Below are 104,166 nucleotides of genomic sequence, written 5' to 3'. Positions count from 1 at the left end.
GGCGTCAACCTAGGCAATATCCTTCATCATAAATTAGTTCAATCGAAAATACCTCCTTGTTTCAAAGACCAGTCTGTACCAATAATTTCTTATACCTATACCAAACCTATTGCAACTAAAATTTTCAATTACAAACGCGTTTTGCAGGATCTCGATATTGACGACTTCAAGTCTAAACCTCCTGATTGCACTTGTGCTAGTTCCCAATTCACATATAATCCTGCTGGCCACGTTATTACCGGTGACCTTAACATTGTTAATAACACTTCTCTACGAAACGTGTTATCGAAAGGTCCGAAATATCGTGAGCCTAAATCCAATTGGAAACACAACTTTAAAATTTTGATGGATTCAGTCGAGGATTATGCCAGGCAATGGGCTAAGCGCGAGAAGGAAGACGTAGACACTCTATTCGAATGGATTAAGGCAGTGAGGTCGTTAATACAAATCAGAATTAAGAAACTGAATGGGTCCATCAATGCCCATGCTACGTCAATCTTCAAAGATCCAAATGTTGCTAAACACCTATCTGACCTCCATGATGAATATGTTGTTGTCCCCGCAGACAAAGCCCCAAATAACATCGTTTTTATCTGTAAAAGTCATTACATTAATTGCTTGATAAACGAATTAGGTATAGACAATTCACTTGGAAACCCAACATATACCCTCACGACACTTACCAAAGAGGAAATCTTGGATAATCATAGGTCTGTTCTTTGTTCCTTTGGTATTTCAACCAAAGATAAGGAACTGGATCTTCCATCACTGTATTGGATACCTAAACTACATAAGTGTCCTTACAAACAACGGTATATTGCTGGGTCTTCCAAGTGCTCCACGAAACCCCTTTCTAAATTATTAACATCCATTTTATCAGCAATCAAAGACGGGCTTCAAAGTTAATGTGAAACTGCCTATTCTAGAGGTGGCGTGAATCAGATGTGGATACTTAAAAATTCCAAAGATCTTTTAGAGTACATACAGTCTAACTCTCTTTCATCTTGTAACAGTATTAAAACATTTGACTTTTCTACTCTTTACACAAGTATTCCACATTCCAAACTAAAAGACAAATTAAAAGAGTTGGTATTACTTTGCTTCATAAAAAAGAATGGCCAACGTAGATACAAGTATCTTGTCTTAGGGAGGGATAAATCATACTTTGTAAAGAACCATTCTGATTCAAACAAAAAATTCTCTGAAACCGATATTATCAAGATGCTTGATTTCTTGATTGACAACATATTTGTTACGTTCGGAGGACGTGTTTTTCAACAGACTGTCAGCATCCCAATGGGAACAAACTGTGCCCCTCTATTTGCTGACTTGTTTCTTTATTATTATGAGGCTGACTTCATGCAGGAACTTCTTAGGAAGAAAGATAAGAAGTTAGCAATATCCTTTAACTCTACTTTCCGCTATATAGATGACGTTCTTTCACTAAACAATTAAAAATTTGGTGACTATGTGGATCGCATCTATCCCATCGAATTGGAGATAAAGGATACTACAGATACAGTTAAGTCGGCTTCATATCTTGACTTACATCTAGAAATTGACAATGAGGGTCGGTTGAAGACAAAACTTTACGACAAAAGAGATGATTTCAGCTTTCCAATTGTGAACTTTCCATTTCTAAGTAGCAACATTCCAGCAGCACCTGCATACAGGGTATATATCTCCCAATTGATACGATATTCCCGTGCTTGCATTTCCTATCATGATTTTCTTGATAGAGGGTTACTGCTCACAAGGAAGCTATTAAACCAAGAGTTCCAAATGGTGAAGTTGAAATCATCCCTTCGTAAATTTTACGGACGCCATCACGAGTTGGTTGACCGTATGGAATAACCGTTTCACAAACGATATCGGATATGTTCCTTACGTCGTAACTACAATCCCCTTCCCTTTCATGAATTTGACCTACCGAATTAGACTATTTACCGGATTTGTAATCACATAAGCAACACGACGGGTGCCGCATGTGGAGCAGGATCTGCTTACCCTTCCGGAGCACCTGAGATCACCCCTAGTTTTTGGTTGGGTTCGTGTTGTTTATTCTTTAGTTTTCTATGTTGTGTCATGTGTTCTATTGTTTTTCTGTTTGTCTTTTTCATTTTTAGCCATGGCGTTGTCAGTTTGTTTTAGATTTACGAGTTTGACTGTCCCTTTGGTGTCTTTTGTCCCTCTTTTATAACATTACTTAAGGTTCGACAGGAACTGACTGTTGTTTGTTTGTTAGGTTTTATTTACATATATTTGTTAATAGTGATTAGGATTATAAAACAATCGTTACTGCTATACCCGAGTTTTGACATTTTTACTCGTGTCTAGGTTTTTTTAACACATTGTTGTCAATATAATGGAATTTTATGCAACTGCGAGGTTACGACAGCTATAAAGATAGGCAGCATTTTTCTTACTAAGAACTGGTTTGGGTGTAGTTGTACCCTAAGACCATTTTAGACAGTTCTAACCCTTAAATAAAATTGAGAATGGAAACAAGGAATGTTGTTAATCAAGTTATAATAGTTATCAAAAGTACCAGGATTATAATTTTATACGCCAGACGCGCGTTTTGTCTACATAAGACTCATTAGTGACGCTCAGATCAAAAAAGTTAAGAAAAGCCAAATAAATACCAAGTTGAAGAGCATTGGAATAACAGTGGAATAGTTAAATTTTTGACAGTTTTCAGACAAATGTTTTCTACAATTCTAATAGTCGTAGTTAAAACTCAAGTTTATTGAAAAGTTAAAAGAAAACTAATGATATTTAAAATTAAAATCATTAAAATCATTCGGTTAGACACAATTGAAGGTATCAGCCTTTTAATTATTCATTTGATAATAAAGTATGGATGAAAATAAATAATTTAAAAGTTATTGGTACTACTTTTTTATGTAATTAGTTAAATGAATACGAATCTCAAAGTAATTTTTGGCGTTACGTGAAAGGTTAATTGCAATTCTGGTATCTGTGATTGGGTTTATGTACACTTATTCTTTAAAAAAAAAATGATTTCCTATTTCTTTTACTTAAACAAAAACAATTTTGGCACGTGTCAGAGAATTCATCAATAATGTTTTTTATCAATTCATAAGATTTGTTATTAGGTTGTTGTCATTAATGAGCAATTACCAGCGTGTTTTCTAGCTATTGGGATCATCTATGTTTTTATTTGTACTTATTGATTTTTTTTTATTTTCAAAATTTTGAGTCGAACCCCACTGGATGTACATTTATTGTAGAAATGAGCACCTTTTACGGTAAGGTTGGTAATTTTAGTGTTTTTCAACGATTACGGATGAACACTCATCCATGTTGGTTTTTTTTGTTCTGTATTTTTGTTACATAGTGTTGTCATTATAACGATAAAATTGCCAGATACACGGGGGGCTTGGTTGGCTCTTAATCCGAGACAAACCCACTATTTATGTTGGTAACATGTTCTTTACCTAGTGAGGAATATAATGCAGTTGTTATCAAATAGTCCGTTTTTATGTATGTTGGTTGTTTTGGTTACAGTTTTTTGTTTCTGTTGATCCTTTGTTTCCCTCTTATAGTTTTCCCTCGGTTTTAGTTTGTAACCTGGATTTTTCTTCTCCTAATCGATGAATTTTTTAAACTTTTAAACAGTTGTAAACTATTGTTGCTTTCATGTATATATAACTTAAAGCTATACAAAAGTCAACATACAAAAGCTCAACTAATAATCAGATTTGAATAAAAATAACTTAATTTATAAAATATAGTTCTATATATAAATCCGGGACAATTAATTGAATTTCGTCCGATCCATTACCTCTTTGTCATGATTTGTTAAAAAAAATTAGTAAGAGAAAATCGGATTACTATTTCACTTGTCATCTAAAATAGAAAAATGCAGAAAATAAGAACCATTAATTTTGCATGATGTATTGAAATATACAATTACAATAATTGGGCATAAACTAAAATAACAGCGTACCTGTACAAGAAAATATTTCCAATGTCAACCTTGAAATTATTTAAATTTAAGGCAGTATCTACCACATGCAAAGCTCTCATTCCTTGCCGGGCTTTAATTATTTATTTTTTTTTCCTTTTTGGTTAAATAGTTCTTCATCCTTTTAATTTTTCCAACGATTCAAGCGTCACTGAAGAGACATTGATTGTCGAAATACGAATCTGGCGCAGACAAACAAAATTGGTACCGTTTATGTAATTGAAACGTAATTAGCCAAAGAACGTTAACAACTTGACTGAGAATGTACACAGTTTAGTATTTATATAAATATTCATCGAGGAAGATCTTGAACCAAGAGTTCCACATAGTTAAGTAGAAGTCAGTCCTTCTAAATATTACAGACACCATCATGAGCTAGTTAACCGTTCTGTTTCAGTTTCACAGATGACAACTGATATATTCCAATTATCGTAGCCACATTTGTGTCACTAAAGTGACAATTTACTGATGTGTATATATTAATAAGCGGCTTGTCATTAGAAATAATTTGATAATATCATTCAAAATGCTTTCATCCTAAATTAATTCTATTTTTTATTCATAACATTGAGATAGTTTTGATTATGTTTTAAGTTTTAAATTTTATTGTTCTTTGTTCATTAGTTATAATACGTATTTTTTCCCACAATCTCTACAAGTTTAACCAGGATTTACTATAGTAAGTTTAAGTTGTGTAAAAACAAAATCCAACATTATCCCATTTTTTACGCAATAACTAATCCCAGGAGCCCCAATATGATTTTTTTCTGTTTTTACCAATAGAATTAAAATAGTTTAGAAAAGCCTAAATAACCCCTAATTTGGTATGAAACTAACATAGCAAATCACATATACTTAGTCTTAAAAATAAGTAGATTGGTCGATTTGAACCAATTTATATGAGGTATGGTAGTTAATACGCTTTCATATATATCAAATAATAAAGTAAAGAAAAACAATGATTAAATAACAACTTAGATCTGCATTTATTGTCAAAATAGTCAACCATGTACATAAGTAAAATGTATCAATTATAACTATATATATTTTCCTTCCATTTATAAATATTTCATGGCTATAGATATATAGGGATGACAATTTAAACTGTCATCCTACTACATTTTCTAACTATATGTTCAGGAATGTTTCAGCTGTAAAGTATAATAATATATTTCTTAAAGTTGGTTTATAACGGCCATGTCATCTTCTTATTACAAGTCGTACTGAAGAGCTTTTTTTAACGCTTATAATCTTATAGACTGATGGTATCTTAAGTTTCAAATCAATTCATTAATGAATAGAATATTTCAAATCAGATATTTCTTTTGAATATACATATAGCAAGTCAGTTATATGGCAGTTGTTGAATTTGTTCGTTGGTAAATAAGTCCAACTTTCGTTTTATGGTAAAAAACAATTTAATTTTTTATTAACTTCCCTTTTTGATTTTCTACAAATTTTGAGATGTTTTTTTGTAATGATTTTTTTCATTTGTTTTAACTTTCCTGAAAAATTGTTCGTCTTAATAAAAATTAAAATTTGAACTCATGTTTTGTTCTTATTAAGCACAGTACTTCATTTGTCATATGCTCGGCATAATTAATGAACATCTAAGCGTAGTTATTGGCATTTTAGAAGTAACCAAAAGTAGTGTTTAATATTCAACATGCCACAACTAGGATTGCTGCTCTATGTAATTGACGACATAATGTTTTTGAAATGTACATGAACATGAATAGGTCAAACAGTCATACATGAACACTTTGTTTTACAATATTAATATGTCTACATTGAAAGCAACGTCTGTTACTCTAAAAGCAATTCAAATATATTCCTTTTTTATAATCAAACAAAAAATATAAATTTCTAGATATCATTATCTAGTTTTTACAGAATGAACATTAACATTATAAAATTTAACATTAGATAAAGAATGTAACATTTAATAAAGTATTTTTTCACCCATAATCAATTATAACAACAACCATTTTTTATTTGTTAAACTTAGTTATCCTGTTGGGTCGTATCTCTGCTACATAAACCTGGTGACCATCAGGAGATACGGCTACGTCGTGAGGTTCGTCAAAATTCTACAAATGAAATAACAGATATATAGTATACGAGTTTGTAGCCGTGCACACCTTTATTGGTGATCCAATGGATGTATATGTGTTAAGAGTAGTCACTTGTTTAGACGTAAATTATTTTTGTGACTATATCTTACAATCCTTTAAGATAAATAAGCTCATCATAGATACCAGGACTAAATTTAGTATATTTAGCTAACCTGCAACCATTTCCATCTTCATGTCAGATATATTGTGTACTGTGTTACAACTCTAGAGAAAGGTAACACAACGTTACTGAAAGCTGATGTTATGATTTCACATACATTTTACATAGATATTAGAAGGGCTAAAGATACCAAAGAAACAGTCAAACTAAAATATCAAAAAAAAACTGACAACGCTATGGCCAAAAATGAAAAAGACGAATAGACAAATAATAGTTCACAAGAAACAACATAGAAAACTATAGACTGAGCAACACGAACCCCACCAAAACGTGGGGCTGCTATCAGGTGCCCCGGAAAGGTAAGCAGATCCTGCTCCACATGTGGATAAGATAAACAAGGTCATAAAAAATCGAATAACATAGTTTTTGTATGCAGTTAAACCTGTAGCACATTTTATATAATTTCATTCCAAAGCAAATAGGCAACGTATGCATTTCTAGAGCTTTTTAATCCTGCAAATTTTCGTTCAATAATGATCAACAAAACATTATCAGCTGTGACATCAACATTCTATTTTTCTATGCCTATCCTTTAATATGTCTGATCAATGTCCTTAAAAACACTTACCATGTTCCTTGGTGCTCATGTATCACTGGTATCTGATTAATGTATCTATGAACTTACCATGTTTCTTGGTGTCCATGTATCACGGATGTTGCCATCTAAACCTACAGTGAAACCTTCTACCTTATTTGAACCAGTTGGACCGTTAACAACATACAACATTTTGTCTACAAATACATGATGAGAACATCATTATCATATGCCAACTTAACATGCAATTTACAGTGGCGGATCCAAAATGCAACATGAAATATCAGTAGAAAAAAAGAATCTGAAGATCTGAATGTAAATGAAAACTGATTTAGAATATAGACATTATTGCTGGTCTAAATTCACTGCATGTGTACAAGTTTTGTTATAATCTACTATGAATAAGACATGTCATATGTTTTGGTTTTGTTTTCTTCTGATTTTGTTTTTATTTATCAACCTTAATTCTAGATAGTGCATATTTTTCGTTTGTACTCATCTTGCCTTTATTACAATTTAGTATGGTAAGTTTATTCGTCCATTTATTAATGTTTATTTTCAATGTCAGAATTGTATACGAAGAAGTTCGGTCCTCAACTAAAACGATCAGCCATCGCGAAAGTCGATGCATTGTCCAATGCCAAAAGATGTAACCTTCAAATAAAGTGTGTTATCATTTGTGAAGGTTTGTACTTTAAATTTTCCTGCGATATTTTGAAAAGTCGTATTTTTCAAAATCAAAAATTCGAAAAACTTCCGACACACTTACACATTTTTGTATCCTAAGTTTTTGTCACACACATTGTAATTGTTTGTATGAAAATAAAGATTGTCATTATTATTAAGATAAACATGAACCCGCTTATCATAAACTCGTCATAGGTAACAGGATTGAACAGTTCTGCAAAAATTAGTGGCATTGATAAATAATAGGTAATGTTATTGTTGTTAAACATCAACTTTCTAGAGACATCCCCCAATACCTTTCTTCTAATGTAAGTTTAAGTGTAGACAAAATTAATGATAGAATTATTATAATAATTCTCGGTGTTGCATCATTGAAACTAGTAACAAAAAGTGGTAATAATTAAGCTAACAAAGTACAAAATAAAGGCAACACTAGTACACCGCTCTTAAAAATTCATAAATCGATAGAGAAAAAAACAAATCCGGGTTACAAACTAAAACTGAAGGAAAGGTATCAAATATAAGAGAACAACGACACAATAGAAACACAACACCGAAACGTAACAATCACAGAAACGAACTATAATGTAACAATGGCCATTTTCCTGACTTGGTACAGGGCATTTTATGAAAAAATGGTGGGTTGAACCTGGTTTTGTGGCATGCCAAACCTCCCACTTAAATGGTAGTGTTAATTATAACATTAAAATGACAATATTACACGACAGGGTTGCAATAAATAGACAGATAAATGGGAGAAAATATAGGACAGAGAAACAAACGAATAAAAGCCATCCAAAGGTAACACAAAAATTTGCTCAGATGTAAAAAGTTTAAAAGCCATAACAACTACCAAGTTGAAGATCGCCGAGGACAAAAGTTCCAAACAGTTGTGAGACCAGGGTTATCCGCCTGGGACAAACACACAAGTTATTCAAAGATTGTTACTATAGTTCGATGTGTTATCACGTTCTGACATGGTGTTCATTATCTCTCTGTAATTTTTATGGATTATCCTGCACGATTGGTGTGCGTTGTGGGGGTAGTCTTATGGTGATTATTAAATTAGAATATACCTGTAGGGTCGTATGAAATCGCAAAAACTTTGCCAAATCTAGAGTTGGAAATACTCTTTACAAATCTACCCGTATCATTTGGATCAGTGATTCCTGCTGTGAAAAGCTGAATTCTGAAAAGGACAATTTTCATGAATCAATTAATTATATTGAACCATTAAATTGCGCAAATCCAGATTAAATGAACGTTTATTCAGGAAATAATTTTTTTAAATATAATTTAAATTCGAGATCACAATTCTACGATTGATATAGGCAAAAGTGAAACAAGATATGATAAATCGGTTATCGACTATTACGTGCATTATTTCATAGATTTATATAGTTGAAGCTTTTGATAAATAGCCAGCATAGTTTGATTTATCCCTAAATGCAGTTGAGGCACAGGTTTGAGTATGATGTTATCACTTGTGTATTGCTAAAATAGAAAAATTACCTTATTTTTATTATTTAAATCAAACATTATGTATTACCTTCCATGTTCCCTATCTGCAACAGCTACTAAATTCGATTCTTCGATCAGTGTGATACTGTGAGGGATAAACAATTCATCATCAGCTGAAAACTCTACAGGATCTAGTAAAAAAGAAATCATCCATATCTGTTAACAATTCTATATATATTAAGTCGGTAGAATTTGCAGGAAAGATGGGCAAAGTATGTGTTCAGCCACTGAAAAATAGGAACGTTGTAAATAGGATACGAATTACATCTGTCAATACAAATAAAGGCAACAGTAGTATACCGCTGATCAAAATTCATAAATCGATTGAGAAAAACAAATCCGGATTACAAATTAAAACTGGAGGAAAGACATCAAATATAAGCGGAGAATAACACAACAGAAACACTAAAATGCAATACACACAAAAACAAAGTATCATATAATAATGGCCACTTTCCTGACTTGGTACAGGACATTTTAAGAAAAATGGTTGGTTGACCCTTGTGTTATGGCTAGCCACACCTCCCGCTTTTATGGCAATGTTGAATAAAACATTAAAGTGACAACATTACATGACATGACAGAACTACAGTACAAATAAATGGAAGAACATAATAGCAGAGAAAAACACAAGTAAACAATAAAATAGAACATTATGACAAGCTGATAGTTATTACAGATATCAGGCGTATAATTTAATACGCCAGTCGCGTGTTTTATCTACATAAGACGCATCAGTGACGCTCATGTCAAAACAGCAAAGCCAAATTAAGATGAAAGCATTCATGACCAAAAATTCAAAAACGTAGTTCCAAATACGGCTTAGGTTATCTGACTGGGATAAGATATTCCTTACCAATTAGAATAATTCTTACTTTAGCAAACACCGAAGTGGTTACTAACTACAGAATAAAAAAGAATACATGGAACAACTTAAATCAGCACATAAAAACAGAACAGCCGAACAACATATGTGTTAGCCGAATATATCGACGCAAAAGGTGACGTCACATCTAAATTTCTAAACTTTTTTCCAAAAATTAGGATAGAGTCCTTACGTATCCCCAAAAATGTTGTTGCAGAAGTGTTTTGAAATATAGAAAGTGCAACATCTTCCTACACAACACCAAGAAATTCGTGTCCAAATTCAGACCAAAAATCACTTTTCATTTATACACTCGCTTATTCAAACGGAACCCCTCTCTTAAAAATGGTTTTAAATTAATTGGCCAATTGTATATACCCGGGTAGTAACAAGTCAATGTGATGCATCGAGTGTCGAAAAATGAAAAATGAAAATTGAATGATAATTTTACGATTTTGAGTGGTGTAACAGCACAGTGGTGTAACTAGACACTTGGTGTAACAGCACAACATAGGAACAAATTGTAGACAACCAAGGTTTTTTTAACTTGCTACTTCTATGCTGAGCAAACGATGTTGAAAAAGGAAAGACTGGTCGACACGTATAGCGGTAAAAAAATGTGTTTGTTTCATTTTTGTCATTGTCGTTGTATGAATGTTGTTACAGAACTATTTGTGGTTCGTACGTTTGGCTGTGTAGGATGTATAAATTCACAACCACGTCTTGTAATAGTGCGTGTTAGTAACTTGCTTTTTCAAAAGATACCTGGAATAACAAAAAGTAACCGGACACCACAGTTTCGTTAGACTAAGACAAAAGAAGTATACTAGTATATAAAAAAAAACTCGTATGTATTTTACTTACTGTTTGTTGGTTTTCCCCATGTTTTAATTAGCATACCATCTTTAGTAAACTTCATTATTCTTCCGTTACAGTATCTACAATAAAAACAACATTCCACAGACGATATTTATTAAAAATGTGTAAGGGTTCCGCGGAACCCAGTGTCTCGCCTATTTTTGCTGTAAATCGCAGGCTCAACAACAATGAGGAAAAAAATCAATAAAAATATTCCTCTTGTTACTATTTTATGATTGTAAGAAAATCTAAGTCCATTTAAAAGTCAATTACAGAAAAAACGGGGAAAATGGGATTATTTTTACAAAATTTACTTCTGGATACTATCTTATGATCATAAACAAGCTTCTGTCAAAGTTTGGTAGAAATCCAGTATAGTTTAAGAAAGTTATTAAAATTTCAAAAACTTTAACCACAGAGTGAATATTTGTTGACGCCGCCGACGACACAGACGCCGACGGAATGTAGGATCACTTAGTCTCGCTTTTTCGATTAAAGTCGAAGGCTCGACAAAAATGGAAAGATTTAGTGTATATGCTACTTTTCAAAAAATCCAGATGGTGATGGAATATTTGGAATGCTGTTAATAAGTAATTAGACGAAATGCAAGTAATGTCATATTAATTGTACATAAAAATGAACAAAATAACCAACTTTTACGAAGAGTGTTCTGTATATAAGGTTTAAGGTTGCAATACTCATTAAAAGCGAAGTGCTGGAGGCGGATGATATAAACTAGATAACAGGTTATATTTAGAGTCTCATTTGAATTTTAAAACATTTTTTTTTCAACTGATCAACGTGTTACAAGTGTAATTAAACATTAATACATTGTACTTGTATCTGTAAGTCTAGCCAGTTCTACTGCACCTGTGATTCGTCCAATTCATCTTAATACCTATTTGATGTTATTTCTTTTATCTCGTTAATAGCAGGTGAAAAACTTAAAAGTACACTGTGCTTGTGAAAAAAAGGAATCTACTTTGGTTTTAAACATACTCATATTATATAGAATGACTGGTGTAGAATGTATTCCCCCAATGGTAATTTGACAATATCGGTGTCCATCTTTTTATCTCAAAATGAAAGAAATATGTGAATTATACAAAGGAAGCAGACAGTTCATGACAAAATTGTGTTTAGGTGATTGTGATATGTTTGTACATCTTACTTTACTGAAAATTCTTGCTGCTTACAATTATCTCTATCTATAATGAACTTGTCCGTGTAGTTCCAGTGAAAAATGTTACTAAATATTTTATGAAAATTGTTAAAAATTGATTATAAAGGACAATAACTTCTTAGGGGGTCAATTGAACATTTTGATCATTTTGACTTATTTTTTAGTCTTAAATTGCTGTACATTATTGCTGTTTACAGTTTATTATCTCTATCTATAATAATATTCAAGATAATAACCCAAAACAGCAAAATTTCCTTAAAATTACCAATTTAGGGGCAGCACTCTAACAACGAGTTGTCCCATTCATCTTAAAATTTCAGGGCAGATAGATCTTGACCAGATAAACAATTTTACCCCTTGTCAGATTTGCTCTAATTGCTTTGGTTTTTGAGTTATAAGTCAAAAACGGCATTTTACCCCTATGTTCTATTTTTAGCCGTAGCGGCCATCTTGGTTGGTTTGCCCGGTCACAAAACACAATTTTTTAACTAGATAGCCTAATAATTCTGGCTATGTTTGGTAAAATTTGGCCCAGTAGTTTCAGAGGAGAAGATTTTTGTAAAAGTTAACTAAGAATTACGAAAATTGGATAAAAATTGACTATATAGGGCAATAACTCCTAAAGGGGTCAACTGACCATTTTGCTCTTGTTGACTTATTTGTAAATCTTACTTTGCTGAACGTTTTTGCTGTTTACAGTTTATCTCTATCCATAATAATATTCAAGATAATATCCAAAAACAGCAAAATTTCCTTAAAATTACCAATTTAGGAGCAGCAACCCAACAACGGGTTGTTCCATTCATCTTACAATTTCTGGGCAGATAGATCTTGACCAGATAAACAATTTTACCCCTTGTCAGATTTGCTCTAAATGCTTTGGTTTTTGAGTAATAACCAAAAACTGCATTTAACCTCCATGTTCTATTTTTAGCCGTGGCGGCCATCCTGGTTGGTTGGCCGGGTAAAAAAACACAAATTTTAAACTAGATACATCAATGATGATTGTGGCCAAGTTTGGATTAATTTGGACCGGTAGTTTCAGAGAAGAAGATTTTTGTAAAAGATCATGGAGATTTACGAAAAATGGTTAAAAATTTATTATAAAGGGCAATAACTCCTAAAGGGGTCAACTGACCATTTTGGTCATGTTGACTTATTTGTAAATCTTACATTGCTGAACATTATTGCCGTTTACAGTTTATCTCCATCTATAATAATATTCAAGATAATTACCAAAAACAGTAAAATTTCCTTAAAATTACCAATTTAGGGGCAGCAACCCAACAATGGGTTGTCTGATTTATCTGAAAATTTCAGGGCAGATAGATCTTGGCCTGATAAACAATATTACCCCATCAGATTTGCTCTAAATGCTTTGGTTTTTGAGTTATAAGCCAAAAACTGCATTTTACCCCTATGTTCTATTTTAGCCATGGCGGCCATCTTGGTTGGATGGCCGGGTAAAAAAACACAAATTTTAAACTAGGTACATCAATGATGAGTGTGGCCAAGTTTGGTTAAATTTGGCCTAGTAGTTTCAGAGAAGAAGATTTTTGTAAAAGTTAACGACGGACGACGGACGCCGGACGCCTTCGGGCCCGGTGAGCTAAAAATGTAGTTTCTGTGCTGGATGTACATATCAAAGGGTTTTATGTTCATGTGGACCTTATGGCTAAAATGGCGGTGATAACACCTTAAAATATACTCTGAGTATAGACAAACCTGTGCATCTGAATTTTTTTTAAGGCGAACCTTTCCCTAGATGTATAAAATTCAAATGCATTTTAGGTTTCAAAAAATTAAAAACTTCGTTGAAATTTGCAGTGCTCTTTTTCTTAGTCATAGTACTTCGGTAGATGATGAAATATTATTACATAAGCTTAAGTTTCATTTGATATGGTTCACTCAGTGAAACAGTTAAAATCAACTAGTGTTGCCCCGTGCGTTTCTACCACCAAACATGCATTACCCGTCGTCTGATTCCAAATTCACACCAAGTAATTATTTTCAAAAACCAAGAACATGACAAAAACGGTAGTAATGTCAGATTACATGAAATTATCCAATCAAGGTTAACATCAAAGAATTCTAAATTATTACTTACCCATCAGATACAAAGAAATGTCCATTCGACGCAACAGCGACATCCGTTGGTTTGCAGAAATGTTCATTATCACTTCCGGGTTTCATGGCTTCACCAAGAACAAGCCCAGCATCTGTTGGGTCCGCTGGTATTTTTATTACCTTTTAAAAGGATAATGGTATTAATAGTGTTTGTTATAAATTAAAGTCGGATTAAGATAAAAAGAAACATTTTTTATTAACAGACAAACTTTAAACTTAAAACAATGGTGAAATTTTCAAAATGTTTCGGCCTTTGATTGTGAGCAGTTTGAGTAAATTGTGAAATCGAGTGAAATAAATATAATACAGATGCACTTCTTTGTATTAACCTCCATCAGAAATCATCACAGTCAAAAATAAAAAACACGAACTAAGAGCAATATCTATAATTCATTGGATTTTTGCCATATTGGTGTTTATTTTCCAGTGTCAACTTATTGTTCAGTGGCAGACATTACATGCATATTTAGGACAACAAAACATTGATGGGAATCATAAATATAGCTTGCATGAAATCTAAACCGGAATATGTATGATTGAATCGCGACAACATGTCTGCGCCAGATGCTAGCATCTTGTTAGTATTGATTATTATATAGCGCAGACATTCTGGACCTATACAAACACACAAACATGGGTCTCAATGAATTAAAAAAACAGTTTATTAAATTGGTGCATAGACAGCGCTAAAATGATGTGACCATTCTTAACCGTGGCGCAGACATCTTTAATCCAACTAAACCTGCGTAGTCCTTTGATATATAATTGTTTATATAATAACGTGTAGTATATATTGTGACTTAGAAGGCACTCCTATCACATCTTCTTATTTATATGTATACATCTGTTGTCTTTTCTTCAATTCTTATATGAAAACAGATAGAAATGTCATTTTCAGAGAATTCAGATTGGACCAGGCGGGTATCCAACAGCCTGAAGGGGAGTAGAACCCACGAGTAGGTCATAGCGGGGATACACAAAATAGATATTAATCTCCTTGTAAATTACCTACCTGGTGTAAACCAACATCAGTTACCCAGAGATTTCCTTTTTTGTCGACAGTCAATCCATGGGGCATGAAAAACCTAAAAATCAATAAAACAGAAATTACTATGTTAACTTATTTCTATGAATAAGATAATTGTTCGTTCTATTTTAACTTTGTAATCTATATGGTTTGAATGAAAGTATTACAGGAAAATTTAACAAAGAACACATTGGTTTTACAAATACATAATTGGACACGAGATCTGTGTCAGGGAAATCCGCTTCTAGTAAGATACTTTAAATTGACACATTTTACAGCCCATTAAAACAAACAGATGCAGGTCACATAGACAATTTATCTATTTTGATCTCAACCATACAAATACATGTTTTGGTCTGTCAAGTTTAGAATTACAAGTATTTTTTTATTCTATGCTTTAGCTTCCTTATTTCCTTTAAATAAAATAAGGCCAGAGTTACATATTAACTTTTGTTTACAATATGCTTGCTAGTTAGTATGAATGGAATGTTACACCCCAAAATAGTCTCCCGTTCATACTGATATGGGCAAACTTAATGAGGGGGAATTTTTCATACTGATATGGACAAACTAAATGAGGGGAAATGTTCATACTGATATGGACAAACTAAATGAGGGGGAATGTTCATACTGATATGGACAAACTAAATGAGGGGGAAATGTCAAATAAACAGTAATACAACTTTATGAAAAAAAGGGTCCAGAAACTGGTTTGTTAATGCATCGGAGATAACTAATCAATAACTTGATCCTGGCCTTGCGGTCATAAAACTTTTGAGCACAATTTTTGTACTCAGACTCAAGAATCAACCAATCAAAATAATGGATTTTGTGTTTCGAGCATGATTTTTGTGCTCTGAGCACTGATCAATGTTTAATGACTTCAACCCCAGAGTTCAACATCGTAGCGGCTATGTAGCTGCTATCAATATATATGTAACAACTAGTCTATAGCTACACGTTCAATAGTCAAAATCTATGTAGCACTCCGTAGCCGCTACGATATTGAACTCAACCCTGGTATAATGAATATAGCTGAAATCTGGGATTTGCACATGCATTTGTTTATAAATATTTGGCTAAATAAACTATGATATTTGTAAGTTGAATTTTTTTTTTCTAATGGGGGGTAAAGAAATGTTAGTATATATATTCTTTAAAATTTTACTTTATTACAGATAGATGTGTAATTGTTTTATCCTTATGCTTTATATATGCACCACATGTTTAATTTGTTAATAGTATAGTACATCTGCTCGTCTAATGCAAATTTTATGTAACATATTATCAATTAATCTTACAAATTACGAATATGTATTTTAATTAACTCAAACTACACTGTACAGTTTGTTTATGTTAGTGGTTTGTATGCATAATGACTCCGATTGCAAATTTGAAAAAAGGTGGCAGAACAAATAAGCTACTGTTTGCAGTAAGATTGATAAAAAAAAAAGAAAAAAAAATGGGGAGGTAAGTATCACAATCGCCTGTGCTGAAATTAAAGCGTATCCTAACGCTATGAGATTGTAGTGCTTCTGGAGTAAGGCTTACATAACTTTATTGATCGTGCGGTAAAATTTTCTTTAATACATCTCCCTAGGGCGACTTGTGGTGATGTTTGAATTCGTTCACGACATTGTTTGGACTATAAGTGGCGAATATTAAATGATTATAATTAAGTGTCGTATAAATCAATGTCAAATTATTTCCAACTGTAATTGTTAACTATACTCTTTTACAGCTGGGCCATTGTCATTCTCAAATCATATGTTAAGTGCTATTTCTTTTTTAATTATACTGGTATAAAAACAAAATGAAGAAAATGCCATGATTAAGGACGGTTTATTAAAAAGAGTAAAATGTTGGAGAAACGTGAACACACCAGATGGACGACTTTAGTACCATTGATTCACAAGATTAGAATCGTCAGTGCAATATTTCAACCGTGCGTTTTGTCATCAATAACCTTAGTTATTCTAGTATTTAAGTTAAATAAAATGTATTAGCACCTATTATCTCCAAGACGTTGTATAACTGTTCCATTCTTGTTCAGTCGGAGGATAGTAGCATTCCTGATAGGTCCTTTATTCTGTTCAACCTGAGAAAGTTCGTTGTTGAAGTCAAAAGATCTAAAACAGCAAAGAAAAAAGAACAATATTAATCGCATATTGCAAGGCAAACATTTGACCAAAATCAATAATTTAACCCTCTTTTTCAAGTTTTAAGCAAAATATGATACCCTTTATCCCAATCGATTCAACTTGTAATGTAATACCTTTCTTGGATTTCCTGTTTATTTATTCTCGGCCCGAATATGCATGATCTATTTGCAACTGGATGTTAGGAAAACAACAAGTGGGGAAGCCACGGGGGAAGCAATCATTTGTATGTAAAATATGCAAAGGAAACAGAAACATAAATGGCCAACTTATTGTTTTATTCCTGGCTTAGTTTGCTTTTCTTTGTTAAACTTTAAACACGAAAATAGTACTACAAATGCATGTGTTTAAAATATCGTCAGATGGTGAAAAATAATACGTAACACTGGATTACCTTGCTCCCCATGCACGATCACCTCTGTGAAATACCAGAACGTCGCCATTGTTGTCAACGGCAACACCAGCGACCTGACCTAGCTTAAGGTTATTTTGAGGCCAATTTTCCTGTTGCTGGACAGGAGAGTTTTGTTGTCTGATTGACTTGGACGGAATGTCACTGTCTAACAGGAATGCATATTCAGGATTATTCTAAAGAAAATAAACGTAAGAGGCGTAAAACATTTTGAGAAAGTATCTTTAATTGATATTTTAATACATAATATTGTCAATCTGTGCTTAATAAACATAATGTGAACATAACAGTTGTTACAAAAGGTAATATGTGTTAAATTGCCGTCTTCAGCTCTTTGTATTTAACTTATTTGTTTAATTTAACATTATTTTGTTAATCAAATTTTACTTTTGTAGAGTGGATTTGGTATAATTGGCCATAAAAAAAAAGCTTTTAAAATAATATCTTCTCCAATACAAATGAAACATCTGTCAAATACATTACTTAAAATAAAACTAGCATGTAATTGTGGAATAATTTAGCAACATATTATCCATTACTAAAATTGCTGATAAAAATGTAGCATCTATTACATATAACACAACGAAAATAGATTAAACCGGATGTCCATAACTAGGACTGGACTTCTAATCGTACATTTGTTTTATCCTAAAGCTCGAACGTACGTTGGTCATTTTTAAATGAATATTTAGTGATATGAAAAAAAGATACTGTATCATAATAGATTGTTTTATAGATCACTGTGTCAAATTACAAACAGAGGTCAGACAACTATATATCAAAATAACAACCAGATGTTTAATTACCTGTATTCTGTCCAGTAAAGCAGGTAAAAATTCATCAATCATTACTCGTTCATCCTCAGTTCTTGGTCGTCCATAAACTGTGGAAGCGATTCCAAGAATAACACATAAGGAAAAATAGATTGCGGCCATTTTAGATTGGAATCAATTGTTTAAACGACCACAAATAGAAGTAATTCCGAAACAAGAGATTTCTCGTTAATTCTTATCACATATTGTCGCTATATACACCTGTAAAATGGTGTATACTGTCGTGTAAATATATTTGTAATGTTGTGACTTCTTACAATCGATAATGTCAAGTTTGTATGACGTCTATGAAATAATTAATGTTGCCAGAGATACAGGAACTGAGGAATTGATTTTTGTGTGGGTGCTGAAGACTAATCAATATGGTTGGAATAACATTAGAATGATCAGTATTTCCGCATATATTTCCATCTATTGAACGTTCCGTGACTGATTGTTGTCCTACAATTATTTCAGTTTTTAAATTTTTCCTTTTTTAAATTGTTATTTGGATGGAGAGTTGTCTCATTGACACTTACACAGCATCTTCCTATATCTATTTTATACAGTAGATTACAATATATATACCTGGATTAATTGGTGTATGATAAAGCAATTAGTGCGTATTACTTACGCTGGATATTTCACCATTTTTCAAGTTTTGATAATTTCCTTTAAATCATATAATTATATTTATCAAAGTTGTACATATAACGATGCTAGTTTGTTATGTTTGGTAAGGCAAACGTGTTTACGCTATTTATAGAAAGGTCTGTTTGATTTGATATATAAAGTATACGGGTAGAATAATTTCATGCAAAGGTGGTTTGATAGAGTCATTCGAGTCATTGCAGTCAAGTGCTATTGATGCCTTTTTCCAAATAAATAATTATAAAAATTATTTTTTTACAGGTTGTTCAAAATGAGCCGCAAATATTGATGTGGCAGTGCTAGTTAGAGACAGACAATTATCATTGATATAAAATGAATTACATGTATTGAACTTTGCAAGTGGCTACTCCCATGTGAGAGTTTTGTATTATATTGATAAATGTTTTATGTTCGTTTGAGGTTACGAATTAGAACATTATACTCAATCTGTTCGGGTTTGGATAATCATAGTTTTAAAAAAGATTATATTTTACAAAAACGTCAAAATGTTAGATATGTGAATCTTTTTAAACAAAAATATTATATTTTCATACATTATTAGCGATTCGTTTGAAATCCTTCCCCCTATTTTATGTTGTTTATGTCGATTTGTCATTTAGAGAACTCGTTACCAGGGTTGAGTTCAATATCGTAGCGGCTACGGTTATAGCGGCTACGTAGCCGTAGCCGCTACTATCAATATATATGTAGCAGCTAGTTTATAGCTACACGTTCAATAGTCAAAATTTACGTAGCACTACGTAGCTGCAACGATATTGAACGCAGCACTGCATTATTGATTTTAAGAGAGATAACTCTTGATTTCTGGAACTCATTGTGACTCACCATTTCTTAATCATAATAACGTGTCTTTTTCCATCAGTAACGACAACTCCAAAGACACTCATCATTACCCACTAGTTACAGCAATTCTTTTGCCACTGGCCCACTACCCATATATTGCTATTCGGGTGTTGGTTTTTTTCACAAGCTATTTCGTTGTTGCGTTTGTTTCCAATGTTTATTGGTGTTGCCGATATATTGATAGAAATGAAAATAAACAAAAAAGAGTTGTGCATGTTTTCTTGCTTTTAAACCTAGTAGCGCCGTTGAAAGTTATGTTTATATGTTATGTAATCTAAAATTTTATATAAAGCCCAAACGTATAGGTTTTGTTCTCATCCAAATCGTTGTTGAATAAAACCTACATGTCGTAAACGCAAACCGCTATGAGGAGCTTGTATTGAGCTATTACGTACACAATAATTTAACCATAACCGTTCGCTCGCGACATGTCCGCAGGATACCAGTCTATAAAAGTTAAGTACCTGTTAACTGGCACCATGTGTATTGATATCGTGGAAATTTCGATTCAAAGATAAAAAAAAAAATTGTATATGCGTGAAATATTTGCAACTGGACATTAAGCAATCAACAAAATTCAAAATATATAGTTCCAGATAATTGTTATACTACTTCTTAATCACAGGTTCTTTTTTTTTGCGATTCATGGCAAGATCTTCTATCCCTATATATTGCGAGTATGTATGTGTAGAAGATCGCGCACTGGATAGAAAACAAGTGGCAGTGTTTCGAATTAGTCGATCCAGGTTCAGAATTAAAAAAAAATGTAGGGTTACCTCCCGTTGTCTACACTTTGTAAATTTGTTGTTTTATTCTGAGTCCTTATTTGAACATAGGCTTTGATGAGATTAATTCCGACATAAATATAAAAATAAGGCGATGCAGTATAATTGACAATATGACAACTATATCGATTTCACGTTCGATATAATATGTATACTTTTGTCAGGTTAACGCCCAACCGTATGTCTTAATGGTAAATTAAGATTTCAATCAACAATCGGCCAGCATTTCAATCCTGGTAATATGGTAAAACTGGATTATTGCAATTGGTCACTAGTATTAGTCTTGTTTAATGTTATGTTTTGTTTTATCAATTTTCTTCGTTTTTTTTGTTTTTTTTTTTTGTTTTTTTTTTTTTTTGGGGGGGGGGGGTTCTAAAGAGCCGTGATCATCATCTAAATATTTAAATAGTTGGGACATCGTCGTGTTTCCTTGTGTTCTAGTGGTATTTGACATTTTATCAAAATATGCATTTTATGCTGAACCATATACACGATTAAGGAAATGTTGCCGTCATAGGATAATAAATATATTGTTGGATAAGCTATGAGAGTCAAAAATTGATACATTTATATTTACGCATTTTCTTTATTTTATCGGTATAACACGATTATCGATATTATGTTTTATGAATGAATTGTACTATGGTGTTTATTTCATGTAATCAGTCATTTCATTTAATAAACAAAATTTGATAACTTTTTTTTACTTATGCATTTACTCGGTGCTGACCAATTTGATCATTGTTATCGGACATTTATTAATAGAAGTAATTTGTCACATTATATAATCTATTGAAGGCTCCTTAAAGACAATTCAAAAAAACAACCAACACCCATTTATACAACGTCACACTCAAACTAAATTTTAAAAAAGTGCGAAAAAAATAAATCTGACGTTACTTTGTGGTACTGCAAAGCTCTCCACGCCTTTCTGGAAGGGTTAAACGTGCATATACCATGAAATGAGACTACTTTGTTGTGGCTAAATGACAAAGCGATGTGCAACTACTCAATCAACTAACTTAGGTGTTTTCTGTAGGAAGAAAACAATAATCAGCTTCTTTGTTTGTTGACTGCAATAAAACAAATTGTACAACCCCATATGTCAATCAAATCATTAAAGTAAAGCATCTATTTAATTTCCTTAAAAGAAATATGCAAAATCGGATACACATCATATTACCTGAGGGGAATATAATACACTGCTTGACATGTATATGTCATTTTAATTGTCATGGCCAGTAATACTGACAGTTCCTCTGTGTTTAACTTGTGAGACGGATGGTTCGGGATTTTATGGGAACGTATAGCCCTGAATATTATCCGTATTAAAACAATATTTATTAAAAAAAATTGTGATTGTATCCTTCATTGGATTATTTCGAAATTCGCAGAGGAACTATTTTCGGAATGAATTGTAAGTGTTTATTTAATGTCTTGTATTTCTCAACTTTCGTTCTACTTTCTGCTTCACGATATGGAATTGAATACAGCAGTGAGCCAAGCGCTTGTGTGACATGTTTGAACAATAAGACGTGCCTTGCGCCTGACTGTTTTTGTTGTAGAGATGAATTAAGACTGCCAATTTCTAAAAGAGATATACCTCAAATAGTTTTCTTTACATTTGATGATGCTTTGACTGACTCGGCTACAAAATTTTATCATCGACTATTCAATGAATCCAGAAAAAATCCGAATGGATGTCCGATATCCATGACATTGTTTGTTTCTCATCACGATACCAAATATAATAATGTAAACCATTTGTATAGAAAAGGAATGGAAATAGCTGCTCATAGTGTATCTCATGCTCATATGAGTAATGAAAATTTTATGAGGGAAGCTAAAAACCAAAAACGAAATTTAGCAACACTTGGTGGAGTGCCCGAGAACGAAATTGTTGGCTGGAGAAGTCCATTCTTGGAACCAGTCGGTGATATGCAACCACACGCTCTTAAGACCCTTGGATATACTTACGATGCGACATTGACTTATAGCAAACGTTCGCTCAAAGATAAAGCGCCAACTCCCTTTACCTTAGACTTTGGTTGGCCATATGACTGTAAGGTCAAACCTTGTCCAAAACGGCGCCATTTTGGATTCTGGGAAGTACCAGTTGTTTCTTTGTTGGATTATTTACACAAATATGATTGTGTTTATGTTGATGGATGTAACAACCCGCCACCAGACGAATCGTCTGCCTATCAGTTTTTAATGGATAACTTTAATAGCTATCATTCAAAGAATCGTGTGCCTTTTGGAATTAACATGCATCCGTCTTGGTTTTATATTCCTGCAAGATTAAACGCAATGGACCGTTTTATTCAGACATTGTCAAAAATGGATGACGTTTTCATTGTATCAGTGAAAAAGATGATTGATTGGCTTAAAAATCCTATTGGATTATCTCAGATCAATACCTTTCAACCATGGCAATGTCAAAACAATAACATGGCTCACAATTCACATCAGTCACGCAACAATCAAAAACCAAAACCCGCATGGAACAGACAATCAGACCCAGTCACACGCAGGAGAAACTACATTAGAGCGCGACTCGAAAAAATACAAGCAATGCGAAAACAATCTCAAAAACAGCATTCGGACGATTTAACGAGACTTCATCATTCCAATGAAGCAAGAAAGAAATGGTGGAGTCATGATTCTGCCAGATACGAAGCAAGTCATATTCCAGCCAGACACGAAGCAAGTCATGTTCCAGCCAGACACGAAGAAACTCATGTTCCAAAGCCAACAAAACCAGCCGCTATTGCACCCTGGGTACACAGAAGACATGACAGACCCGTAAAACAAAATGCAAGAAGACCTATGATTATAAAAACAAGTCCTACTGCTCAAGTTGTTGCCGAAGTACCTTTTTGGAAAAGGAAGCACAAAACAAACGTCTCACCTATAAAACAGAATGAAGAAGTTGCATGGTGGGAAAAAGCTATACCGAGAACAAGAAGTTCAAAAGTAGAGATCGCCAAAAAGAAAGAGTTAATGAAAACAGAAGAAACAGAAAATCATGCAAAACACAGTATGTCTTCTGATTATCCTGTAAGTTTTATCAGTTCTAAGGATGGTCGACAGAAATCACAAGAATCGTTAAGTGAGAACAAAATACCTCGTACCGTGGAAATAATATCAGCTAGCTTTCCGTCTCCCCCAAAAGTAGACTTTAAGAAACAGCTGAAAGAACAGGAATTGAAACAACAACAAATTATTGAAAAACAAAAAGAAATGCAGAAACGTCAACTAAAACTTCAAATAGAACAATTAAAAAACAACAACGAAAAAGTGTTCAAAAAGCAAAAAGCAGAAGAGGATAAAAGAATGAGGAATATTGAACAAAAACATAGTTTAGTATTAAACAAACAACAACCCTTTAATATGGGTGAAGTAATAGACACAAAATTCAAAAATCCAGCTTCAAAAGTTATAATTACAACAGTGTCAGAAGCTTTTGACAAAATAACGAGCACGAAGTCTCCCAGTGAGGATAAGTTTTCATTAATTGCAGACAAAAACGACAAGTTGGATCCATGGACAAGATTTGTTCAGTTTATTATAAGGAATAAACCATGAGGATACTATAGTATGCTCTAACATGTTGTGTTAACAAGGTATTGGTATTCAATATATGGGTCTTGGATAATGATGATTTATTGTTCTCAATTATCAAAAATGAATTCAACATTAACTTCAGGAGAAGTCGCCTGAGTTATTTAATCATTGTCCTTTTCATAACATTTAAAATATGAACGAGAAAAAAAGGGGTATATGTCGATCTGAAAACAATATCAACAGCAAAACGATATCCAAAAATTAAATAGGGTTCACCGTATGTATTGTCGTAATGACTATGCTCTTGAGAATGGAAATGGGGAATGTGTCAAAGAGACTCGTACAGTATCTTATGATACTGTTAGCTCTAAATGGTCATTGGAATTACATGTACTGTACTTGTATTCAAGTATTTCTTGCGTTTGAAGAATCAGATTCAAGTTATTTGATAAAAGCTTAACACGAAATTGGACTCTTCACCACAGGTTCTTCTAATTTCATCATCTAAGAAGTAATTATTTTTTTATTGGGAAGCACCTTTTTTTTGCAATTATTTTTCTATCATAACTGTGTAAGCAAATAAGCAAAATTATTGTCAGATCTCGCATATGAACTCATGGTCGGTCAACTTGTGTGATATTCTACAAAGAAGATGTTTCACTGTGCAAAAATAAATTGGAACAAAATAGGAAAACTTAAAACTAAATTGTATGACGTGTTTTATAGGACGATGTAAAAATCGAAAAAAACCTGTTTTAATTAGTTGAAGACAACACACACGTATATTGTTCAATCTGACAGTGTGGGTTGATAAAACTATTGAAATATGCACTATTTAATTAGACAATGAACTTTTAATTGTTTTTGTTATAGCGGTAAAGAATCCGGCAATGGGTGAATTGTGGACTGGCATAAACCGCAAATTTTACATTTCATGTTTCTTAATGACAGGACACTGCGCAGTCAATCTTCTGTAAATTTGCATATCTATTACCAGCTTTCGATTAATCATCTTATATTATGCACTTTACAATAAATTACTAGCTAACGTAGATAGGAGCATATCATTTATTTCCCCTACTACCTACGAAAACAATTCCACAATATGCAAATTTTCTAAAAATGATAAAGTTTCTCGTCATTTCATGGATAAATTTAGCTAACACTACATATCAAACCAAATTTTTTCTAGTCGTCTTTTTGGCGAAGAATCAAGCTTTTTTTCCAATTTGGACTAGTCTGAAACAAGTAGAAAATATACTTGCATTTACGTACTCAACAACCCTATTTTAAGGCCCAAAAATGTGTACTACAAAGTTTTTATAATCTCTTAGACTATTGGATAATACAAAGAATACAAATTTGGCAATAAAAAAAACTATTATCTTTCCTTTACTTTTTTGTAAAGAGAAACCTTAAAAACTTTGTTAGTTTGGTCCTACTTTTTTTTTTAAAGAGGAAACCTAAAAAAGGGGTTTTTTTTGCCTTACTTTTTGCATATTCAAAGCTGAATCAAATGCATTTGAAATTTACATATTATATGTTACAATAAACTTGTTTAATATGATTTAATAAAGTGATTGTTTGACACTCATATTACAAGGTGACGTAGCAGTAAAAGTCAACGTAAGTCACGTGTGACGTTTGACAGATCAATACTAAAGGAAAGCAAAGGAAAGCATGTACATATTTCTTAAAAATAGAGAAAAATACACAAGTGGGTTGATGGGTGACTCCTTTTATTATTTTTTGTCAAAATTATGATTGGTAAACTACAAGATCATTTTAATAAGAATGTATTGCTGTAAAATAATGTACATGCTGACATTGATTCGTATTTTCTATCGAGAACAAATAACTTATTTTAAGCGCGGTGAATGAGATTTTAATTTATGGTCTTGTAAAACGCTTTAATTTGCAATCAGCGAACTATGATTTAAATATATCAGATACAAGATTTTGTTTGCTTTACTTGTACATGAGCTTAAGTAAGGATCTCCTATTATTCTGTTTCTAAGAGTTGTTGAATGAATGGCTTTGTCAAAATTACTACGTCACATAAAAACAAGGAGATGATAGCCAATTAAACAATTATCTACCAAAGTTTAAATAAAGTGAATGTAAGGTACTATAACCAACCATACGGCCTCCAACACTGATGATACCCATACGGTATAGGCAGCTATAAAAGGGTCGATATGAAAAATGTGAAACAATTCTATTCAGAAAACTAATGGCCTAATTCATAACTAAACAATTTACGAAAAACATGAACCAACGACAACCACTGATCTACTGTGTAACAGACTCCTGACTTGTGATAGGTACATAGAGAATGTGGCGGTGTTAAACATATTTATGAGTGTCCAAGACTGTCCCTTACCCGAGACAGTGGTGTTATAATATAATACAAGCACAAACTATAAAACTCCGTTGAAAACGGTCCTCCTCGCGGTCCGTGTTCAAGCCATTTTGAATTTATCTATAACTATGAAACTTAATCATAAATTTTCAAATAGTAAATTGTTGAATAGAAACAATATTCGACAATTTTTGGGAAATGTATAAGATATCTGATATCCCTACGAAACTAGCCTCGCGTCAAATTTTTAAAGCTCGCTCAAATATTTTTGGTTTATTTTTTTCAACAAAGTACATAATTATACTATATACATGCATCAACATACAGTAAATGTACATTGGTAGTAAATTTAATCCATGTTTGTAAAAAAATATTTACAATATTTGTGAATCTTTTCATTATGATTATATTGTTTTCTCCAATGGAGAGGTCTGAAAAATAAATATCTTTTTATAGAAGCAACTTTTTATATATTTCAAGTAATTTTCTAATTAGATAAACACTGAAATATAAACGAGGGAAACGTTAACTTAACTAATTAAACGCATATATACGACTGGGAATGAGTTATTTTACTAGCAGAAGAAATATTACTCATGCCGCCATCAATATTAAAAGGAAGTAAGGATTTGCTAAGGCAATATAAGAAGCATTTTGGTAAGGTTCTGTATTTTAAACATGAAAAGCTGACGACAAAAAATTAAATTTTGATTTTTTAACTAATTTTGTAGTGAATAAATTGGCAAAATATATACCTATGATCCCACACTAATTTTAAGTGCAGAAAATGCATGTGTTGCTGTAAGTTTTTATGACATTTCAAAGTAGTATGAGTGTACAATACGTCACAAATTGTTTTTGCAAAATTTAGCGCATTATTTACACAAAAAGCAGACTTTCATTTCTGACATTTTTAATTCTCCTTTCGAATTTACTAAGTATAATAAAGAAAAAAACCAAAGTCGAGTTATCATGTTGGAAATGAAAACTAGTTGTCGCCTGTCATCTGTATTTACTTCTTATCTTTAACCAGTCAACATATTGCCTGGAACACTGTTATTTATTGATTGTCAATCATTGGAAATTAAGCAATAAAACAAGTTAAAGAAATACTTGTTTTAAAAATTTATCACTTCACTTTAACAGTATTTTATTACATAATATCTATAGAAGAAATGGCTTTCCCTTCCGGGCCACCAAAATTAATTCACGGTCTTGTCGTTCCATCCTGTTTTTTTTTATAGTGCTTTGTGAACCGTTGTTTTGGTTTTTTTTTGTTTGTAGTTTTTTTAAGGGGTTACATGTCTTTCTTCGACTTGTGAGAATTTTTTTTTATTGCTCCCTAGGTATTCCCCCCTTTTTTATACAAGAACCGGCACAATGGATCGAATACAATCAAAACATTAATAACCAATCGAAATAAACAATGACATATAAATATATACTGACATTTGTACAATCGTACAACTAAAACACCAAAACTAAAATCTGATGAAAAAGTAATCCTATAAGCTGATAAGTAAAATGGGTTTCTTTATATTGAGTAGTGGCAAAGTCACTGAACAAAACATAAGCATCCGTATCAACAGATGAAAATAAAAATAAAACAATCCCGTAAAAATCCTTCGTCCCCCATTTCCTATGAATATTCAACATTCGTCACCTTACCCTTTGAGAAAATATTAAATATTACATTAAAGCGTCTTTTGTAGTCTGGTGACATTTCTTTTCCTCCGTTTCCATTAATAAACCTCCACATTTTGTCCGATGCCGTCCGAACATTATCATAATGGGCAGGACCATATGTGGATGTGCCGTTAGACTTTGAAACTTTTAAAACGGCAGCCGCTTCAATAAAAACAAAACAAATGTGAACATTTTTTGTTTTGTTTTTGGTAAAAAAAAATCGAGTATTGCTTCATTTAAAATCATAAAATTTTCATACAACGTAGATGTCTTTATTGAAAATTGTTAGAACTAGTGTATTGTTATGGAAACTGTTAGAACTAGTGTATTGCCATGGAAACTGTTAGAACTAGTCTATTGCCATGGAAACTATTGAAAATTGTTCCATTAAAACTCTATAAGGAACAATCTAAAAATATTCAAAATGGCATCATTTGCAAAGGAAACAAGCACAAATGTATAAAATTTCAAAATGTTCAAAATGATTTAAAAAGTTACAGAAAGATGTATAGCAATGAATGTATGTACATTCTCTGCTTGAAATATACAAAATGGATGCTGTTTAGCAGTAGCAATTGTGAAGACACATTGTTACATACGTTATTGCTTGCAATTCTAATTATTCTAATTACTGTTTTAATTGTGTGTACCTCTTTCCGTTGGATACGGAGATAAATAGATTGACAAACTTTTTCTTACAATATAAAATAAAGAGACGTGCTATGATTGCCAATGAGACAACTATCTATCATACTCAAATAACATGGGTGTAAGCAACAAATTTCATCGTACGGCCTTCAAGAATAAGCAAAACTCGTACTGGTATAGTTGGCTGTATAAAGCTCCGACGTGACAAAAGATTAAACAATCTAAAAAAAAAAGTGTTTCACCTATGTGGAAAAACGATAAATTAAAAACATACATTGTATATGACTGACAACAACCAAAAACCATTTCATTGTATGTATGCTTCTGGCTTGATACGCTGGTCTCTTAAAGAACTATCAAAACTTAACTTTTAATATGCATGTCAAATGTTTGAAAAGTTTCTATCGTTAGTTAAAGAATAATATTCGCGTATGCATGCTATTAATTTCTCCATCCGTCGGCTCTGAACTTTGTCAGAAATGATATATGTTTGCTCACCTAAAATTTATAATAAGTTTTATTAACGATATCTAAAGATGTCAAAATTAGAATATTTCAAAAAGATAAATCAAAAGCATATTAGCATTTACATTTTCAAATTAATGTATACATGTACATGTATGACGTCAATCAAACATACCATTACTTATTTTATTGACAGAGGAAATACCAACAGCTACTTGTCACCGCACGTATTTGTTCCACTTAGCATTAGTTACAGACATATGCTGACACATATAATTTCAGGAGATAAATAGTGGAACACATGTTTATTTGTTTCCTCTCGTGGTTTTAGTAGTTGAAAGATGCTGATCAAATGCTATAAAACGTTTATTGGATGCATTGATGATAAGGTTGATCATTTTGTAATTCCTATGTCAAAGATGACCATGGTTGTGTTCCAAGTACCCCCCTCCCCCCTCCCCAATTGTTGTATCCACAATTCCGTCCTCTTTTCTTCGACTGTGACTTATACGAGTTATCACTATATTTACTGTCATGGACACTACCAACAAATTATTTGTGGAGCAGGAACTGATTACCTTCCGGAGTACCTGATTACCTTCCGGAGTACCTGAATACCTTCTGGAGTACCTGATTACCTTCCGGAGTACCTGATTGCCTTCCGGAGTACCTGATTACCTTCTGGAGTACCTAAGATTACCTTCCGGAGTACCTTCTGGAGTACCTGATTACCTTCCGGAGTACCTGATTACCTTCTGGAGTACCTGATTACCTTCCGGAGTACCTGATTACCTTCCGGAGTACCTGATTACCTTCCGGAGTACCTGAATACCTTCCCACGTTTGTAAAAAGGTTTTTGTTGCTGAATCTGTAATTTTCTTTGTAGTATTTTGACAACTTTTTCGTGTGGTCATTGTGTTGTCTTTTTTTCTTTGGCTTTTTGTTTATCCTCTTACCCCAACCCCCACATTTTATTACTCTAAGGTCTTAATTTTTCTGATTTTTCCGTTATTTCATCTGTAACATGAAGGTATAACAGTCTAAAGCTAAAAGAGTATTTGTTATTTATTTTGTTGTCAAGTATAAACACATCGAATAAAAACCTTTTAATGTATGATGAGGGTCATCACTTTAACCTTATAATTACCCATATGTCTAACAGCTGTAGCATCAAGGCACAGCAATGACATGACATCTTTAGCGCTGTCATTTATAAAAAAAATATACAATTAACGAAAATAAGGGAAAACACTCGGCACTTTCGTATGGTTATTGTTAGAAAACAAACATTTTATAATTAAAATTACCTTGAAATAAAACTCTAATGTCAACAATTTGATGACTTATGTCAACAAAAGGGCTTGTTTTTAAATCTTATATCTTATTAAAATTCACGTTGGGCGAGAACAGAGTCAGGATATTACTTAAATAAATTATAGAAACGTTGTTAGAATTTTAAAATGTTTAATCAGACCAATTAATTAGGTTTTATTTAATTACACCATGATTAACCTTGTGGACTTCTGTCGGTGCACTTGTGTTCTGTCAAAGCATGTCTTCTTGTTTCTATCAACATACATGTGTGTGGTTAAAAATAAAGTATTGCGTATTTAACCGATCGTTATCCGGAAATAACAATACCGTGGTTTATGATAGTTCCACTTACAGCAAACATGATGATTTCACACTGACACACACGCTTTGTAAAAAAAAGAATTTTGTAGGAAAAAACCTCATTTGTGTTGTGGTTTTAAGTTTAAATAATTGAGATATTAACATTTGTACACTAGCACAGACTTGAAAAGTGGTTACAATAATTAAAACGAAAGACAACTAATTTAGTACTTTCTGTCACCAACTGTCCACTATTTAAATAAGAAACGAACAAACCCATACCACATAGCAAGCTATAGCAAACCCATTTGTTTTTTTTTATAACTTTTTTTGATTCGAGCGTCACCGATGAGTCTTTTGTAGACGAAACGCGCGTCTGGCGTATATACAAATTTTAGTCCTGGTATCTATGATGAGTTAATATACCACATAGCAAGCTATAACAAAACGTTAACTTTGAGACTATTCAAACGAGAAAAACTTACGGCCTGATTTATGTACAAAATATCAAACAAAGTATAAAGACTTGAAAAACAGTCTAAGAAACATTGTCTTGTGCAATTTCAAAATATATTTAATATCAATAATTTTCTTCGTGCCCGCTGGCATCATGATGATGGGCATACAAGACTAATACCAGGTCTCTCCACTGTTGTCTGTCATTACAATCGTTTCCATTTCACTAAAGTTATTTACCATGCTTTTAAATTTCACTGTCAATTGTCTTTCTCCGTGTTTCCTTTGGTTTTCTTCTGGTTCTTTAACCTTCCTCTGGTCTCCATCTTAGAGCAATTTTTTGGTGATGACATTTTCTGTACTTTTTTAATAGTGTGTCCTATCCATCTGAACCTCTGTTATTTCATGGTGGTCATCAGATTTTTTTGTCATATTCTTTCGTACAGTTTTTTATATGATATCTTTGCTGGCCAATATATCTTACAAAATTTACCACAAACATTTAGTGTAAAATCTGGCTGACTTTCTGGGTTATTCTCCAGCATTATGCAGCACATTTTCCCTGGTAGATCTTTATATTTGTTTATTCACTCATGTTGTCTGTCTTCCATATTTGATTTGATTGTTGAAAAGATTTTCTGACCTTCAGGAGTCCGTTAGAGATGTGTTTTTCTGTTGCGTTGTTTTTGCTGAGAATATAGTTACAAAGGTACACGTACCAGGATTGTAATTCAATATATATACGCCAGACGCGCGTTTCGTCTGCATAAGACTCATCGGTGACGCTCAGATCAATATAGTTATAAAGCCTAACAAATACAAAGTTGAAGAGCCTTGAGGATCCAAAATTCCAAAATGTTGTGCCAATACGGCTAAGGTTATCTATTCCTGGGACAAAAAAATCCTTATATTTTCAAAAAATTCAAAGTTTTGTATCAGGACATTTATAAAAAAATACCATATAATTGATATTCATGCCAACACCGAAGTGCTGACTACTGGGCTGGTGATATCCTCGGGGACGAAACATTCACCAGCAGAGGCGTCGACCCAGTGGTAACAATAATTATAAAAGGTACCATGATTAAAATTTAATACGCAAGACGCGCGTTTCGTCTACATAAGATTCATCAATGACACAAAATAGTTATAAAGCCAAACAAATACAGAGAAAACTGCCCTGAAAGATAACGTCTACTTCTTCTATTGGTTCGCCCTTTAGTTTGATTTTAGTGAAAGTGAAGCTGTATTGCTTTATTTGTTTTGTTCATTTCTGCTGTGTTCAATTCAATTTGGTGTACATATTCGCTAGATCTTTGATTTTCTTTTATAGATGGCCAACATTGTTTGAAAGTATGTAGCAATATCATCTGCAAATTACCCAATCGATAGCGACAAGAAATGTCATAGGTGACAAGATATCTGTTAACTTCGATTTAACTATTTATACAGGAGAGGTGTATGCAACTTAACTGAGTATAGAACATTGTCAATTTAAGAATCATGGCCATATTGCGTAGTATCTGATAAGTCCAAATATAATCAAATGTTTGATTTATGTTCAAATACACGGATACTACATTCAACAACATGAATATTTGAAATTCATTTGCAATGTAATGAATGAATTTGCCTTTATTTCACTTCTCATTTCTAATATAGATTAAATCGTTGGTTTTCCCGTTTGAATGATTTTACACTAGTCATTTTTGGGGCCCTTTATAGTTTGCTGTTTGGTGTGAACCAAGGCTCCATGTTGAAGACCGTACTTTGACATATAATTGTTTACTTTTATAAATTAAGATTGGATGGAGAGTTGGCACTCATAAAACATCTTCTCATATATATTTAAAAACAAAAATAATAAATTCCAAAATGAACTCCTCTAAAAACAACGACGTTCACGTTTAATTTTAAAATCCCGTAAAAAATTGCAACATTTTTATCAAATGAAACGACTACAGACACGTAACGCTTTTGTCTAAATGACAATATCATAGAACAGGGGGATGTGCCTTGAACTTCCTATAAACGACTAGACAGCGTAACGCTTATGTCTAAATGACAATATCATAGAACAAGGGGACATGTCTAAAACTCCCTCTATTGATGTCTGAGATATAGTATATATTATTAATGTTCTATGTTAATGTCGTGACTACAGTGAAAAAAAGAAAAAATCGACGTATTCATAGGTCTATTGGCGATCGCACCGTTCTAACTTTATACTTGATGATCTTTTATCTTTCTTTCAAACAAAGACATCAATTATTATCCCACCTGGTTCAAAAACCAATTACAAATATGTACATGTAGTTAATTACATAGATGATCATTAGTGTATAAGTACATGTATTAACTATTTGTCATCTCCGACTGCTCCTTCGTGATGCCAAACCTGAAGGTTAATTTTTAAATCCGTTTTTAAAAAGAATAATAACAGGGGTTTTGATTTAATCAATATGTATCCTATTTCTAAATACATTTTTTAAACTGTAAATCATCCATATTCATAGAATGTAAAGCAACCTATATATTATATCTTATATGTTATTTTCATGAATTTTAATTGTTTGATGTTTTGAATAAATGACGTGCATTTGATGGTGCATTGAATTCGGTTGAGAGTTATGGCTTTTCAACTAGCTCTCTACACTACTCTTCCACAAACTGTTATCAAGTAAATCTTTAACTACTAATTGGTGCCGTAGGAGGTTACCGAAGTTCTGAGCGAGGATTGTTTGGCTTGAAGATGTTCTGGACTTCTGGTGTCTCTTTGAAATGTCTTGTGTTGCGTTGTTTTGGCTGAGAATACTTCACAGAGAGGTATCGTCGTCTATTTTTGTATTGGATCATCCTCACAAACACAATAATAAAGAGGTAGGTCCGGTAATTCCCGATTTTGGCCTCAAATTTCAGGTTCATCTGACGAAAGATTTTGAACACTTTTTAAACACTTAAGTGTCTATTTCAGTTTCTTCAATTAGTTTATGTGAAAGATTTTAACTGATTTACTCATTAATAACGCTCCGATTCAAGCTTAAATGTGAACATTCTATCAAATATACCAAAAAATGTAACTTTTCAGATGGCTTTTGTCAAAAATGAAAGTGGCCGCATCCGTCGTCATCCTCAACCTTTATATATGTTATGTATCATTATCAAATACAACTTACATTTCAATATTAAGAATGAACACAAATGCGGCCACTTTCATTTAAGACGGAAACCGTCTTAAATTTAACTAAAATGCTAAAAAGTTTTCAGTAATTTAGCATGACTTAATGATGCTAGTACACGAATATATTGCCTTGTATAGCCAAAAACAACCCATATTTATGTAACAGAAGCGTTCTACTTTACGATAAATAACTAAAAATTAACTTTTAAACAATTTCGTAAAACTGCTATATTGTAGGGACAGAAATGGGTCTTGTTGGACCTACTCCTTTATTAAATTCAGCGACATTAAATCCTCAAGAAAACGACAATCACATAAACAATTACAGATTGCAAACTTTCTTGAATCAAACGACTACAGACAGCCTAACACACATGTCTGAAAGACAATATCATAGTACATTGGGACACATATAAAACTTCCTCTATCAGAGACATAGTATATTATTAAATTTCTATGCAAATACCATGACTATTGTTAAAAAACACACAAACACGTTCGATGTATTCATAGGTATCATGGCACCGTTCGTATTTTACACGTGGTGATATTTCATCTTTATTTAAAAACAAAGACTTCAATTATTATCCAACTTGGTTTAAATACCAATTACATAAATGTACATGTAGTTAATTACATAGATAATCATGAGTGTTCAGGGACATGTTTTATAATAATAAATAATAATAATAATTTATTTTATTAGAGTGTCACATACTTGTCTACAGATTGTTTATACAGTTTATATAATATACATTGCACAATAATAAAATAAGACAAATACCCAGCCTAGAAAGGCTTATGAGACACTATATATACAAATATATATCTATTTAACAAATACAAAATAAAAACATAATAAAATGTTAAAAATGTTTAAAATTATCCGGATATTACACATCATAAAAAAAATTATTAACATAAGTAGTTAAAAAAAAAAAAAACCCAAAAAACCCAAAAAACATATCTTTTAAAAATAGATATGACAAAATTAAGTATGACGTAAAAAATAAATAAATGATATGTGATAAAAGAATATATTTTAAAGAGGTTATACAAACAGATTGCGAAGAATAAAACGAAGTAATCTTGTTTTATTAAAACCCTCTCAGTAAAATAGTCAATAAAAGAATATGATTGAAATGAATTAAAAAAAAAAAAAAAAAAAAAAAAAAAAAAATTTTGTCAACTTCGACTATTCCTTCGTAACGATAAACATGAGGGACCATTTTTAAAGCCATTGTCTGAAAGAAAAGAAAAAAATATATACCTTTTTAAATTCATTTCAAAGCTATAATCCTCCATAGTCATGTATCGTTAAGTATCCTATATATAATATCTTAAGGTTTTTGAAACAAAACAGAACATTTTAGTTTTTTGATGTTTTGGATAAATGACGTGCTGTTTGATGGTGCGTTCAATTCGGTTGAGAGTTATGGCTTTCTACCTAGATTTGTCCACGACTCTTCCACACACTCTAATCAAGCAAAAGTTCTCTGATTCAAATAAATGATTCATTGAAAAATCTGTTTGCAGATCTATTTGCTACAAGTCATTAAAAGTCTCCTAGACTGAAAAAGGATAATATAGTATATATACTTGCTGGAACTGTGATGAGATTAGATAAGCTGTTAATCCTTTGACATGTATAGATATATGAAGATGTGGTGTGACTGCCAACTCTCCATCCAAGTCACAATTTGTAAAAGTAACAACATTCAACGTACGGTCGTCAACACGGAGCATCGGCTTACACCGAACTGCAAGCAATAAGGGCTTTCAAACGGGAACACAGACGATCTTATACATATATTAAACAAGAAACGAAAAGCACTTATGAACCACATCAACAAACGACAACTACTGATCATCAGGTTCCTGACTTAGAACAGTTGCAAACCAATGCAACGGCTTTAAGCATTTTAATATGTACCAACCTAGAAAGACCCACTATAAAATTTCTATTAAAATGGCTTAAGGAACCTGTAATTCAGTGGTTGTCGTTTGTTAATGTGTTACATATTTGTTTTTCGTTCATTTTTTTACATAAATTATGCCGTTAGTTTTCTCGTTTGAATTGTTTTACATTGTCTTATCGGAGCCTTTTATAGCTGACTATGCGGTATGGTCTTTGCTCATTGTTGAAGGCCGTACGGTGACCTATAGTTGTTAATGTTTGTGTCATTTTGGTCTTTTGTGAATATTTGTCTCATTGGCAATCATACGACATCTTCTTTTTTGATATAAACTCAATAAGACAACATACAAACACTAAACGAATACATTTGATCTATGACACAATGAATACAATACTAATAAGATAAGTGGTGAATAAAAAAAGGCAACAGTAAAATGCGGCTGTGAGATATAACTTCAGTAGCCCATAACCTTGAACAAATAACCTTGCTGCTAAAAAGAATAATGTACACAGGTAAATGAAGATGTTGTAAGGAAGACAGTGAATATAGAACACGGAAACATTTTTTAACAAATTATAAACAATGTTGCTGTTCATAATACGAGAAGTGAAAATGTATAGTCATACTAAACACAAAGCTGGTATATTTTGAAATAAAGAGCGACAATATTTAAGTCTAAATGATAAACATTAAATAGCAAAAAAACATTAAAAATTGTATCAACAAGACAAATTAACACAAAAGAGAATAAAAGAATAGTTTAACGTATTTTGTTTAGTTTAAACATATTTATTTATAGTGGATTGGGAAACAAGTTTTGCAACTTATATTAATCCCTTTCCACTTTGCGGATGCGAGTGCTGCCTTGTAGCGGCATTAGCCTACTCTTTTTCGAAATCTACAAGGGTGTCTTTAACGTGCAAGAGATATGGCTCTCTCTTAACACGGGTCAGCCATTTATCGTCCCCGTCCGACGGACTATCATCGTTTCCTCAAGACCATACTCGCAAATGGTGTCAAGGGAGAGCCGAAAATTAAGTTCCTGAAATTTTCATCCCAAACGGGAATCGAACCAGGAACCTTTGTGTTAGTAGTCCGATGCACTAACCACTACACCACGGCTCTCATAATAAAAGAATAGAGGGACAATAAAACTCATAGATCGAAAAGAAACTGACAACAACATGGCTAAAAACAAATAGACAAAAGACATATAATTGTACACACGACACAACATAAAAAAAACTCAAGACTAAGCAGAACAATACCCACCATAAATTGGGGTGATCTAAGGTGCTCCAAAAGGGTAAAATTTAGGATGTGAAATACCGTTTTTAATAAGTAGAGCCAAAATCACTCATCAAAATAAAATCGCAAAAATACTAAACTCTGAGGACAATTAAAAGGTAAGTCTCCTGGTGAGTCTTTTGTAGACGTAACGCGCGTCTGGCGTATATATAAAATTTAGTCCAGGTATCTATGGTGAGTTTATTATCATAAGGCAAAATTAAAAGCTCAAAGACACCAAACGAACGGATAAGAACTGTCACATTCCCGATTTGCCACGGGCATTTACCTGTGAAGAAAATGGTGGATTAAGCCTGGTTGAATAGCTAGTCAAACTTTTCACTTATATGACAGTCGTATCAAATTCCTTTATATTGACAACGACGTGTGAACAAAACAAACCGACATAATAGGTATAAATGTCAAAATGAGGGGTAAACAGTCAACATTGTGTTATATCTTAATCACAACAAAAATAAAAAAATATATAAACAATTATTTACCATGGAAAAATAACATAATGACGGGATGTATAAGTACAGAGCCACGTCGTGTGCAACACTAAAACGTAAAAAGACATATAGTCAAAACATATTAGCAAAAATGAAAGATAAGAAAACAAAAATTATCATAGAACAATGACGGGATGTATAAGTACAGAGCCACATCATTGTAACAAAGAAACACTTAAAGGTATATAGACACAAATCATATAAGCAAAAATGAAAGATAAGAATATAAAAATTATCATATAACAATAACACAATGCCGAATGCATAAGTAAAGAGCCACGTCAAATGAATACCACCAAAACAGACTAAAGAGTAAAAGTAATATTCATAAAGACAAATAAAAGCAACAGTAGTATACCGTTGTTCGAAATTTATAAATCGATTGAGAAAAAAACAAATCCGGGTTATAAACTAAAACTGAAGGAAACACATCAAATATAAAAGGAGAACGACGACACAACAGAATTACATAATTAAAATGTATCACACACAGAAACGAACTATAATATTACAATGACCATTATACTGACTTGGTACAAGACATTAAAACGTGTAATCCCGCTGCAAATGTTTGCACCTGTCCTAAGTCAGGAATCTGATGTACAGTAGTTGTCGTTTGTTTATATAATATATACGTAATATCATCAAGATAACGGTAGGTTTTGCTGAATGAATCAACCAAATGTAACAATGACGGGTCTTTGATATTTGTTATAATTAAGATTCAAAATAATGCAGGAATAAATCTGCTATTAAAGGGGCGCAGTTGGTGCCCATAGAAATACCGACTACCTGTCGATACACTTGATCTTTGTATATTTATGAAATACAATTTATGGAAAAGTCGTAGGCATGGAGTTTGATAGAATACTTGTTCCTGTTTTGTTATGAATGTGGTTTACTTTGAATAAGCAACAATTTTCTAATTTTACATCTGCGATTTGCCAAAAGAAACTTACTTTTTCTAGTTTTTTATCTTTCTGTTAATCACGTGAAATTTTATACAATAACAACAAAAGATACTTTTCTTTCCTTATTGTTAATTTTTACGTTTTTGATGGTGATATTCCTTTGATCCTTTCGTACAGTATGTTTATTTCACAAGTCTTAAGTAGACACTGAGATCTATATTTCAATGAAATTGATTTTTGCATATTGAAACAAAATTGTTTTAAAAGGTCTTATAGTTCATGTCTTCTGTTTTAATCTGTAGCCCGGATTTGTTTTCTCTCAATCAATGTTTGACTTTCGAACAGCGGTATACCACTGTTGTCTTTATTTACCAATTCAACACTACAATTAAATCCTTATATATTTATATGTGAATATTGTTTTTATATCCGGCGTCCACAAATGTTCACTCTGTGGTTAAAGTTTTTGAAATTTTAAATAACTTTCATAAACTATCCCGTATTTCTGTCAAACTTAGATAGAAGCTTCTCTATGAACAGAAGATAGTATCCAGAAGCAAATTTTGAAAAAAAAATCCTGTTTTTTTTACGTATTTTACTTATAAATGGACTTAGTTTATTTTGCAAGGAATCATTACATTCACTCTGTGGTTAAATTTTTTAAAATGTTTATAACGTTCTTAAACTATCCTGGATGTGAACCAAACTTAGAGAAAAGCTTGTTTATGATCAAAAGATAGCATCTAGAAGGATTTTTTTTTATAATTTTGTACCAGGTTTTCTGTATTGTATTTATAAATGAACTTAGTTGTTCTTCAAGTTATCATTACACTATGCAGTTGAAGCTAATAAACATGCTCTAGATTTACTAACTATCCTGGATTTTTACCAAACTTGGAAAGAAGTTTCTTACAATCAAAAGATGGTATTGAGTGGAATATTTTCATTATTTTTTCCTCAATTTTGTTGAGTCTGCTATTAACAGCAAAAGTATGCGTGACACTGGGTTCCGACTAAGTATTATTTCTTTGCACATTTGCACATTTAGGGCTCTACAATTTGTCGATACCTATATATTGGCATGGCACAACTCAAGGTCATGGTTTTCTCTAACTGGTTATCATGTCTTTATACTAAACAGATTGGGTATTAGATGTGTACGGATTGATATGTTTGTTTCTTGTATAAGTTCGAATTAGTTGTCAGTTCCTACTCTCAGATCTGTACTAAGTAAAATAAAAATAAAATTGAGAATTGAAATGGGGAATGTGGGAAGAGGGAATGTGTCTGTTTGTTATGGGAGTGAATAAGTTCTCTGTCACGTCCACTCTGTGTTTTCGTTAGATGTATTTCTGATTAGTTTAAGTATCGAACTGATGAAATACAAGCATTTTCGTCATTTAAACTCTGATGGGTGATTATCGCATTTGTAATAATACCCCATCTCCTTGTTTTTCATACGAGGAAACATGTAAAGATTATTATTGGTTGTACAGCAGAAGACATAGGAAAATGTATTGTTATAAAAGCTTCCATAATCCTACAATAAAACTCCATGTCGTCGTAAACGTACGACAAACATGTTATAGAGTCCTTAAACGGACGTTAAATAACACATGTACATATATCTTGGTAATGACAAGCATAATAAATATTCGTTTGTTATACAGTATATACAACATAAGTATTACATGTAATTACTAGCCGAATACACCATTAAAGACTTTAATAACATATGTCACTGTTAGTTATTCTTTTCTAATAGTAATAAAATATTTTGTTTGTTGTATGACTTGCTCCTGTTTACATATGTTAATAATTTTGATCACCGAGCCTGTTCCATGAATAAGTTTGTATGGATTTTCAAGACGTTTTCAGGGTTAGTTTGGTTTGCTATGCCATAATAGTAAACACATTTCTTTACAAAGTTTAAGCATGCAACGAAGTTTTTTTCCTGGTGGATCAAAACCAAATGCTAGCTAGGGGTTTTCACCTGGAAAAAGGGAAATCTAGCCTTTGAAATATTTGCATGAACAAATGATGAATGACGGGTGCTTTTTGGGCTGAAATATTATTAAAAAAAATGATTTTTTTTTCTGAATAAAACATCGTATTAAAAATCAAAACGGAAGGAAGTGTCCTCCGAATGTAAAATGACTAGTACTGTTGTGGTCAAAGATTAATTCTAGATGGTCGTAACAACTCAAATTTACAATAACAAGAGTGCACACGCTGAAATGTCTCGCCTTCTCTACTAATCATTGATATTATGTTGATAGACCTAAAAATAAAGCTTTATCACAACTGTCACATAAACTCAACATTAACCAAAGAAAACTAAACACTGATCAATGAACCATGAAAATGAGGTCAAGGTCAGATAAACCATGCCAGGCAGACATGTACATCTAACAATTCTTCAATACAACAAATATAGTTGACTTATTGCTAATAAATTAAGAAAAACAGAACAAAACACAAACACTTAACATTAAGCACTGGACCGTGAACATAAGGTCACGGTCAAATAAATCCTGCGTAACAGACATAAAGATCATGAAATATTCCCATACACCAAATATAGTTGACTAATGCATAAAGTATTAGAAAATTAGACCAAACTCAAAATCTTAACTTTGACCACTAAACCATGAACATGAGGTCGAGGTCAGATGACACCTGTCAGCTAGACATGTACACCTTACAATCATTCAATACACCAAATATAGTAGACCTATTGCATATAGTATAAGAAAAACAGACCAAAACACAAAAACTTAACTATAACCACTGAACCATGAAAATGAGGTCAAGGTCAGATGACACCTGCCAGTTGGATATGTACACCTTACAGTCCTTCCATACACCAAATATACTAGCCCTATTGCTTATAGTATCTGAGATATGGACTTGACCACCAAAACTTAACCTTGTTCACTGATCCATGAAATGAGGTCGAGGTCAAGTGAAAACTGTCTGACGGGCATGAGGATCTTGCAAGGTATGTACATACCAAATATAGTTATCCAATTACTTATAATAAGAGAGAATTTAACATTACAAAAAATCTTAACTTTTTTTTCAAGTAGTCACTGAACCATGAAAATGAGGTCAAGGACATTGGACATGTGACTGACGGAAAGTTCGTAGCATGAGGCATCTATATACAAAGTATGAAGCATCCAGGTCTTTTACCTTCTAAAATATAAAGCTTTTAAGAAGTGAGCTAACACCGCCGCCGCCGGATCACTATCCCTATGTCGAGCTTTCTGCAACAAAAGTTGCAGGCTCGACAAAAACTAATGAGATTAATGTCTTCTATATTCGACAGCGTTTTTTTCTTTAAGAACTGTTTGTTATGACTATAGTATTGGATTATTGACGATCCATCTACCAATTCCCTTATATATAACGTTTTTTTGGGAAACTAAGATTATTGTTTGTATTGTTTTCAAAGTAAAAGCTTAAAATGCTGCTAACAATTAAAACATACTGAGTTGAAATATTTTTTTGTTATTTTTGCATCGAAGAATGTCATTTACTAAAATCAATATCTTAACATAAGAAACATAATATAGATATAAAAATGAAAATGTGGTATGATTGCCAATGAGATAATTATCCACCAGAGACCAGATGACACAGAAATTAACAACTGTTGGTAACGATACGGCATCATGCAACAATGACAAAACCCTATACAACATACTAGTAGTCCGCTATAATAGGTCCCGAAATGAAAAATTTTAAACGAAAATAAACTAATGAACAAATTCATGTACAAAATAGTGAAAGAAAAACAAAAAGGTAAAACAACCACTGAATATCAAGATCCTGAATTGGGACATGCATATACATACAAAATGTTGCCGGGTTAAACATGTAAGCGGAATCCAAACCCATCCCATAACCTGGGATATTGGTGTAACAGTACAACAAAAGAACGAACTAAAAAAAACAGTTTGAAAAAGGCTTAAATGTGCATATGTATATAACAATAATATTTAGTTTGATTTTAATTTACTGACAAAAAAATCAATATCCATAACAATAAAACCAAAATTCAAAGACTGATAGTGTTGAAATGGTAACCTTAATAATATGTTTATTCAAATGCTCGATAAAAGATTACGTTCATTGAAATCCAAAACATCACAGCAGACATGGGAAAAGCAATCGATTTGTGATATATAAACACAGGAAGACGATGCCAAAGGGACATAATAGTCCAAATAAGGAAAATAAGGAATAAAAGAACAAATCTTCCCTATTGTAGAAAATGTAAGAGAGAGTTTCCTGCGTTAATAGTTATCAAAGGTTTTAGGCTTATAATTTGATACGTCAGACGCGCATTTCGTCTACATACGAATAATCAGTGACTCTCAGATCAACAAAGTTTGAAAACCAACACAAGTACAAAGATGATGAGCATAGGGGATCCAAAATTCTAAAAAGTTTTGCCAAATACGGCTAGAGTAATCTATGCCTGGGAAAACATCACAAATTTTTAAAATTACCAAATATCACATTTATATGTTCATGGTGCAACATTTAAAAATCAAAGCTGTAAGTCTTTACTTGTTTCATGGATACCTCCAGTGCATGGTTTCCAGTATTATAGTTTATTAAATTATTGAACAAATTTCCTCTAGATACTATTTTTTTTATTGAAAGAAGCTTTTGTCCAAGTTTGGTAAAGAATCAGGATGATTTATTAATCTAAACAATGTCAACTGCAAACTGTATGTATGTAATGTTAACTGGAAGAAAACCTAATATAACAGGAAATATTTGTTTACAAATTTTATTTCTAGATTGTAGTTTTGATTACAAACAAGCCTCTATCCAAGTTTGGTACAAATCCATGACTGTTTAAGAAAGTTATTTATAAATTATAAACTTTAATCACAGAGTGGTTGTAGTGTTAACTGGCAGAAAAACTCCATTTATACGTAAAACACGGACAAACAGGATTGAATTTTACAAAATTTTCTTCTGGATACTGTTATGATCATAAACAAGCTTCTTTCCAAGTTTGGTAGGTAGAAACCCAGTATAGATTAAGAAAGTTATAAAAACGTTAACCACGGTGTGAATATTTGTGAACTATATGAAAAAAAATGGAAATTTTAGCTTTCTTTAACCATTACATTCTGATGAGTCTTTTGTAGACAATAATGGCGAAAATATGAAATTTCAATCCTGATATCTATGATAAGTTTATTTACAACCACTGGGTCGATGCCACTGTTGGTGGGGATTTATTTCCCCGAGGGTATTACCAGCCCAGTAGTCATCATTGATAGTTATCATTGATGTTTATAATTATGAATTAACTGTTAACAAAATTTTGAATTTTTGAAATACTCAGGCTTTTCTACCTCAGGAATAGAGTACCTTAGCTGTATTTGGCAAAACTTTTAGGATATTTCGGTCCTCAATGCTCTTCAACTTTGTAATTTATTTGGCCTTTTAACATTTTTTATTCGAGCGTCACTTATGAGTCTTTTGTAAACGAAACGCGCGTCTGGGGTAAATAAGAAATTTCAATCCTGATATCTATGAAGAGTTTATTTGTATTGAACCAGTGGTTCATCAAATAATATGAGTATAAGAATAGTAATCACTAACCGTGAAAAGATAAGGCAATTTGATAAAAAAAATAATACCTTTATTGCAATCTATGAAGTTATTTTCGTAGATCTGGTATTACTGATCACCCTTTGCAGTGCACAGTTTGTATCATAATTTCCTTGGTAGAGAGTTCCTGCTCACAAGGAAGCTATTAAACCAACAGTTCCAAATGGTGAAGTTAAAATCATCCCTTCGTAAATTTTACGGACGCCATCAAGAGTTGGTTGACCGTTATGGAATAACCGTTTCACAAAATATATCGGATATGTTCCTTCCGTCGTAACTACAATCCCCTTACTTTTTATGAATGTGACCTACCGAATTAAGACTATTTACCGGATTTGTTATCACATAAGCAACACGACGGGTGCCACATATGGGGCTAGATCTGCTTACCCTTCCGGAGCACCTGAGATCATCCCTAGTTTGTGGTGGGAATCATGTTGTTTATTCTTTAGTTTTCTGTGTTGTGTCATGTGTACTATTGTTTGTTTTTCTGTTTATCTTTTTCTTTTTTAGCCATGGCGTTGTCAGTTTATTTTCGATTTATGAGTTTGACTGTTCCTTTGGTATGTTTCGTCCCTCTTTTGTACCTTTCTATTATAGTGTAAACATATCCTAAAGCATAAAATTAGTCAAAATTGCCATTTCATGGCAATAACTCCTCCTCAAATATTTTTAAGCAAAGTTTGCATTTTTCAAGCTTTTGTATACCTGGTAAGATTTGTCATTTGCAGTTTCTACAGATCTACAACTACTACTAAGATTATTTGCAAATCAAAAAAATAGCAAATGTGTTTTTGTTAATGGCAAAAACTCCTTAAGGGATCATCTGATACCTGTGGTCAGGGACATATAAGTGAAATATAATACTTATATGTCTGCATTGGTGAACCAAGGAAGAAGTTAAATCGTGACGCTCTTGATATTCTTTATCTATTGCAGTTTTCAAGATATAAGATGTACGGCAATTAATACATTTTACCATTAGGTTTTATTTTTAGGCATAGCAGCAATGTTTTTGACTGACGGGGAAAACACATTTTCACGTTTGGTTGGGGAAAAAATCAACAACAAAAGACAAATACAATGGACTATGACAGGTGTCAACAGGCATCAATGGATGAAGACCATAACAAACAAGTGATGACAACAGCTCATATTGCAATCAAGCGCATTACAGAAATACAGGGTAACAGAAATAACTTTCTGGTAGGACTAAGGGAAATTCTTAAAATCAACCTAAATGTGAATGATGCCTTCAATTCATGATAAAATATACAGTAGTTGCAGATGTATTTTTACTTATCAGAGATGAACCAGTTAATGTCTGTAGAAATATTTAATAATGAAATTAAAATATACTTTAAATAATTTAATGAATATTCTATACACTTGTACAACTTGCCATTTACAATGACATTTTAACCCAATTGCAGTAATACATAATGAATAAATTAATACATAACCAATGCTTTAGAGAAAACTAGACAGTCAAATGAGTTTATGTTTCATACATTCATTGTAATATTTCATATATGTACCAATCAAAAGTCATAAATGATAAAAGTTATTAATCGGTTCATATCTTCATGTTACAACAGTTATTGGTTTTCATTCATCAAACCTGTTGTAGTTACATGTCAAGTTACATGTCAAATTACATGTCAAGCTTCTATGGGGAAAGTTGTGGCTGACTTCCAAGAACATGGAGTATTTTAAAAATGAATGATTCTTGAGAAATAAAATCAACAAAGTTTTGTTTGACCTTTAAGTCCAAGCAACCATAAGTTCTTTGACATAACATCTGATGAATGGAAATTTCACAACCAGGGATATTTTGATTTAATAATGAAAATCAAAAGGATTTTTAGGATTTAAATAGATTGTTGCTTTTTAACAATAAGTGGCAAATATTTAATACATATTCTGCTGGAACCAAAACAATTGCTAATTGTCACAAAAAAGTGATATTTTAAATTTATGAAATAAATTAAAGTTTTCAAAATTGTTTCCCCAAAGAATGAAATGACTTGGTATAACTTTTTCCTGTTCAAAATACATGCATAATACTTCTATAAAATTCCCGTATATAATTATTTCATAAACATTAGGTTGTCATTTATATAACATGAAAGACTCACATTTATATTATGCTTTTTGTAATATATCTCAAGCCATATGAACTGCATTCAGCTCACCATATTATCACATACAAATGTAGTGAACAGATATCAGTTACAGTACTCAATCTAATGATGGAAGCAACACTGCATTGTTTATAGACACCCTAATCATAAATATTCAATATTTTACTTGTTCCATCTATGAGACCAGTTTAGAGAGATTTTTGCTTGTGTTTTTCATTACCTTTGATTGTAAAAGTATAATCTCTGATAGAAGACATCTTTGATTGCCAGTTTAGATGAGAAATATTTGAAATCTTTATAAATCTAATGATTTTAATCTTATATATTTGCTAATTTTTACTTCTAATATATGTGGTTTAAAAATTAAAATTCATCAGTCAACATTCAGAAGTTTACACATTACTAGGGATTCATTTATTTTCGTGGGTAGCAATTTTCATGGATTAAGAAAACATATATATATGTGGATACTTAAAAGCCTTCACGGTTTTGCCAAAGTCTGCATACAAGCTAACAGAAAACTTGTCATTCTTTGAACAATTGACTTCATGGTTTACCCTAACCAACGAAATCCACGAAAATTGGTATCCAACGAATAATAATGAATCCACAGTACTATGATATGGAATTCCTAGACAAATGATGCATGTCTTTAGTATGAAATTCTAAGTAGGCACTAATTAAAGTTCCACTTCTTATGAAAAGATTATGTTCAGCACTTTATTGATATGACTCAGACTCAATTGATGAAGACATGATATATTAGGTTTTCCATCTAATATCATTCACAAGGCGTATATCCTGATAAGGGGATATAACTCTAATTGAATATTCATACATTTCTTATGTCTTTAAATATTGTAATGTAATGTTTCATTTGGAATTTTCATAAAGCAGTTTTAAGTCAAGAACCTTAACTCTCATTAATTTTTTTTATTCTTTCATACATAATATGATAATACATGAACAGGTTATCTCATGTTTACCTAAACCACATCATTAATATATGTCAGAACATTCAACTCAACCAAAACAATGTAATGAAATGTATTTTCTACCATGAAACAGTTATAAATTTGTGTAATGAATAAAGCAAATGCTCACGGATGCAACAGATATATATGACTAAAGTATGATAATTCACCTATCCACATTGCATATATATAAATCAAACAACTACAACAAATGCTATAATGCCACTAAATGAAGGGTAAGGTTTTTATCTGTATTTTCACATTACCACAATATTGTAATTTCAAAAATTATTGAAGAGCTTTTATTAATGCAAATAAAGCTACTGGGTGAATAACACAATAGTAAGAACTTGCTGTCATGTATCCCATACCTGCATGCAGATTTTTCTGAAATTGCAATAATACATCTTGCATTTTGTCCATTCATTCAAAATCGCAATAATATATGCACATAATAAGTTCTAAATTTACAGTAAATCTTTTTTTTTTATCTCATTTCAAATACCAAAACCAAAAAGTAACCAATAAGTGCCACTCATTTAATTTTGATTTGTGTCTGGAAGACAACCAGGATTAAATCCTTCAAATTAAATGCTCACAACAAATAGCAAAATCTAATTTAAAGGGTGTACATAAAAATAAATTATTAATTTATTATCTCCCTTTAAAATCAAGTGGTTTATTCAGGATTTTTTTTCTTGTTGGTTTTAGGCTGACAACGTATACTGTCTTCAGTAATACAAAATATATCAACTTTCAAATAATATCAACATAAGCTCAAAAATAGCTTTTATAAAGCCTCAAAGTAAAAGTCAAAAAGGGGAATTAAAATATGGGCCCTATAACAAGAAAAGTTAAAATAAGTTCTATCTATGATACAAATGAAGTAGGAAGCCTTTCTTTATACATAAATGCAAGTTGTCTTGATGCCATACATAGAGATTCTCTCCTACTGATGCCAGTCAATGCATTCTGCCAATCACTATGTCCAATATGAGGGTTTGTTTCTTCTATCACTTGACCAATAGACTTTGCCAGTCCTGACCAACGTAAGGGATAATCTGATGCTGTTGAGTCTTGGGCTTTTAGTATATGTTCTGTAGGTATAGGTGTAGGTTGTGAGAATGTCTGAAGTTCCACTCTATGTGATGGGTCCCGTAGAATTAAACATGTCATTTCAAACCATCTGGAAAATATGATTAACTCCAGTATGAATAACATTTTATATCAGCAAAATTAATTATTAACAAACAGCATGTAACTTCATTGTTTTTAAGTTAACCATATAGTGTATGAATGGCAAGTTCTGATTTTTAATCTTAATTTTAAATTTAAACCAAAAAATAAGATATATATCATTTTATTCTAAGAATTATTAATAAAAGAGAAATAGGTTGAATATAAATATGAATTATATCAATTTTTCTATAATCTTGAAAATCAAAGTAATAATGAAAACAATTACCATAAAGAATGTTTGCTAGAAATTATATATATTCATTAGCAGCATAAAAGCAAATTTAGAAAAATGTTTTTACATTACAAAATGTTTCTACATTAGAAAATGCCTGTACCAGGTCAGGAATATGACAGTTGTTATCCATTCGTTTGATGTGTTTGGACTTTTGATTTTGGACTTTCCTTTTTGAATTTTTAAGCGGAGTTCAGTATTTTGTGTTTTTACTTTTTTCTTGGCATTGACAGATAACAAAAGTTCCCTGTATGACTCAATTTTATTATGCACTAAATTCTAACTTGAAAAGAAAACCTTATTATACTTTTAAAGAACTTCATGAAATAATAAACACTGATAGAACATCACATTCAGTAGATCCTACCCAATTTTTAAAAGCCTTTTATTTATAAACAAAGAACTGCGTTATTTCAGTTAAGTTTTTGCTATATAAAAGAAAATTTATTTATATAAATGGAACAAGTGAAACTGCGAGCTACTGCTCACTGATGATACCCCGCCGCAAGTGGATAATATTAATAGTGTAAAAATATGCAAGTGTTCTGTAAACAGAATGTTGTCAAGTGATGAATCTGAAAAGGCATCACACGGTATAGCTGACTTATATAGATCCTGAAACCAAATTTCAGAAATCCTTGTATTGTAGTTCCTGAGAAAAAAGTGACGAAAATTTTCAACTTGGCTATCATGTAAAATCATACAAGTGTTCAGTAAACAGGAAGTTGTCGAGTGATGAATCTGAAAATGCATCACACAGTATAGCTGACTTATATAGATCCCAAAACCAAATTTCAGAAATCCTTGTATTGTAGTTCCTAAAAAAATGTGACGAAAATTTTCAACTTGGCTATCATGTGTAATATCATACAAGTGTTCAGTAAACAGGAAGTTGTCGAGTGATGAATCTGAAATCGCATCACACGGTATAGCTGACTTATATAAATCCTAAAACCAAATTTCAGAAATTCTTGTATTGTAGTTCCTGAGAAAAATGTGACGAAAATTTTCAACTTGGCTATCATGTGTAAAATCATACAAGTGTTCGGTAAACAGGAAGTTGTCAAGTGATGAATCTGAAAACGCATCACACATTATAGCTGACTTATATAAATCCTGAAACCAAATTTCAGAAATCCTTGTATTGTAGTTCCTGAGAAAAATGTGACAAAAATTTTCAACTTGGCTATCATGTGTAAAATCATACAAGTGTTCGGTAAACAGGAAGTTGTCAAGTGATGAATCTGAAAACGCATCACGCGGTATGGCCGACATAACTAAATGTTGATACCAAATTACAGAAAGGGTGGATGTGTAGTTCCTGAGAAAAATGTGACAAAAGTTTCATGGGACGGACTGACTGACGGACGGACTGATAGACAGAGGTAAAACAGTATAACCCCCCTTTTTTAAAGCAGGGGTATAAAAAGTGTGCTTTTTTGGTTCATTTAAGAATTCTGTATGATCATGATGATGTCTATCTGGTAATAAATCATAAAAGATTACACATATAGACCTAATTATCAGTTTTACAATAGAACAATAAAATAGATCTAGATTTAAATAGGGTCTGAATTCATAATTCAGATAAAATCTTTATTTCCTTTGTTTAAATAGTTTTCCCAACGAAGTTTTCTTTCAAATCAAAATCCAGGTACAAAGAAGATAACAGATATGGCATTCTTTCTTTGTGCCGTATTGATTTTCTAAAAGAACATTTTTCTACTAAATTTGGTATAAATCAATAATTATTTGTACAAAAAAAACAGGTATACATAGTGTTAAATATTTTTACAATTATCCTTAAATCCATGCAAACATATGATGAATAACGTACATTTTAAATAATAATATTGTAAATTTACCTGTCAGGAAGTGTTTCTATAATGAAGCCTTCTAATGAAACTACAGGGATATCTTCTGGAATATTTCCTTGTTGTCGTAGATTCTGGACCCTCTCTTCTGCACCTTTTAGACCTGCAGTAAAACCAACAGGTTGTGCTGCTGTTGTTGCTTGGCTTTCCTGGAAATATAATTCAAAATGTCAGTTTGCAAAAATTCTCTTGCATCTTTTACAAATTGGTTATCTCCCTTATTTAATCTTTTGCACCATTTACTAGCCTGGCATCCTGGACAAACTTTCTGTTTACATAGGTACGTCCAGGCATAACATTTTTAATGTTACGTTTTTCAGTGTTGAACAGGATAGCATAACTGTGCATATACTAAAAACAATGATTATTTTGCTGGGATTGTTAAATAACTGGTGATTTTGGATGCTATTCATCAATGTTCAGATTGCTATGTTTTTCTGTTTTTCTGTTATTTTGTTCCGTTTCATTGTCTATGCATTCAAGCATTTAATGAAGTAATCATAGATCAGCTGACTATGAAAACTTAATTATTAGGTTTATAGTTATCTCCCTTATATGAAAATCTTTTGCATCATTTACAAAATAGTTATGTCCCCTAATTAACAGATTGTTGTTCTGGTTTTTTTTAATCGTTAATTCCTCTTGTATATGTTTAACAGTTTCAAAGCAATCACTATTGTTAGTCGAAAAAACATGATTGTCAAGGTATTCAGGAATTCAAAATGTTAATTCCCCATTTCCATTCTCAATTTTATTGCATGTATAATAGCAAACTTTTAGTATGCAATATTAATGTTTGTAATCATATTATAAATATTTTTCCTGTTTGAAATGCGTTTTTCTCAAAAAAATAATAATCATAATAAATCCTTAAACTAACCACCCCAGAGACAGTGGCTCTCCCAAACACATGCTGAAATGCTTCTCTAACAGCTCCAACTTTGTTTTCATTGGATGATGTAACTACTATATCTATGTCTCCACCAGATTCTACCAATATAAAAACATGGTTATACATTTGAAATACCTTTTAAATTTCCTCAAAAAAGAGAAACTAGAGGCTCTAAAGAGCCTGTGTCGCTCATCTTGGTCTATGTGAATATTAAACAAAGGACGCAGATGGATTCATGACAAAATTGTGTTTTGGTGATAGTGATGTGTTTGTACATCTTAATTTACTGAACCCTCTTGCTGCTTACAATTATCTCTATCTATAATTAACTTGGCACAGTAGTTTCAGAGGGGAAGATTTTTGTAAAAGATAACTAAGATTTACAAAAAAATGGTTAAAATTGACTATGAAGGGCAATAACTCCTAAAGGGGTCAACTGACAATTTCGGTCATGTTGACTTATTTGTAGATCTTACTTTGCCAACATTAATTGTATTTTACAGTTTATCTCTATCTATAATAATATTCAAGATAATTACAAAAAACAGCAAAATTTCCTTAAAATTACCAATTCAGGGGAAGCAACCCAACAACAGATTGTCTGATTCATCTGCAAATTTCAGGGCAGATAGATCTTGACCTGATAAACAATTAAACCTCATGTCAGATTTGCTCTAAATGCTTTAGTTTTTGAGTTATAAGCCAAAAACTGCATTTTACCCCTATGTTATATTTTTAGCCATGGCGACCATCTTGGTTGGTTGGCCGGGTAAAAAAACACAAATTTTAAAGTAGATACATCAATGATTATTGTTGCCAAGTTTGGGTAAATTTGGCCCGGTAGTTTCAGAGGAGAAGATTTTTGTAAAAGATCATGGAGATTTACGAAAAATGGTTAAAAATTGACTATAAAGGGCAATAACTCCTAAAGGGGTCAACTGACCATTTTGGTCATTTTGACTTATTTGTAAATCTTACTTTGCTGAACATTATTGCTGTTTTCAGTTTATCTCCATCTGTAATAATATTCAAGATAATAACCAAAAACAGTAAAATTTCCTTAAAATTACCAATTTAGGGGCAGCAACCCAACAATGGGTTGTCTGATTCATCTGAAAATTTCAGGGCAGATAGATCTTACCTGATTAACAATTTTACTCCGCATCAGATTTGCTCTAAATGCTTTGGTTTTTGAGTTATAAGCCAAAAACTGCATTTTACCCCTATGTTATATTTTTAGCCATGGCTGCCATCATGGTTGGTTGGCCGGGTCAAAAAACACAAATTTTAAACTAGATACATCAATGATGATTGTGGCCAAGTTTGGTTTAATTTAGCCCAGTAGTTTCAGAGGAGAAGATTTTTGTAAAAGATCATGGAGATTTACGAAAAATGGTTAAAAATTGACTATAAAGGGCAATAGCTCCTAAAGGGGTCAACTGACCATTTTGGTCATGTTGACTTATTTGTAAATCTTACTTTGCTGAACATGATTGCTGTTTACAGTTTATCTCCATCTGTAATAATATTCAAGATAATAACCAAAAACAGTAAAATTTCCTTAAAATTACCAATTTAGGGGCAGCAACCCAACAATGGGTTGTCTGATTCATCTGAAAATTTCAGGGCAGATAGATCTTGATTACCTGATAAACAATTTAACCACCATGTCAGATTTGCTCTAAATGCTTTGATTTTTGAGTTATAAGCCAAAAACTGCATTTTTACCCTATGTTCTATTTTTAGCCATGGCGGCCATCTTGGTTGGTTGGCCGGGTCAAAAAACACAAATTTAAAACTAGATACATCAATGATGATTGTGGCCAAGTTTGGTTTAACTTGGCCCAGTAGTTTCAGAGGAGAAGATTTTTGTAAAAGTTAACGACGACGGACGACAGACGACAGACGACGACGTACGACGGACGCCAAGTGATGGGAAAGGCTCACTTGGCCTTTTAGGCCAGGCGAGCTAAAAAGTCAGAAAAGATAACCAGAAGTCTTTATTAAATTTCCTGTACTAGTATAGTTTAATTTCGAAAATTTAATTGCATTTGCTACTTTAATTTATTTCATATAAACTATTTTAGTTAATACAGTATAAATACCGGTATATTGAAATGTTTCCTGTCTCCCTAACTACACTTAATTTCTATGAATTTCAACAGAATTCATTGATATGATAAATCAATGTCGTTTAAGTTTTAAGCTGTCATATTTGTTATCAACATAATGACTACAAAAATTTCCGAAGAATAACTTACTGATAATTTCTTTCATTCCAGGGTCCAATGTTGTGATCATTGTTTCCATAGAACTCTATAAAAATAAACAAGATATTAATAGAACTAAAAACAACTGTAGGGATAAAATATTTATATATACTGATATATGTAACAATATAAAATATATATCGTTTGAATTTTCATCATTACATGCCTTCCAAGAGGAAATATGACACATAATTTGGAAGAAATGTCAAGCTCTAGTATTTTCTAAAGAAAGGTAGCTAAGCTAACCACAGCTTGTTTTATGTACAAGAAACATATGAAACTTGGCATAGGAACAGGGATGAGCACCCATATTCACAAATATACACGACAATGATTCATGAATATCTTTTCTAAATCTTATAATCCCTGCAATAATTTTGTTTATCATCATAGCATACCTTGACTTTGGACATGATTTTGTTCCCAGAAATCCAACCAAACAGTCCAGTATCTTGTCCTGCAGAACTTTGTGGTGATACAGGAATCATTTCTGCTGGTACCTCAATCTGGGCACTTGCTTCATAAGGAGACTGGATTGGAGCTACAGAAAACAGGTTCTTCAAATTTAAGAATTTTGTTTCATCTGATAATGTACATCATAAGCTTAACATCAGGCAAAGTTATAATAAAAGTCTTTGCAAATTATGTAGAATTTCCTCTTTCCTATTTGTTCTATAGACACAATGCATTTCATATTAGAAATATAAACAAATTTTTTTACATGTTTAATTGTTGTATATTTACAGTGGATAATCAAACATATCACACCGCATGATTTAACTTTTCAGTGGGTTTAATATTAAACATGTCACAACAAATGATTACACTTTTCAGTTAGTTTAATATTAAACATATCACACCACATGATTACACTTTTCAGTGGGTTTAATATTAAACATGTCACAACAAATGATTACACTTTTCAGTGGGTTTAATATTAAACATATCACAGCACATGATTACACTTTTAAGTGGGCTATAAAACATATCACACCACAAGATTACACTTTTCAGTGGGTTTAATATTAAACATGTCACATCAAAGGATTACACTTTTCAGTGGACTGTAAAACATATCACACCACAAGATTACACTTTTCAGTGGGTTTAATATTAAACATGTCACATCAAAGGATTACACTTTTCAGTGGACTGTAAAATATATCACACCACATGATTACACTTTTCAGTGGGCTATAAAACATAGCACACCACAAGATTACACTTTTCAGTGGGTTTAATATTAAACATGTCACATCAAAGGATTACACTTTTCAGTGGACTGTAAAATATATCACACCACATGATTACACTTTTCAGTGGGCTATAAAACATATCACACCACAAGATTACACTTTTCAGTGGGTTTAATATTAAACATGTCACATCAAAGGATTACACTTTTCAGTGGACTGTAAAATATATCACACCACATGATTACACTTTTCAGTGGGCTATAAAACATAGCACACCACAAGATTACACTTTTCAGTGGGTTTAATATTAAACATGTCAGATCAAAGCATTACACTTTTCAGTGGACTGTAAAACATATCACACCACAAGATTACACTTTTCAATGGGTTTAATATTAAACATATCACACCACATGATTACACTTTTCAGTGGGTTTAATATTAAACATATCACACCACAAGATTACACTTTTCAGTGAGTTTAATATTAAACATATCACACCACATGATTACACTTTTCAGTGGGTTTAATATTAAACATATCACACCACAAGATTACACTTTTCAGTGTGTTTAATATTAAACATGTCACACCACATGATTACACTTTTCAGTGGGTTTAATATTAAACATATCACACCACAAGATTACACTTTTCTGTGGGTTTAATATTAAACATATCACACCACATGATTACACTTTTCAGTGGGTTTAATATTAAACATATCGCACCACAAGATTACACTTTTCAGTGCGTTTAATATTAAACATATCACAACACAAGATTACACTTAACAGTGGGTTTAATATTAAACATATCACACCACATGATAACACTTTTCAGTGGGTTTAATATTAAACATGTCACATCAAATGATTACTTTTCAGTGGGTTATAAAACATATCACACCACATGATTACACTTTTCAATGGGTTATAAAACATATCACACCACATGATTACACTTTTCAGTGGGTTTAATATTAAACATGTCACATCAAATGATTACTTTTCAATGGGTTATAAAACATATCACACCACATGATTACACTTTTCAGTGGGTTATAAAACATATCACACCACACGATTACACTTTTCAGTGGGTTATAAAACATATCACACAACATGGTAACAGATTAATTACCTGGAGCTGCAATACTAGAAGCTGTTGGTTGACTTGGTACAGGTGTTGCCATAGCAGATCCTGGTGTTGATATGGATGATCCAGGACTTGGTCTAAAAGATAACCATTACATACAGATTGATTGATTATTTGTTGCTTTACATCCAATGTAAAATATTTCATGCATGTTCAGGATGAGACTATATACAAGAAGTACTACCATATTCTTTTATTAATGTATTCACTATTTATTTTCAAATTATTACAGCTACTATGTAGAATTCAAAATAAATTTCAAATTGTATGCTGCTTGTTAACACATTTTCAAATTGTGATAAATATGTGAGTTGTTTGAATGTACTTTATCTTATATATCATTTATATATGATATCTAATTTATTGCCGACACCAAAAAATGGAAATTATAATAAGTCTTTAAATATTCAGTCTCATTTCCGGTTGATTTATTTTATGTTCATTCTTTTAATAGCAAAATTTTATACTAAGTAGAGTGAAGAGTGTAAAACCCAGTTGTGTTATTAAAAGTAAGGTATGCACAGATGGACAGATAAATATAGGTTTTGTAATGAAAAGAAAAGGTCATATATAAATACCTTTGTGGTGTAGACATAGGAGATCCCTCTTTCTGAAATAACAAAACAAAAGTATACATTAAATATAAATAAAAATAAATAAACTAGAGAGAAGAGTTACAAAAATAAATTCTAATGAAGATGACTTTTTTATAATGATGTTTTTTTCCAGTTTTCTTTTAACCATCATCTCCTATTGTTCACATTTCATATCAACTTTGTACTGACTTAAAACAATAAAGTTATCACAAAATATGTATAATTTCATATTATTCTGAAACTATGCTGAGAAGCTTTACATTGTAACTAAGGCCACAACAATTTAATTTCTTGTTCTACGGATTTTTGGACTCAAAAGTATGGGGCGAGCAAGCGATTTGAAACTTTAATAAAAAAATATTCTATTTGCAAATTTTTGAGGCGAAGCTTAAAAAGTAAAGGCGAGCGATTATAATTTTTTTTTTGTAAACAATAAAAAGTAATTTTGACAATATAAAAACTTGATTTATCACTTGTACATTGACATTTCTTTAATTTCTGATGTATTTTTTCCCTGTTCACCAAGAAATAGTTAAATCTGGTCTATGTGTGTGTGACTGACAATGAAACAATTCTCCATTCAAGTCATAATCAGTTTGGGGGCAACCCCTTAATGTTATATATCCTTTTTACATGTTTTATGAGGGATCAATATAAAATATAATATATTTGTTTGTATAAAAGAGCTCATATTTTCTCAAAGTACTATATATCTATCTGGTATTAAATGGTCAAAACATGTCCAAGAATTTTGTAATATTCCTGGACTTTAACCATGTTAACACATTTACTTTAACAGTTTAATATTATTTAAAATAAGTGGACCCCTCTTTTAGAAAAAGTTGTTTAAAATATGATGCAACTCTCCTCTTTTTGAGTACAAAATTCTAAGTTTTCAAAGGTTTTGTATCGAAGAACTATACAAATCCTTGGTATTTCTATTTTCTTTTCTACATCAATAAAATGACCCCTTATCTTAGGGAGGGTTGTTCAACCTGATTATAACAAACACAGGTCAAAGTATGGCCTTTTACACAGGGCTTTGGTACCGTGAGACCAAACAGCAAGCTATAAAGGACCCCAAAATTATTAGCGTACACAATTCGAACAGGAAAACCAACGGTCTAATTTATATATATTTCCAAACAGGAAAATACCAAATTATGAACAACATCAACAAACGATAACTGCTGAACGACAGGCCCCTGAATCAATCAAGACAGGTGCATATAAACATGTTATGGCTATAGATAGTTTTGTTTCACCAGCATACAATATAATTGCAGTTGAAGACAAATCCTTCAGAAGATCTTCATACTTTATTCTAACAGTGAACTTGCTTTGATAGGGAATATAAGTAAGGGGGAAAGAAACCAATTGTTTGTTCTTTACAGGTATTTCTGCGCTGTTATAAATTTATATCGGAGCACTCCCTCTTTGGATAAATAAGTTTCATGCCGAAACAAATATTCTCTCAGATATTTACACCTTGTGGTGGGGTGATTTTATGTTTAAAGTCGTTATATACAGGTTAAACTGTGATTTTAAAACAAATGTTGATATCTTTTTATAATATTTACAAAAAGAATGGTGCGGGAAATGGACATGATTACATTTCCGGATGCGGGAAGCGGGAATATAAAAAAAATAAAAAAATTCTGTTTTGAAAAAAATAGGTGCTGGCGGGTCTGTCGAACAAGGAATCAAATTGGTGTGGCCTTATAACTAAATTATTAAGTTGTTTAATTTTACCATTCATGTTTTATATTTATTATGTACATACATATTGTTTAGTTGATTATTGTCTCTCATAAATCTGTACAGATTGGCGTATGTATACAAAATGTTTCTTTATAGTTACATATTGTGTAATTTTATCCATAAGGTGAGACGTAAATAAAATATTGAATTGAATTGAATTATCATCACGATTATATAAGATATTGGGGGTTTACCCAGATTATTATTTTAAAAATGTATAATGCAAAATTTGGTTATTATCTGATATAAGACTCAGATTCACTAGTACACATATCTTTGAAATCAACAGGACCCTAACCTAAGAGTTGTAAATATAGGTAACTTATACATGTACGGTGGACTTCTTGTTATACTGCATCAATTTTAAAGCCAAAAATTTGCAATATTTAACTTTAGTGATTTGAGAGTTAAATTAAGGCTATTATAGCATACTTACTTCTGCTGAACTACTAACATTCATAAATGCAGGAAGTGGTGTAGGTGGTGAGACACTACTACTGATGCTTGGTGTAGGTAGAGCTGGTGTGGAACTACCAGAAGCTATAAAATCATAAATTAATATTATTATACAAGTCAAATAAAATTTTCACAGATATACAATTTTTCAAACAAAATTTATAGCACCATGGGCCAGAAATATAAGAACATGCTTAGCCTGATAGGTCAAAACTCTGAAATTATAGGACGACCCTTTCAAAGGCTGTAAGGGCTTAGCACTCTGAAATTATAGGACAACCCTTTCAACGGCTGCAAGGACTTGTCACTCTGAAATTACAGGACAAGTCTGAGAGGTCAACACTCTGAAATTATAGGACAAGTCTGAGAGGTCAACTCTGAAATTATAGGACAATTCTGAGAGGTCAACACTCTGAAATTATAGGACAAGTCTGAGAGGTCAACACTCTGAAATTATAGGACAAGTCTGAGAGGTCAACACTCTGAAATTATAGGACAAGTCTGAGAGGTCAACACTCTGAAATTATAGGACAAGTCTGAGAGGTCAACACTCTGAAATTATAGGACAAGTCTGAGAGGTCAACACTCTGAAATTATAGGACAAGTCTGAGAGGTCAACACTCTGAAATTATAGGACAAGTCTGATAGGTCAACACTCTGAAATTATAGGACAGGTCTGAGAGGTCAACACTCTGAAATTATAGGACAACCCTTTCAACGGCTGTAAAGACTTGTCACTCTGAAATTACAGGACAAGTCTGATAGGTCAACACTCTGAAATTATAGGACAAGTCTGAGAGGTCAACACTCTGAAATTATAGGACAAGTCTGATAGGTCAACACTCTGAAATTATAGGACAAGTCTGAGAGGTCAACACTCTGAAATTATAGGACAAGTCTGAGAGGTCAACACTCTGAAATTATAGGACAAATCTGAGAGGTCAACACTCTGAAATTGTAGAACAAGTCTGATAGGTAAAAACTCTGAAATTATAGGACAATTAACACTCTGAAATTACAGGACAACCATTTCAATGGCTGTAAGGGCTTGAGAAGAACAATGAATCCTTTAAAAACATTCTTATACATATATATGAATTATTCATGAATACAATATTTTCATTTTAAAAACTTTCTACATACTAAAACCAATAACAGTTATAAAGAACTGGGTGCGTTTAACTACTCTGGATAATGTATTTTGATGAATACAAACTTTTGTGGAACAAAAAACAAAATCATAATTCCATAAATATTAGATTTCATGTTTTTGTCAATGTCTGAATGTAAGATTACAGAAAATTTGTAATTCTTATTGGAACATTTTAGTTCAAAGTTTACTGCTTCTAATCAACTTCAGAAAATTGGTATCCCAACAAATTAAAATAAATGATAATGAATATACAGAAAAGAAAATACCAAATTGTTGACATTTCTAACCGTTTAAGTCTGCTTCTTGCATTTGCCTTGCCATATCAGCTTCTTCTTTTGTTATAATTTCTGTCGATTCATCAGAAGATTCCTCCATCATTTTGTCAATCTATTTATTTATCTAAAATAATAGGAAAAAATATATAATAATAGAATAAGTAATCGCAGAATTGAAATAAATATGAAAACATTCAAAAAGTAAACAAACAACACAATAATTGATGGTTAATTATTAATGTTTTTCGATCTGAACAAGTTAAACATTATTTATCAAATGATGATTCGCCTTATTCCAAAAGTAATCTGAAGTCAAATTTCTAATGAAGTTTGCAACAATAACTACTCATTTAAATACATCATAAAATATTACAACATATAATGACATACAGTCTTGGTTAAAATTAGAGCTATTTAAACAATTAAACACAAGTTATTGACTGGTAACTACAAAATTGCTTATTTGGGCCCCTTTTTTTACCCCTAATTCCTAAAACTTTAGGACCATAACCCCAAAAATCAATCCCAATCTTCCTTTTGAGGTATTAATCCATCTTACTAAATTTCATAGAGATCCATTAACTTCAACTTAAGTTATTGTCCGGACACCAAAAGTGTCTTCCGACAATGCAGACGAAGTCATCATACCATAATACGCTTCCCAAAAAAAATTTGCAGTTGTATAAAAATTTGAGGGTTACTTAAAAATTTGGTTATGAAGATAATTTTATAAATCTATCAAACATTTTAAAACTGTCAACAGTAACCGCTTCTCCATTCGTCATTTATATACAGGCCAAGACTTTGAAGACTAGCTATAAGTCACATGATGTTTTAATATTAAAAGGGAAGTAACTGATATCACAATTAAACAGTGATTTCTCTAGAAATTTAAACGTTGAAGAATCAGTTCTGTACATTCTTGACATTAGTTTCCAATTTCTGTTACAGACAGTTGACTTGGTTTTATTGAAGGAAAACCATGTCATATGAATTGTGGTTTATCATGTTTATGACTTTATTTTTTTTAAAGGAAAATGTGTTAATTAGAAAGTTATTTTTTTATGATAACAAATTTTAAAAAGTCTCTCCATTTATAATAAATCAAAAAAATATACATTCCTTGAAATGTTTTCCTATATAAAATATATAACTCGTCTAAATATCAATCCAACAATGTTAGATCTGTAAATTTGCTTTCGCAAATTTTGGTTCTTCCCTCGCTGGGATTTGAACCCATGCTTCTGTGATATCGTGACACCAGATCTAATGTCCATGTCAATTAAAAATGCTCACTTTAATTTTTACCTGAGGGGAAGTTCTCAAACCTGTTTCCCAACTTAGTTTATTTTGGCACCTTCTGGAGGAATGAAAAAAAGCGCACGCAAAATTCTGGTAATTTTTTATTTTTCTAAAAGATAAAACATACTTAAAATTCATTTATCTAGGGCATGCTATGCCTGCAATTTTTTTAAAGGTGCGTTGGTTTGTCTGTACTCAGAATAAATTTTGAGGTGAAAATATGGCCATTTTAGCCATAGGGTCCACATGAACCTTAAGCATAAAGACTAATGTATGAGAGTATATCATATGTATTGGCATGGGGAGATGATTTTACATTTTAGTTTACCAGGACCAACAGAAGTTTTACAAGTCTGGGCTGGTGGACATGTTGTAGAGTGCAAAGACTGTGAAGATCAGTTACAGATAATATTTATTTGTTGAGTGGTTATACTTTATTTGGCAAAGTAAGTTTAACTCAAACTTTGGTCATAAATAATCTGTGTATACTTTTCTGTGGATACATGTCAACTCGTACTTTCGGCAACTCATACTCAGCCAACTCGTACTTTCGGCAACTCCTACTTCTACCAACTCGTACTTCTACTAAGTCGTACCCTATATTTTTTTAGCATTATAATACAAGTTTTCTACGTTTATATCCGTAGATATGGATATTTTAACTCCCTGAAGTATCCCAATGCACCCTGAGGTAGATCCATATAGAATATGAAAAGGATATTTTTTAGTGAACATTGCGTTGAACATGTCTTAGTTTTTTCGTGTAAGTAGTAAATATTTATCTCTTCTTCCTGTTGTACTAGCTGATTATACAACTCTTTATAAATGCCTATAAGAATTAAAATGTATTGGTTTAATTTTTTATAATTATGATAGATAATTTTATTTCATAATTCAATTTACTTACAATTCTATGCAAAGGCACTTGACATCACGTATATTTAAACATTATTGATAATTTTTGAACCTATAAGAAATCACAAGTAATATGTGACACTTTAATAAACAAATTATGTATTGCAGTTCGCGTGCCGGTGATTCATTGATCATTGTTTCACACCTGAAGCATGTCAATTACCAGTAAATCGGCCCTTATTCACACACGAAGTGTGCCATTAATTAACCGTTATCAAAACAACTTCATGTCTGATCTAATCTTTCTGCATGTACGTTTGCACAATATTTTAAAATGTATATTTCATCACAATACTACTATCATTTATATACGTATTGACATCAATTATACAGTAGCACATTTGGCTTGTAAAAGTATAAAAGTTAAAACAAAAATTAAGCCAATATTTAGAAGAATTATGAGAGACGTATTAAAAAAAACCTACTAGTATCACTAATATTTACACACACATTGTAAGAGTTTTATCATAAAACATTTTTACAAGGCTTTGTTGCTATTAATAATAGTAATATGGGTTTCTCAAAACTTGTTTTTTTCAAGGTTTAAGCCATGCATTTTCTTTTTGGTGAGGATGGTGATTGTTTAAGTATAACTCAACAGTCTTTGATGTTCATAGTGCCGCACTTATACCGATTTTTTGTTTTCATTTACTTCTCTCTGTTTATTCGACTTTTAACAAATCCATTCTATTTTTGTAGGTATGTTATCCACTAATGACCACTGATTAGCATATTGTGTAGTCATAATTATTTTAATGTGCATATCAAATAAATTGCCGTCCAAACAATTTCAAACAATCGATTCTAAGGAATACTAATGATTATAACGATTAGCATTACATAAGCTTATTTAAAACAATTATAATTGCATTTTATTAACATTGAAAGTTGTTTTTTCATTTGTATTTTGCTATATAATGATATACGAAAGAAAGTTACAATAACTATGCATAAAAGATATAAACTAGATAAATAATATCAAATAAAACATGGTTACGAGTTGGTAAAAATAGTGTACGAGTTGGTTGAGTACGACTTGCCGAAAGTACGAGTTGTCGTGTACCCCTTTTCTGTGTAGCATCTGTTGCATTTTTGACAGTTGTCATTCCTCGTCAAGCCTTATTTTTGCTTTGCTCTACAAAATCGTGGATCAATCAATTTCGTGAAATTTATAATGTAATGTGTTAACCTGTGTAATTGCTTTTGTTTACAAACAAATTCTCAATTTGTCAGTGACATCACTAGCCACGTCTGAAATCAAGCTCGGATTTTCTCTAGATTTATCCTTTAAAGTTTAACTGGTTCTCTAGTGTTATCCATGAAAAGTGAACGGATCATTTCTAAACAGGGAACCAATCAAAAAACCTACTTTCTTTTTCTAAAAATAGATTTTTAACCGGAAACCGAAATCTGACTAAGATTGGCATCACTTCCTGTTACCTCTAGTAAATAAGGTTATTTGGTTTATGCAACCACCCAATTTGACGAAGAGATTTTATCATGTTTTTGTTGACACGCAAATGGATAAATGGTAGGCACTTTAGTTTTTCAAAATCTTACAGGGGATGCTTTGAATGATTAGGAAATACTCAAACTTTGACAAAGTCCCACATCAAAGACTCTTATACAAACTACATTTCTACGGTATACAAAATGAAACACTTAACTGGATCTCTGCCTTCTTATCAAACCGCACACAAACAGTTGTCCTGGATGGAGAGTCATCAGACATTGCTCCAGTTACTTCTGGTGTCCCACAGGGAACAGTTCTGGGTCCAGTTCTATTCCTGGTATATATTAACGACCTACCAGAATATTTGAAATCCAGTAAACTCAGACTGTTCGCAGACGACAGCATCATATACAAAAGCATCAAATCTAAAAAAGATTGTGATAGCCTTCAGGAAGATCTTGATGCTGCTGCAAAGTGGGAAGAAGACTGGCTGATGGCTTTCCATCCAGACAAATGTACAGTTCTCACTGCCTCAAACAAGAAAAATACCATCAAACACGACTACATCCTTCACGGCCACACTTTAGAATCTGTCTCCTCCGCAAAATATCTTGGAGTAACACTGCAATCAGATTTAAAATGGACACAGCATACAAACAACATCATTGGTAATGCTAATAAAAGCCTAGGCTTTCTAAAAAGAAATCTGAAAACATCCATTACAAACATTAAGTCTCAGGCATATCTAGCACTCGTACGTCCTAAACTAGAATATGCTTGTTCGGTTTGGAACCCTCATACTGCTGAACAATGCAATAAACTTGAGATGGTTCAACGTCGGGCTGCTAGATATGCCTGTAATCGTTATCACAACACCAGTAGCGTTACAGACATGCTCCATACTTTAAATTGGCCTACCCTACAACAAAGAAGACTTAAAACAAGACTTATAATGTTTTATAAAATTGTACACCATATTGTCGCTGTACCATCAACATTACTCATACCAACAGACAATAGAACCCGACAACTTCATACACAAACTTACAGACATTTACTTACAGTTAAAGATTGTTACAAATATTCATTTTTTCCGTATACTATTACACAATGGAATGTACTACCTCCAAAGGTAGTACTTTCTCCCACTTTAAATATTTTTAGAGAACAGTTAACACCTACTGTTCTCTACAATATAGAACAGTAAACCTAGTAGTTATGTAAATAGTTTTAACCACATGTCATGTTAGTATTTGTTTATTTTTTGGCACTTTATTTTGTAAATATTTATTTATTATTATCCTACGCATGCGCAGCAGTTAGTTATCATCAAAATATGATGGATAACTGGATACCATAAGAAGAACTCTAGGCTTATCTAGGTACTAGTCATGCTAGTGGCATAATTTCTGATGCTGATTCTGATGCTGAGTCACATGCACTTGTCAAAAAAAAAATCCTATATATACCTTAATATACAAATGTAACACAAGGTACTTATAATTGTAGCTGACCCTGCCGCTTGAACTTTTGTAAAAAGGGGATCATACTATATCAAAGTTTCTTGACGATCACTTTCTAAATTTTTTCCTGGTGATGACTTCCATTTTCAGTCCGCGTGACTTAAACAGGAAGTTGTATAAATGACTGGTTTTTTTCAGGAATGGCCTAAATAGCGATAAGGTGTAATGCTACAGATGATTCTGCATGATCTGTCAACAAAAGTAGCACTAATACACCTTATATCGCTATTTGTCCGCCATTGCTGGATATCACACAGGTTCCCTTAAAATTTTGACGTCTTAAAACAAAATGTCTGATGCCATAATGAAAAAGTGATTTTTGTATGCGTCAAAAGTTCAAGCGGCAGGGTCAGCTGGGATAAGCGATAAGGTGTGTGTTATACACCATTGTCTATAAAATCACTTTAGATTTACGACATAATAAGTTCAGATTTTAAGTAGCGTCTAGATTTTTTTATCACTTTATGTACAAATTTGTATGTAGCAAAACTGTTGATCACAGCTTGGATATTTATTTATATTAATTATTTTATAATTATAAATTGTCATTTTTGTGTAATATTTGCTACATGATATATGATGATAAATATTGGTACCTCATTGTACATGTGACCATATACATCATGTACATGTACGCGCATCATGATAATAAGAAAAGTAATTTTACATGATCATGATGATTAAAGTTCTGTTCCTTTAATTTGCATTGGGTTTTAACCAACTAGGGTGTTTTGTGTCATGAATTACTATATTTACTGTAATATATTTTCTTTGTATGTAAGTTCATTTATTTTTTTCCAGACCTTTAAAGATGTTATCTGATATATATCATACTCATGGGTACTTCTGTGCCTCCCATCCATGGGAGATAATCATTGGATCAGTCACAGTTACAACTTGTTTATTGTCTGTCAGTCTGTTTACAGCAGGTAGCAGAATTTGTGGATGGAATTATGTTTGTGAAAATGACAAGGTAAGTTTTTTAAGATATTTACATGTTGAAAATGTTTCTAGTAAATAAATCAGTGCATGTAACTTCGAATTCTGAAAAAAATGCATACAAGTTTTAGGACATTATATATGTAGAAAATTGTACAAGCCAGGAAAATGTTATCATGATACATGTGATATTTGTGGTTAAAAACACAGACTGTTTATAACTACACAGAAGTGTTTTTGTTTTATTTTTCATCATTTTTGATATTAATTGTTTTTCTTCTTTGTTCCAGGAAGAAGAAAGCTCAGATTTAATGATTTTAACAGTGACTAGGTGTTTAGCTGTTATGTATCTGTACTTACAATTTAGAAATATAAGACAGCTTGGATCCAAATACTTACTAGGTAAGTTTTGAAAATTAACATGCAACTAAGGAATTTTAAGCATTATACATAATATAAAGACATGATCACATTTCAAGAGTCACACATATAGCTCAGTGTAAACAAGGGGTGAAGGCTTTACAAGAATATTGTAAAATATAATCCTACATCATTTTTACATGTATGTATCTATTTTGTTGTTAGATATGCAGTTGATAACTTCAACTAGTATACAGGAGAGAATACTTTACTTTAATTGTTTTAAATTCAAAAAGGCAGTTTCAGATACATGTGATTGTAATGACAATTTACATTTTAGTTAGTCAAAAATGAAACTGGATCTTTTTCATGGATGAAATACATAATTTATCTGAAATCCAAGAAAATTATTTAGTTATCTTTTTATGAGTCACATGCATAGATATTATAATTCATATTTAATTGTCTCACATGATTTACATTTCCAGGTATTTCCGGGTCATTGATGATTATTTTTAATTGTATCACATGATTTATATTTCCAGGTATTTCTGGGTCATTGATGATTATTTCCAGTTTTGTGCTGACTGCAGTAATTGTGAAAGTATTTGGTGGTAATATCTCCGGTCTTAGGTATATATTTTGAAATATATTCTATGGAAGAGCACTATTCTCAAAAAAATAATTAATCTTTTTTTTTAACATTTTCATTGGGGTTTTATGAAATTTGTAATATCTCAGATGTAAATAGAAATGTAAATAATGTGGAAAATCAACACTGAGAAGTGCTATCACACCTATAATTAATAGTATGAATTTAATCAGATATATGATAAAAGGATAAAATCCACGATATCTAATAGAATTGGAAAATCAGCACCTAAATGGCTATGAATTATCTTTACTGGATTTGCACTCTTTTGAAATAAAATTCATATGAAAATGTAGATAATCGGTAATGTACATAATGTAAGTGCTGCCATTCCAATGTATTTCTCATAAGATTTTAGTAAAATTTATGCTGAGGTTTAGTACTTTACATTAGCTTTATAACAAGTGTGCTATTCCTAAGTGAATGATTATTATTATGGGAGTTATTTCCCTTGGAAATATATTTGACAAAATAAATCTTTGAAATGAGCATTTCTCAAATCAGCATTGCTAAAGTAATGTGCATTAACATATTTATGTCCACTGCAATATCATGAATATAATTCATGCATATATTCAGAACAAAAATTATCATGAATAATAAGTGATAAGATAAAGAATTTATCATTGTATTTAATGGGTTTTCAATATTGAGGACTCTCTCTTTATCAATTGAACCTTTGGTTTTGCACATTGGACATCTGAATTATCAAGATAACTTTATGTTCCTATTAATAACTTTTTCCTAGAAGCATGACTGTTTATGAATGCATGTATAAATAAAAGGTCAATATTACATGTTGTACTTAGTTGATATCAAACTTACTCATTCAGTCCTATTTACAGTGAAGCTTTGCCATTTTTCCTGTTGTTGGTGGATCTGTCTAAAGCATGTGCATTAGCCCAGTATGCCTTAAAATCTAAAACACAAGAAGAGGTACAGACAAACATTGCTGAAGGGATATCTTCAATTGGTCCTGCTATCACTTTAGATTCTATATGTGAAGTTTTAGTCATAGGTGTAGGAACACTCTCAGGTAAATGTTTTGTACATTAAAATTTAACTAAACTTAACTATGCATAAATTAAAAACTTATGTTAACAAAGATCTTTTCCATTATGAAAAATTAAAGACATTCTTTACAGTTTAACATTTCAAAGTGCTGTTACAAATACATGTACATAAATCAGAAACATGCAATGGGTTAAAATTTAAAGAGACTATCTTTTACTACCAAAAGAAAGAAAAGTAATATATGATCTAAAATCCCATGTTTTGGAGAGCAAAAAACACCAAAATGCTTACCCTACAAAGAGTTTATAGTGATGTTAATTATTTTTCAGATGTAAAGCAGCTAGATTCCATGTGTTGTTATGGGTGTCTGTCTGTTGTAGCCCACTATCTAGCATTTATGGTGTTTTATCCTGCTTGTCTTTCCTTAATAATACAGGTATCATAAGATTTTGTTTATTAATGTAGATAACTTTTTTTCTTAAATAAATAAATGATCACAGATCTAAGTAAAAAAAATGCCTGTCATACAAATTATTTAAAATTATCTTGAATATTCATATTGCTTGGATTGAAAAAAAACTTACCATTTATGCAAACACATCCAAAATTAATACCTGATGTTTAAACTTGACGACATTGATAACCTATCAACATGTATTGTTTATTTTGCATAAAATGTGTATAACTTTCAATATCATGTTTATGTGCAAATACTGTAAAAAGAAATTCATTCAATATACGAAAAAAATGTAATGTTTTGTTTAATGTCTATATATCACACTAAAATGAGAAAGCATGTCTCATGCCAGGTGCATACAAAATACAAATGTATGAAAGAAAACAGCTTCAATTTAAAGTGCACACAAAATAACAATAAATCATTTAAAAGTCTCCACTATTGTTACTGTATATACTTTTTCATTGGAACAAAGCTTCTTAAAATCTACAATACCTTCTGCATTTTTATGATGGTGTGATCACCAATTTTCTATTTGAAGATTTTGTATCATATAAATTTTTTTTTTTTTTTTTTTTGAAGATTACAAGAACAAGAAACAATGGAAGACCTCTTCTCCAACTTCAGCAACTCGCCAAAGTGTTAGAGAAAGAGGAGGAAAAGAAGCCAAATCCAGTCATACAACACATTAAAATGATAATGGTAACGTTTTATAGCCTAATCCAGTCATACAACACGTTAACATGATTATGGTAACGTTAGCCTAATCCAGTCATACAACACATTAAAATGGTTATGGTAACATTAGCCTAATCCAGTCATACAACACATTGAAATGATAATGGTAACGTTAGCCTAATCCAGTCATACAACACATTGAAATGATTATGGTAACGTTAGCCTAATCCAATCATACAACACATTAAAATGATTATGGTAACGTTAGCCTAATCCAATCATACAACACATTAAAATGATAATGGTAACGTTTTATAGCCTAATCCAGTCATACAACACATTGAAATGATAATGGTAACGTTTTATAGCCTAATCCAGTCATACAACACATTAAAATGATTATGGTAACGTTAGCCTAATCCTGTCGTACAACACATTAAAATGATAATGGTAACGTTAGCCTAATCAAGTTATACAACACATTGAAATGATAATGGTAACGTTTTATAGCCTAATCTTCTCATACAACACATTAAAATGATTATGGTAATGTTTTATATCAAGGAAAAACATTCTTTAAGTTCTATTGGGAAAAAAAATAATCTTTAAAACTTGTAATTTTTTGGTACATTTATTTCTGGTAAAGTTTGAAGGAAATGATTTGTTTGAATTCTTTAATTTGCTTTCTAGAAAATAAATTGTTTGCATGAAATAAAAAATTCGTAATTTGCTTAAATTTGGAATTCTTGCTTCAACAGTCGCCATGATAACCATGAAAATTGGCATCCATTAAATACTAATTCATCCACAGTATTCATTTTCAGTTTCTAGGAGAATTGAATTCCATTCCTATAGTCTTGTTTCTTTCACTAAAATTTTTATAGAATTAAGATATGCTTAAAAAATTACCATTCTTAGATTTTTTTTGGGTGCTTATTTAGCAATCTTGTATTTCATGATTTTGAAGCCCTGTTATTTTCGACATAATAATAATAAGATATTTATCTTGTTTTTTCAGTCAGCAGGTCTGATGATAGTACATATACATAGTAGATTTATCTTGTATTTTCAGTCAGCAGGTCTGATGATAGAACATATACATAGTAGATTTATCTTGTATTTTCAGTCAGCAGGTCTGATGATAGAACATATACATAGTAGATTTATCTTGTATTTTCAGTCAGCAGGTCTGATGATAGAACATATACATAGTAGATTTATCTTGTATTTTCAGTCAGCAGGTCTGATGATAGTACATATACATAGTAGATTTATCTTGTATTTTCAGTCAGCAGGTCTGATGATAGTACATATACATAGTAGATTTATCTTGTATTTTCAGTCAGCAGGACTGATGATAGTACATATACATAGTAGATTTATCTTGTATTTTCAGTCAGCAGGACTGATGATAGTACATATACACAGTAGATTTATCTTGTATTTTCAGTCAGCAGGTCTGATGATAGTACATATACATAGTAGATTTATCTTGTATTTTCAGTCAGCAGGTCTGATGATAGTACATATACATAGTAGATTTATCTTGTATTTTCAGTCAGCAGGTCTGATGATAGTACATATACATAGTAGATTTATCTTGTATTTTCAGTCAGCAGGACTGATGATAGTACATATACATAGTAGATTTATCTTGTTTTTTCAGTCAGCAGGACTGATGATAGTACATATACATAGTAGATTTATCTTGTATTTTCAGTCAGCAGGTCTGATGATAGTACATATACATAGTAGATTTATCTTGTATTTTCAGTCAGCAGGTCTGATGATAGTACATATACACAGTAGATTTATCTTGTATTTTCAGTCAGCAGGACTGATGATAGTACATATACATAGTAGATTTATCTTGTATTTTCAGTCAGCAGGACTGATGATAGTACATATACATAGTAGATTTATCTTGTATTTTCAGTCAGCAGGTCTGATGATAGTACATATACATAGTAGATTTATCTTGTATTTTCAGTCAGCAGGACTGATGATAGAACATATACATAGTAGATTTATCTTGTATTTTCAGTCAGCAGGTCTGATGATAGAACATATACATAGTAGATTTATCTTGTATTTTCAGTCAGCAGGTCTGATGATAGTACATATACATAGTAGATTTATCTTGTATTTTCAGTCAGCAGGTCTGATGATAGTACATATACATAGTAGATTTATCTTGTATTTTCAGTCAGCAGGACTGATGATAGTACATATACATAGTAGATTTATCTTGTATTTTCAGTCAGCAGGTCTGATGATAGTACATATACATAGTAGATTTATCTTGTTTTTTCAGTCAGCAGGTCTGATGATAGAACATATACATAGTAGATTTATCTTGTATTTTCAGTCAGCAGGTCTGATGATAGAACATATACATAGTAGATTTATCTTGTATTTTCAGTCAGCAGGTCTGATGATAGTACATATACACAGTAGATTTATCTTGTATTTTCAGTCAGCAGGACTGATGATAGTACATATACATAGTAGATTTATCTTGTATTTTCAGTCAGCAGGACTGATGATAGTACATATACATAGTAGATTTATCTTGTATTTTCAGTCAGCAGGACTGATGATAGTACATATACATAGTAGATTTATCTTGTATTTTCAGTCAGCAGGTCTGATGATAGTACATATACATAGTAGATTTATCTTGTATTTTCAGTCAGCAGGTCTGATGATAGTACATATACATAGTAGATTTATCTTGTATTTTCAGTCAGCAAGACTGATGATAGAACATATACATAGTAGATTTATCTTGTATTTTCAGTCAGCAGGTCTGATGATAGAACATATACATAGTAGATTTATCTTGTATTTTCAGTCAGCAGGACTGATGATAGAACATATACATAGTAGATTTATCTTGTATTTTCAGTCAGCAGGACTGATGATAGAACATATACATAGTAGATTTATCTTGTATTTTCAGTCAGCAGGTCTGATGATAGAACATATACATAGTAGATTTATCTTGTATTTTCAGTCAGCAGGACTGATGATAGTACATATACATAGTAGATTTATCTTGTATTTTCAGTCAGCAGGACTGATAATAGTACATATACATAGTAGATTTATCTTGTATTTTCAGTCAGCAGGACTGATGATAGTACATATACATAGTAGATTTATCTTGTATTTTCAGTCAGCAGGTCTGATGATAGTACATATACATAGTAGATTTATCTTGTATTTTCAGTCAGCAGGACTGATGATAGAACATATACATAGTAGATTTATCTTGTATTTTTAGTCAGCAGGTCTGATGATAGAACATATACATAGTAGATTTATCTTGTATTTTCAGTCAGCAGGACTGATGATAGTACATATACATAGTAGATTTATCTTGTATTTTCAGTCAGCAGGACTGATGATAGTACATATACATAGTAGATTTATCTTGTATTTTCAGTCAGCAGGTCTGATGATAGTACATATACACAGTAGATTTATCTTGTATTTTCAGTCAGCAGGTCTGATGATAGTACATATACATAGTAGATTTATCTTGTTTTTTCAGTCAGCAGGTCTGATGATAGTACATATACATAGTAGATTTATCTTGTATTTTCAGTCAGCAGGTCTGATGATAGTACATATACATAGTAGATTTATCTTGTATTTTCAGTCAGCAGGTCTGATGATAGAACATATACATAGTAGATTTATCTTGTATTTTCAGTCAGCAGGTCTGATGATAGTACATATACATAGTAGATTTATCTTGTATTTTCAGTCAGCAGGACTGATGATAGTACATATACATAGTAGATTTATCTTGTATTTTCAGTCAGCAGGTCTGATGATAGTACATATACATAGTAGATTTATCTTGTATTTTCAGTCAGCAGGTCTGATGATAGAACATATACATAGTAGATTTATCTTGTATTTTCAGTCAGCAGATCTGATGATAGTACATATACATAGTAGATTTATCTTGTATTTTCAGTCAGCAGGTCTGATGATAGAACATATACATAGTAGATTTATCTTGTATTTTCAGTCAGCAGGTCTGATGATAGAACATATACATAGTAGATTTATCTTGTTTTTTCAGTCAGCAGGTCTGATGATAGTACATATACATAGTAGATTTATCTTGTATTTTCAGTCAGCAGGTCTGATGATAGTACATATACATAGTAGATTTATCTTGTTTTTTTCAGTCAGCAGGTCTGATGATAGTACATATACATAGTAGATTTATCTTGTATTTTCAGTCAGCAGGTCTGATGATAGAACATATACATAGTAGATTTATCTTGTATTTTCAGTCAGCAGGTCTGATGATAGTACATATACATAGTAGATTTATCTTGTTTTTTCAGTCAGCAGGTCTGATGATAGTACATATACATAGTAGATTTATCTTGTATTTTCAGTCAGCAGGTCTGATGATAGTACATATACATAGTAGATTTATCTTGTTTTTTTCAGTCAGCAGGACTGATGATAGTACATATACATAGTAGATTTATAACTGAAGAAGGAGAGAAGTCACGGTTCAGTAGTTTATTAACCACCACTGAAATGTTAGAGAGAGACAGACAACCAGAGATGCCTTTAGTTCAGTTTTACTTATTAAGGTAACAAGATTCCTGGGTTTTAAATAAAAATAGTTGGATTGCATATCCATTTTGCTTTGTTGAGAGGGAAAAAATGGATAACTGCAAAATTTTGAATATAGTCTTCAAAAACTGTTTGTTCCTGAAAGCGCAATTTTTTTCAGAAAAGTGAACTGGATGCTTTTGCATAATGCATATACATGTATGTTAGATGTTTTATTTACCTAATTCAGCATTGAAAGATATTATATGGCATTTGAACATCTTGGTGTCTCATATATTTGATGTCCAGGAGTTTATTCTAAGTCAAATTAAAGACGTTGAAATTTCTATTTCCTACAGCCAGTGGACAAGCGATGACCTCCAGCAGTATGTGACACCAAACAATTATATTTAATCATCAATTGAGACATAATAATTAAAACAAAAATGATATTATATCAAGATACCTGTGTTTTAAAAGGAATTTACTTTAAAAAAAAAAAAATTATATTATTCTAAACATCTGTTGTAATGAAAGTTACTAAAAATAGCCAAATGATATTATTTTAAAAGACCTACAAAATGACAGTCTATTTGAATGCTCTTGATAGTAACCAGATGAAGAACCGAATCATGAAAAATTATTTCGGGTGTGACAGGTTTTTCTGATTTCCTTGTATCTTACATTTTTTTTTAATTTTCAGACTATTAACCCATCATATTGACTACACATTTATGTTTGTGTTAGCAGTATTTCTTACTGTCAAGTATGTATTCTATGATGATCATATAGAGGAAGAATTAACACGTAAACTTGAAGAAGCAAGTCAGACAAGGAGGAGAGAATTATCTGACAGTCTAAGGGATGGTACTTCACAAACAACTGAATCAATGGATAATATTGTTCAATCACAAGACGAAACAGGTATGTGGATATAACATTTGTAAAAATTTCATAACATTATCTGCAATGGCCTTTATGTCGTTAGAACATTAATCACAAGTCTTTTATGTTTGCTACAGATTATTTAAAGCTATTAGATATTTGTGGCTCATATATTAAATTGGAAAAATGTATTATGATTGCCAACTCTCCACCAGAGACCAAATGGGATAGGTGTTACAGACTATAGGCATTCTACAAGCTACATAGATAAGGTAGAACAATACTATAAGTTATATGGTTCGCTACTGACCCATACAGATCCATAGAGGGTTAGTAAAATCCATAGGGGGTGAGGCCGGAGGTCAGTAGTTAACCGTAAAACGAATTTATCGGACGCTGGACTTTTTCTGCGGCGTTTTGCTAAAAAATAAACAATGAAAAACAACAACATTAATAGATGACGTCGCCATTAACGCGTCACGAACCCTATATGAAACTTACTAACCCATACAGTCTCATAGGGGGTCACCACGTGACGGCATTTAACCAATCACAACGTGATAATTCACCTGTGGTCCGATAAATGTTGATGATGTGCAAATTTTTTCAATGCCCACAAAACTCACATTAATACACAGGTACTGCAGGTATTTATTTGCTCAGTTGTTTATGTATCTTATCGTACAATGTTTATTTTACAAATATATTTATAGACTTCAAACAGAAGAATACAGTGAGCTTTACACAGCCAACAGAAACAATAGAATTTAAATTTTCCCTTGGTGATGACAGTGATTCTGAGGAAGAGGATAAGTCCATTGATAAAGGGGTACAGACAGAGAATAAAATGTCACATTACAAACCTCTTCAGAGATTACCTTCCCTTCAGCCACCAAGGTCAATGGAACAATGTTTGCAAATATTGAATTCAGATGTAAGTAACAGGTTAAATTTTGTTGTAAAGGTTGTAATTTAATACCACATGTATATATAAGATTCAACAAGCCAAAATGCAAAGACTTACAAAATTAATGATTTCAACCAAAAACTTATAGCACAATGTAATAAATATATATAAAGGACAGGGTGAGATTGATAGGGGCAGGTCCATGGTGCTGTCAGGGCCTGCGGAGAACATCAATTAAAAGTGCAAAATTCAGTAAATAAATTTTTTCAACTGATAAGTTCAGTTTAAATTTTATAAACTTTCTTCAAAGGTTTTGAGATTAGTTATGCTTTGCTAAAAAATCAATTTAGCTAAGTTTTGTTTTGGAACTTTTTGCTTAAACACTTGATCTTCTATGGCATAAAATGGCATAATTTACACTTGCAAAATAATGGTTATCATGCTGCATTCATAAAGTTTATATATTTTGTTGCCAATACAGTAATTTGATTTATTGTATTTAAATTTCAGGGTGGACCTTCTTTATTAACCGATGAAGAGATTATAAGTCTAGTCAAGTCTCGCCATATACCAGCATACAAATTAGAACTTATGTTGAATGATTTCGAAAGAGGTGTAGTAATAAGGTATGGCATGGCTATGCACTAGTTGTTTAGAGATACCTTTATTGAATACAACATTTTAGGATGTAAAGGAAAATCTCTTCATGCATTTTTTGCAGTTTGATGTCTTTTTTCTTTTCTTTTTTAGCTCACCTGGCCCAAAGAGCCAAGTGAGCTTATGCCATCACTTGGCGTCCGTCGTCTTCCGTCGTCTGTCGTCGTCGTAAACTATTTCAAGAATCTTCTCCTCTGAAACTACTGGGCCAAATACTTCCAAACTTTAACTGAATGTTCCTTAGGGTATCTAGTTTGTAAATTGTATCCGAAGTTTTGATCTATCAACAAACATGGTCGCCATTGCTAAAAATAGAACATACGGGTCAAATGCAGTTTTTGGCTTATAACTCAAAGTCAAAGCATTTAGAGCAAATCTGACAAGGGGTAATATTGTTTATCAGGTCAAGATCTATCTGCCCTGAAATTTTCAGATAATTCAGACAACCCTTTGTTGGGTTGCTGCCCCTGAATTGGTAATTTTAAGGAAATTTTGCTGTTTTTGGTTATTATCTTGAATATTATTATAGATAGAGATAAACTGTAAACAGCAATAATGTTCAGCAAAGTCAGATTTACAAATAAGTCAACATGACCGAAATGGTCAGTTGACCCCTTTAGGAGTTATTGCCCTTTATAGTCAATTTTTAACAATTTTTCATAAATCTTAGTTATCTTTTACAAAAATCTTCTCCTCTGAAACTATCGGGCCAAATACTTCCAAACTTTAATTGAATGTTCCTTATGGTATTTAGTTTATAAACTTTATCTGAAGTTTTGATCTATCAACAAACATGGTTGCCATTGCTAAAAATAGAATATAGGGGTCAAATGCAGTTTTTGGCTTATAACTCAAAAACCAAAGCATTTAGAGCAAATCTGACATGGGGGTATTATTGTTTATTAGGTCAAGATCTATCTGCTCTGAAATTTTCAGATGAATCAGACATTCTGTTGTTGGGTTGCTGCCCCTGAATTGATAATTTTAAGGAAATTTTGCTGTTTTTGGTTATTATCTTGAATATTATTATAGATAGAGATAAACTGTAAACAGCAATAATGTTCAGCAAAGTAAGATCTACAAATAAGTCAATTTGACCAAAATTGTCAATTGACCCCTTAAGGAGTTATTGCCCTTTAAAGACTTTTTTCACAATTTCTTCATCATGTTGACTTTGAAAAATCTTCTCCTTTGAAACTGCTGTATCAATTTCAGCCAAACTTAAGCTAAATGAGTATGTAGTATAAATTTTATATTTTATTTCCTTGTATGTAAAGAAACATAGCTCCTATGGCTAAAATAGAACATAGGAGAAAATGATTTTTTTTTTGCTTTTGAAGAAAATAGGACGATCCAAAGAACATTTAAATAAATTGAAAAGCCAAAATAATCATTGATGAGAGATTTAACCAAAAGAATTAAGGTGAGCGATTCAGGCTCTTGAGAGCCTCTTGTTTATGAGGTAGCTTACATGTTATCCAGTAAAAACCTTAGTACTGTAAAATAGTAGATATTGTTGTAATTTCAGGCCAAGAGTATATTAATGCTTGGTTTTGTTTAAAACCAGTCTCTGGATAATTGATACTGTAGGGTAATTTTAGTTGAAATGAAATATTGTCATTGATCATTAATACAACTAAACAGCTTTTATGGAGATATACAATTGATATTAGTACTTTGGTGTAATGTTTAAATGCCATACTATGAACAATAAATGCTGAAGATTTCATGTTATTTTTCAGGAGAGAAATGTTATTAAATAGCTTGAAGCAGAGCAGAGTATTAGATAACCTACCTTACTCTGATTATGCTTATGAATATGTAAGTAGTTTGACTTTATAAACATAGCTATTGTAGTTCCTTATTATCAAATCTGTCAAGCTATATACATGTACTTGTATATAATATATTGTTTATAGGAACAACCAACTGATTTACACTACATATAATTATATTACAGTGTTATCCCCTTCAACCATTTCTTCTTCTTTTTCCTCTTGATTGAAATCAATGTGGTATATTTTTGATACAGAGCTGGTTACAAAGGAATTCACAGATTAACATTTAACTGAAATTTATACTCACAATTACAACATTAGATATACATTGATATACATGTACAAGAATTACATGCTTAATTTGAGAAGTAAAATGATATAGAATCATATTTGTATAGTTTTACAAATTTTGATAATAAAAATAAAACCCTTGTATTTATAGCAAATTTGATATGCATCGTTTATCCTCAATTTATTTTTATTTTATAATCATCTGAAAACTTCCATTTAATTTTATTTCTCTCAAAATCAGGCATTGAAACTGAAAGCTAGCTAATCAGATTTAGTTAAGATGCACCAAAGCTTCAGACACTTTACTTAAACTGAATCTCCTGAGCCATATTGATTTCAGTACATGTAGTTAGAAAATTCTTTACTTTTGAATTAGTACTTGATAAATTCATATGGCTTCAGAAAGTACTTAACTTTTCTTATTAACTGACCTTTCAATATTATAAATGAATTATTCTAAATTTTGTATCTTGTTAGGTAAATGGTGCTTGTTGTGAAAATGTGATAGGTTATATGCCAGTACCTGTTGGTGTAGCAGGACCTTTATTGTTGAATGGAAAACTTTTCCATGTTCCTATGGCAACAACAGAAGGCTGTCTGGTAGCCAGTACTAACAGAGGTTGTAAAGCTCTTGAGGTAACTATACTATACAATGATTTGTTTTAACTTTAAAAGACATCAATTTATACTGTCACAGAATAGAAGTTCCTTCATAATATAAGTTCCAAATGGAAAAACTATTCTGGAATATTATTTCCACAGGACTAAATATTACAGTAGATGTTCCTAACGGAATAAATAGTATAGAATATTTGTTCTGACAGGTACAGGTATTATGACATTGTTTATAATAAAGTTTCCAATGGAACTTCTGTTAGGTGGAAAAAATATACGTTGACAACTCTACAAAACTAATTGTTTGTGCAAACAGGCATAGCAAAGTTTTATGTACCATTTAAATGTGGTGGTTAATGCTGAATCATTTTGAATATGCTTGTGTGTGTTAATTGCTGAACAATTACAAGTATTATTTGAATTCTTTAAACAGGAAAAAACACATAGGACACTACGTTACAATTGAATTTTGGCCAATGAACATTTGAGAACAAGGAAACAAACAAAAGTGACTTGTTTGTAAAAGTATAAATCACAAGCATTTCACTTTCAATACTTTTAACATCAAAACTATGATCTGAATGAATGATTATTTAATTTACCTATACATTAATTATATTTTTAGCAAAGTGGTGGAGTAACGAGTGTGGTTATAAATGATGGTATGACAAGGGCACCTGTTGTAAGATTGTCTTCTGCCAAGAGAGCTAGGTATTATTAATATGTATAACACATGGATTTTATATTGATAGTTATATGTACTAGGCTTAGAAACAGTTAAAAATATGAACATGCTAATCATGTGTATACTGTTTTGTTCCAAGTACAAACAAACTTGATCTCGTTTATAGTGTATGGTTATTCCTTTCACATGTTTCATGATGATCAACTTTTAAAACTATGCAGAGGATAATATTTTTTATATGAAAATTTTAAATTGGCATATGAGAAGGAAGAAGGCTTGAATGATTCATGAACAACATTATCATTTGCAGGTTCATAAATACACCTCTACAAAGGTATATTGTTAACATCACAGATAAGATACAATATTTTATTAATAATCTTGAATCTGCAAGCATATATATATATCAACTCCTCAAATAGAATGATTGCAGTATGAAGTTAATTGGGTTAAACATAAAGTGATGGTCAAGAGATACATTTTGATTTGTGATGTTCTGTACCATGCATGTTTAAACCAAACTAGAGTTAAAATATGGATTTTATTGTTTTAGTGAAGTGAAGAAATGGTTAGAAGATAAAGACAATCAAGATAAAGTTAAAGAAAGTTTTGATACGACTAGCAGGTACATATTAAATATTTAAAAGTTATGAATTTAATGAGAAAAGAAGGAAATCATGAACATATAGAGAAACCATGAAACGGCTGCATTTTACTAAAGGTCAAGACACAAATTAACTGGTAAACTTCTACAAATTTGATTATTAGTACCCTACTGATAAAGTCAAAAGGAACTTAAGGTTTGCACTCTGTCCGTCTGTCTGTTCACCCATCTGTCAGTCCTGCAAATCAGTTTTCCACACATTTCCTTATGCTTGAAGATAATAATTTGATCTTTAGTGTTGTTTTATCATGACAATATAAAAAAGAAGATGTGGTATGATTGCCAATGAGACAACTATCCACAAAAGACCAAAATGAGACAAACAGACCAAGTTTGATGATTTTGTGCAGAGTTAGGAGCCTTTGAATTGGAAAATTCACTAAAATAATGAGTTTTCTGCACTTTTTTTTGTCATGTTTGAAGATATTGATTTGAAATTTAGTACATGTATATATTGTTTATGAAGATTTTATGAAGAGCTATGGTCCTTGTTAGAACTGTTCCAATACAACTAATTTTTAACTGGAAGGGGACTATGTATTGCCATTCAGCACTCACAGAATGCTTGTTTATATAACTATAGTGGTTATTTATATTCATTGATATTAAAGTGTGAAGTCCAAGTTGAGATCTTGTTTCTTTGAGAATGTAAGATTTGTTATGTATATTCACATGATTATAACTATAGATGTTTGTTTTTTAAATAATTTCTGCTTGTGTTATTTCAGGTTTGCCAGACTTACTAATTTACATATTGTACAAGCTGGAAAACTTTTATACATCAGATTTATAGCTGTTACAGGTGATGCCATGGGCATGAATATGTTATCAAAGGTAGGATTTATTCAACATATAAAAAAAATTTGTGAAGAGTCATTTTTCATTGAGTGAGGAAATTGATGACATTGATCATTTAAAGATACAAGTTTTATGTGAATTTTTAAATAAGTGTTTATATTTTGTAATAAAAAAAAAGTTGGACTAAGAACATTTTATTGTTGTTGTCTATAAACTCAGTTTATTGAGTAATAAGTGCAAAAGAACCACCCTCCTGTGGCAGGAAACTATCAATCCTAGTCAAATAAAATCTGGGTCTAACATGTCTGCCTTCAAACTTTCACCATTAGTCTTTAACAGGATGGTTACCACTGCAGGTTATCTGCTTTGACCAATCAGACACAGAGGGTCTAGTTTGTCAGAATATGAACCTAATTTATCAGGGTTGTTGTTATGTGATTGGCTAGATTTGGCTATAAATCAATATGACTGAACCAGAAAGGACAAAACATGAATTATAAAAATCGTTTTGTATTGCCATCATGGTAATAGTAAATGCCTTGTTGTATAGTTTGTTATCTTTGTAACATATAATAAACCGGTTATATTTTGAATTTTAGGGATCTGAGAAAGCCCTTGAAATGCTATCAGTAGAGTTTGCAGATATGGAAATTTTAAGTTTAAGTGGAAACTTCTGTACTGACAAAAAAGCTGCTGCTGTGAATTGGTAAGTGTGATTTTTTTTACAAAATGATAAAAATAAAAGTTTTTTCCACAAATTCATAAAACTAATTGTATAATATGAAAGGAAGTTTATCTCCATCTATAAGATTAATTCAGTTCAACCATAAAATATCTTGAAAAGATTTTTTTTTTTTTAAGAATAAATTCAATTTTAAATGACATTGGAAAGCATATTTTGTTGTCGTCTAGAGTTTTCATTATATCTTTTTCTTGAATTTTTTTTTCTGTATCATTGTCTTGTTTGTTGACTAGCAAATTTCCATTGAATGCAGTGTTTATTGTACTGAACATTACAGGTTAGAAGGCAGAGGTAAATCAGTAGTCTGTGAGGCTGTTATACCTGCTCATATAGTGGAGAAATTACTGAAGACAAATGTACAATCATTAGTGGACCTAAACATTAGTAAAAACCTGGTTGGTTCGGCTATGGCTGGGAGCATAGGAGGATTCAATGCACATGCTGCTAATATTGTAACAGCCATCTTTATTGCTACAGGCCAGGTAAAAAAGTTATATATTTGTTAAAATTATACCTTGTAAGTACTTTAGGAAAGTAATATACAGGTACATATACTTACAGTCACTATTGCATTAAAAAACAAAATAATAATCTTGATGAGAATGTTTATAAGGTGAATGTTCACGACTGCAATTTAAGAATATTTCGAGGATAAAGAGTACTCTACATCTACTATATAAGATTCCATAATCAATTAACTGTGAGGGTTAATAAGGCATTTCAAATTTATTTTTTTTAATTTGGGACAGCTGATTTAAATAAAAGTATAAGTATGAGAAATGACTTTTTACAGTAGTACATTTACTTTTGATAGAAATTATGACATTGTTAAACATACCATTGCAGGACCCAGCTCAGAATGTGACAAGTTCTCATTGTATTACTCTGATGGAAGCTACTGGAGAAAACAACTCTGATCTTCTCATTAGTTGTACCATGCCATGTTTAGAGGTGGGAACAATAGGTGGAGGAACAGTGCTGCCACCTCAGTCAGCATGTTTAGAGGTCAGTTTAAAAAGTGGAAAACCTATAAATGCAAACACATTTTATTTTATTAATGTAAACATAACAACATTTTAGTTAGCAATGTCATTACCTCGCCTGTAATTTATTGTTATGAGTCAATTTCAACATAGTATTCATTGAATAATAATACACAGCTACTATTTTGTTAAGTGTATTTTCAATAGTATATTATACTATTTTATTTTATTTTAATACACATGTTACATCATCTATTGTCTAGGTATTGTATATTTTATTGTTTATAATAACATTGTTTGTATGCTATATGCCCTCCTGGGGCCCTAATTAAGTAATTTGGTCAATAAAAATATTAACTTCTTTTAGTGCTAAAATTCAAAACACTAAATATAATATCAAACTTTTTGAACAATTTTGAGTTCTATGAATGATATTTTAATGAACGAATTAAAGTAGTTTGTAATAATGTGTATGTTTATAGATGTTGGGAGTGTGTGGGTCTTGTACAGAGAATCCTGGAGAGAATGCCAAGCTTTTAGCCAGTATTATATGTGGAACAGTGTTAGCTGGAGAATTATCTTTAATGTCAGCTTTGGCTGCAGGCCATCTTGTCAGAAGTCATCTCAAACATAACAGGTAAAGTGTTGCACTCCAATGGTATTCTAATGTCAGCTTTGGCTGCAGGCCATCTTGTCAGAAGTAATCTAAAACATAACAGGTAAAGTATTACACTTCAATGATATTCTAATGTCAGCTTTGGCTGCAGGCCATCTTGTCAGAAGTCATCTAAAACATAACAGGTAAAGTGTTACACTTCAATGATATTCTTATGTCAGCTTTGGCTGCAGGCCATCTTGTCAGAAGTCATCTAAAACATAACAGGTAAAGTATTTCACTTCAATTATATTCTAATGTCAGCTTTGGCTGCAGGCCATCTTGTCAGAAGTCATCTAAAACATAACAGGTAAAGTGTTACACTTCAATGATATTCTAATGTCAATTTTGGCTGCAGGCCATCTTGTCAGAAGTCATCTAAAACATAACAGGTAAAGTGTTACACTTCAATGATATTCTAATGTCAGCTTTGGCTGCAGGCCATCTTGTCAGAAGTCATCTAAAACATAACAGGTAAAGTGTTACACTTCAATGATATTCTTATCATTAGCTGTGGGAAAATGTAAATGGATACGTTGCTTGACAGGGTTTTATTTGTTTCACTGAAAAACTGCAATAATACACGAAAGGGATATTAGGAATTATTATACCTTACATATATTATTTACACCAGCAGTAAATAACCCTATTATTCACCAGCCAATAACCTTTTGAGTGTCTAGATATGCACTTGAGTTAACTCCCATGAAAATGACGTCAAAGGCGTAAATAAACCAAATGGCAGAATTCACGTTACACTGACAGCCCACCGAGAGACGAGAAATAAGGCTTTGGAAATGAATAGAGTGCCAGCAGCCAATGACAGCTCTTATAGAATAACGGTCCTTTTCAGGGCCATCAATATTTTACAAAAAGATTCTGCCTTTTTTGTTCATTCGAGAAATTCTATTACATTAATGTATTTTCCTGAGGTATTTTCAAACGTCATCTTGTGTTTGTTATGTAAACAATATAGTATTTACTATAAGTATTCAAAAGGCCCTTCCACTATTAGTTCAGTATAATAAAACAGTTGTGGCTGGGCCCTCGTTGAAATAACCTTCTCGAAGACAGAAAATGGACCAAACAAACAATCAAATACAACAACTCCAGGCAAATAATCATACACACAGAGAAAACAAAACTAATCAACAAATGGTCTCATAGCCTGACTTGTGAAAGATGAAATAGTGGTAATAAACAAACTGCAGTCAGGATAACCTTTAACTAGAAGAAGAAAATTGTAAAATTAGTGTGTTGTTTTTGTATATTCAAACACATTTGTACACAATTGAAGTTTATGTAAATGTATAGTTTTAAAAAAATTATCTGAATTCATAATAAGTACTACATTTGTAATTTTAAATTCCATTTGTTTTAGATCAACAGTAAATGTGTTACCTAACCAGAGCTTGCCAAGTTCATCAGATATATCTCAGTCATCACAACATTCTCATACAGACAGTTCTCATAAACTTTTAGGTTGTCCAATAAATGCCATCAACAGTGAACATAGTATACCAAACTCAGTGGATAGTAACAATACACAAACCAAATCTAACCACTTCCTGTCACCTGTGTGTGATTCTCGTAGGAAATCATGTGATACAACCAAATCTGGAAAATCCAATGAAAACAGTAATGATGCGAATTTAGACAAAGATTGTTCAAATAAAAAGGATAAGATATCATGACAAAGCAGTTAATTAGGATATTCTTGTTATCGAAAAGTGCTGTGGCATTATAGCATTGTGTATCAGTTTTAAAGTGATGAATGCATAAATGTAAGAATGTGATGTTGAAGTTTATAAAATAATAAACACAAGTGGTAACCTTTTATCTACTATATCATGATTATAAAGCTTTTAGATTATCGACTCAAGCCCTATTGTATCAAAATTGTCCATCACTTATAGTTGATTGAGCAACTTACATTTTTAGCAATGGGAAACAGTTGAAACAAACTGTATCCCTGCCTAAACAAACACTGGTGGAACAAGAATGACCAGTGTATTGAGTGTAATCTGACAGTAATTTAGTCTTTGAACAATAAGAAAAACAGTTTTTCATTTTAAAATGAACTATTAGATACATTTTTAGTACATTAGGATTTTTTTCTCTTTTTTAACCTCACATATTACATGTATTATATTCATCAATACATACAGTACAAGAAGTCTATAAATGTAACATTTCCCCACAAAACTATTTTGTGAAATCAACTTACACCGTTTGCAACCCAGTTCTTTGAAACTCAAGATTGCACACATTCTTCTATAGAATTGAATAAGGATTTTTTTCCCATTTTGAGCTTGCCTGAACTAGAAGATCCAAGGGAGCTATTGTCGTACTGTTAAATTTAAAAAAACTCTGAAACAGCTTATTGGTTTTGATACAATCTATGTTTAAATGTTTCTTGGTATAATGTCTAAGGTCTTAATTGTAATATCAAAAATTACTTTTGTGGTTAGAAATATCAGGTTTACAGTCAAATATATATATCATATATATATATTAGTACATCTTAGCCAGTGACAACTCTACAGCAGATTTATCCATCGGATCACCAGCAGCGATGGTGATACATGGCTGTGTACATTATGTATATACAACTCGTCTGAACATCAACCCAACAATGTTAGATCTGTAAAGTTGCTTTTTCACAAATTCTTCCCTCGCCGTGATTCTAACCCATGCTACTGAGATATCGTGACACTAGATCCCCTGCACTGTAGCCGTCCCTCTAGACCACACAAACCACCTGGTGTCACGGTCATAAAACTTTCGAGCATGATTTTTGTACTCAGACTTGAATATCAACCAATCAAATTGCTGGAATTAATGTTTCCAGCATGAATTTTGTGCTCAGAGTAATGAGCCAAGTTTTATGCCTTCAAGGCCAGGGCTTCAAAATGAAGCTTTCCGTGGCCGGGTGTTACCTTTCCACGTTAGTTTAAATCTAGCGTCGTACTACAGTACATGATATATAAGGCATGGAGATATTATTTTTACAAATCAGCTAAATTGTCTATAGCAAAGGATCCTACAAATTAATGTAAGATACAGTCACAGAAAATGCATATATATATATATATATATTCAAAAATTCAGGGAAGAACCATTTTGAAGTGCTTATCATTTTAAATAAATATTTCAATAACTATAAAGCAGTTACTGTAGAGCAAAACGACTACATGTATAATGAAAATGATAAGCAGTTCAAAGTGTCACTTCCCTCAACTTTTAAGAAAAATCACACAACCTTTTATGACTCAGAAAATTCCAGTTTTATTAAATTATGCAGTTTTTGGTGGTCATCTTGATAGTGTAATTAATAGAGAGAAATAGTTTTAAATGACCAGTAAGAACCATAATGGAGTTATTGCCCCTGAAATACAAGTTTTGATTAATTTTCAGGTTTTACCTGTTATTGATAAAACTATAGCAGCTCAGTTTAAGGGGCACTAGCTACAAGATATATAAAAAATCTAATATATTATTTTTTTCCTCAATCATTAATGAAATGCAAATAGTGAAATAATGATTCGCTTTCAGCAGCCAGTGTGGTTCAATTTTGTCAAAATAAGCTAAAAGCATTGATTATAAATTATTCACCTGCAAGTACTTGCAAGTGAATAATTCGACCTCATTGAATCCATATTCATGGGAACTTCAATTTAACCCTTGAGCTTGTGATGGATATTACGTGAATTGTATGTGAAAAATTATTTAAAGGAAAATGTCATCATTGAAAGTGAAACAAAGGTAAACCTGTTTTTGGAGATATTAGGAGTCAGAATTATTGATAAATAAATTTTTCCAAATAAACTTCAAAATGGCTACTGTCACACCTATGCTAAAAAGGCAGATCAGCTGGATGTAAGAAAAAAATACTGACCAGAAAGCATTTTTCCTATTTTACAATGTTGGTAATACAAAATTGTCCCTCTATCCTAATCTTCCAGGATATATATACGTATTAAAGTGAGAGCATTTTTGTGTATTTACTTATATCGTTAAATTGCATTGAAAAAACCTTAAACGCCTGAAATATGTAAAACCAAGTTAATATAAGTTGAAATATGAAAAATATTTTCAACTAAAATTAAAATGTAAAAAGCAAAAATTAAAAAAAAGGGGGGTGGGGGTCCACTCCACAAACGCCTGTGGTTTTATATATATTTATTTAAATCCGTTGTTATGGTCACACAGATAACCTGTGGTGCTCCAAATATTGGAAGTATGTACTTAAAAACGAAAAGAAGAAAGAAAAAAAAATACGTATGGATGTGCTCCTTATTAGGAGGAGGAAGATACAGAAAGGAAGAAGGTTCCCTGTTGATACTGATTTGTCTTTTCTGTACAGCATATAACCAGTCCAATAGATAACCTAAATTTCGACCTGTTGTGCAAGACAATCTCGTCATAGTTCTTTAATTAGTTTATCTGGCCCAATTTTACCTATTTAAAGACAAAATCACAAACTTTATCACCAGTTCAGTGGAGGGCGTCTCTGGTGAGCCTTTGTTAAAGACGAGCATTTGGAAGTTTCAGACTTTAATAACTGGTCTTTGATTTAGCAGAGAAACTCAGAAAGTGTTTCCTACCAACTACTACAGTCAGGTTTGCTTTCAGTCACATAACAAGACAGAACTGTTTCCTGTTGTTCATCTTCTTGTTGGATCTAACGAAGATTTAAAGGTGTCTGAGAAGACAGCTAAACTTTCAAACAGTAGTTTTCATAGTATGCAAAAGTCCTCTAAAGCTATTTGTCAGTTTTACAAAAAGTCTAGAGGTTGCAAGTTTGGGACTAGTTGTAGATTTTTGCACAGTTTTTCACCAGATATTACTCAAAGATATCACAACAAAGATGGAAATCTAAGCAGTGAAATTGTAGATTCGTCTTCAACTTTAAGTTCTACTATTTCTCAAGATTTTATCCAACCAACAAAACAAAATGAATCAGTAAAGAAGGAGGTAACTGTCAATCAGAAAGACCACAAACCTTTAAAGGTCTGTCACTATTTCTATCATTATGGGAATTGTAAATTTGAAACAAAGTGCAGGTTTGAACATCCTGATGGAGGCCAGCAGGTTAAACCAGTGCCTGGTGTGCAGGTTGAAGAGGGCAGAATCAAACCACACGGTGCTGCTGCATCTAACGGAAAACAAGAGAGATCTGAATCTCATGCTCCAGATGTAAAACAAAAAAGAAGGAGAAAACCTATCTGTCAATTCTACAAAGCTGGCAGTTGTAAGAAAGGAGAAGATTGCCGATACAGACATGTAGACAAGGAAGATTCTATTTTGAAGGACATTGTCAAACAAAACTCGAAAACAGCTTCTATACCAGAAAATGTTCCAGATGTTGACAATAATTCAAAAAGTTTAGAGAAGATCATATTGAAGCCAGCCGTTTCCATTCCAGTTGGAAATGTTATTAGAGAATTGATGAGAGAATCTGCTTCTGATGAGGAAGTCAATCAGCTTAGATGTATTGAATTACAACAATTCAAAAAAAGGTTTCCGAAAGAGAAATTGACACTTTTGCCAAAGGTTGATGACAAAGATGTATTTCAGCTTGGTTTCTCATCTAGTGATCCTGATTGGGTAAGACTATTAAATGTGTGTATATGGATCCTCAATGCTCTTCAATTTTGTACTTGTTTGGCTTCATAAATATTTTGATATGAGCGTCTCTGATGAATCTTATGTAGACGAAATGCATACTAAACTATAATCCTGGTACATGTACCTTTGATAACTAATTATATATATATATAAAAAAAGGTTTTATGCGGGGCCATGGTTAAATTAAAATGGATTGTTTGTTGTACAATGTAACTGTAATTAAGACAACTACTTTTTTACTGTACTTAAGTTACCTTTGTACTAAAAAATGCACACATTTGCAGGTACATGTATAAACATGGGTAAACAAAAATCAATTTATTTGAAACATTAACAGGTTGGAGAGTTGTCTCATTGGCACTCACACCACATCTTCCTATATATCTATTAAGAACAAAAAACTTTATTAATAAATATAGATCTGTGTTTCCAAACAGTTATTTAAGTGGTAAGCAAAATTTTGTAGAAACATGACAATTTATATATCATGTATATTATCTTATCTGTTTAATATATCCTGATACAACTGTATATACATAATACATGTGATAAATGAATTATTTTATCTGTTTAAATATATATGAATTATCTGATCTGTTTTCAGCCCTATGATGTAAAACTGTTTGAACTGAAGATTGCATTTCCTATGAAATACCCCCTAAAGGTAATTTAGGCTAAAATTATATTTTGAAATACATTGTATTTCATAAATCACTAATAAAAGGAGATGTTGTGTTACATGTACATACAAATCAATTAGACAGCAACCCAGATTAGACAAAGGATTTAACTATTATATTGGATTTTATCAATGTATATATATGCATACACATAACACCAATGAACATGAAGTTCAAATAAATATGTGTCAGTTTTACTTCTTGAGAATTATCTTTAACATGACATCATTACATAGAGTTCACACTTGTTTAGATAATGTATATCAATGTATTTTATCAGAGCAAGGACTTATATAGAAGGATTAGAATCTCATAATTTTTGGAAAATATGTAGAGAATCGTTGGATTTGAACATTTTTAAATTACTTATATTTAATCTTATACCTTATTGATAACCATGAAAATTCTTCTGTACATGTAAAAAGCATTAAGACTTCAGACTAAATAAATTTATCAAAATCAATCAAGAACTTTTTTAGTTTTTAGCTGAACAGTTGAACTACGTTTTATTGTGTTTTTCACCCAAAATGTAGAATAATGCCCAAAAAATAATTACCCTCCTTTCTTAAATAATTCAAATTACATGAAGGACATAAACATTGTTAACCAAATTAACTCTATCAATGTAGGAATCATTTAAGTTTATAAGAAAATCTTTATTTCATTAAAATCCATCAAAAACTTTTAACGTTTTAAGGTGTACAATGATTCTCTACATATTTTTTTATCACAACAAGGATTGTTAAGAAGTTACCTATCCCTCTATATGATATTTTGTCTTCGGTCTAAAATTTTATATAAATGTGATTTATACATATGATATAATAGATCTGTTGAGTATAAGTCATTGTTATTAAGTTTATATGATTAGTAAATGTACTGATCTTTTTAAACAGATGATGGAAATTTGTTTGCCACAAGAACAGAATTTACCTGAAACTGTTAGAAGGTAAGTGTTCTTCAAAGTAATATTTATCATGATAGTTCAGACTTAACTGATGGAGAGTTGTCTCATTGGCGCTCATATTGCATCCTCTTATAATCATTAACTCATGTACATAATAAAGGGTATGTTGGTATTTAAATATTACTGTGATAGTAACATAACTTTGCAGTGAATGAGGTTGATTCAAATTTTAATCCGACGTGTGAGAATGCATGATCTAAAGAAATTATACAAATGGTTTCCAACAATACACTGCTTCATTGAAATTCATTGTCACACTGGTAAGTTAATCTGTTTTAAATTATAATGAAACAAAGAAGCATAGTCACAGAATATTTAGTTCCATTTAGTGTGTACTGTACAAATGTATGTACTGATTTCTTATATGACTGAAAATTTATTTGGAGTTACCCTCACTGGCCTACAATACTTAAAGTCCTAAATTAAACATTGGAAGTTTTCCATATTTTGTAACAAGCATATAGAATGATAATCATGTTTATGTCCTTTAGATATGTAGAGGTGTCAATTCAAGAATGGATTGAAGAGAGAGATAAGCAGAATATCAAGAGAGGAGTTATTAATATGGTGTTTAGACCTTTCTTAAAATGGTTTGATCGTAATTTGGAGGATATGGTTACAGAAGGTTTAAAACAGGTAAATTACATTAAATTATGTGTAAACATGTTGAGAAGAAAGCTGTGGTGACCAAATTTATGCATGTTCATACACAGGTCATATATATATATAGGTCTTGACACAAAAAAATAATTGAGGGTTAACATTGGTGTGACACCCATCCTTAAATAACAGTCTGTTTAAATTTAACATTAAAAGGTGAACATGGCTAACAAATGACATTCATCGATAAATAAGCTCCAAAATTTATATTGATGTTTTTGTTAGTTGTGAAAGCCTGCAAAAAAAAGTAATGTAAAGATATCCTCATCCTTTTCTGTTTGAATGTCAAGTGAATTAATAAGCCTTGTTTACCATTAGATGTTAGTGGTAATTTTTAACACACTGTGCTTACTTTTAGTTTATAACAAACTTTGTGAAGTCCTTACACTTATACACTTACCGGTAATATGATACAGGTTATCTTAATTTTCATTAAATTATCTCTTCGCCCTCTAGTATCAAAGAGAAATTATGGCAAAAGCTGCAGGAATGGAGTTTATTCCAGCTAGTCAGCTCAAAAAGGAAGCTGTTAGTTCATCAGCAGACGACAGCAGTGATGAAACAGGAAGTGATACTGAGGAGAGAGAATTTACTGTTTATAAAAAGGAAGATGTAGAAGAAGTTTACACAGGACCAACGGAAAACTTCAGCAGTGGTGATGAATATGAATATGCAGAAGGTAGATCTATATACAAACTATACTTAACAGCCATTTTGATCATTTAATTTTCAAATGTGCTTTAGTATTGGTTTTACTTGAATGATATAAAATTTGTAAGAATTCTATTCAGAAAATAAATAACATTTTATCATTTTTTTTAAGCAACTTATAGAAATGATATACTGTGAATTCAGAAATTATTGCGTGCATTTATTATTGCGATTTTGTCATTTTAGACTAAAATGCAATTTTATTTTTTAAGATTTTGAGAAAAATCCTGTTTAATTCATATAAAAAAATAAAAAATGCCAGTTTAAATTATTGTGTTTACAACTCTGTCGCATTTTTTGCATTAATTATAACCTCGCAATAATTTCTGAATTTACAGTATATAAAAATATTATTTTTACCATTTCAATGTTATATTTCAACTTAACACTATATGTTACCCTCTTATTAATGATTTTATAGAACAGAAGAGTAAGAAAGACTTAGATGTTACAGAAACTGAAGTGAGAGGTACAGAAGTCAGACTAAGAAATCTACAATTGAGGGATTCAGCATCCACCTTGGTATTCCTACAGATAAAGATTATCATACAGTGTACCAGATGTCACAATCGTCTGGATGTCAAGACACCTCCAAACCAGGTCAATGCTGTTCCCTGTCAGAAATGTAACCAGTCACAGTTGGTTAACTTTCGGCCATCCATGGCTCATCAATACTCGTCTGTCATTGGTTATTTAGATGTAGAAGGATGTACTGCTTTTGATCTGGTTATGCAAGATTGTCAGTTCAAACTAGGATGCATGAGATGTTCAAAGGAAACAACAGTTCAGGTAAACATATTCAGCAATTATGGACTTTTGACGAGGTCAATACTTTATATATGGACCTGTTCAGAATATATTGACAGAGGACAAAATCTGAGGTTCAATATGATCTTAACAGGTCAATATAAAACCTATCAACTAAGTGAAAGTCCTTAAAATATATATTAAATTGCAAATTGCAAGTTTAAAAATGGTATTGACTTGATGTTACTATTTTTTGAAATGATATTGATTCAATGCTACTATTTTTGGGATGCCATCATGTTCATAAGTACTTCACATCACGGTCAACTGAATACTTTTTTAAACTAACAAAAGAAAATTTAAAATAAAATAAAAATAACATTATTTTTCTATACACTTTTTATAAACAGAAATAAAAATGATTTTTTTATAATTTATATTTCACAAACGTTCAACATTAAGGTAAAATCAGGTAGTCTGATATTTGAAATCACAAAAGAAAAGAAATATTAACAGAAAAAAGTTAATGGTAAAAGTCATTTATAAAATATTTGATATGACCCAGCTCCCTAAAGTTTTATTTTACTCCATGATAGTTATATTTTATTTAAATGCATATTTATTACAGGGTTTGCCTCCAGAACAACTGAAGGATGTATCATGTTTTACTTGCTATCAAAAGATGAAAGTAGCAGCTGATTCAGTCAGATTTACTGAACTCCAACCATCTTTTCTTAACCAGGGTGAGTGCTCATAAATACACTAAATTCTCTTTAAATTTATTATACTCAGCATTTCTTGCAGCTGGGGAAATAGTTGTGTTCTCCATCTGTTTGAAACCAACCAATAGTCAGTGGTAGATTGACAGAAAACTTTCAAAAACTTTTGAAGAATTTTGTTTTCATATTCTTTTGACCAGTTTGACAGTTTTTATTAGGGTCCCGCCTTTAGGCGGGTCGCCCTATAGTGATCAGTCTGTCCGTCCGTAACACTTTCGTGTCCGCTCCATATCTAGAGAACCATTATGATTTCATACGTAATACTTAATATGATTATTAACCAACACCAGAGGGTGTGTCATGTTGTATGTACAACTTCCTAGGTCGAAGGTCAAGGTCAAAAACTTTGGTTTCAGTTGACAACCCTGTGTCCTGTGGTGAAGATCGTGTCCGCTCCATATCTAGATAACCATTATGATTTCAAAGGTTATACTTGACATCCATTTTAATAACCACCAGAGGGCGTGTCATGATGTATGTACAACTTCCTAGGTCAAAGGTCAAGGTCAAAAACTTTGGTTTCAGTTGACAACCCCGTGTCCTGTGGTGAAGATCATGTCCGCTCCATATCTAGATAACTGTTATGATTTCAAAGTTTATACTTGACATCCATTTTAACCACCACCAGAGGGCGTGTCATGATGTATGTACAACTTCCTAGGTCAAAGGTCAACGCAAAAAAAACTTTGGTTTCAGTTGACAACCCTGTGTCCTGTGGTGAAGATTGTGTCCGCTCTATATCTTGAGAACTGTTATGATTTCAAATATTATACTTGACATCAATTTTAACCAACACCAGAGGGTGTGTCATGATGTATGTACCACTTCCTAGGTCAAAGGTCTGTCTGTCTGTTGGTCTGTCCATCGCTAACAAATTTGATCCACACTATATTTTGAGAGGACAGCTGTTATTATTTCATACTTTATACCTGACAAACATTTTCAACTTAACATATATATTAACCAACACCAGAGAATGTGTCATAATGTATGCATCCTAGGTCTAAGGTCAGTCTGTCGGTCTGTCCATCCGTTCGCTGTTCTTAATAAATTGTGTCCGCTTAAAAAATTGTGCCCGCTCTACCTCTCGAGAACCGTTAATGTTTCATACTTTATACTTGGTGGGTCATAATATATTGAAGGCATAATTCTAAAAATATGTGACAAATATCAATTGGGCAGCACCTTTAAACATATTGTTCAAACATCAATCCATATATCCAGAAGTCACCTTAGAGTAGTCAACAATGAGTTCACATCATGCAGTCATATCACTATTATACTATGAAAGTAAGATGAGAATATTTATCAGTTTTAACTTAAAATCTTAGATTAAAATCACACATGAGACTATATAATAACTTCAAATAATGCTTCATACCAGATTATCCATACAACTTATTTACCCCACATTATTGACAGCGGGCCCACAGAGATGGCTCCCATCTCAATGATATCTAGTTTTGTTAACTATGTAAATATATATAAGATATGGTATGAGTGCCAATGTATCAATTCTATACATCTTTCCAGTTCTAAAAATCCACTAAAAGACAACAATAACCCATTCAAATAGACATCTGCAATAGAATGCATTTGTACAATATTTTACAGATTATTATAAACATTTTTTATCTGTTTTGAATTACAGATAGTGCAGTGAATATTCCTGTGATGAAAATAAAAAAGATTCCAAAAGATCCCAGAATCATTCTTGGCAACCAACTTCCAGATAATGGAATTTGTAGACATTACAAAAAGAGTTTTAGATGGTTTAGGTAAGATTTCTCCAGTAATTTACTTGTAAAGAAGGCCCTTTTTTAAGGTTTTTTGGTCATCCTATATACTGTAAATTCTGAAATTATTGCATGCATTTATTATTACAATTCAACTTGACAGACCAAAATTTAAGAATAATTAAGGTGATTTCAGGAAATATTAGTGGCAGAATCAAGTTTTTATTGTGTAATGCACCCAGTCACCTCATTTGCAATAATAAAACTTTTGCAATAATTTCTTTCTTTATTTCCCTTCCTAATTAAGGGTATTTTGTAAAGTTTGAATATACAATGAAAGAAAACTCACATATCTGTGTATCTTAAATAATGATTAATGCCCTTGATAGCACATGGCTACTGGATAGATCTAATTAGAAAGTTTTGGTACTTTACAGATTTCCCTGTTGTGGGAAATGTTACCCATGTGATGTTTGTCATGACGACGCTGAAGATCATTTAATGACTATAGCAAACAGAATGATATGTGGACATTGCTGTAAAGAACAGGTAATGAACATAAACTATGTAGGAATATAATACCTTTTAACAATCTATTGAAAAATACTAGTTTTTAATCATACTTATTTCAACCTTACCAAGGATTCAGATGCTTTCACAACAGTTATTTTGATAGTGAAAAAGGCTTAAAAATTGTCAATCAATTAGAGAAATTATACAATTTACTTTATTATTCTCCTTCTAACTACCATAAGTGTGTTTTAATTTTCAGCCTTTTGCATTGGAAAAACCATGTAATGCCTGCCATCAATTGATGACAAAAAGTCGCTCAGCATTCTGGGAAGGGGGTAAAGGTTGCAGAGACAAAACTAAAATGAACAGGTTAGCATTAAACAAATAAATAATTATTATAATTACTTTACTCCTGTCTAAAATAGCAATAAAGGCAGTAGAACAAAGCCTAATGTTCAACCTTGAATGGAATTCATATAAAAAAAACCAATAATATCCCCTTAAGGGAGTTCGCTTCTCATTTTCAAAGCAATTAACTTTTCAAAACACTAGTTTATATTGATAAGGGATTTATAAAGGAATCCTAAGAGCAAAAAAAATATGTAGGTCAGTGTGCTCATTTTCAAGATATTAGCCATTGAAATTTTGGCGGGAAAATATTTTCTCTTGACTTTTCATAGCTTTATCATTAACAAGTTTAAGTTTTCAAAAACTATTAAAAAATAATTAAAATTTTATAAGATTTTTACAGATGGCTTATCATTATACATTTAAAAGATTTACAAAAAGAAAAATGGGGGTCACCGGGCACATTTTTTCAAGGCATTCAAATGGATAAAACCAGAGGATTCAGAAAATCTGTCATAAAATCCAAAACATGACAAGCCAACTTCCTTAAATCTATTTTCAATTACTAACAGTGTTTGATTTGTTAGCATAAGAACTCAACAAACAATGATTCAATTTGATGATTGTGATTTTACTTTTCAATTTGACAATAAACTCACATCAGTATCTAACTTGTCTTTATAATTTTAATGCTGATTGGGATTTTAAAAATTATTTGAATTAAGAATTCTGTAATTAGATTATTAATTGAACTTTATAGATCAATTGTAATTGTGTATTAATTTTGCTTTAACATTTCTTTTTTAGAGATGATGCAAGAAAATATGCCAACTTAAATAAGACTATCTCAAGAAAAGCTCAAGAAAAAGCAAAACCAACGAAAAAGAAGGACAGCAAATAATGTCTTTCTGTTATTGTTAACAGTTATGCTTAGATTTTATTTAATTATATACCATATAGTATGTTTTATATTATACAAATGTATCAAAATGTACTGAACAGATTTGTACATCCAATTATGTAGAGGCTTTATTTATTTGAAGAAAAAAAATATATTAGTGAATCTTTATGAAATGAAATGTAACCCACAGAAAAAATGATAATAATTAGGTATTGATACTACAATTTGCATAATAGGTTTGAAGTGTTCTTTTATATCAATGTCTTTCTGTCTTTACAAATGTTAAAAAAAAAATATTTTCACCATCTTTTAGGTATACAAAAATAACATTCCCTTTATTTGTAATTTTATAGAATAAAATCTATAATATAGGCCTTTAAATTGTTAAATTGTGGTTGTTTTGTTAAAATAAACCATTAACTACAAAGCTTATAAATCTGCAGATATATACATGTATATATCAGACACTAAAACCTAGAAAACTTTTAGTGAAAATATAGTTGGCTCTCTTGTCTACCTTTTAATCAAGAAAGGAAAATAGAAAGATATTTAAATATTAAAGAGTTGTAAAAACAACAATTAATTGTAGCTTGAATCTCAGTAGTTATCATATTTATACTAATGTATAGCTAGAATTGAGAAAAAAATCATTTTTCTTCTTTTAAAACAGAGGTCATCGGGCAAGTTTGAAAAAAAATTTCATGTTTTGAGTAATAAAATTTTACTTCAATTCAGTTAATGATATTTCTTATGACAATGCCATTTTTTCTTCTATTTGTTTATTTCCTTAAATTGGATCTTAAATTTTAAGTAAATAGTGTAAATTTTATGTTTAAAGTTAACCTGTTCATGGTGTCACTTCAGTATTCTTGTAGAGGAAAAGATTGATATCAAACCCTCTTTGAATGCTTATTTTGTGACTTGATTAGAAAATAACTATAAAATATGCTTTATAAGTATTATTACTTTGGTACATATATGTTATTGTGTATGTACAAATAAGTTTTATCTAATAAAAATATTGAAATGGTTTTTTTGTTGCAAATTTTTGTTGATACGTAACAACTGAAGAGATGTGACCAGGTTAAAAAAATGCACAATCTTTTCTGTTGCTGATGTATTCAGCACTTTCCAAAAATGAAGTTTTAGAAGCTAAGATATTTTATTTATTGCACATCCTTGCAAAAAAAACATTCACCAACCATGCTAATTTTTTAAAATTGCATGGAAAATCATAGTGACAAAGTCAATTCCAAAACATTCCTTGTATAATCTTTCACACTCATGTGTGCTCTACCTTTTTTACAGTTCCTTAGGGGCGGATCAAGCCATTTTTGGGGAAAGATAACTCTATGTTACTGACTTGATTTCTAAATCTTCCAAGGCTTATCATAATCTTTTTGATATACAAAATATAGTGCATAGATCATAACTTTCTATACATCAGATCCAATAACATTGCCAGAACTTTATCAATGTAATATATGGTCAGATATTCAGGTCTTAAAACAATGTTACACCTGTCAAGTAAATTGCATAACTTTTGTAAGTTGCAAAAATCTAATATCTGTTCTAAAAAAATCAATGATGTCATTGTTAAACTTAAAGTCATCTATAAAATTGAAGTTATTTACAATTGTCCAGAATAAATGCTTTATTGACAATGCAACCATTCAAAAGAAAACCAACCGTCTAATCCATATAAAATGAGGAAACAAGAAAATTACAAAAAATAATGTATGATCTCCAAAAGTACAAATCCCCTTAAAGCAGAGACAAAAATTTAAACATCTGAAGGTCAGTGTACAGTGTTCAGCAATGAACTGACTTCTCGGTACATTAAACATCAGAAGTCACTGAAAAAACAGGCATATCCACTGACCTGGGGAAAAACAGAAACATTTGAATGTGCATAAAACATGCATAAACTGATGCAATAGACTGGAAGATTTTCTGTTTTTAATCTAAATGAATTGACTAATTTTACATTTGTTCGACTGTCAATGTTTATCAATGAATATCAAAAGGTACATTGCTCTTAAAAGACCAAGGTATAAGATCAGTTTATAACACACTCATACACACACAGGTACACATTAATAGATATAGGAAATGGAACATTAAAGAATGCAAGCACCTTGTACTTTACCTGCTACTATAGAAATCATGTACCTAACATTCTAATATCAGCAGTTGTGTCTTGGATTAGATCTATTACAACAATGTCATGAACAGTATAAGTTGTACATAGTTTTCAAACAAAAAACAAATGGTAAGCTTTTTTCAAACTTTACAGTTTCAGAAGAACAATATACATAGGAAGGTATGATCTGACAACTAGGTTGGAGGTCTGTCAGAACAGAATTGTAATTTGAAGTTCAAATTTTGAACCCAGCTGAAATGACAGTCCATTAAAAATTCTTCTATCTGAAGGATTCGAAATCTTGACTATCCTTTTCAAGTTTTCATAAATAAATACAAGTACCTGGCCACGTAAACTCTGTTTTCTTATGACTGCAAAAATTAAAAAAAAAAGTTGTATATTGGTATCACGTTGTTGGTGGCGTCATCGTCTTCGTCATCATCAGGGTCGTCCAAAGACAGATGGTTTCCGGATCATATCTTTAGTATAAGTCAATAGAAATCAATAGAAAAATTTAACACAGGTTTATAACCACTAAAGGAAGGTTGGGATTGATTTTGATTCGGAGAGTCCTAACAGTTAAGGAATTATGGGTCAAAAAGGCATTTTCCTAATTTTCAGACAATAACTTGTGTTTAAGTGTATAAATTTCTTTAAAATAAGTTAGTTATACCACAAAGGGATGGTTAGGAATGGCATTGGGGGTTATGGCTAAAACCGTTTAGGAATTAAGGGGAAAACCAAGGGTTTCTTTGTTAATGGACAATTAAGACAATTTAAAAGCAGTGTAAGGGAGGTAATCCAAAAGTAATCTTAAACATAATATGTTGGATTTCCTCCCTTACACTGCTTTAAAATTACGTATAAAAAATATTGTACTTTCTTGAGGTGGTAAGCTGTCAATTTATATGGCAAGCCGTTTTGCTATCTATTCTTACTTCAAGATATCTCATAAACTATATATCATATATCATATACTTTAAAAGATATCTTTTAAACTTGAGAAGATATCTTATCTTATACTCCTCGACGTAGACGCAGTCATGGTCATCGTCATTATACATCACCTTCTCTGCATGATGTCTCTATTAATGACTTGCTGCCATTCATACAAAAGCCGTTAGGTATTCATCACATTCGCACGAAACTTTATTCATTACCCCTTTCAAAACTTCATTCTCTGTTAAATTTATGTTTGGAATCCACCGTTACAAACCCTCATTCAAACCAATACAAACGTCAAGCTATAATTTCGGATAGTGCAAGTCACAGACTTTTCAAGCCAGTTCGCATTGGAAAAGATCTTTCCTTTGCCAACAAAGGTCTCGATGAAGTCAACCTAGGCAATATCCTTCATCAAAAATTAGTTCAATCGAAAATCCCTCCTTATTTCAAAGACCAGTATGTACCAATAATTTCTTATATCTATACCAAACCTATTGCAACTAAAAGTTTCAATTACAAACGCGTTTTGCAGGATCTCAATATTGACGACTTTAAGTCTAAACCTCCTGATTGCACTTGTGCTAGTTCCCAATTCACATATAATCCTGTTGGCCACGTTAATACCGGTGACCTTAACATGGCTAATAACACTTCTCTAAAAAATGTGTTATCGAAAGGTCCGAAATATCGTGAGCCTAAATCCATTAATTGGAAATACAACTTTAAAATTTTGATGGATTCGGTCGAGGATTATCCCAGGCAACGGGCTAAGCGCGAGAAGGAAGACGTAGACACTCTTTCCGAATGGATTAAGGCAGTGAGGTCGTTAATACAAATCAGAATTCAGAAACTCAATGGATCCATCAATGTCCATGCTACGTCAATCTTTAAAGACCCAAATGTTGCTAAACACCTATCCGACCTACATGATAAATATGTTGTTGTCCCCGCAGACAAAGCCCCAAATAACATCGTTTTTGTCTGTAAAAGTCATTACATTAATTGCTTGATAAACGAATTAGGTATAGACAATTCACTTTGAAACTCAACATATACACTCACGACACTTACCAGAGAGGAAATCCTGGATAATCATAGGTCTGTTCTTTGTTCCTTTGGTATTTCAACCAAAGATGAAGAACTGGATCTTCCATCACTGTATTGGATACCTAAACTTCATAAGTGTCCTTACAAACAACGGTATATTGCTGGGTCTTCCAAGTGCACCACGAAACCTCTTTCTAAATTATTAACATCTATTTTATCAGCAATCAAAGACGGGCTTCAAAGTTATTGTGAAACTGCCTATTCTAGAGGTGGCGTGAATCAGATGTGGATACTTAAAAATTCCAACATACAATCTAACTCTCTTTCATCTTGTGACAGTATTGAAACATTTGACTTTTCTACCCTTTACACAAGTATTCCACATTCCAAACTAAAAGACAAATTGAAAGAGTTGGTATTACTTTGCTTCATAAAAAAGAATGGCCAACGTAGATACAAGTATCTTGTCTTAGGGAGGGATAAATCCTACTTTGTAAAGAATCACTCTGATTCAAACAGAAAATTATCTGAAACCGATATTATCAAGCTGCTTGATTTCTTGATTGACAACATATTTGTTACGTTCGGAGGACGTGTTTTTCAACAGACTGTCGGCATCCCAATGGGAACAAACTGTGCCCCTCTACTTGCCGACTTGTTTCTTTATTATTATGAGGCTGACTTCATGCAGGAACTTCTTAGGAAGAAAGATAAGAAGTTAGCAATATTCTTTATTTCTTCTTCCCGCTATATAGATAACGTTCTTTCACTAAACAATTCAAAATTTGGTGACTATGTGGAACGCATCTATCCCATCGAATTGGAGATAAATGTGACCTACCGAATTAGACTATTTACCGGATTTGTAATCACATAAGCAACACGACGGGTGCCACCTGTGAGCAAGATCTGCTTACCCTTCCGGAGCACCTGAGATCACCCCTAGTTTTTGGTGGGGTTCGTGTTGTTTATTCTTTAGTTTTCTATGTTGTGACATGTGTACTATTGTTTTTCTGTTTGTCTTTTTTCATTTTAAGCCATGGCGTTTTCAGTTTGTCTAAGATTTATGAGTTTGACTGTCTCTTTGGTATCTTTCGTCCCTCTTTTATAAGTATATACATTTTAGGAGATATCTTATATAACATTAAAGATATCTTAATATATAAGATATCTCATAAAAATGAAACTATATAAGATATCTTATAAAAATGAAATTATATAAGTTATGAGGGTCGGTTGAAAACAAAACTTTACGACAAAAGAGATGATTTCAGCTTTCCAATTGTGAACTTTACATTTCTAAGTAGCAACATTCCAGCAGCACCTGCATACGGGGTATATATCTCCCAATTATTACGATATTCCCGTGCTTTCATTTCCTATCATGATGTTCTTGATAGATGTTTGCTGCCAGTTTATTAAATATCTTATAAAGACAATTATATAAGATGTCTTATAAACTATATGAGATATCTTATAAACTATATAAGATATCTTATAAACTATATAAGATATCTTATAAACTATATAAGATATCTTATAAACTATATAAGATATCTTATAAACTATATAAGATA

The 104,166-nt window shown here is 31.7% G+C and overlaps 5 protein-coding genes across 6 annotated transcripts; 3 read left to right on the top strand and 2 right to left on the bottom strand.

Moving 5' to 3' along the window:
• Positions 1 to 4,953: 4,953 nt before the first annotated feature.
• On the bottom strand, positions 4,954 to 18,831 carry LOC134714506 (peptidyl-glycine alpha-amidating monooxygenase B-like). Of its 2 annotated transcripts, none has more exons than XM_063575803.1 (10): positions 18,467 to 18,831; positions 17,643 to 17,836; positions 17,099 to 17,218; positions 15,075 to 15,147; positions 14,043 to 14,182; positions 10,759 to 10,832; positions 9,058 to 9,160; positions 8,585 to 8,697; positions 6,855 to 7,018; positions 4,954 to 6,081 (listed from the first exon to the last, which is right to left on the bottom strand). In XM_063575803.1, the coding sequence occupies exons 1-9, from the start codon at positions 18,593 to 18,595 to the stop codon at positions 6,900 to 6,902; spliced, it is 1,065 nt and encodes a 354-aa protein (XP_063431873.1). In that variant the 5' UTR covers positions 18,596 to 18,831; the 3' UTR covers positions 4,954 to 6,081; positions 6,855 to 6,899. The 2 variants fall into 2 exon arrangements, with proteins under 2 accessions (XP_063431873.1, XP_063431872.1); XM_063575802.1 differs by having other exon boundaries at positions 6,912 to 7,018; positions 18,467 to 18,824.
• Positions 18,832 to 21,993: 3,162 nt separating this feature from the next.
• On the top strand, positions 21,994 to 24,428 carry LOC134714503 (uncharacterized). Its single transcript, XM_063575800.1, has one exon. It carries the CDS (start codon positions 22,183 to 22,185, stop codon positions 24,358 to 24,360), a length of 2,178 nt encoding a protein of 725 aa, XP_063431870.1. The 5' UTR covers positions 21,994 to 22,182; the 3' UTR covers positions 24,361 to 24,428.
• Positions 24,429 to 46,374: 21,946 nt separating this feature from the next.
• On the bottom strand, positions 46,375 to 64,749 carry LOC134714502 (protein PRRC1-A-like). The gene is made up of 10 exons (XM_063575799.1): positions 64,648 to 64,749; positions 61,254 to 61,365; positions 59,794 to 59,897; positions 57,579 to 57,610; positions 56,986 to 57,077; positions 55,044 to 55,186; positions 54,637 to 54,691; positions 52,364 to 52,473; positions 51,475 to 51,632; positions 46,375 to 49,324 (listed from the first exon to the last, which is right to left on the bottom strand). Exons 2-10 carry the CDS (start codon positions 61,342 to 61,344, stop codon positions 49,009 to 49,011), a joined length of 1,101 nt encoding a protein of 366 aa, XP_063431869.1. The 5' UTR covers positions 61,345 to 61,365; positions 64,648 to 64,749; the 3' UTR covers positions 46,375 to 49,008.
• A 114-nt stretch (positions 64,750 to 64,863) lies between these two features.
• Positions 64,864 to 86,620, top strand: LOC134714501 (3-hydroxy-3-methylglutaryl-coenzyme A reductase-like). The gene is made up of 21 exons (XM_063575798.1): positions 64,864 to 64,989; positions 67,236 to 67,407; positions 67,664 to 67,775; positions 68,279 to 68,366; positions 69,231 to 69,421; positions 69,729 to 69,835; positions 70,439 to 70,558; positions 75,011 to 75,159; positions 75,825 to 76,045; positions 76,720 to 76,940; positions 77,424 to 77,539; positions 79,313 to 79,391; positions 80,117 to 80,275; positions 80,880 to 80,965; positions 81,493 to 81,564; positions 82,332 to 82,437; positions 83,001 to 83,107; positions 83,421 to 83,625; positions 83,990 to 84,148; positions 84,609 to 84,763; positions 86,163 to 86,620. Exons 2-21 carry the CDS (start codon positions 67,246 to 67,248, stop codon positions 86,473 to 86,475), a joined length of 2,928 nt encoding a protein of 975 aa, XP_063431868.1. The 5' UTR covers positions 64,864 to 64,989; positions 67,236 to 67,245; the 3' UTR covers positions 86,476 to 86,620.
• A 2,487-nt stretch (positions 86,621 to 89,107) lies between these two features.
• On the top strand, positions 89,108 to 99,486 carry LOC134714500 (uncharacterized). Its single transcript, XM_063575796.1, has 11 exons — positions 89,108 to 90,391; positions 91,017 to 91,076; positions 91,989 to 92,041; positions 92,551 to 92,695; positions 93,176 to 93,398; positions 93,852 to 94,219; positions 94,806 to 94,920; positions 96,608 to 96,734; positions 97,130 to 97,241; positions 97,465 to 97,574; positions 98,361 to 99,486. Exons 1-11 carry the CDS (start codon positions 89,528 to 89,530, stop codon positions 98,452 to 98,454), a joined length of 2,271 nt encoding a protein of 756 aa, XP_063431866.1. The 5' UTR covers positions 89,108 to 89,527; the 3' UTR covers positions 98,455 to 99,486.
• The last annotated feature ends 4,680 nt before the right edge of the window (positions 99,487 to 104,166 follow it).

Source organism: Mytilus trossulus, chromosome 4 (assembly GCF_036588685.1).
Source record: "Mytilus trossulus isolate FHL-02 chromosome 4, PNRI_Mtr1.1.1.hap1, whole genome shotgun sequence".
In the NCBI taxonomy this organism is placed as follows: domain Eukaryota; kingdom Metazoa; phylum Mollusca; class Bivalvia; order Mytilida; family Mytilidae; genus Mytilus; species Mytilus trossulus.
This window is presented reverse-complemented; position numbering and strand designations above follow the sequence as displayed.

Bases quoted from the DNA above. Each gene is read 5' to 3' on its own strand.
- LOC134714500 (XM_063575796.1), top strand. From the start codon at position 89,528: ATGCAAAAGTCCTCTAAAGCTATTTGTCAGTTTTACAAAAAGTCTAGA. The intron at 94,220-94,805 runs GTAAACATATTC...TATTTATTACAG, and splicing joins CAAAGGAAACAACAGTTCAG to GGTTTGCCTCCAGAACAACT. The intron at 96,735-97,129 runs GTAAGATTTCTC...GGTACTTTACAG, and splicing joins AAGAGTTTTAGATGGTTTAG to ATTTCCCTGTTGTGGGAAAT.
- LOC134714506 (XM_063575802.1), bottom strand. From the start codon at position 18,595: ATGGCCGCAATCTATTTTTCCTTATGTGTTATTCTTGGAATCGCTTCC. The intron at 10,833-14,042 runs GTAAGTAATAAT...TTTTTATTGTAG, and splicing joins CATTTCTTTGTATCTGATGG to ATACTGTAACGGAAGAATAA. The intron at 8,698-9,057 runs GTAATACATAAT...TGTCCTTTTCAG, and splicing joins GCAGATAGGGAACATGGAAG to AATTCAGCTTTTCACAGCAG.
- LOC134714503 (XM_063575800.1), top strand. From the start codon at position 22,183: ATGAATTGTAAGTGTTTATTTAATGTCTTGTATTTCTCAACTTTCGTT.
- LOC134714501 (XM_063575798.1), top strand. From the start codon at position 67,246: ATGTTATCTGATATATATCATACTCATGGGTACTTCTGTGCCTCCCAT. The intron at 80,966-81,492 runs GTATTATTAATA...TTATTGTTTTAG, and splicing joins TCTTCTGCCAAGAGAGCTAG to TGAAGTGAAGAAATGGTTAG. The intron at 82,438-83,000 runs GTAGGATTTATT...TTTGAATTTTAG, and splicing joins GCATGAATATGTTATCAAAG to GGATCTGAGAAAGCCCTTGA.
- LOC134714502 (XM_063575799.1), bottom strand. From the start codon at position 61,344: ATGATGGAGGAATCTTCTGATGAATCGACAGAAATTATAACAAAAGAA. The intron at 59,898-61,253 runs GTTAGAAATGTC...ATGATTTTATAG, and splicing joins GCAAGAAGCAGACTTAAACG to CTTCTGGTAGTTCCACACCA. The intron at 51,633-52,363 runs GTTAGTTTAAGG...TTATATTTCCAG, and splicing joins GAGCCACTGTCTCTGGGGTG to GAAAGCCAAGCAACAACAGC.